Source organism: Schistocerca serialis, chromosome 4, assembly GCF_023864345.2.
Source record: "Schistocerca serialis cubense isolate TAMUIC-IGC-003099 chromosome 4, iqSchSeri2.2, whole genome shotgun sequence".
In the NCBI taxonomy this organism is placed as follows: domain Eukaryota; kingdom Metazoa; phylum Arthropoda; class Insecta; order Orthoptera; family Acrididae; genus Schistocerca; species Schistocerca serialis.
This window is the reverse complement of record NC_064641.1, coordinates 811773414-811917592: the sequence shown is the minus strand read 5'-3', so window position 1 is coordinate 811917592 and position 144179 is coordinate 811773414. Positions and strand designations below refer to the sequence as shown.

The window sequence follows — 144179 nt, the reverse complement described above, 5'->3', positions numbered from 1 at the left end:
CAACGATGACAGGGCATCTATGAAACGTGGTAGTGTCTGCCGGGTATACTACCAGATTTTCTGCGGCGGAAGATATTAGAAAGAGCGGAAACAGGACAGACGCAAACTGATGGGGCCCGGTACTTTGTGTGAATCGTTCGGTTGTCTGCTGTATCTCGGATGAGGTGAGAGTTTATAGAGGCCGATACCGCATCCCGAAGACCAGGCCAGGACCGACCACGTGTGACTTCAGAAGAGAGGACCGCCATTAAGCCGTAAGGGAACGACACTACCGCTTTCGTATTCCACGGCAACTGGCACGTTAGTTCGCAGCATCCAATGGACGTGTTGTATCGAGGCAAACGGGGTGCAGAAGGCCTTTATTGTCAGAGCTACAGTGTGTATATCTCTAACGCGTCTAGAGTGGAGCCATCAACGTGCCACCTGGGTGGCCAAACAGTGTGCCAATGTTGTTTTCACTGATGAATCCCGATTCCATCTGGAGAGTGATTCTCGATGGATTCACATCTGGGATGAACGAGGAACACGATTTCAGGACACAAACATTGTGAAAAGAGATCGGTATCGAGGAGCATCCCTAATGGTATGGGCGGGGATTTTGTTTACCACTCGAACCCCTATTCATGAAATTTTACGGGTGACTCAGCAAGGTTTAATTGCTGTCAGGTACCGTGACGACATCTTGTGGCCTCAACTGCGCTACTTGCGAGGTGATGTCGGGCCAGACATCGTAGTGCTAGACGGTAACGCTCTACATCATAGAGCCCGGGTGATTGATGTTTTCTGGGAAACGGCCTGCTCGCTCTCCCGATCTGAATCCCACAGAGCATGTCTGGAATGCACTAGGGAGAGGACTTGTATCACGTCAGCATCCATCAATTACTGTCAGAGACTGCGAGTAGCTCTGCAGAAAGAATGGGCGTCATTGACTCAACATGAGACTGATAACATCATTCACGTCACGCCCCATCGTTGTCAGGCCTGTACTGTTGCCAGGGTATTTACACCCAGTACTGAGAACATTAAGCAGTTCTCGGAATGTGTGTGAAAATCAGTGAAGTTGGAGTTGTTTACGTTCTGAATGGTTTGTCCTTGACTATCAGCTGTTTATGCAGTTTTGTAGCAATGTAACCTTTGCAAAACTTCCGTTTGTTGCTTTACTCCAACTGTCAATTGTGCTGCGACTTAGGTTATCCCGATAAAACACGTCGTGTATAATTAGAAAATAAGTAGTTTTCAGAATCATTCTCTCCATATGGCACGGGTTATAGTTTCTCGGTATTAGGATACTTGGATACTGGAAGTGAAACACGTAAAAACTAAAAATAAAACCTAAGCTGTATGGCTGTATTATTTTTCCAGACATCCTTTAATGGCCTGTCCTACTCATCTTATCAACTCTGCTAAAACAAATACACTAGCTCCAAAATTTTCCGTGCTACGAGCCACAGAAATATACAGTGATCTATCCATGTATACAGTAAGCTGGTCATTCGCAATGCGGGAGAAAACGGTAGTGTTGAAAGTGCATCAGCTTATAATACGATAACGGATTTCGTAAGACAAATGTCATCAGGGAGAATAGTGTAGTCGGAAGTGCCCCAGGGAAGTGTACAGCTGTTACTTTCTTTATGCATAAATGATTTGGGTGACAGTGTGGGCAGCAATCTGCGGTCGTTCGCTGATGTGTACAGGAAAGTGTCGAACACGAGAGACTATAGAATGATAAAAGATGACTTAGAGAAAACTTGTAATTGGTGTGACGAATGACCACTGGCTCTAAATGGAGAAAAACGTAAGTTAATGCCGATTAGTAGGAAAAACAGGCCTGTAAAATTCAGATATAGCATTATTAGTGCCTTGCTTCAGAGAACCACATCGTTTAAATATCTGAGCGTAACGTTGCAACGCGATATGAAACGGAATGAGAGGATGAGGAGTGTGGTAGGCAAAGCATATTCTCGACTTTAGTTTATTGGGAGAATTGTTGGTAAGTATTGTTCATTTGAAGAAGACCGCATGTGGACACTAGGGTGACATACTCATGAATACCGCTCGAGTTTTTGTGATCCACACCAGGTCGGATGAAAGGAAAACATCAAAGCTTTCTTTTCAAGGTACGCTATTGAGAAAATTTAGAAAATTGCCATTAGAAGCTAAATGCAGAACGCTGAACTATCATCTTGCCTCAACAGGCATTTCTCGGAAGCAAACAAAAGAAGAGATTCGAGAATTTAGGGCTCATGTGAGGTATATAGATAATGGTTTTTCCCTTGCTTTGTCTAGGAATCGAACAGGAAAGAATTCGACCAGTTGTGGTACAGAGTAGCCTCCGCCAGGCACCGAACGGGGGGCTTTCGGAGTACATATGTTTATATAGATGCACGACTTTAATGTAGAGTAATTGTCTGCAGACAATTTACTATATGCTTTCACCTAATAAATTTGATTCTGCCGTAATCATTTGGACTAGAGCTCAAAACGGCGACGACGACGTTTTAAACTGTTTTCTAATAGACCATGTAAACTTTTGTCAGGTCCCCACTAACAAAACTAAGGACAATATCGTGGTACAGGCTACTATTTAATGAATGAATGTGAGCTGCACTTGTAACGTTGTGATGTAGTGCAACGTGTACTCTTCAGAACAGTCTCTACGTCACTGCACCGATCTTTCCAAATTGTCACTTAATATCACGGGGTATATATCCCCCCAAAATACTTTCAGACACTCCATTGTAGATTCACATATTGCAATGTTATATCCCCACAAAATGTGACTGTGCCATTTTCTTGAAAATGGTTCAAATAGCTCTGAGCACTATGGGACTTAACATCTGTGGTCATCAGTCCCCTATAACTTAGAACTACTTAAACCTAACTAACCTAAGGATATCACACACATCCATGCCCGAGGCAGGAGTCGAACTTGCGACCGTAGCAGTCACGCGGTTCCGGACTGAGCGCCTAGAACCGCTAGACCACCACGGCCGGCATTTTCTTGACGTATTCGAATTATAGGTTGCCTATTGTAATGGTTCTTTATTTACGTGACCACTACGGCACTCGAATCCCACCAGTTCTCGATACCAGTAATATCGTACTACTTTTCTGCGAAGTAACAGACGTATTTTTGTGACACTTTTCACATTTAGTTTTATTAATGTATAGGTACTCCGATGTATCGATATATTACAGTGATATGGATTTTGTGTGTATTCATTTCTGTGAGACTGTCATAATCTTTGACTTACTTGTAACCGTTTTGGCGCGAATGCACACAGAGCAGTCTTTGTTCACTTTGCAGAAGTTAAATTGTTATTTCGCTTTGTAAAATAACAGTCAAGTCGTGTGTTTGGTTAAAGTGGAATTTAAATATATGTAGATTGATACAAAACTGTTTTCTTGATGATGTGACAATTAAGAAGAAGTATATGTGAATTTACAAGAAGTTTAATAAAAATGTGGATTGTGAACACCAAGTCAAAATTTATATCTACCATACCACTATTCTGATCTGGAATTGTTTGATCATTAAGAATTTCCTGAAAAACATATTTGTTAGGTTTTCAAATATTGCTGAAATACAGATCTGGACCTTCTAGCAGTCAAAGTGGGCCGCCCGGTGTAGCCGAGCGGTTCTAGGCGCTTCAGTCTGGCACTACACGATCGCTACGGTCGCAGGTTCGAATCCTGCCTCGGGCATGGATGGATGTCTGTGATGTCCTTAGGTTAGTTAGGTTTAAGTAGTTCTAAGTTCTAGGGGACTGATGACCGCAAATGTTAAGTCCCATAGTGCTCAGAGCCATTTGAACCATTTTTAGTCAAAGTGGAATCACCCCAGAATCAACTAGTTGAGCCATAACAACTTCGACGAAGTCTACGTGGAAATCCATTCAAGGTAAGTGCCAAAATTAATGACTTTTTTACAGTGGGTTCATTATTTCCATTCTGACGATACCATCCACAGTCGATAACTTTGTTGTTGCCTGATAAACCGAACATATGCTGCGTGAGCAACATTATTAACCTGATTTCTAATCTGCTTTGCAAGTGGTGGTATTGTTAAAATATGTAAGTTACGTGTCAGTACAAATTCTCCGCCTCCGTAGCGTGTCGGTAGCGTTACCGCCTACTACGCAGGGGGGCCGGGATCGATTCCCGGCAGGGGACTGAGTCTTGTGTGTCCTGCATCATCATTTTCTTCATCATTGACTCGCAAGTCGCCGGTGTGGCGTCACCTAAAAAGGACTTGAAACATAACGGCCGAACTCCCCCGAATGGGGCTTCCCAGCCAACAATGCCATACGATCATTTACATTTTTTTTCCAGTACAAATTCCTTTGTTATTTAACTCCATTTGATTGAATGCCATTAATTCCGTAATGGTTGGCCCCTTCATCTTATGCGAGCTAGCACAGGGTGAGAATGTGAAAATATTTGGTTGTCATCTCTATCAGATGACGTAATAAGACTGTTGATTTTTTCAGTACACAGACAACGAACGATGACCTTTAATGTAGCTCTGTAATACATTCTGTTCATCTCTGGTCTCTGCCCCCACAGTCAGACTGAAAGTAGATGATTTAAAACTTAATTTACTTTACTTTCAACTAACTCTGTAAAATACACTCCTGGAAATGGAAAAAAGAACACATTGACACCGGTGTGTCAGACCCACCATACTTGCTCCGGACACTGCGAGAGGGCTGTACAAGCAATGATCACACGCACGGCACAGCGGACACACCAGGAAACGCGGTGTTGGCCGTCGAATGGCGCTAGCTGCGCAGCATTTGTGCACCGCCGCCGTCAGTGCCAGCCAGTTTGCCGTGGCATACGGAGCTCCATCGCAGTCTTTAACACTGGTAGCATGCCGCGACAGCGTGGACGTGAACCGTATGTGCAGTTGACGGACTTTGAGCGAGGGCGTATAGTGGGCATGCGGGAGGCCGGGTGGACATACCGCCGAATTGCTCAACACGTGGGGCGTGAGGTCTCCACAGTACATCGATGTTGTCGCCAGTGGTGCGCGGAAGGTGCACGTGCCCGTCGACCTGGGACCGGACCGCAGCGACGCACGGATGCACGCCAAGACCGTAGGATCCTACGCCACTTCCCAGCAAATTAGGGACACTGTTGCTCCTGGGGTATCGGCGAGGACCATTCGCAACCGTCTCCACGAAGCTGGGCTACGGTCCCGCACACCGTTAGGCCGTCTTCCGCTCACGCCCCAACATCGTGCAGCCCGCCTCCAGTGGTGTTGCGACAGGCGTGAATGGAGGGACGAATGGAGACGTGTCGTCTTCAGTGATGAGAGTCGCTTCTGCCTTGGTGCCAATGATGGTCGTATGCGTGTTTGGCGCCGTGCAGGTGAGCGCCACAATCAGGACTGCATACGACCGAGGCACACAGGGCCAACACCCGGCATCATGGTGTGGGGAGCGATCTCCTACACTGGCCGTACACCACTGGTGATCGTCGAGGGGACACTGAATAGTGCACGGTACATCCAAACCGTCATCGAACCCATCGTTCTACCATTCCTAGACCGGCAAGGGAACTTGCTGTTCCAACAGGACAATGCACGTCCGCATGTATCCCGTGCCACCCAACGTGCTCTAGAAGGTGTAAGTCAACTACCCTGGCCAACAAGATCTCCGGATCTGTCCCCCATTGAGCATGTTAGGGACTGGATGAAGCGTCGTCTCACGCGGTCTGCACGTCCAGCACGAACGCTGGTCCAACTGAGGCGCCAGGTGGAAATGGCATGGCAAGCCGCTCCACAGGACTACATCCAGCATCTCTACGATCGTCTCCATGGGAGAATAGCAGCCTGCATTGCTGCGAAAGGTGGATATACACTGTACTAGTGCCGACATTGTGCATGCTCTGTTGCCTGTGTCTATGTGCCTGTGGTTCTGTCAGTGTGATCATGTGATGTATCTGACCCCAGGAATGTGTCAATAAAGTTTCCCCTTCCTGGGACAATGAATTCACGGTGTTCTTATTTCAATTTCCAGGAGTGTATCTTTATACCACATTCCAATAAGGGCACCTTTGTGATTAGGAGCACAGGTACTGCTTTGGAAATGTTTATCAGTGTACCATTTCCAAACCAGCGGTATGATTACACACGTATCACTACTGTCAATTCAAACGCTTTCTAATGCATGCAGTGAGTTGATTACGATTTACACTCATGTTCAAAAAAAAAAAAAAAAAAAACCAAACGCACTGAGCGACTGGAGACAGGACGTTCATATTCGCAGTACATGTACATAACTTCGTTGTGCAGTAAGGATTAGCATTTCAGTCACCACCGTTCAGAATGTGTTCTGTTATCTAGTAGGCACAGCGTCTGCCACGGGCCCTGATAACTTTTTCCATGCCTGATGGTTCGCACTGAGTCGCAGCACTGCACCCCTCGTTTCGCCAAATCCGACACATATTCGACTGATCTAATGATCTGGCGGGCCAGGACCAAAGCCTGACATCGTGTGACACCAAGAAGGCACTTGCGTGTGCACTAACATGGCCGTGCATAGGCCTGGTGAAAAATGGCGACTGGGATGTTATGCAGAAAGGGTATGGCTACAGGTTACTGAAGGTCATTCACATAGGTCACACTGGTCACAGTACCGAGGACATTCACCAACTGTGGTCTGTGGTTGTACTCAATAGTACCCCATGCCATAAGGCCTTGAGTTGGCGCTGTACGTGTGCGAATGCAGCACCATGCTGCCGCTCTCCCGATCTGTGGCGAACAATAATGTGGCCATTATTTTAAAAGAAACAAAACCTGGATTCGTACAAAAACAGTATCCGATGCTATTTCTTCCCTAAATGACGTCGTTACATACACAATTGCCGTCCAGCATGTTTCTACACATTCGTCAAACGTAGGCAGAGAAGTGGACGACGCGCACATTGGCCGTGCAGTATCAAACAGCGGACTGTCACACCTCATAGTGTACGATGTGTTACACTGTTGCGCAGATACTAGGAGGACATAAACATTTCCTACAATGCCATTCTGATGAGGCGTCATTCTTCTCTGGGTTGTGCAACCTGACCCATCTGGTCGTGTTGTAAGGCCTTCCGTGAACCATTCTGCACAAAGCCGTTGCGCTGCCAAATTACCTCGTCCCACACAAGCAGCAATTTCCTGGACGGATGCATCACAGTCTCTCATGTTACTAATGCGGACCCTTTCAAACTCACTGATTTGACAGTACGGTTCGCGCATACGTCTGTGAGGCACGTCTATTCAAGTGACACTGAATCATTACCTTCGGTTTACAGAGACAACGATAATCGGAAGCACATTATACCGGTAGGTGGTCTTGCTCCGCGATATCAACGATGTTGACCTTGAAATCGCTGGCCTACTTGTTTCAAATACTAACCTTTTCTTCAGAACATACTAAATTACAGCTCCTATGGATATGAAAGTCATCTCCCTAATCGTTCAAGACTTTCTGCTATTCTCTGAACGTCAGTGTAGTATAGACACATTCTAAAATGAACTTCTTTGTACATATTTCAGAGGATGTACGAAACTTAATTACGTTTAATTGTATCCACAATACCTTTAAGTTGCTTTATTTACCACCAGTATAAAGTATAATGCCATGTATTAAAAATTCAAGTCACGTATTAAAATAGAGATTGACTTAATCGTGGCCAGATGGGGACTGTTTTACGACGTTAATAACATTCATTTCACAATATTAATTTTTGTCACTGCACAGTGATAACTGATCCGGTAGGAAGAATGTGAAGTGAGTGGTGAGGTGCTGGGCACATTAAATCCAAAAACATAATCTAATATCTTTTATTAAACGTTAACTAAAGTACATTTGACGCAAAACATTACAGCATTAATCGCGACGGAAAATTGAATTTGGAAGCAATTATTATGTACTTGGTTAGGTAAAAAGTACTAAGGCATAGATTGAGAAAAACAACTTTTCTCCAAAAATCACCGTCATACATTTCTGTATTTAAATCGACTGGCCTTTAATAAGTTGTAATTACAATACCATCACATTTACTCATATACAGGTACACGATAGTACAAAAAGAGCCGGCATAAGGCAGCCACACCGCTGTTTCCACGGTCCCACGGCCAGCAGCAAAGGTATGAGTACAATAAAATAAGGAAAAATGTTGAAATATTGAATTAAGCGGTACTCCTAGTCAAGCCTCACAAGTAACGATTAATTGCGATAATGGTCAGATGCCCATTTCGCAACCATAAGGAAATATCTTCAGGACAAACATCATCGTAAAGACAAATCTTGAATGTACCTACTTGAAGTAAGCTTGAATAGGCCTGACCCGTAACGTGACGCAATTTGCTTCAAGCAGTCGGTGCGGCAGACAGATGGTAGTGCGTACCAGTCACTTATAACAACGGCTAAGGAAACTTTACATATGTGGGACACCAGTAATCAGTATGGTGTATTCAGTTACACTATTTAAAAGGAACAGTATAGAATTTTATTTTTCGGGTGCTCAACTAAACGAGGATCATAGCATTGTTTACCTCAAGCACAATGATTTCTGAGGCAATTTTAAGTCACGTAACAGGTTATTCACAGTAACAGCCATCTGACAGTTTGAAGTTTGAGGAATGTAAGTGATCCAATTTCGTAACAACAGAACTGGCAGCAGTCATAAAGTGATGCAAATAAACCTATCAGTAAGATTTCTGACCAACACAAGATTAAGGTATTGGAAGAGTTATTTACAGTCGACAACCTTTGAAATGTAAGGGTCGCAACAGTATGTGAACAAGTCCGGTGGAGGGAAACGAGCCTTAATGCAAACAAGTAATGACTTACTTATGAAAACACGGTCCCTGAGGGTCACACAGTTTACTCACATGCACCAGTTAATAATTTACCTTAATACCTGCCTTAGGACCAGCTTAAATTTACAAGATTAAACGGTAGTAAGTGGTAGAAAAAGAATTCACCTTTCGAGATAGCGGCAGCCTCAACAGATAAATAGCCACAAACGTAAAGACTGCAAGACTATTGGTTTAAGATCTCCATAGTACCGTAAATTACATACACGAAGAAAGCAACTCATTGATATTCGAAATTGACTGTACCAGACGGTATAGTCCCCACACAAATACGCAAAAAATTTAACCACTAGCTACAATTACAAGCATATTATGAAAGCAAAACGGTTCAATAAACCTTGAAAAGCTACAAAGGGCTCCGCAATTTCTGTATTGTACACAATTATTACACTAGATGAAGAGGATACTGAACCATTACAGACCGACTATATTCAGAATTCTACAATTTGCCGAAAGTGCATTTGAAGCGAATGCAAACTTGAGATTCACAACTGATCGCGTATTTCCCAGTGTCAGCTGCTACTGCTATCGGCACGTCAGAGGCTAACATACAAACATACGTAGCTACGGTCTTGCATTCGCGATCACACGCCGACTCAGCTGTTTACGCTCACAGAGAACTTCCGATCCAAATACAACTACCCTCTCTCGGCCTGCGCAGCCGAACTTTCCTATATCACTAACGGTACTGTCCCTTCGCGACCGGCCATCCACCACAGACAATCCAGCGCGCCGCTCTACCGATTCTAACCTACAAGGACATCGATATAGTTGATTCACGCTTCAGTAACTATTTCTAGGAAGAAATTCGTTTAATTCATTACATTACATATCGTGAACGTTCATTAGTATACATGACGTAAGAGGCGAAATCCAACGTAGTACGGCATATATTCGGTGTCACTACAATATGTTATTTCACACAAGGAAACTGCTGAAGATGTGTTAACATATGATAATGAAGCACCTTGTATATACTTAGACATATGACTTCAAATCACACCTAAGTTCAGAAATCGAGTCATGGTTCGCAAGGAGTTGGGATATTAAAAGAAGAAGTTAAATGGTGTGAATATGTAGAAGCATCAGAAGATCTGTTACTGATATGTGATGAACACAGGTATTCACAATATTATGACGGGACATAATAAATAGTATTACTCAAAAATTACTTGAAGAATCTGTCAAACGTTGCAGAACGTATCCTGACAGCTTCTAAACGTTTCTTCCATAGAACATAATCTGGGGTAATTCGATTTGGTAACTCCTAATTTGAGAATGCTTAGGCCTTGTAAGAGTTTTACGTACAACATAAAAGTGCTGTAATCAATTGTGAAATGGTATCTCTACTGCGAATCCAGGCTGTCGAGGATGATGATGGCCGTCACATTCAGCAACCTTTGTAACCGTGAACGTAAAATTGGTACTCAAAAAACTAATTTTAAAGTTCCATTTTCCTACGATCACACATTTGTGATGGGGTGACGGGTTCTAAATTAGTGAAAATTTAATTATAACCACTTGAACATCGTTAGAGAGTTTTCTGAACCCTTGTGAGAAACTATCCCGTGTTACCTATTTCCATTGCTGCAAAAAGATTTTACATAGCGTCGACGACGTTGTACAAGATTACGATATACTACAGAAAGAACCTTTTACAATTGTGTTAGTTGTAATAAAGCGCACGGCGTGTATACTTAAACATAGTTTTGAAAGCTTTAGTTAATACTAAGAAGATCAAGTGACCAGACTGGATTTCCCTCCGGAGCTCAAACGCTCGCAGCTGGTGATTCTAACTCCGCAGTTACAAGTGATTTATGAGGCCAAAGTTAATAAGTTACAGGGTGGTTATTTTATTGGTGGTGGCATCGCGTGCGTTACGGCAATCGATAGTCGCTCATTTCCGCATCCTGAGGGGATAAATCTTCTGTAGAAAGTCAGTGCCATTTCCATTCTTCAGTTAGACTCCACCTTATACCATCGTCATATGTCTACAGCGGGGGGGGGGGGGGGGGGGGGAGGGGAGACCCAGGACGTATATCACATCTACTTCGGCTGCCCTAGAAACAGAAGTAAATCTGACTAGCTGATAACAGAGCTCGCCCGCATGCATCAACCACTTCCTTCCCTTGAGTTGACCATGTTGTTCACAAAGGATGTTGTTGTTGTGGTCTTCAGCGAGACGACTGGTTTCATGCAACTCTCCACGCTACACCATCCTGTGCAAGCCTTTCCACCTCTGAATGACTACAGAAAGCTACATCCATTTGAACCTGCTTTCTATATTCATCTCTTGCTCTCTCTCTCTCTCTCTCTCTCTCTACGGCTTCCAACACACCCCACCACATAATTCCCCTCAAATTCAAAACTTGCAATGCCTTGGTGTCTCAGAATGTGTCCTATTAACTGATCCCTTCCTTTAGTCAAGTAGTGCCACTAATTTGGTTTCTCCCCAATTCTATTCATCACCTCCTCGCTGAGTGTGTGATATAACCATTTAACCTGTAATGTTCTTCTGCAGTACGACATTACACAAGCGTCTATTCACTTACCCTATTCACTTTTTATCGTCTGTGATTCCCTTCCATTCATGGCTACACCCCAACAACCACTTTCAGAAAATACTTACCAAAACTTAAGTCTATATTCGAGGTCAACAAAGAGCTGTCATGCCAGCAGGCGTCTAACAGTAAATATACAGGGTCTTTAGCAGGGCGTCTAGCAGTAGATAAACGATGAATCTGGTGTATGCGTGCAACGTGCCTTTCGCAAACATTTCGAGATTCAGCCATGATATTCAGTTCTTGCTTATGGAACAACAGTCCGAACTACCGAAACGTCGAACATTCGGGTAGCGGTGTTCAGGCAAGTGATCGCCGTTCGTCACGAAAACATGCCTAAAGCTGACAACAGTTAAAACATCGAATTTACGATAATACACACATCAAAAAAAAAAAAAGTTTTGCATCACTTTGGTTCCGAGAGCTCCGTAACCTGTACAGGAAATTAGAATGGAGATCGACATAAACATCATTGACGCCCTATTAATTGCTCATGAAAACCTCACATTGCATGTTGTGCCACCATACAGCTTGAACTTCAGAGGCGGTGTTCCAGATTACTGTACACACCAGTTGAACGCCTCTTGCATTGATACATGTCTGTATTCGTTGTGGCATAAGTTCATCAAGGCACTGTTGACCAGATTGTACAACTCCTCGACAGCGATTCGGCGTATATCCCTCAGAGTGGTTGGTGGGTCATGTCGTCATAAACAGCCCTTTTCAATCTATCCCAGGCATGTTCTATAAGGTTCATGTCTGGAGAACATACTGGCTACTCTAGTCGAGGAATGTCCTGATCTCGAAGGAAGTCATTCACAAGATGTGCACGACGGTGGCGCGACGTGTCGTTCGTGAAGACGAATGCCTCGCCGATATGCTGCCGATAGCGTTGCACTATCGGTCCGAGGATGGCATTCACGTATCGTACAGCCGTTACGACGCCTTCCATGACCACCAGTGGCGTACGTCGGCCCCACATAGTGCCACCCCAAAACAGCAGGGAACCTCCACCTTGCTGCACTCGCTGGACATTGTGTCTAAGGCGTTCAGCCTGAGCGGGTTGTCTCCAAGAACGTCTCCGACAATGATCTGGTTGAAGGCGTATGCGACACTCATCGGTGAAAAGAAAGTGATGCCAATCCTGAGCGGTCCATTTGGCATGTTTTTGGGCCCATCTGTACCGCGCTGCATGGTGTCGTGGTTACAAACATGGACCTCACCATGGACGTCGGGAGTGAAGTTGAGCAACATGCGGCCTATTGCGCACAGTTTGAATCGTAACACGACGTCCTGTGGCAGCATGAAAAGCATTATTCTAGTTGGTGTCGTTGCTGACAGGGTACCTCCGAGTCATAATCCGTAGATAGTGGTCATCCACTGCAGCAGTAGCCCTTAAGTGGCCTGAGTGAGGCATGTCATTAACAGTTCCTGTCTATCTGTGAGTCCTCAATGTCCGAAGAACATCACTTTGGTCGCCAGGACACTTCCCATGTTGAGAGCCCTTCCTGGCACAAAGTAACAATTTGGGCACGATCAAACTGCTGGACTGACCGTCTAGGAATGGTTGCACAGATAACTCGAACCGTGTACCTCCTTCCTGGTGGAATGACTGCAACTGATCGGCTGTCGGACCCCGTCCATCTAATAGACGCTGCACACCACGGTTGTTTCCATATTCGGGCGGGTTTAGTGACATCTCTGAACAGTGAAAGGGACTGTGGCTGTGATACAATATACACAGTCAAAGTCTATCTTCAGGAGTTCTGGGAACCGAAGTGATGAAAACTTATGTTTGTGTTTCCTGAAGTCCTCCAGCAGAAGCTGGGTAAAACGCCTCGATTATGGTGTAGTCGTGAATGTTCGTCATATGCCAGATATAGTATTTCATAAATAAAGAATTGTTGTGACTTGTGTAAATTATTCAGTTTTCTTTTGCTATTATTTCGTTTGTTATTCAAATATAAATTCATCAAAACATTTTGGAACACACCGTACCTGGCTAAAGGTGGGATAGAAGATTTTATTTTTTTAATGCATTATGCTTAGAAACGCTGAAAAACCTAGTATCTCCAATAAAATTTTGCTGGCTAAACTTTCTACAGTCAAATAGGTTGAAAATTTGGGAATTATTTCAGTTATTTTTTGATCTAGGTTTCTAGTGACTGTAGCACTTTGGCATCTTTTTCCTTTTTTAAGTGCACAGCATTCTCTACAAATATGATTACAGTAACTTTTCCCTGCACCAGTTCAAAGGGAGCTACTATTCATGAAAAATAACAGTGTTTCCCATTTTCTGCAGAATCGCGAAGTACTTAGTTTCTGAGCACTTTTATATCAGTTTATGTTTATGTAGTAGAAATACGTAATATATTAGGTAATATGTTTAAATGAAGATGATACTTTGCTGTATTGAACTGCTCGATGTGCAGTTGGGCGTTTCTTGCGCTCCATCCATCATAATTCGCCCTTCACTAAAGGTGAAGCGGCAGGGTATTTCAGCTTTGAAGCATGCATATTTAAAAACTACCTCATTCAGTCACTGTGTTAACCGAGAGCATACTGAAATGTTGTGCGCTCGAATTATTTATGAGAAAACGCTTAAAGCTTTCTAAATAAAACTAATGATATTAACATTCCATTCGTTTATTCTTCTTTGCTACGTATTTATTTCTTAAAATATTCACGGCGGCAACGAAAACATTTTTCCCAACGAGAGACCAGCTTGTTGAAAGCGTCACTATAGATTGTCTGACTTTGTTGACGGAGCCACAACCTCACGTCTGCTTAAGCCGCTTCGTCCTCGAAAGAGTTCTTAAACTTTTGAAAACAGACAAAAATCGGATGGGACCGAGTCGGGCGTGTGGAGAACGATCGATGACAGTGAACCGAAGAAGTCGGATTGATGCAGATGTCGCAACATTCGTGTGTGGTCTGGCATTGTTAGGCGGAGGTAGAGGATGCACCGTGTCTGGACGAACTTTTTGCATTGGAAACTTAATTACAAAACGCTGTTTCTCATTTAGCGACGTAGTTGCTTCTCGCAATGCAGTGTTGTACCCCACAGTTGGGAATCCTCTAACAGCAGAGGGCGGCAGATATATAGAAGTGATGAGTAGCGATGTGGAATACTAGTTACGGTTAGCACACAAAAAAAAATACAGAAGAAATATTTTCCAGGAAGCATGTATCACGTAACCAGCAACAGAAACCTGAAGTTACTAGCTGAGGTAGGTAAATCTAAACTGGTAGTAAATTATACTTGTATAATGAATCCATCCCATAAAATTGAAATATAAGTCGCTTTATTACTAATAAAAAGGACCTTAGCATTTCATTATAGTTATCATTAACAGTTCTGGATTCGTAATACTTCCGACAGTGTGCTTAAGCCTTTGCCACACTTGAGGTGGCTATCTGAGTTACTGCAGTGTTTTGCTGGGTCAATTTCCTCGGTGTCACCAGAAATGCCTTGTTCAGAATAATCAGGTTAGGAAGATCGAGTGAGTCCCATATTAACCTTTCTTTCCAACAGTGAGTCAACATTATCCAGTTAATTGGTTTCAACATTTGTTTCCTAAATAAGTCCAGTAGAACCTACCTCTAATAATTTCAATAAAAACCTGCTTGCCGCACGGGGTAGAAGCGCGGTCTAGGGCGTCTTGTTACGGTCCGCGCGGCTGCCCCCGTCGGAGGTTCCAGTCCTCCCTCGGGCATGGGTGTGTGTGATGTTAGTTTAAATAGTGTGTAAGCCTAGGGACCGATGATCTAAGCAGTTTGGTCCCATAAGATCTTACCACAAAAAAAAAGAACTTGCTTCTTCTACACTTTCTCCATACAAAACTTCTCGCAGTTGGGTCCCCTGCAGTTCTAGAAAATGGAAACCAATTAAAATACGGTTTTTTGCAGGAGAACGGTCCGCCACAGCAAATATTATATCGTCATGAAATAACGAGAAGAACTTGCTCACTGGCTGGATTTTGATCTTCCAAATTCTGTACACGTTTTGTGGCAGACTTGCCGAGCAACTGGCACCGAGAAACATGTGGCACCTGTGGACTGCGGACACCTCCATTATACAATGCCATAATAAGCTGATCTCCAGCTTTTATTGTACCTCTACGGGAGCATCTGCTATCTTTAACGTTCCAGGTACTGAGGTGTTCGTGTTCCTTAAAACACTGTCCAGTCGCATTAATGTGAACGCCTGAATAACCACCATTTTGCAGAGCGAAATGCTGTGAGACGTCCGAGGTTCTGCAAGATACGGACAGGGATGTGGAGCCATGCCACTCAATGACATGGCCAGTAGCACTAGGTTTCTCGCTTCAGGATGCGTGGCACAAATAATCCGATATAGGTGGTCCCACTGATTTTTGGTTGGACTTAAATCCAGGGAGACTGGTGGCCAGGGGGATATGGTAAATTCATCCTAGCGTCTCCGAATCACGCATGTATACTGCGACACGTTGCACTGTCCTGCTGCCAAATGGCTAACGCACCGCGGAAAAACGAAGTGCAAGTAACGGATTGCTGTGCCCTGCGGTCGGCAGGGAAAAGAGCTAACAATTTGGACAAACCTTATTATAGCTAAAGAAAAAAAAAACGCCTTCTGGCCATACACTAAGTTTTAAACGCAAGAACAACAAGAAAATCCACAACTCTTGTGGTGACAAACCAAATAAGGAAACAGAATAATAGAAGAAAAATACTGACAAAAATCTACTCTACACAATACAAAATACAACGTGCTACTACAATGCTAGGGCTAATTACTGGCCGGAGCTGTTCCTAGCAGTTGGTAAACACCGCTGGTCTGACGGTCTAGACGGGTTTATAAGGCCAGGTCGGCGGAATGCTACATCGGTCTTATGGGTCCGATTGGTGGGACAATGTCACGTGCTGTCTGGCGATGTGTCTCTCCGCGCTGCTGGAAGGGGTGTAGCAACCCTTCTCGCGCGTCGGTTCAGCGGGCCCTCTAACAATAAGGGGCCGCTACGGCACGGAGGACATAGTCCCAAAGGACTGATGCTTTCTTGTGCTGCTCCACTGTGCACGAAATCATGCAAGGAACACCACGAAAACATTCCCTGAATTATAATGCTTGCTCCTCCGGCCTAGATCCTTCCTATAACTGATGCAGGGTGTTTGAATTCAGATATCCCACGCCAATGGAGCATAAAACGTGAATCATCTGAAAAGGCCACCTGTCACCAATCAGTGGGCCTTAGGATGCGTCACTAGCGTGAAAATTCACTACTCTGTCACCGATAAACAGCAGGCAGAATGATTGTATGACGCAGGTGTCTGTTGCGGAGGAGTAGCAACGTTTGGTGAACAGTCATTGACGAAACACTGTTGGTAGAAATTTGAATTATCTGGGCAATCAGCTGCTCGGCAGCAACTCGTCTATTCACCCACTCACCCATGGTATTTGGTGCGCCACAGTTGTCTCTGTGTCGGCTTTGGATAGTGCCATTTTGATACTCAAGGTATACTTTAATCACAGGAACACGAACATTTTACAAACTTAGCCATTTTGAAAATATTTCCATCCTTGGCCCCGTTTCTGCATTACCACGGCTGCACTGCTCCCGCGTCATCTCGAAACTGTCCATACACCCTCCTGTTTAGTGCTGCCTCCTAACATCTGTAAGTGATTATTGCATGTCGACGTGAAACATAGTCGGAGATCACATTAATGTGATTCCGATGTACTTTAACCAATCCTAAACGGCATTCATCTACAAAACTCCTGCGCCATGTGTATGTGGTTAGCTGGTGTCATATGCCACAAGAAATGAATAAATAAAAATAAAAATTTAACGCTTTCTGACCTGACTGTGTTAGCAGGTATTGAGAGTAATGTCAGTAGTGCTGCATATGCTGCCCATGACGCAAAGATGTCGTAATAAAATTTGTAGACATCTGCCCATTCCTAGAAAGGAGAGAGATGCGACAACTCCAGGTGAATATGAAATTAATATTATCCGAGAAGTCTGAAGAATGTCCGATATTTTTAAACTTTTTTTACTGCGGGCTGTTTAGCCCACATAATCTTTGTTAAGAATGCTTGGTTTTCCAATCTTCCCACAGAACAAGATACAGGCTTTCTTTCCGACAGCGTGACTGGACCACAAGGCCCGTGTTCTGCCGACTGGCGCTGACCGCCGTGGGCGCTGTGGAGGCGAGGCGCGACCATTCGCGAAACTCAGGACTTCGGTGTACAACTGGAGGTATGACAACGACGATGGCTGTCCATCGGATGCTGGAGTAATACGATAGCACGGCGACCGCAAGTTACAGTTTCCGACTCGAACCTCTGTTGGTGGCTCGAACGATGCGTACAAGTAACGCCGCAGTGACTTTATTTAACTGTCTGGCAGCGAAGGTATGCACCGCTACTTAGCACAGTGCTGCGTCGATAGGTCGCAACGAGAGCCCTGCAACATTTTGACGTAACGTTCGTCGTCTTTCTGACGTCGTGTCGGCTACGTCGTTAGCGGTGTGCCTTTAGGACGGTGATTTGGGTACCATGTCGCGAATTTCCTTGCGGCCCCGATGTGCCGCAAGTCAGTTTCTCTGCGTGCGACAGTGTTATAGTCAATGGCAAAAGACTTAAAAACGTAATGAGTAAATGCTGAAATTTTTGAGACACTGTCCGCGTAAAAAACAGCTGTTGATAAAAGTATAATAAAATTGTTCCAATAAATGCAGTCTTGATCTCGTATCATTTATTTCATACGGTGACTCTTTTCGGTCTCTTATAGGATCACCATAGGGCAGCTTTACTTTTTGATGACAGCAGGAGACGATAGCGTTGAGCAGGACACTCTGGAAAGAAGTGACGAACACTGCAGTGCAATGTATAAAAGTTTCGATGACGATCCTATAAAAAATCTAAACCGGTCATGGAATGCAGTAAGTTATATGCGTTCAAGACTGCTTTTACAGAAATAACGTATCAAAGTAAATAATGATTTGTTATGGCTTAATTCGTTTTGTTTAACTAAAACTTAACGGACGTTGCAGACGGCAGGACCTCTCTAATGTATCCCACTAAAATGGAAGAAAAGGAGTAGCAATTGGAACTGGGTGTGAGCTGCTAATGTACAATCATCTGAAGAATAATCATTCATAAGCAATGATCTATCACAGCGACCAGAGCAAGAGTGCAGCATGGAAATACATAGTCAACTAATTCTAATTTGAATAACTTATTCTACAGATGGACGAAAGAGACTTGTGTGTTACCTGTTTCCGTAAGCGTCAGGATCAAAGTCTTCGTTGACAAGCAGATAAGATTGGTGACGGCGGATATTATGACGTACAATACGAAAAATTGTTTGCATCATGCCGTCAGACATTAATCGGGCTTCGTGAAAGAAATTTAGACCACAAGATTCGAAATTGGAAGCTGCAAATCTGTATGTAATAGCGTGGATTCCGGTCACACGTCACCAAACCAATCACTTACGAATTTAATAGAAACTGAAACAAAAAATATGGTTTATTTATTAATAACAGTACCTCGAACGCTTACAGTAAAGTAAAATTTGTGTATTCCAATATACAAGGTGTTTCAGAAGTGATAGTCAATATTCAGGAATACGATAGGAATGATCATTCGAAACAAACATGGGCCCCTAGAAAGAAAATTTGTGTATTCCAATATACAAGGTATTTCAGAAGTGATAGTCAATATTCAGGAATATGATGGGAATGATCATTCGAAACAAACATGGGCCCCTAGAACGCATACTTTAAGAGCTATAAGAACTGGTTCACCTTCGTTACTTTGAAACAAAACCCTTGCAACGAAAAAGTGGCCATAATTTTAATGCAGGGTATCAACAATATTTGCCAGTGAGTCAATGGAAACAAGCCTTCTGTTTGCATTAATTACGTTTCTTGTTGCACTAGGTCAATGTACGACAGGCCTTCACTCTTCTAGTAAATTAGTTTTACTCCTTTGGACAATTTACGGCTGCAATCATGTAAGAAACTGATTTTAAGGAATTGGACTATTCTTTATGTCTCCAGAATACATTCTCTTAAACAGCAGAGAGTATATTCGAAAGCTGCATCTCATCTACAATGTTTGCAGCATCGGACTCATTTTTAACCTGCTAAAAAACCGATCGGCAATCAAAACCTGATATTCAATTTTGAAATAATATTTGGTAATTCAATACTTTTGAGACTGATTACCTAAAATGTAACCATGTAGCATTTATCTCGCATGTGGGCACATTCGTGACATCGATCAATATCAGCAACGTGTATACAGCTGTCTGAGATACCCATTGAATCGCATACCACTTCCTCACAGTGACATTAGACACCCGAACTGTCTAGCTTTGGCAGGAACATTGTTTTAAGGCATCTGTTCAGGTAATGAACAAATCTAGTACTCGAATACGTGGGCGCTCTCAATATAGTAACACATGGCATCATTGGAAAAATCTTAAAGCTCACACGTACTACACAATATTCAATCTGTGTATCCTTTATTTCCTTAAGAACGGTTTCCAAACAGAAAGGGAAAGGGTCCTAGTTATTACCTTCAACAACACAATTTCAGGTACAGTTTGCGCATCTATGAAGTGCAACCTTTCCTTAACCTTACCAGTAATTTGTTCACATTGTAGTACTTCAGTTATTGTTAATAAAACCAGTAAATATTTTCATAATCAGATAACTTTTATTATTAGGATTGTGATTATGAGATAAATTATGTGACAGTGGTCGATAGCAGACTTCGAGCACACGATGTATAAATTCCACAAATCTATCGGTTTACAACAAGGAGAACTGATTCATGCACTTCTACTAAATTAATGAAACATTACATCATCTGTAAGCGATGATGCTTTAAGCCCGGAGTTATTGAATTGTCTAGTATTGTACAAGCGTGGTTCAGCTACAAATTCCTCTAATATAGTTCTTCCTTCCATATAAAAAACACCATAGAGCACTGCGCAAACATTGCACGCTGTTGTCCATCAGTGGCAGCTAAGATAGCCTCGGATCACTGCAATATGATGATAGTCTAAAGGCTAGTGGCTGACTTATGGCTGTCACTCCACTATGTCAGGAAAAACTGACTATATTCTCGATCCCGCAGCCACACGCATGTATGATTAAATGAAATAGAAATTCTGACATCGACCGAATCGGACATTGAAATTAATTCAGTGATGACCAGCGAAAGTTTGTATCTGATAGGAACTCGAAACCGGATTGCCCACTTTCAGTGAGCAGTCACCTTGATAGCCCTGAGCGCACTTCCTGTCGCACCTTAATTCCCAACTTGCCGCACGCAACTTACGTAGTGCTGATTTCCTCACTAGTTCGGAAGAGAGAGCGCATCCGCACGGAAATGGTCTTGATGGCCGTCATACGGACAAACGCCAGGGGCACTAACGTCAGGGGCGCAGTGGGACCTGTGGTAGGAACTGAATGCGGCATGCCAACAATGGACAACGTGAATAGTACTGCAGTCCATCTGCCTCCGCACGTACTCACAGTCTTCCATGACGGCGATGGCATTATCCAGGAAGATGATTCTCCGTGTCACAGGGCAACACTCGAGCTACAGGGATTCGAGCAGCATGACACAGGCCGGCACGGCAGGGGCCTGTCTTTTGTATCCTGCACACATGTCCCATTGGGACATGTCTTGTATGGTATCGGCTGCCATGTCAGCCACTGCATGCCACCATCGTGTAATTTTGCAGAAAATGCGTAACCTGTCGTAGATATCTCGTGATACACATCACCGGAATTCTACCAAGGAATTTTTGCGATCGCTCGGTATTTATAGTTGTACTCCTTCCCATAGGTGAACCAACACGCTGTTACACAGGTGGTCATGATGTTTTGGCTTACCGGTGTACGTTACACACCAAGATTTTTATGTATATCTGTGCTATTTCTTATGACAGTCCACACTATATAAGCGTAACATATCTTGCCAAAACCTAGCTTATAATGTAGCTCTTATATTTTTTGTGGTTAAGGCCTTCAGTACCTTGGTACAATACTCCCACAGTACTCTAACGGTGTGTCTTCATCTCTAGATAACTATAGGAGCTTACTTCCACTTCAACTTCCATAGTTGTGTCACACTATCCCTACAAAATATCTACCCTTCCCTCCACACCCTCCCACCCCTTCTCTCTACCGCTCCACTCCCCTTTGCCTTACCGGCGGCAGTGTAGGCAGTGTAGCCTTGAAAATGAGATTCTCTATACCACCAGTTTTCGGCATCATTCTGATGCGGTCTCTTATTCGATTCAGTATTCTAGTAAAACATCTACACCTACATCTTCATGACTACTCTGCAATTCACATTTAAGTGCTTGGCAGAGGGTTCATCGAACCACAATCATACTATCTCTCTACCATTCCACTCCCGAACAGCGCACGGGAAAAACGAACACCTAAACCTTTCTGTTCGAGCTCTGATTTCTCTTATTTTATTTTTATGATCATTCTTACCTATGTAGGTATATTTTCGCACTCGGAAGAGAAAGTTGGTGACTGAAATTTCGTAAATAGATCTCGCCGCGACGAAAAACGTATTTGCTCTAATGACTTCCATCCCAACTCGCGTATGATATCTGCCACACTCTCTCACCTATTACGTGATAACACAAAACGAGCCGCCCTTTTTTGCCCCCTTTCGATGTCCTCCATCAATCCCCCCTGGTAAGGATCCCACACCGTGCAGCAATATTATAACAGAGGGAGAACTAGTGTAGTGTAAGCTGTCCCTTTAGTGGACTTGTTGCATCGTCTAAGTGTCCTGCCAATGAAACGCAACCTTTGGCTCGCCTTCCCCACAGTATTATCTATGTGGTCTTTCCAACTGAAGTTGTTCGTAATTTTAAGACCCAGGTACTTAGTTGAATTGACAGCCTTAAGAATTGTACTATTTATCGAGTAATCGAATTCCAACGGATTTCTTTTGGAACTTTTCGTTACTTAGCGTCAACTGCCACTTGCCACTCCATACAGCAATATTTTCCAAATCGCCTTGCAACTCATACTGGTCTTCGGATGACCTTACTAGACGGTAAATTACAGCATCATCAGCGAACAACCTAAGAGAACTGCTCAGATTGTCACCCAGGTCATTTATATAGATCAGGAACAGCAGAGGTCCCAGGACGCTTCCTTGGGGAACACACGATATCACTTGAGTTTTACTCGATGATTTGCCGTCTATTACTACGAACTGCGACCTTCCTGACAGGAAATCACGAATCCAGTCGCACAAGTGAAACGATACCCCATAGGCCCGCAGCTTGATTAGAAGCCGCTTGTTAGGAACGGTGTCAAAAGCTTTCCGGAAATCCAGAAATACGGAATCAACCTGAGATCCCCAGCCGAAAACGGCCACTACTTCGTAAGAATAAAGAGCTAGCTGCGTTGCAAAAGAACGATGTTTTCTGAAACCCTGCTGGTTACGTATCAATAGATCGTTCCCTTCGAGGTGATTCATAATGTTTGAATACAGTATATGCTCCAAAACCCTACTGCAAACAGACATCAGTGATATAGGTCTGTTGTTCGATGGATTACTCCTACTACCCTTCTTAAACACTGGTGCGACCTGAGCAATTTTCCAATCTGTAGGTACAGACCTATCGGTGAGCGAGCGGTTGTATACGATTGCTAAGTAGGGAGCTATTGTATCAGCGTAGTCTAAAAGAAACCTAATCGGTATACAATCTGGACCTGAAGACTTGCCCGTATCAAGTTTCTAGAGCTTCCGGCAGTTTATCGCGTACACTTCATTGACATTCAACGTAATATTCGGAAGAATACTTTCGGAAGAAATTTGCTAACTTTCAAATTTGTCGTAGACATTCACAATTTTCTCTTTCTCTGAAACGCTTGATATCCTACATTTTTCTTGTCTTTACTCCACCTGCCTTGATTTCTCCGGAACGCAAACTGAAGATCCTCTAGGTTGGTTTGTTCCACCCATTCCCTGCTTTTCGCTTCACAGTAGCAGAGAATGTAGAGAATAGATGATGTGGGAGTGCCTAGGTGCTTAAGTACCATAGGAAATATTAGTGTGGTTCCTAATTCGATATTTTTAGTGGAACTCACAATGAGTAGCTTACTAATGAGAATACGGTTATCAAACAAGAAACCTAGGAGAAGGTAATGCATTGTGACTAACTAATTAATGTCGAACAGCCGACGCTACCACTGTTTTGGTTCGATCACGGTCGATGGTAACTTAACGGAGTGAGCTGGTGTTTGATGGGGGTCGAGTCCCAAATGTATACGTACTTGCGCTTTCTTTCATAATTACCGTTTATTAATCTGGACTATGTGAGGCTACAATATCGTTACAAAGACTAATGATTCGACTAAGAAAAAAGCGGTTTTCTTAGATCGATTGCAGCTCCCTCCTTAAATATGTTGAGGGAGAGTGAAATGGCCATTGGTTTCGAACTGGGTCAACGACTGAAGCCGCCAGAGACATGCGCGTACCTTAACATACTTGCTGTTCCTTTGCTAAAGAGACGGGCTTTACTACTCCATCATAAAACAAAGAGGAAATTGCGGTAAACACAGAAATTAAGAAGCTATATGGGCTCACGACTTAAAATAAACTGCAAAAAACTCCTCATGCTCACATAATTCTTTTAACTTGGGTTACGATTAGTCAGATTCATCTAACATGATCTTAGCGGTAAACAATGTGGAGAGCACGAATTATTTATCCTAGTTGTGTATGTGTATACCGACTCTCACAGTGCAACATATTTTTGGAATCACTAAAGGTCGTATTTTTTTTTTTTTTTTTTTTTTTTTTTACAATCCGACACGTTTCTCTACGTCATCCTATACAATGACTGCGATGTATCCCAAATCTGCCTTGAAAACTACAAGTCTCAAGAAATTTAACTGCCATGGATGAGAAGATCTGCGAAGTATTACAAATGTAGTTGATGATCCATTTGACTGGCACCACGACCAGTCAAGACACTAAATCAAGTTAATTTTCGAAACGACCAATAAAAGCTTGTGGAGCGACAGTGTGTTACTCTTCACATACAAGTATATATAGAAGACAAACTTGCTGCTTGTCATCAACACAATAGTAAAGTAACGTGTATGGTGATAATGGTTTAACGTATAATTTTCTTGGAGGTAATTAGATTCGTAGGATAATCACAGAATGGAGAAGGGCGGAGAAAGAAATGCGCCGTGTCCTGTTCAATAGAATCGTCCAAGCACTGACTGTAAGCTGTTTAGCGGAAATCTAAATCTGAATTTCCAAATTTCCAGTGTCGTACCTTTCTGTCACCTAGCCCGGTAAACAACGGATACTGTGTCATACAGTAGTCCTAGAGAACTACATCATTAGACTCACTCATGGTTTATAGGAAAATGTTTGCGAGTCTGTACTTGTGACAAAGTTGGCGTAGTAGGGATTATAGAATTACATAAATGCTAAATAACGACTTGTGTTGTGAATTGTACAATTGTACTAAAATAAATTTGAAAGATCTTAATAAGAACGAAGGAACAGGGATATTCAGATTTTATGAATTTGAAAGAGCGCAGTTGAACTAAACATGGCCAATTCCTTTTGCTGCCTTCTGTACTGTCAAAATCTCCCTCATTCGCTCGCTATGTTTCTGTTTCCGGTCCCCTGTCCATGCTTCTTGTCGGCTTCGTGTCTTCGGCTTCATCTTGGTTGTGCATATTTATTTCATCTTCCGGCTGTGATCTTGCTTGCGTTCTTCGGTCCATTTTATGCCTGTTCGTTTCCCACAGTGTATCTCATGTAGTTTACATTTCTTAACGATGTTTATGAAATTTATTCGGTCGTTTATTGTGCCTGGTGTGATATTGAAGTGGTTCAGGTCGTTTTTTACCTCTGGCACCCACTTGTTGCTTCTAGTGGTTACCCTGTCAAATATCCATTTGGTCAGTCTGTGTGATGGCATTCTGTATAGATGTCCATAGAATTGTAGTCTGCGTTATCTAGTCTTTTCTGTGATTGTCTCCGTATGTTTCTATAGTTCCTCTGTAGGTTTCTTGATCCATATTCCATTGTTGTTAGATGCACCAAATTTTTCCCTAAGTATTTTCCGTTCTACTTTCTCTAGTTGTCTGATACGTGTTGCCCTGGGATTAGTGTGGTCTCTGCTACATACAGTGCCTCGGGGAGCACCACAGTGTTGTAGTGGAGTAATTTGGCTTTTTGTGAGATAGACTTCTTGATGTAATGATTCCACACCACTTTGTATTTTTCTTCGTTCGAGTCTCTGTTATGTCCGCCCATTTGTAGTGTTTCACCGAGGTATTTGAAGTTTGCTGTTTTGAAATCGTGCCGTACTTTGTGTTCAGAGAATTTTTTTGCGCTCATAAACTGTGTCATTTCTTAAGAGATCTGTAGTCCAGTTTTGAAAGCGATTTCATGTAGATTTTCAGTAGCTTCTTTTGTTTCGCTTATACCTTTCGTGACAATCGCCAAGTCGTCAGCAAAAGCCAGGCATTTATTCTGTAGGTTTCCTAAGGTTATCCCGTGTATTTGGCAAAAACAGACTTGGTTACAATTTTTTTTTTATTTTTCAACGACCCGTTTCGCCTTATTTAGACATCTTCAGGTTATCTTTTCAAAATGGATGCGAGAGACAACAAGATTTGCAAAACGCGTTCGCATTCACAGGAGCGAGTAACATTTTTTATTATATTATCTAATACTAGTTTGTAAAAGAGAGGTGAGAGGCCATCGCCTTGTCGGATACGTGTGGCTCTGATAGTTCCTCACAGAACTTTACCTTGGGGTCGTTCTGGTCAAGGTTTGCTCTATGATAGTCCGTATTTTGTTGTCTACTTTGTAATCAGCTAGAATTTTGAAAGTTTTCCGGTCGATAGAGTAGTACGCCTTTTTGAAGACGACAGGTTCTGCTTGGGTTGCAAAATCATATTCAGGTTCCCAATTTGTTCCGCACATGACCGCCCTTTACGGAAGCCCGCTTGGTATTCCCCAGTCAGGTGGTCGGTCTAGCATTCTAGCCTGTTCAGTACAGCTTTACACAGGATCTTGTATGTGATCGGTAGTAGGGATATTCCTCTCTAATTGAACAGGCCCGTCTTGCCACCTTTTTTTGTGCAGTGGTTGTATCAGGGCAGTTATCCAGTCGCCAGGAATTTATATGGTCTCCCAGATATCTTCCAATATCCTGTGGATGTCTTTCGTGAAGTCCCGGTATTGTAACTTTCAGATTTCCGCAATGATGCCGTCTTCTCAGGGTCCTTTACGATTCTTGAGCTGACTTGATTATTTCTTTAACCTTTTCTAGAGTTGGATATTCACTATCTGGATTGCACGTGCTCGTTTCTGCCATCAGTTCTTCCATAGCGGGGCCTTTTTTCACATTACTTTGCCAGAATGGCACAATTGTTCTTGGTGTAGGTTTCTAGGGTTCAATCCAGTCTTCTGAAGCACCAGTTGGGTGGTTGATATCCAGCCATATTTTTCTGAATTATCTGTAGAAGTTTCTTGTATTGTTCTTCGTGAAGTCCGATTCGATCTCCGTCAGTTGCCGTTTATCATACTGTCGTTTTTCACCATGAATGATTTTGATTGATTGTTTCTGTGTTTTCAGGAGGTTCATCCAATTCTCTGGGGTTTTATGGTCACTAACTTTTTCCAAGCACTGATTCGTTGGTCAATAGCTTGGTCACATCTGTAGCTTTTCCTTGTGCTTGGTGCTTGTACTAATTTCTTGGCCTCTCGATTATTCCTGAAAGTTGTGTCCTAGTTGTCGTTTTTTTTAAATTTTAATTTTGTCAAATATTTGCGTCTGGTTTAGAGTAGGGTATTCTGGATCTGGTCTAACAATTTTGATTTTCTGGAGCTTTTTCTTGGGCAAAAGACGAATCCTGATCTGTAGTATTTAGTTTGTTAGCAATGCTAGAATGTCATCTCAAACTACCATCACATAAATTATCAATGCATTGTTTTACATAGGTCTACGGAAGTTCTAATTCCTTTTGTGCTACTCAAATGTATGAGTCGAGAAGTACCACAAATTAGAGTTTTAGGCAATAACTCATTAGTATTTCATGGTGCATAAGGTTGCGCATGGCTTTCTAGAACACTAGATATTGGCTACAGTAATCAAGTAAACCCATGAAAACCTGCGTAAAGCTATATAGCTCTATCGCATTTTCTTTGAAAGAATTAATTCGTGCTGCACATGCAATTCAATGCTTTCTTCTTTAATTCTTATAAGATCAGTAATAACTATATTATTCATAAGTGAGTCAAAATCCTCCAAGAATTTTGTGAAAGAAAACATTGTCCTTAATAGGCAGTATAAGTAATTACTTATTTGTTGTGCGATTGGCCTGTGTTATTATCCAGTACATTACTCGTTCATGTTCATGTACTTCGCAAGTGAAGGAAATTGACTAACAGTCAAAACAGGTCAATCGCACAACAAAGAAAGGTTTACAATAAGGCCTACTATGAACAATGTTTCCTTTCACAGAATTAGTATAAAATTTTGGAATATATTCGTGGCCTGATTTTACTCTGAAATTCATTGAAGAACTATCAATTACAAGTCTACCATTTAAAATATCTTCCAATTACAGTTTCTGAAGTTGCCTTACTTCGTTATGTTAAGGCAATAATGATCTTTCAGAGGCGGATTGCGACCAAGATTTGAGTTGCATTTAAAAATTACATTGGAAATTGTTGATATAAATTTTACGGCAAATCGTTCATGACAGTAATGATCAAATTTTGATTGAAAAAGAAACAAGGAGAACCTTACATGGCAGTAAGACACACAAAATCGATAAGCATATGAGCACAGAAAAATATGTCATTCCTGGTCAAAAGAAGTCTAATAGTATCGAACGATGACGTTTACTTGAGGAAGAAATTTCTATGAATATACTTTTGGAACATACCATTGTACGGAATCGAAACATGGACTCTGAGGAAAATGTAAAAGACGCCCAGAAGCGTTTGATATGTGATTCTAAAGTAGGAGATTGAAAATAAGTTAGATATGAAACGAGGAGTTTCTCCTTAGAAGGGGCTAATCACAAATTTCGTAATTTTAGAGCCATCTCCTGTCCTTGTCATAGATGGTCACAAGTGTGTGACACCCTCCCCCAACCCTGGTGTAACATATTTTGCTGTTTTAAACTTAGAAATTATTATATTAAAGCAACATTTCCAAAATTATTTACATATATTTCTTTGTAAAATCATCTTTCATAAAATCAAGAATCAGTCCAACGATTTAGAATATTTGCAAAACATAACAAAACAAATGATCGGAACAAAATTTAATCTTGTGTCCAAGGATTTGAATCTATTCCTTTGTACAATTAATGATTGACTTGGGCGACACGTCGTTCTCGGTTTGGACAGCGTTAGGAAAATTCGTGTCCACATCATCTTTATCCAGCCATGCAGCATCGTCACCGTTCATCAACCAGAGAATACCCTGGCACGTCTAGCTGCCTTCCGTGATTGCATGTGTTCCTTACAAATGGTTCAAATAGCTCCGAGCACTATGAGGCTCTAATATCTGAGGTCATCAGGTCCCTAGAACTACTTAAACGTAACTAACCTAAGGACATCACACACATCCATGCGCGAGGCAGGATTCGAACCTGCGACCGTAGCGGTTGCGCGGTTCTAGACTGAAGAGCCTAGGACCGCTCGGCCACACCGGCCGGCTTGTTGCTTACAGGCTTTGTATTTTTACAAATATAGGCAGCAGATGCCATGCTATCACTTAAATGAATGCCTCGAATCTGAGGTGTCATACGTCGTACGGAGCTTGCTTCAAACGTGACGACGATCGGAAATCCAATTAAAGCTTTACGAAGTAAGGGTGGACAAAAGTTACCTTTGGAGTCATCATATCATACGTCTACATACCCGCCTCAAGTCTATTTAATCAAAACAGGTGGTGGTAAAAACCTACACAGGCTATATCGTCGCACACCGCAACGCGAGACAACCTCTCCTTTTACGGTTTCTAGAAAATTTTCTAATTCACGTACGTGATTTGCATCGCAGGTTGCATCATTTTTCAATGTTCTAGCCTATACTGCTATCAATCTGATATCGGTTGGCACAATGTATTCGGCAACCACAGGAAAATCTCCAAACACCAGTTAGCGTCAGATATTCGCAGGCAGGACGATGCTCGCCCTCTCGAGGTTCCGTTTTCATAGCTCCAAGTCGGTAGTTATGTTACTGCAATGAGGAGGTGAGCCGAAACTGTCGTGGTTTAACACAGCATTAGTAAGTTTGCAACTGGAAGGTGCCAATTTTAACTTCACTGTGTTAAATGTACTTCTTCCTGGAGCAATTGCGGCAGTGGAATAATGCCATGGTGGGCCCTCCAATGGAATTATTTTGTGGAATAGTCCTCCTATCGGATCTCCGGGAGCGGACTGCCAAGGGGGAGGTGAGCATGAGAAAATATTGAATAACCACGAGCGTGAACGTGGTAGGGAAGTTGTAAGATCTGGAAAGGGAAATGCTAAGACGCAGTCTAGATGTAGTAGACGCCAGTGAAGTGAAATGTAAGAAAGACAAAGATGTATGGGCAGGTAAGTATAGCAGAGGCAACTTTTATAACGGGAGTAGGATTCATTATAAATAGGAAGGTACGGCAGAGAGTGAGTTACTGTGAAAAGTCCAGTGATTCAGTTATTCATACGTGAATCGACAGCAAACCAACACAGACTAGTTCAAGTGTGCATGCCGACGTCGCAAGCTGAAGATGCAGAGATGGGGAAAGTATATGATGATACTGAAAGGGTAATACATTACGTAAGGGGACACGAAAATCTAATAGCCATGGTACACTGCAGTGGAGTTGAAGGGGAAAGAGTAGAAGAAAAGGTTACAGGAGAATTTGGGCTTCGGACAAGGAATGAGAGACGAGAACAACTAATTGACTTCTGTTATAAATTTCCGCTAGTAATAGCGAATACTATTTGAAGAATCACAAGAGGAGGAGAAAGCCGCGTGATAGGTCAAGATTTCTGACAGAATATATCATGGTCGGAGAGAGATAACGAATCAGATACTGGCGTATCCAGGAGCAGATATATATATAGATCACACTGTAGTAGTAACGAAGAGAAGACTGAAGTTTAACAGGATAGTCAAGAGGAGTTAGTACGCGAATAAGTGGGCTACAGAGGCACTTATCAATCACCAGATAAGCTTGAAATTCTCTAAGGTTATAGATCCGGTAACAAGGAATAGTTCAGTAGGCATTCAATTGAAGAGTAATTGACATATCCGAACTGGGCATTAACAGAAGTTGGAAAGAAAAACACAGGTACAGAGAAAGTAATTGCCAAGAAACCTTGGGTAACAGAAGACATTCTTCAGTTGATAGATGAGAGAAGATAGTACAAAAATGTTCAGAGAAATTCAGGAATACAGAAATACAAGTCGATGGGAAATGAAGTGCAAGGAAAGTAAGACAGAATGACTGTATAAAAAATGTGAAGAAATCAAAAAAGAAATGATTGTCGGAAGGAGGACTTAGCATACAAATGGCTCTAAGCACTACGGGACTTAACATCTGAGGTCATCAGTCCCCTACTACGTAAATCTAACTAACCTAAGGACATCACAAACATCAATGCCCGAGGCAGGATTCGAACCAGCGACCGTAGCAGCCGCGTGGTTCCGGACTGAAGCGCCTGGAACCGCTCGGTCACAGCGGCCGGCGAATTATCATACAGGAAGGTCAAAATAACCTTCGGTAAATTTAAAAGCAATGATGCTGACATAGAGTGTGCAACAGTAATAGCACTGTTAAATGCAGAGAACGGAAAGGTGGGAAGAGTACATTTAACAGTTCTGCGAGAGGGAAGATTTCTATGATCTGACAGAAGAAGAAACATTAGTCGGTTTAGAAGAGATAGGGGATCCAGTATTAGAATCAGAATTTGAAAGAGCTTTGGTGGAGTTAAGATCAAATAACGCAGAATGGATAGATAACATTGCATCAGAGTTTCTAAAATCATTGTGGGAAATGGCAACAAAACGATTATTCACTTTGGTATGTAGAACATATGGGTCTAGCAATATACCATCTAACATTCAAAAAACATCATCCACACAATTCCGAAGACTGGAAGAAGTCACAAATGTGAGGATTAACTGCTCATGCCTCACACTTGTTTTTTCCGGAAGGGTAAAGGCACCAGAGAGGCAATTCCGACGTTGAGGTTGACAATGGAAGCAAAACTAAAGAAAAATAAACTCCTTCAGAGTATTCTCCGGCCTGTAAAATGTGTTTGAGAATGTGATATGCTGCAAGATTCTCCAAATTCTGTGGATAACAGCGGTAAGCTTTAGGGAAATACGGGTGATATACAATATGTATAAGAGCAAAGAGGGAATAATAATAGTAAACGACCAAGTGCTCGTATTAAAAAGAGTATAAGACAGGGATATAGCCTTTCGCCCCTACTCTTCAGTCTGTACATCGAATAAGGAATGATGGAAATAAAATAAAGTTTCACGAGTGGAATTCCAGCTGAAAGGATATCAATGATACGATTCGCCGATGACATTGCTGGCCTCTGTGAAAGTGACGAAGAATTGCAAGATTTGCTGAATGGAGTGAACAGTCTAATGAACACAGAATATGCATTAAGAGTAAACCGAAGAATGACGGAAGTAATGTGAAGTAGCAGAAATGAGAACTGTGAGAAAGTTAACATCAGGATTAATGGTAGATGAAACTAAGGAACTCTGCTACCTACGCAGCAAAGTAACCAATGACGAACGGAGCAAGGAGGACATAAAAAGCAGGCTAGCACTGGCAAAAAGGGCATTCCTAACCAAGAGTATCCTACTAGTATCAAACATAGGCTTTAATCTGAGAAAGAAATTTATGAGAATGTACATTTGGAGAACAACATTTTGTGCCAGTGAGACATGGACTGTGGCGAATCCGGAACAGAAGATAATAGAATCAAAGCAATTGAAATGTGGTGGTACAGACTAATGTTGAAAATTAGGTGCACTGATGAAATAAGGAATGAGGAGGCTCTGCATAGAACCGGAGGGGAAAGGAAAACACTAACAAGGAGCAGGGGCAGCGTGATAGGACATCTGATAAGACATCGGGAAATGTAGTCCATGATACTAGAGGAAGTTATAGAGGGCAGAAACAGTAGAGGCAGGCAGAGATTGGAATACATCCAGCAGATAATTGAAAACGTAAGTTGCATGTGCGGCTCAGAAATAAAGAGGTTGGCACAGGAGAGAAATTTGTGGCACGCCGCATCAAACCAGTCAGAAGACTAATGACTGAAAATATTAAAAAATGTTGTACTGCTCAGACTATACCTCTTTCGTATCGTCGATTTTCCTCTGGACCTTAATCGCAAGTGAAATTAAACACAGGTCTTAAGAAACCCTCTCGAGCTCTGATTATTTTTTCGAAAGCTGATGATTCAGAATGTTAATGTGCGTGAGTTTCATGAGTTTTACGTTTCTCAGGGACCACAAATTCACCATCGGGTAATTTTACAAGGTGACCAAGTTGCATTAATAGTGGAGCTTGTGCATTTTCTGCTATAATAGGTAATGGTACCAGCGCTTCAGTTTTGGGCCCTGGTTACGTATTCCTTTTAACTATGCATTAGAAAGCACTGGTGCTATTAGCTATTACAGCTATCACGTCGGTCAACTGTAGCAGAGAAACTGCAATCTCCTCTTTGAGTTGAGGTCAACCGGATTGATGTTATTCTTTTCTAGGCCGAACAACAGTAATTTCAATTTTAAGATCTGCTACTGAGTCTAATTTACTTTTACTTTCAAAAACTCTGTAGATGTTTTGTTTTTGGCAATCACAATTTTTTTCTGTCGTTTGGCTGCACCTATCTTTCACTTCCGTGCATTTTTCCTGTAGAATAGCCTATCCGTTGCTTCATGTGACAATGACAACATCGTGTACTATCGGCGAGCCATTGAACTCTGATTCTAGTTATACAGTTTCATTCCTAGAAGTGTTCTGCCTAGTCATTGATTTAGGAACGCTTTGAAATACCTGGCCTCAACTTGGTTGCGTAGTAATATATTCAGTGTGTCTTGATTTCTGATATGTCCTGTTTGGTTTCTTCTGCAATTAAAGGTAAACATGTAAAATATTGAATATATATATATACGCTCAACAGCCGAACGACATGAAATGAGAACTGCATTGAAACCGACCCTTTATCTTCTGAGACTACTAACAGATAGAAACCTGCATTGACGATTTTGCTTTACCATAAGTAATGAATAACAAGTAAAGTAAATGACTGGGCTGTTTTGTTTTACAGTTTGCCACTGAACGTTAAATATATTTTTAGAGGTGGAGAATGATATCCTATAATAATGTAAAACTCAAACATACTTTTACATCCTTGGGCAGTATTGTCAGCTCAACCGATTTTCGGCTGATTATGCCAGATTTGTATTCCTCAAAGCCAGAAAATATTCTTCTCAGCCGACAGCTGAAAATATGGCAGATCTCTAGTATTGCTGTGTTTTAGTAAATTAAACACAATTAATAAATTTAATTAACATTCTTCACGTTGTTATTAAGATGTAGTCATACAAACAAGAAATTCCATTGACTTAATAATGGAATTAGAATTCCGTATTTATTTTTATAATAGAAAGCTTAACACGAGTCTTAACAATCCGTATTCAGTACATTATTGCCTCTGCGTGACTCGTGACGTCTTACGCAGCAACAGACTGTAGTGGCACCACAATGGGTTACTTTAATACGTATTTGTATTAGCTGCAATACACTCCACAGTGCTATTATAAACAATAATATTATTAACAATAAACTGGAAGCAGTCTCTAAATGTCTTCAGAGCATTTATTTACCTCTTTTCACTTTGAGTAAGAAGCCTGTTTTCTTAGACGGGCATAGGTTTTGTTAAGAAATGATAATGTTTCAGGGCATTTTCTGAGAATTATTCTAAGACCATGTCTTTGGACACGCCATTTGTTCAGCTAGGTGAGATGAAATGCGCACTGTGTAGCACAATGCGTACTCACAAATGATGTCATTCCTGCCTCGACTCTATTCTTGTGACTGACTGATTTTTAGGCTGAAAATTCTGTTTAGACTATCTAACACAAGAAAATGGTTAAGCAGCTTTCACATGCTTGTCAGATTTGGAATAACCTGTCACTCCCGATTAGTTGAATATGTGAAGTTCGATACAGAGGAAGCCAGAGTTGCAAGATCCTGTTTTTACTTTACAGACGACTAATTTTGGGTTACTTGAACTGATTTTCAAATCACCCAGACAAACTAGACTGTACTTTTATTTTCCGAAATAACATGTAAACCATGTCAAGGTTATACCTGTACTTGTAGGAAAGTTAAGTTTTACCATGAACAGCACTGATGAACTAATAATTAGAGAAGAATGGTTAACAGATTAAGGATTATAAGACTGGATTCAAAAGATGCCGTCACATAAAACAAGATTGTATAAAAACATTTATGAAAGCCAAATTTAACCATGGACACTGACAGAACAAAGATATATATGTCATGGCTACCTTGCCGTTGTTTTACACGTATATTTATAACACCGATGTGATTTATACTGTATTTCGGAAAATACCTCTTTGTCTGCCCTAGGTTTAGGTAACTACAAACTAGTCATCAATTAAATGAAAACTGAATCTTGCAGCTGTGGCTAGTTCGATATTGAATTGGCTATTGTTCTGCAGTTAATACAGTATGTTGGAAATCCAATATATAGAAGAAGTTATAAGACTGGATTTGCAAGGTGCCGACAGATAAAACAAAGGTGCAATATCTTTTTTGGCAATGCATTCCCATATTCAACTAATCGAGACTGAACCTCATTCTAAAACTCACAAGGCTGTGAAATAGGCTGAACCATTTTCTTGTGCGGAGTATTCTAAACTCAGTTTTCAACCTAAAACTCTATCCGTCACAATAAATAGAGCCAAGGTCGAAATGGCGTTATTCGTGCGTCTGCATTGTGCTATACAGTGTGTTCACCATCTCAGGGAGCTAAAGAAAATGGTATTTCCAAAGAAGTGATCTGAAAATACATCACACAACATGCAGTGAAGTAATACAAAATAAAATACACTCCTCTAAATTGAAATAAGAACACCGTGAATTCATTGTCCCAGGAAGGGGAAACTTTATTGACACATTCCTGGGGTCAGATACATCACATGATCACACTGACAGAACCACAGGCACATAGACACAGGCAACAGAGCATGCACAATGTCAGCACTAGTACAGTGTATATCCACCTTTCGTAGCAATGCAGGCTGCTATTCTCCCATGGAGACGATCGTAGAGATGCTGGATGTAGTCCTGTGGAATGGCTTGCCATGCCACTTCCACCTGGCGCCTCAGTTGGACCAGCGTACGTACTAGACGTGCAGACCGCGTGAGACGACGCTTCATCCAGTCCCAAACATGCTCAATGGGGGACAGATCCGGAGATTTTGCTGGCCAGGGTAGTTGACTTACACCTTCTAGAGCACGTTGGGTGGCACGGGATACATGCGGACGTGCATTGTCCTGTTGGAACAGCAAGTTCCCTTGCCGGTCTAGGAATGGTAGAACGATGGGTTCGATGACGGTTTGGATGTACCGTGCACTATTCAGTGTCCCCTCGACGATCACCAGTGGTGTACAGCCAGTGTAGGAGATCGCTCCCCACACCATGATGCCGGGTGTTGGCCCTGTGTGCCTCGGTCGTATGCAATCCTGATTGTGGCGCTCACCTGCACGGCGCCAAACACGCATACGACCATCATTGGCACCAAGGCAGAAGCGACTCTCATCGCTGAAGACGACACGTCTCCATTCGTCCCTCCATTCACGCCTGTCGCGACACCACTGGAGGCGGGCTGCACGATGTTGGGGCGTGAGCGGAAGACGGCCTAACGGTGTGCGGGACCGTAGCCCAGCTTCATGGAGACGGTTGCGAATGGTCCTCGCCGATACCCCAGGAGCAACAGTGTCCCTAATTTGCTGGGAAGTGGCAGTGCGGTCCCCTACGGCACTGCGTAGGATCCTACGGTCTTGGCGTGCATCCGTGCGTCGCTGCGGTCCGGTCCCAGGTCGACGGGCACGTGCACCTTCCGCCGACCACTGGCGACAACATCGATGTACTGTGGAGACCTCACGCCCCACGTGTTGAGCAATTCGGCGGTACGTCCCCCCGGCCTCCCGCATGCCCACTATACGCCCTCGCTCAAAGTCCGTCTACTGCACATACGGTTCACGTCCACGCTGTCGCGGCATGCTACCAGTGTTAAAGACTGCGATGGAGCTCCGTATGCCACGGCAAACTGGCTGACACTGACGGCGGCGGTACACAAATGCTGCGCAGCTAGCGCCATTCGACGGCCAACACCGCGGTTCCTGGTGTGTCCGCTGTGCCGTGCGTGTGATCATTGCTTGTACAGCCCTCTCGCAGTGTCCGGAGCAAGTATGGTGGGTCTGACATACCGTTGTCAATGTGTTCTTTTTTCCATTTCCAGGAGTGTATATCCTTAATTTGAAGTTTAGTTGAAACACGATTCTGGTGAAAGTTCGTACAGCATGACTGTGGAGCACAGCACTTATATTATTATTACGAAAAAGCTAGGTGTTTCTATTTTGTACTTCAGGTGTTAGTATTTTGTACTCAAAGTCTTTGTAATTTGTACTACACAGGTAATAAAGGGTATACATCTTCAACATTTTTGGAACATTTAGAGACTAACTCAAGTAGTGAAAAACAATTGTTGAAGTTGTGAAAGCTATAGTAGCAGACCTCGGAATGAATTTGAAGAAAATTCGTCGTGTAGCTGCAGATAACGCATATTATGGTCGTCGAAGCCAACAGAGTCTATGCACTCCGTAAGCGAGTAATTCGACTGCTAATCCTCATACCATGTTCTTTTCACTCCATCCACTTGACCCTCTCTCATTCTTGTGACGAACTACCAGGCCGTTTGCAGTTCATATTTTCAGAAACACACAACTGGTTTCATCGGTCCTCGATAAGATAAAACGCCTACAATGATCTGTATCACAGATGAGGATCCCTTGAAATTAGCACAAAAAACTGCCGGTAAACGATGGATTAGAGTTGAGCCCGTCTGTTAATGGACAGTTTCATAGTGGGAGTAACAGAGTCTGCGGGGAAACGTCAGTGAATGAAAAGTACTTTACCGCTCAGACACTATATACAATGAATAAAGGCAATAACAACGAATTTCTTTCCTTATATCTACAACTAGTTACGGAGTGCAACGTAGTTAACAGGAACTCCACTCTAGATCTACCGACCCCAGCAAACTGCTGCGAGATCTCACTATTTTATTCAGAACACTTCTACAAACTGCAGTCGTAAAAGGGTGCTAGGGGGATCTGCTTTCTGTAAAGGTTAAGAATTTTCTGCACGCCAAACCACATTGGAGTTCCGCTTTTAAATCGTAAGTAGGAATTTTGCGTAACAGCGGTAGAATGACTGTGGATACTGAAATGCGAATGAAACAAGTTGCATTACCTTTATTTCCGTCTTGCCAGTCAGCTCCAACCTCGCCTCCCGAACAATGTTGAAATGCTACGTAAGGCGTCATTCATAGCGAAAGAAAACTGTTTGGGTAAACTAAAGAACAACATAATATCATTAACCATCCTTTCTGAAGCGGAACTACAATGGCAGAAAATCATGTTTTGGAGTTGAAGAATGTGTCAGACCAAATTAGATTTTGATCTGATGTATCAAAATATGAGGATGCAATTAAACAGAAGCCATTTAGTGATTTCTGAAATTTGAGCAAATATACTCTTAGTTCTGCCTTGGTAAAATGCAAATATAGAGGTACTTTACATAAATAAATACTGCCTAAAATTCGCATATGGATGTGAAACACCATCCTCAATTGTATATCGAAAGTTAGTACTGGCCTTCGGCGCCTCCAAAAGTGTTGTCACAATTTCCAGTTTCAAGATGTGACTCTGGCAGAAATAGGTACGACTCAATATAAATGAGTAAGCGACAAAATTTATAAATGTTGCAAGTTTTCTAGACTACCATACTTTACTATATTAAAATTGTTTATTTCATAGGTACCAGTCAAGCCTAAGGCAACAGTAGTGCCGGTAACACTGACAACTCAGGACTCTCAACATTAACACAGTTCGTAGAAGAAGAAGTGAATGATCATGAAATACCTGTTGCTCTTATGAGGTGCAGAAATTCATGTGTTACAATTATGAAAGATTTTATCATGAGATGGAAATGTTAAGTTTTAGTAGTCAAAAGAAAGAAAGATTGTGCAAATACACGAACAGGTGTGCATTTAATACACCCGTATTTATTTGTTCCCAGAACCACCAAAACAGCAGAGCCGTGAGCAATGTTTCCAACTCTGTCACACTGATTTCGGCTAGCTAATTTCCACAATCTGCGAGAAATCGGTTCATAAAAAATATTTATGTAGGCAGCACATTGTAAAAGACGGTTAGTCGAAGTATGTAAAGAAAGCATGTTCTTCATACTAATATTACTTCTGGCCGATTTCTAGGAAATTTTGGAAGTTAGTTAGCGAAAATATGTGTGACTATGTTGCCAACACTGCCCATGCATTCTAGTTGGTTTGATGCTTCTGGCAACGAAGAAATTTTGGAAATAAATTTTGTAAATGTAGATTTCTTTTTTGTCAATTTTATTTGCAATTCTTTGATTTTCGAATTCAGTTCACCTTTAGATTTTCAAACTTCGCCGTAAGATGTTAAATTCGTCTTGTATGTTTTGTTTATTTGTATCAGCATATGCTACACTGTATATTTCATTCAGTTTGCTGCAAGGAACCGCTAAATCAGTTTGTTTTATTCATTTCAAATATGTTAGTTAAACTGAAAAATAGTACTCGTAGAACCAAGGAAAACACATGCATCATTCAACGAAAGTCAAGTTTCGACTGAGTGATGTAAATAGTTGAACACAGAGGAAACCTGAGCGGTGGCGGTTTTGTCAAAGCCTCAAAGGCGGTATTTGAACTTTCGACGTATGTGAAATGTGGCCGATGTTTGATAACACAGGAACCACGTGCGTGAATAACGATCACATCGCGCAGCCGCCACTTGCCCAAATGTGGTACAAACAAATTTACACTTTAGTAAGTAATAATGAGACAAATGGTAATGTTTTAAAGTTTTAGTCAGAGTTGAAATTTAAAGTTGTAATGCAAACCAAGACAAAATTTTATATATGTAACGTCAAGAAACTTATAACTGCCCCTTCCCCCCTTGGCTCACATTTCCACACTATACTGACCACCCTGTATCCCACTTAACGTATGGGCTGATTTATGGATAGCTCTGAATTTGCGAAGAGAAGAACAAGTGGAAACGCTTGAGAAGAAGAAATTAAAGACCGACAGGACAAAACTTCCATGGTACTATCGTGAGGTTCGGGTTGGTCTGATTTGGGGAGGAGACCAAACTGCGAGGTCATCGGTCTCATCGGATTAGGGAAGCGTGGGGAATGAAGTCCGCCATGCCCTTTCAATGGAACCATTCCGGCATTTGCCTGAAGCGATTTGGGGAAATCACGGAAAACCTAAATCAGGATGGCCGGACGCGGGACTGAACCATCGTCCTCCCAAATGCGAGTCCAGTGTGCTCACAACTGCGCCACCTCGTTCGATATACTTTCTTGAAGTGTAGAGAGTGAAGGCTGTAAGGGGAAGACAGACGTTCGAATATATCCCACATATAATGGGGGACGTTGTGTGCAAGTGCTACTTTCAGATGAAGAATAGAAGGAGAGAAGAATTCTTGGCGAGCTGCATGAAGTTGGTCGGAGGACTAAAGACAAAAAGAGCATCTGGCCGCCTTACAATCAAGTAGAAGTGCAATGATGCTAAGGGAGTCACCGAAGTTGGCTCAAGTTATGCAACAGTTTTGTGGCAATTACTCCAGTGATCAAAATATACTAAAATAAAAATTTTCACACAAGTGAAGCTAAAACACATTCTACATAATCCTGAGTAGCAGAGCTAGAAGTAGCGAAATATTTAAGAAAATGGTAGCGACAGCATGCAGCAATAGCAGTTAGTATTTAATTTAAAACAGCATTCCGAGGAACAACAGGTTGCCTTGCATGACTTATATCAAGCGATGATTGTATATGGGATATGCATTTTCGTCGGGTTTCACGACTCGTTTTAATATCACATCAACAGGACACAAGATGAACTTCACACCAGTCGATCGAGACCATTCTTAACATTTTTATCCGGCAAATTCAGAGAGCTGTGCACAAGAGAGTTTGTTTTATGTAGTAATTCTCGGTTTCGGTTAAGCCTAAATGTAAGGAGCGGTACCACATGTCTTGTCAGTTTGTGGACTGTCGGAGCAAGGTTCAAATCCTTATCCAGAATGTACTTTATAAGTAAAAAGTTTCCAGCAATCTATCGATACAGCTCCGCACGTTGTAAATAAAGTACGAGCTTACATATTACAAAATTAGGTATGCTAAAATGTAAGACCGAAAGGGTTTGCCATGAAGGTCAACAAATCTTCATCTACATCTACATCCATACTCCGCAAGCCACCTGACGGTGTGTGGCGGAGAGTACTTGGTGTAAGGGTATCGGGTATAACAATCAGAGGAGTCCTTGTACGAAATGATATGGCATCCCACACTATAACTCCTGGTTGTTGGTCCGTATGTTCTTCGCGAATGAGGTCTCACCGCCGTACAGGGCGTCTCCAAACATGTTTTCGCTTGTGATGAGAGCTCAATTTAAATCGAGACTCATCACTTAAGTAAACTGTACTAAAATGCTATTCCAGGCAGAAAAGTGTCTGGGGGCGCCCTGGACAGCATTGGGATAGAAAACTGTCGGTCACTCCGGAATGATGGCCCGAAACGCTATTTCTGTTCACAGCAGGACCAATTTGGTTGCCAACCACGGCAGCCTTACAGTACAGCGGTTTGTCTATGATATTCTACACCCGTTTCATTCACCTTCATGACAAATAATCTTGGGCTTACATTTCATTAGGAACCCACAAAATGTGAGGGTTCCTACTACTTGCCTTTGCGCTTGCCAAACCGACTAGCTAGGTCGATGGATATCTCCCCCTAAATGAGAACGTTCATGGCTTTAAGTGCAGGGCCCACCCACCATATCGGGATTTTGACAGTCTGCCGCCCCATTTAGTCGAAATTAGCACGATTTTCGTCAGGAGTATATCCAACAACTCTATCAATCAATGCCAAGCCGAATAAATGGTTTCATAAGGGCCAGAGGTGGACCACCGCATTATTGACTTTCTCAATCACCGAAACTCATTCTCTGAAATAAATCATCCACTTCTTCTGAAACACTGATCATTCGCTCTCCTGTAAATGTACATTTCGTCTACCGATTTCTGTCCCGTTGGGATAATTAATTCGTGGTACGTCGTTTCATTTTTATTTTAGAGTATATTATGAAATAACTAGTCATCCAACGAACTAGTTTATGTCAGTAGCCCAGTATCCTGTGCTTTCTATCATTTACATCAGTCTATCACGATAGCACGTCTTCCTCTCCTGAAGGACTATTGAGCTTCAGATCTAACTCTGTATAAGCTACATTCTGATCGAATTGTAGTTATTCGTTTTGTATGATACTTTTTGAGCTTTCTCGCTGATATATAATAGAACAGCGGGTAACATGCTTTAATTTCAAATTTAGAGATTAGTTTTCTTGTTTCTTAGAAATAGTTTGTATGCTGTCTACGACGTACTAACGAATGATGGATGTATATTAAGATTTTAAATGTCCTGATTGACTGTTCATTCTCTCTTGGTAGAATATTGCATATATTATGAATGAAGACAGACACAATACTGGTGTAATATTCAACAATATTTATTGTTTGTTCCACACCCCGGTTTTCGGCTGATCAGGTACGAAGATAAGTATGTGGTGCACAGAAATTTTATTTCATGAAAGATTTTAAAGTAGTGCATCTACAGGGTATCACCATTTCCAGAGATGAAGTATGTAAACGCTAGGTTTATCAAAAAGACAAGAGTGAGTATTCATTGTAAGAGCGATGCGAATTTACTTAAGTAACTTAAATATGTTATACACAACCCACTGAACTGTTTACAAATTACAACAGTTGTTCATAGAAGAAATTAAATTCTACAATACCTTAGATTACATGTTCCAATGGTGTGGTTGAAGATTCTTTTCATAATTCTATCCAGGTCATGTTGTATATTATGCCTGTCACAAAAATGCCCCACTTTCCTTCATTTCTGTTACTGTAATTTCTCTTGTTGTGTTCAAAAATTTTACTTTGTACAATCATAGCTGCTTCATTTACCTGCTTAGTCTCACTAGTAAATATTATCTGTTTGGACGTATTGAAGACAAAATTATTTTGTTCAGCCACATCATTGGGACACGTCGCGAAAATTTATTGTTCAATTTACTTGTCTCTATAAACAGCTGTTGCAATTTCTATACAGTTCATTAGTTAATGTGACACATATTTGATATTAGATAAATAATCTTACATCGCATATACAATGAAGCTGTGCATTTTTATCTACTGCTAAACCCAGCATTAACGTTTCTCATCTCTAGAGACGGGAGTGCTCTGTAGATGCAATAGCTTAAAATCCTTGGTCCTACAAAATATCACTGCACCAAATAAGTATTACTGCATCTGTCAGTGGCGTGAACCTGTTTGAAATAAATAATAAATATTGTACAATATTATACCAGTGCTGTGTGTTTTCATTCATAACAGATTTTAAATGTTGTTGCTGGTTGATCTGTGACTGATCTGTCCTAAGCATATTGCATGCAGTTAACATCAGTGTGTACAGGATACGTTACACAGAGCTTTATATGTTAGCCTGTAGTGAGATACTGTTTTATTGGGAATGTATTATATATTAATGAAATAGGAATAAAAAGCTTCAGGTTTTCCATGCTGCTTTTACTACGAACAGCTCTAGTGAGATGCTTTCTTTTCTTTTCATAGTACAAAACAGGAAAGAACTAATTCTTGTGGCTACAAACCTTTGCCTGAACGTCATTGTTTTGGATACCGCATAGTAGATGTGGGACATCACAGAAAATCATTGGTTGTTGAGCCGTGGTAAAATTTGCTGTTTTGAAGAGCTCACCACAGTGCGTATTGTGAAGCAGTCGCCTTCCGTTTCTGGTGGTGGCACCGCTGTGGCAATCACAGCTTCGATGTCTCCCTCTGGTGAAAAAGGGGAAAGGTTGCAAGTTCACGTGCAGTTAAGGGGCGCTATAAGCTCGCGAGTGGAGGCCGGACATGGGGGTAGCACCCCTCTACCATCCTCCACACCTACAAATCCTTAATCTGTCCCATCCCCTGTTATGCCAGTCCTGCCTGGATATCTGCCCCCCTCCCCCCACATTCTGTACGTCCCTCCAGATCCTTGAGCGTCATTCACGACCGCCTCGCCTTCCGCATACGCCTCCCATCCCCCACGCGGATCCTCTATGACCTCATTCCTTTCCCCTATCTGCTCCTATTCCTCGAACATACCTGCATACTCTACACCTCCCGCCACCTTGATCCCCCTCACCCCCTGGTGGCTCCTCTCCTCTCCCATCCCTGCCCCCTGCCTCCTCTTCACTGTTGTGTCCCCCCTACCCTCCATCTCTACACCTTTCATCTCCTTTCCCAAGGTGGCTTCCGTCAACTCCCCCTCCCGGATGATGCCCTCTCTCCCTCCATTTATCCCTCCTATCAACTCTGATCCTCACCCCCCCTCCTTTCCTCCGTCCTTTTCCCAGGCTCCCACTCCACCCTCCCCTATCCATCCACTTTCTCCCCCCCCCCCTACCCTCTCTCTGCCTCCCTTTTCTCCCTCGAGTGCTTTTGCATTTCCCTCCTCTGCCTTTTCCCATTCTCCCTTAGGAGTTCTCTCCCTCCTTTGGTTCCCCACTTTCGGTTTTCCTCTCCTCCCTCCTTGTTCCCCCCCCCCTCATCTGTCTAGGTCCCCACCCACATCTGCCCTTGGCAGATGTGCCGACATTTTAGTGCAGTGTTTACAGTAAGTGTTCAGTGTTGTGTGTCTTGTCCGAAGTGTTGCGAACGGACATCATACAGTCGCTGGGTGTGATTTTTATATCTCTTGTGAACGGAAACCAGACTGTCGTCATGTTTTTTTAATTGTCTGTCTACTATGTTGCCTGTCTGCTTCCTGTGTATTTTATTAGCCTTGCCAACACTTTACTTTATGTTTTAACTTTCCCCAATTTTTCGCCGTTTTACAAATTAAGTCACCGTTTTATCCTCTGTTTTTATTGTTTCTTATCTATTTATTACGTTCTAAGAAGTCTGTAGGCTGCAGAGGAGCGTAATAAGCTGCTGCCAGCACGCCCCGTTCGGGGCGAATCGAAATTCTATAAAGGAAAAGAAAAACCTCGCGAGTGGCAGTTGGTCAGTCGGAGTGAGTCTGGTCAGTTGGTCAGCCGCGTCAGTCTGGGGCAGTCAGTGTCAGTCTGTCGTCCGGAGTGCTAGTATGTGTTAGGCCGCTAGTATGCTCGAATTTGTTCAGGAAATGGTCATTGGCGACTGGATCGATCGGTTGGTCGGTCGCGCGCTGGGACACAAGATGACTTGTCCGTCTTGAGCGTCGCCGCATGTGAGGTCGCCATGTCAGCCCAGTGGGCCGCGCCGTATAGCGAGGGGTAGTGGCTTCGCGGCCGACACGAGAGCAACAGGAATCAACCCACGACCTCGGTCTGGCCGGCGCGAGCTGCGACGCCGTGAGACGGGAGCTCGGTGCGCCTTCCTGCGTCCGTTGATGCGGCTGGCAGCGGACGGTTCTGGAGAGCGTTTTGGGTGTGCTGCGCCAGGTCTTCGCCAGACGTCGCAGTTTATTAGAAGTTAAGTGATTCGTGATACTTTGTTTCACTTACTTGTTAAATTCTACTTGTTTTCTTGGTCAGTCTCTCGTCTCCAACTTGGGCGTCTGTCTCTCGTCCGCATTTGTTAGGCAGTTGGAGTCTGTCTATCTCTCGGTCTGCCGTACAGTAAGAGCGTTAGAGAAGCTAATCATAGTTGCGAGTCAAGACAATACCCATAACATGGAGAGAAAAAGAAAAAAACTTGGTTTACTTGAACAAGATCAGACTCTGAAACATTTCCAATTTCGTTACATTAATTTTCAGTTCTGTCACGAATGTCTACAGCACTGTGCTCTTATTTTAACTGTCTTTACGGTTTTTCTATATTAAAAAGTGACAGTACTGAAATTCTCCAACGTATCTTTCACTCTACAGGGCAATGTAAACAGTTACAAACTTATCGACCGACTAAGGACGAGTGTCGGACCATGACTTGAAACGTGTCACTTGTCTTCCAAAAGGTAATATACGGGGCTATGTCTCTGCACAGGTGTGATTTTAAATCCTCTCACAATAAATTTTTGATCTTGGCTTCACGAAATGCAAAAGAGATAAGCTTTATGGTCATACAAATTGTTTTACAAATTCTGTGGAGTAATCTTGACCTCTCACTACATAAAAGTAAACTTGGTACGAACAGACCTTGACGACCACCCAATGGTACCGACCGACCGCCGTGTCACCGCCGTCGTTACTCGATGCGAATGTGGAAGGGCATGTGGTCAGCACACAGCTCTCCCGGCAGTTGTCAGTTTCCGTGATCGGAGCCTCTGCTTCCTCATCAGGTAGCTCCTAATTTGGCCTCGCAAGGGCTCCGTGTGCGCCGCTTGCCAACAGCGCTCAACGGACCGGACGGTCACCCACCCAACTGCTAGACAAGCCCCACAGAGCTTGACTTCAGTGATCTGAACGGAATGGGTGTTGCAACTGCCGCAAGGCCGTTGGCGGTCTCTCAATAAATATTCTGAGATTAATATGAACCATTCTTGGTCACTCAGAAATATTGCTATATTTACTTTTTACCTACTGTCTCAATGAATGACACACATGTTTTAAACTTGATATTTATACACGTATCTCTAAATCACATGAGAAATGTTTGCGGTTTGAGGAAGATATTCCGAAAATTTACGTAGTTATTCAATATGCCGAAGTCAAAATTAATGAATTTTTGGCTATAGAGTATCTAAAGATAATCTTTCGTGCTATACTACACAACGTACGCAACAGTTAAATGACGTTGAACTGTAGCTACTAGAGAATTATTTGTGGCGTAGTGTCACTGATACTGTTCCAGTATAATTCATATTCAGGATATGTGAAACGTACAAATAGAAAACGTGCTTATCATGCCATGATCCTGCGAAATACCTACTAAGATTAGCATCGAAAATATAAAATCGTATAGTGCACACGTTCATTCTGACATTTACAATAAATGTAGAGAAATAGCAAAAACTGAACTGTAGTTAGGTACCGTACATTGAAAATGTTTTTTTTTTTTTATTTTCTTGAGACATACACTTGCTACATCCAGACAAATTATAAAACTGTAAAAACCGACATTTGTGTCTGTCTATTTGAACATGCTAATCCCAAAACTGGTAGAGGAAGCTTCATGGGCTGTTTATAGGTAACTTGAGTGTAGCTTTGGGCCACGTATAGGTCTTATTTCATCAATGTTGGATCAAGGAGAAGAAAGGCACTGAGATGTAAAAATTTGCGTAAATCAATTGTATCTGTTTATCTTCCTGAAAACACTAATTCTAAAACAAAACAAAAAAATTGGATCATGGAGAAAAGGTATCTTAGTTCGAAGTTTTATCTAAAATACTCCTCTCAGCTTGGTCGTTCAAACGTTTAATCCTTGTGGAGAACTTTAAAGAGCTGATAGATAGCGCCATTACTTTAATAGGACGCCAAACAGCCAACAGATGGCGCTTGTAGCTTTTTCTCACTCGGTGGCAGATTTATTTTCTGAAGTTTACGACAGTGACAGAATTAAGCGCCCCATTCTTGCCTTTATGAATATGAATGAAGAGCCAATTTACTTTGCTAGGACATACAGACTTACTAATTTCGCTTAGTGTATTAGAAACATAACGACATTGCTTTCTTCTTTCGATAGGTTACAGTTAAATTTGACTTCTTTTCTACGACAGATTCTTTATTTCGCGGACAGAGGCATTTTCGTATAAATACAAGAGTGACCAAATTTATTGCTGCATATGGATTTCATAGATTCTCTTTTTATATAAGTAACTAACAACGTTGCTTTGCTTCTTGCGTTAGGTTTGCTAGGCAAACAGATTTGTTAAGTTTTCTTTGTGATTTCGATGATTACTCATTACATGCTCATTTTGTTTTGTTTGCGAGTTAAAATGCCTTGAAACTGGTTGAGTTTTCTGAATGCATCACAACGGCTAAGAAACTGAGAACTCTGTGATCTCAAGAATGCAATGAAGATCTTGAGGCAGGATCTGCTGCAGCTCCAAAACATCAGGCTTTAGCTCGCTCTGTGGAAACTGCTGGCGAAAGTGAGCTGTGACATAACTGTAACCGAGAACGTCATCCGTTATCTCACCGCTCAGAGACATTCACCAACAGAAGATGAAAGTCACTTCTCTCCAACATAACATCATAGAAGACGAAACATTAACGGGTGTGGTGCAGGCAGAATACAAATTATTCCTCGCAATTTACCATATCGCTTTAAGCGTGTGTAATTCCCGGTGAGCGTATGTTAGTCACATAAAGCTATATAAGAAAAAAAAAAAAACAAATCGCATGTATACGACGTCACGGGTACAGCTATAAATAAACGTCCTGGAAACGCCTGATTGCCTTGAACCCAACAGAACTAGGCCGAGTTTATTTCGATTTGATATCGTTACATTATTTATTCGGGTTATAAATAATTCGAGACTTAATGGAACCCATTATTTACTGTCAAACGATCGCTTGGAAAATCTTTGTGAAAGGTTTTAAGCTTTTGTTGTAAAGATACTTGCACAGAAGCATCTTCATCCACAGAAAAGGAACAAAGGTTACTGTTTGATATCTCGTCGATACCATTAATGAGTAATATCTTTAACGCAATTTATGTTCGGTTATACAGAGCATTTAATATTTGATCTGCGAAACCATATATAACATTTCCTGTTGAAAAGTCTTTCTGGAAAAAACCAACCTGACATTTTGTTAGTACAGCCCACTAATTATTCGATGCTACGCAGTAAGCAGTTCATTTGAATGTTATGAAGACGAGAAACTGAAAATTATACTCATTAGCACGGACAAGAAACTGTATAAATGGGTAGTTTTCAAATGTGCACCTTCATACATTTTAGCCATAAATCTCTACTAACTAGGCTGCTTTCTTTTGTCCCTAAATGATGAATACATCCAAGTCCGTGTCACTGACGTTTCTTTTGAATATTTACAGCGTTTTAATTGTGTGTTGTTGCTTGGTATTCGCAAAGTGTCCGTCCCCGATAGCTGAGTGATCAGCGCGACAGAATGTCAATCCTATGGGCCCGGGTTTGATTCCCCGCTGGGTCGGAGATTTTCTCCGCTCAGGGACTGGGTGTTGTGCTGTCCTAATCATCATCATTTCATCCCCATCGACGCGCAAATCACCGAAGTGGCATCAGACCGAAAGACTTGCACCCGGCGAACGGTCTACCCGACGGGAGGCCCAGTCGCACGACATTATTATTCGTATAGTAGACGGGATTCCTGGTCCTACGTCGTATTGGATGAGGTTGTCCGAAGACTTACGAACTGGACCCGAATTCGAAAGGCAAGTGAAACATGCGCCTAAAATTCCGTGTTAGTTTCCGTAGATACGAAAACATTCTAACAGCATCAGAACATAAAATAGTGCACCATTTACAGCTGTAGCAATATAGCCAGCAGGATAGCCAATGGTAAACCTGGTCTTGGTCACAAATTCGTAACTATATACAGTTTTTGCTGCGTTGAAACTACTTATTAGAATATTGATTAATATACGGTGACGAAACTTTATCCGTCGTCACGTAAAATCAGCGCAAATTGATGTAGAGTTCGTCTTACGTCATCGGACGAGACATCTCTTCCTCTGGTATTATCTTACTGCCCTGGAAATGAGGCACCAGTATAAATGTACGTAATCTGCATAGCAAAACACCCAACATTCCACTCTTCCAGATTAACTGCTCATATGTATAGTTACCAAACAGCAACTGAAAAGTTGTTGCGAATGAACGATTGACAACAACAATAGTAAAACCACAACAAATTTTGAATAAAGTTTCTTGTTTTACAGCGGAAGGTTTACGATTAAATATTAAAATTGATGAAAACGTCTCACCCTGCAGTTGGTGAAATGCAAAGGTTTTCTTAGCGTTTTGTTACTGAATTCCATTGAGACTCTTTGTATGGTAGAACAAAAAAAAAAAAAAAAAAAACACTCAGGTTGTACACACCGGTAGTCCATCGAGAGGTGAAGCAGCAAACGCACAAGACGAGAGTGGCGTCATGTAGCAAATATGATACTGCATCGTTTGGCACTCTGACATTGGTCTGGTGATACTTAATGTTGACATTCCACATCATGAAAAACACAGCAAGTTGAAACTGTCTTGGTATGACGTTCGTAATATCTAAAAATTTAATGATGATCTCGGTGTTATATAAGCGCAGTGACCACTCGTATTACTTCGTCATTATGAAAAGAGAAAATAGCGAGAGTCTAGCACGGTCACTCAGCTACAAGACCGAATGAGAATAAACGACCCCGACTTGCGAGACATCGTTAGCAGTATTTCCAAGTCTCAGATGAAGTAGCAATATGAAGAACTTCCTGGAGAGCTCACAACGTCCTCACTGCTAACTACAGCCTGCTCCCGCAAGCCGTGTGTAGAAATAGCAAATGGCAAATGTTTATTTTGTCAAAGCTGAAAATATGAACAATACGAACTTGTACAAAATGTCAGGGAACAGTGACATATACGGACCGCTGACCAAGTGGACTGTTTCTACGTCCGGTCTTGCGTCAAACACGCTTAAATTATCAAGTATACCACGAAAATGTGGAGATATTAGGGATAATAGACAAATACAATCATGTCACAGTGTGTTTCAAAACATGTGTAGAAATTAAAATGTATTATCTTGTCCAAACCATCTGTCGATGCACCTCAGCTCGGCTATTGGGGAAACGAATACATTGTCTAATTTATATTAATAGCCGCTAGATGTCAGTTGTCTTCTGTTTTGCTTCGTAACCGTCATGTGTTTTAAATGGATACTTGGCAGCAGAAATCATTTTGTGTTCTCGAGTTTGCGAAGTGCAATTCCACGATTAGAGCACAAGGACGTTTCAGGTGGAGATATCAGATTTATCCTCCGAATGGGTGCACGAATTTAATCTGCTTTCCAACGTAGTCCTTCAAAATCAAGTCAATGTGTTTTGTGCGATATCCCGACCACCTGTTTACGGCCCATTCTTCTTTGATTGAAACCCGGTTAACGGTCAGCAGTACCTCGCTAAGTTACAATACTGGTTATTTCCGAGTTTGCACGAAGTCAATTTCATTTTTCAACGAGACGGGGCACCCCCTCACTGGAGTCGCCAAGTGCGTGAATATCTGAATGGAACTCTACCGAAAGTTGGACTGGTCGTGTGGGGTTTCGTTACAGACAACGTTTATGTACCACCACTCCCACAAAACCTGGAAGAGTTGAAGATCCGAGTCCGTACTGCGATAACCTCAGTGACGAAGGATATGCTTGCCCGAGTATGGGAGGAATTTTGGTATCGATGTGATGTTGTTCCTGTCGCTAATGGAGAACACCCTGTATATCAAATAGTGAATTCCAAGAGGAAAAAAAAAAAACGAATGTACGACTGCTGAAGCAGAAACAAAACTGAAGTAAATTGTGTACACTGATACGTTCTCCATCTCCATTTATACCATAGGTAATGCACACTAACAAGTTTCCTCATTGCTTATGAAATTTTTCCCTTCTTGTTTGATACCGAAGCAGATGGCCAAGGCTACTCCTGTGATGTTTCGAGGAGACGTATGACACCGACGGTTAGGATTCATCACTTATTAGTGACCGTTAGCAGCTCAGTTAATGTAGCAGTGAAAGGAAGTAAGAAGATAGAGCTTCCTCACCAAAAGCAACTACCGTTTCAGGAAGTGAGCTCTTTACAATTATACGGACAAGGTACTGCTGCGGTGAACTCTCTCTCAATGTCATAATCGCAGCTGAGGAAAATACCTTGCAACGTGAAAGATGAGAGCGGGGCTACCTTATAGATGGAACGTATTTCTTGGACTCGAAATAGAATACTAACTCGGAGTGATATCTTGAGTGAGGACCAGTTGGAGTATTTCATTGAGAAGACAGGAAAATGTGAACCAGACCCGCAAATCACTGTCATGTTCGGATCCGAGAACGGATGATTCCAGCAACGAAAACGAATTTTCATGCCACTGTCATAGTCAGGATTTTGCAAAACCTTAGCAATTTTTTGGCAACTCTATTGTCATAACGACGGTTAATCGGACTAAATTACCTTGAACTTTTCATTGTTATATCGATGAAATATTCGGAAAAATTCCGACTTAGGATATCATCCTGAGTTAGTATAGTAAACATATTTGGCTCCCAGGAGATCTTTTTAGTCATGAGCGACCCCTACCCTCGTCTTTGCGTTCGAAGCACATACTTGAGCTATGATTATAGGATTGAGACACTGTTTACTGCAGCAATGCATTGTGTGCTTAGTTCCTCAAACGGTAGCTTCTTTGAAAATTATTCCGAATTTTCGTGCAAAAGCTGCGTCTTTCGGCTTTCTATCGCTGTTGAGTTAATTGAGCTCTAGGCGTCACAAGTCAAATGAGGAATTTTAATCCTCCGTGTCGTATGTCTCCTGGCAACTGCCCTTGGGTACCCATAGTCTTCTGGTTCACGAATATCACGCTACATCACTAACAACAGAGGACAGTGCCTCTGAATACAATCTAAGGAAATGTCACTGGTACAAATCTGAAATTTGTTCGTTATGTCCGTATCAGAAAAGATGGAAGAAACTACAGAAGCAATGAACAAGTAAAAGAACAGATGAAAGCATGCAACTCATATTTGACCATTAATTCTTTTTTGTTTCTACTTCAGTAGTCATACATCCAATTTGTTTCTTAGAATGAGAAATTTGATTTACTACTCTCTGACGTCAAATATTTATTGCACAAGAACCTAACATTGTACAGATATTATAATGTCATTTTTAACTTGAACTCTAAAAGTTTTATTTTTTTCATATATACCGCCACAGCGTAGTTTGGTAATTGGCCGATAGTCAGCGCTAGTCGCAAACATGGCGAGTTAAGGTGAGGAGCTAGCATTCTGTATGTTGGAGTTCGACAAAAACAAGTGCGCCACAGCTGTTAACGGATGTTTACAGCCAAGTACGGTAAGAAGCCACCAACAACGAAGGCCATTTACCACTGGAACAACAAATTCCTCATGACCGGTTGCTTGAGCCCGGCAAAGAGAGTGTCAGTTAAGTGAATGTGGAGCGCGTACGAGAGACATTCATAAGGAGTCCAAAGAAATCAGTGAATCCTGTATCCTTGAACTTGAAACGATTCCAATGACAGTGTGGAAAGTCCTGCGACAGAAGCTGTCTATGAAACCATTCAAATTGGAGTTAGTGCAGAAGCTCAAAGACGACGACAAAGAAAAGCGTTTTGAACAAGTAACATGTCAGCCTCAGTAGCAAATAGAAACCTAACATTACCCAGGGGTTAGCCAAAATAATTTGGCCTTTTTCAGAAGCGAGTGACACTAAACTACTGCAAGCCAAAGTTTGGCCATGTCAAGTATACACTGTGAAAAGTACTTAAACCGACAATCTCTTGGAGGTTATAGGGACATCAAAACCAATATTTTTCCCTAATGTCATTTTTTCCTATGAGGAGTATTTAAACCGGTAGAGGAAGATTTCTCGGGTGGCAAATTAATTAATCTAACAAACACTTTTCCATTTTTGTATGACCAAGAGACAACACATTAACACAACCCAATTTCAATTACGTAGATTTTCAAAAATGTCTCCATTGACAAGAAAACAAAGGTTACACTGCCGGATCCTGTTTAACACGGACAAAAACATCAGGAGTGTCCTGAATTATTTCCCACACAAAAAGTGAGGATCGAGCAGTCCATGGTACAGAACCACCTCTGCCAATCCACGTGTCTGGGAACCGTCGGTCCAGGAATCGACGCACACGACGACTGAAATGAGCCGGCGCCCCGTCATGTTGGGACCACATGCGTTGTCTTGTAGGGGGCGGGACGTCTTCCAGCAATATTGGCAATGCTCTGGCGAGAAAATTGTAATACTGCCTGCCATTTAATGGCCTAGGTAGCAGATACAGCCCAATTAAACAGTCCCCAACAACACCAACCTACACATTAACACAGAACTGCACTTGATGTGCGCTAGTAACTGTGTCATGCGGGCATGCGGGTTAGCCTCACTCCAAGCATGCTAACTGTGCATGTTAAAGATTCCATCACTCCAAAACGTTGCTTCATCGGTAAACAATACAAAGGATATAAATGTAGGATGCATTTCACACTGTCTCAGGCACCACTGCGAAAACTGCGCTCTGGATGGATAATCAACTGGTTCCAGGTTGTGGACACGCTGTAAGTGAAACGGACGTAACAATTGCTCTTGAAGGACTGTTCTTATACTCGTCTGATTCGTCCCGATTTTACGTGCAGTTGCATGAGTGCTGATTGAAGGATGCCGCTCTACATGCTGTAAGACAGCTTCTTCAAATTGCAGCGTTCTTACCGTGCGACGGCGTCCCTGTCCAGGTAATCTTCTAAACGATCCGGTCTCACGCAGACATTGGTACACAGCATGAAATGTCGTATGATGCGGGATACGGCGATTACGATATTGTTGTTGATAAACCCGCTGTGCAGCTCGTCCGTTGCGGTGCGCTACGTACTACGCACCAACCATATCAGTGTACTCACACCAGTTGTATCGCCCCATTAGTAAACGGAGACAATACGCTACTACACTGGTGGATAGCAGTTGCCTTCAACTGAAGAGCGTAATACGTCCTTCAACAACTGATGATTGTAATACGACCTCTAACAACTGAAGAGCGTAATAAGGCCTCCACCGGTTTAAATAATCCTCATAGGGAAAAATGACATTAGGGAAAAATATTTGTTTTGATGTCCCCTACAACCTCCCAAAGTTTGTCTGTTTAAATACATTTCACCCTGTATAACTGTAGCACTGAAGTAACCAGTCATAATTTACATTACTTGGGCTGAAGAGTATCGGCAGCCCCCACCGCGCGGACGAGGTGTCACTTTGTTGTTATGAATTTATTTAAAGTTTACCACATGGATCGGGAAATAGCCTCCGTCATTTTAAATTTTTTATCACAAACATTTATCGAGCTTGAGTTGCAACTTTTAATTGATGTTATTATTGCTTTGGGCTGAATCCACGTTAGCCCGGTGCCTTACCACTCCCTAATAGCTCCTACCGTACCAAACAGTAAAGTGTTTTATACTATCCAGAGCGGTGATCAGTAGCTGACGCTATCGGCAGAAGGCGAGGAATTGCAGCGCCTCTGCAGCAGCCGCTATCGGTTCTGAGCTAACAGGTCTCAGAAAGCTCTGGTGGATCTGGCGTTCAGTGCAGACAGTCGGCCAAGAAATAAATTGCAATAATTTTGTGGGACGGTACTATTATTACCGGTGTGTCAGATTATAATAATGACTTCAGAAATCAAACGAAAGGTGCTATAAAAATTCAGGCTAATTGTGGTAGCGATTGCGAGTTACTGCATTTAGATGACACGTGGTATCCTGGTATACCACGGGTGAAGCCGTCGCCGAGCAGCTCGAAGAGAGGAAAAGACTTGCTCCAGAAAATGCCACAGCCTACGGTGATGCCGGAATTAAAGTGTATTGTCATTTCTGCATATCACGATCGGCGCGGACTGAAGCTCTTCGGTGACCTGCCGCCAACCGGGTTGTATGTCAAAAAGTGTACGTACTTAGTACGAATAATTCACTTGCTATTGTTTTCATTATCTCTTATTACACTAGATTAGCAGTTTATTTCAATGAAAGCGAATAGTATAAGCCTTACTTAAGGTTCACATGGTGCTACAAACCGTTAGTGCTCTTGGGTTGCCGAAAGACGATATCGCCAAGGTGTGCTTCATATAACTCTACAAAACGATGGAACATAGTACGCTGTTCCTGTCGCGATTCTGTTTTTGGAGAGGATCTTGTGTTTCATGACTTGCATGCTACACCGTCAGTTGTTTGTTGACCATGCTCCAATCTAATATTCTCCAATATCTATTTTCCCCTACAGTTCTAACCTCTTGCAGTTCCCTGCAATACCATGGAAGTTATTCCCTGATGTGTTAATACATGTAAAAATCTGTCTCTCCTTCCTGTCAATATTCTCCCTACGTTCCTCAACAATTCTGCGGATTACCTCCTCGTTTCTCATCATATGAGTCTGCCCAGTTTTCAGCGCCCTTTTACAGTACCAGGTTTCAAACGCTTCATTCCCCAATTCTCCGGTTCCCCGCAGTCGATGCTTCACTTCTTTAGAGTCATGCGCTGCTGACTTCCACTCTCATAAATTTCTTCCTCAAATTAAGGCTAAAATGTGATAGTGGTGGCCTCCGTGTGGAAAGGAATACTCTCTCTGCATGTTCTGACCCGGTGTTACGTCATCCTTGATTTGTTCGTCATACATTATTTTGCTTCAAAAGTGCATTTCGTCTGCTTCTGGGTTCCTAATTTCGATGCTAATTACATCACTTATCTCGTATTTGTTAGTCCTAATTACTTTCATGTTTCTTCTGTTTACACTCAATAGACAATTTGGTCTCTATAAATTGGTCATACTTCTTCGCTCTCACTGCAGAAACCAAGCTCATCACTAAATCTTCTCTTTGATTTCCTTTCATCCTGTGTGTTAATAACACTCCTGAATCTCCGTGTCTTACAACGTTCCCAATTCATTTACTTCAGTCTTGCTTTTCCATTCTAATTTTTCCTCCAGGGTTCCGATTAACAATATTTTCTTTCTTTCCCTGTGCTTTACATCTGTTTTTCTGAGAAAATCGAACACCTTGCACAAATTTACATTTTAGAGCGGTTGCACTAGGTCAAAAAATATTAGGCAAGTGTTAAGATTTTTTGTAGTTCTTGTATCCTTTACCACCGCAAAGCTTTCTTCTATGGTGCGTTTACAGTTTTTAAAGTCAAACTGATCGCTATCTAAGAGACGCAAAACTTTTTTTCCGTTCCCTTGCGATTATTCATCGGATCTGCTTTGGCATCTCCTGAAGAGAGCTGATTTTGTCCCATACGCCATTTTGGCTAAACGGGAGGGTTAGATGGTTTTTCTTGTCACCGAGATACTTTTCGACCGATGTCCAACGAGAAGTTGATGAAATACAACAAGGGGACAATATTACATTGGGAGGCGGTACGAGAAACACTATAGGAGATGAGGAATAGAAAACTAGCTGGACACGATAACATTTATGAAGACCTTGTCTAATATGCAGGACCTCTGTTGTTGCGTTTATTAAACAAATGTTGGAAATGAGAGGTGGTAATCACCTTATGAAGAGTAGAAGAATTAATATCTCTCTTTAGAAAATGAACTAGATCTGCTTGTGAAAACTGTAGTGGAATAAGCCAGTTGAATCCTAGCTATAAATTATATGCACAAGTAATTAATAACATACGCAAAAGAATGGCTGACGTGCTCATGTGGAAGGAGCAAAAGGTTTCACAAAAGGATGATCATGCTGTGACTACAGTATTGTTGTAGACGAGAATGTAAGTTGGAATCTTGTAGTGCATTTGTAGATTGTGAACAGAGTGAACGGGTACATACTATGAAATATAACGGAAAAACGAAGTTATGCTAAGTGATAAAATTTTGTCCTTAAATAAAGAAATTTTAATTGATAGAGGGAAAGAGGGAACAGAATGAACAGCAGTTTAAATATAAGCACGAGAAGAGTACTGTCGCTCACCCATCTTATTTAACACATATATGGACGACACTATGGAAGCAAGAAGGTATGCGAGAAATAAAATTAATTGCACATATTCAAATACTGTACTCTTTCCTTAAGACCAAATAATTTCGGAAACGTTTGGTAAAGCTTTACAAAAAATAAATGGAAAACGTCCAGTACTTTCTAACATGGTGCTAAATGGAAAATAAGCTGAACAGGTGTCTCAATTTTAGGCATTCGGCTATTATATAATTGCGGACATGGTATTGGTATCTACAATAAGTTACAGAAAACTGAAATGATATGTTGCACTATACATAGCACATCAGCTAATAAATCCAGGAAAGATACAAAGACCAAATTCTATAAAATATTATCGACACCTGTGCTCACATCCGGAAGTGGGAGTTGGACAATAACTAAGAAAGAACAAATAAGGATACTGTCAGCCTAACTGAAATTTTCAGGCAACGCAGAAGGACGTTCTGTGAGAGATCAAGAAAGGGATTTTGAAATTACCGGCCGCGCTGCTGCTACGGTCGCAGGTTCGAATCCTGCCTCGGGCATGGGTGTGTGTGATGTCCTTAGGTTAGTTAGGTTTAAGTAGTTCTAAGTTCTGGGGGCCTAATGACCACAGCAGTTGAGTCCCATAGTGCTCAGAGCCATTTGAACCATTCGATTTTGAAATTAGGAAAGAATGACATATTTTCCATGAACGCAAGAATAGAATACGAGATAAAAAATGAAAAAGAATATTGATAGAATGGGCTGAGAGCATAGAGAGACATGTTATAGACAACTAATCCAACGGATAGAGAGATATGGAAAGATGTAGACTAAGGTGGATTTTGTGAAGACGGAACAGGCTATAAGTCAACTCCTTGAATTGAGGAAGAAGAAGAAGAAGAAGAAGAGAAGACAGTTTTAACTCTATGTGATGCTGTAACGAACCGAACGGGGTAACGCAGTGGTTAGCACCCTGGACTTGCTTTCGGGATGACGACGGTTAAAACACACGTCCGGCCATTCAGGTTTAGGTCTTCCGCTATTTTCCTAAATCGCTTAAGGCAAATGCTGGGATGCTTCCTTCGAAAGGGCAAGGCCGCTTTCCTTCACCATCCTTCCCTAATCAAAGCTTTTGTGCTCCGCCTATAATGACCTCGTGGTCGACGGTACGTTAAACATTAATCTCCTCCTCCTCCTCCGTTGTAACGAACATAATGGTATACCAAAAACAGGAGTACGTTCTGTTCCAAAGTACAAACATGCGAATAAGCACAACATCATACCAAAGCTGACACGGATTGTATACCACAGTTAGAACTGCTGGGATTATACGAGTATAGTCAATGAATCTTTGGAAATTCGAATGTGTATCAACAACGTGAATAGAGATGTAGGGTACGCATTCAGCAATGCCTGGAAACGGGTGCTTAGTACAAAGAGACCCCGAGTCACATTGCCAAAAAAATGGTTCAAATGGATCTGAGTACTATGGGACTTAACATCTGAGGTCATCAGTCCCCTAGAACTTAAAACTACTTAAACCTAACTAACCTAACGACAGCACACACATCCATGATGGAGGCAGGATTCGAACCTGCGACCTTAGCGGTCGTGCTGTTCCAGACTGTAGCGCCTAGAACCGCTCGGCCACCCCGGCCGGCCCACCCTACCAAAAGTTCTCGCGTTGCTCTGGGATATTTTTCAGTATTATGGTGTATGTGTTCTGAAGTCTCCGATGGCTAGTTGCAGAGTGACAATGATTCCATGATTTCATCAATTCATTAACCTACTTTCCTTCGTTTCTGTCAAAATACTTGCACAACAGAGAGTAAGCCTACTGTACCCATTCGGTAATACGTACAACACAAAGCTTAGAGTGAAACTCTTGGACTAACGTGAAAGTACTGTGATGTGACTCACTAACTGCTGGGAAAGTCCGGAATAGTGTCATGGTTTCGCTCGTACATTGTGTCGTTTGACGTCATACTCTTAGTGCATACTGGCCAATTCATAATCAGTAAATCTATCCACACTCCTGCTTATCGCTGTTAATATGAAAGTAATTCCACCAGAAACACATACCCGCGACAGAACTGGAGAGTAATGAATGAGACCTTAAGGACGAAATGTAAAGTGGACGTTCCTACTTTCAACATCATCTACTATGGATGAATGGAACAATGTTGTTTCCAAACTAGACACGCAGCGCTTATCGCCGATATTTGCAGTGTTCCGCAGATCTTACCAGTGCGACCCACATACAGAGATCAAGTGCATATCAAACGACACGCAGTCACTTCGCGACTATGACAACCTTATACCGAAATGCTCAGACGGTATCCCAGTATACACACTGATGGAAACTAAGCGCTAGAGATTGACTTCGCTGATTCAGATGTAATCGTTGGTCGTGGCGAACACTAACACATCCTTAAGGTCATAATAGTTAAGGTACTTCTCTGTCACTCACTGCTTTTCTCATGAACTCACCGAAACAGCGGATGATTTCATAGAATTAACTCTGCGAGCGTATAGAGAACATTTATTACAGCCTCAGAGCCGGTTCGAAGACTTCTTTCTCTAATGTATGTTCCTTCCAGGTTGGTTCACTGGGTTAGACTGTATGCGTTGCTTTTTTTATTATTAACTCGTCACTGGTTCTCTACGAAGCCACGAAATAAGGAAGAGGTTTCCCTAAAAAACTGGGGCAGTGGCTAGATAGGGGGAGTGATGACAGGGAATATCTGGCATCACACGTATGTATGATACTTTACAGTTAATTTACCTAAGATGACTATGTCTTCAGTGGTGATAAGACGTACTCTTCATGAGTGTAGCTGACATGGGACTTTCACGTTATCTTCAATACTACTCCTGACTTATTATTGGAGGAACGCACGTCTTTTCTGATATCTCTAGAAAACAACGCCCCGTTTATTGGGAGCATATTAATGCAGAGCACACAGAGGGTTGATGAGCATAAGAATGTAGGCCTTCGTGGCAGAGACGTTCCGTCGAATACCCGTAGCGTCTTATGATCGACTGTTTCGTCATTCTTGCTGATACATTCCAATGGCAACTGACTACCACCGTAGCAGGAAGGTCAAAACGTAAGCGCAAAAATGCAACACCTATGACACTATATCAGTATACAAGACTTTAAATAACAAAGAGATACGCAGTAAGGATGGCTTTCGTGAAATATTTGCTCAGGAAAATCTGGTACAACATTCTAGGTTGTGTTGTTCTTACTCTCGTTTCCCTTCTTTTCCTCTCCTTTCCTCTACGCCTCACTCTTCTCCTACTGTGTCTTTAGATAGCATATTGATAACTGACATCATTTGGGGGTCACTCACGTAACAGCCAACGAAAATAGGCGTATAGATTCCACGGTCGTTTCTCTTTACTTACCATGAGGGCCACGTATGGCAGAGCAGACATGATGATGGCAGCTGCGGTCCACTCGACACAGGCCGCGATCTGCCGCAGACATTTGGGGTGCACCTCCACACTCTGCAAGTTGGCCATGGCGATTGTGCCCGTCGTGAAGATCTGCGTTATCACAGCCATCACCGTGATAGGCAGTCCGATGATGCCAGCTGAATCAAAACATACATCACAGCAGTTACGAGAAATAGTTAGATAATGACAGTAGGACACACGCACACGCACACTGTAACCCATACGTTAGCGTTCGTTATGTCAACAGAGCGGTCAAAAGTGATATGAACGGCTGTCCCATTTGTTTATATACCGTTTATGAGAACCAAATGTTGCGTTTGGTGTGACCATGGGAACAGCGTCTGAAGAGCCTGTTACAGGAGGGGGTGCAGTGGTCACGGTATTTACTTTTTACTGGGTATGACCATCGGTGCGAGACGAGTTGTTCATACTATACGAGAGATTGGACATGAATTCAAGTCTCATGAGGTCGTAATGTTTTTCTTGTATCTCCAGAATCGCACAGACAATGTTCCGATACGCGCTGACTGCCGCACAGGATCACCACAAGTGTCTGACGAAGGTGTGTCATGTTGGATAAGAACGCAGAGTCCCGCTGAAATAACGCAGCTTAAAATAATCTCCGCCTTACAACCGCGTTGAGATGACACTAACTTTCGACCGGGTGCTCCTTGGCCACTGACAAGTGAAATGACTGCTGATGGGCTCTTACACATTCCAGGTGATGGCTGTGACGTCATTGGTGCCCACGTTATCTCTGTATATTGCAACAGGTTGACTCCTCGTTCAATGCACCCCGCTTCAAGTTCACGATCCATTGATGCCACGCAGCGCCGAGTTGCAACCATCAGCCCTACTGAGGGCGTCCTTCCGTTACTACTGAGCTAGTTGGTAGTGATTTTTATTTCTATGTCTTTCTTACTTAGATTCTCCAAGAGGCTTTTAGTGTAATCCACGATACAGGATTCGTCGTGTTTGATCCGTTGACCATTTACAAGAGCATGCTCAATGTAATAGAATTTTCCGGGGTACCGATTGTGATAAAACCTATAACGTGCTGTTCTACAGTGCGAAATGTTTGTAGGACGTAAGACTGGCCACACTGCGAAGGCGTTTTGTATAACGTAGGGGCTATGAGAACTGCTGCATCTTTTATGGGTCTCATTTATTGCGGAATTTTTTATAGTAGGCTGAATATCGATTTTACTTTGTTTCTTCCCAGCAGACCGCTTATCTTACTCGTCTCAGAGCCACAGAACGGCAAAAAATCAATCTTACTTTCGTTGTCCTCGTCCGTTCTCTTATGACGATTCTCACTTTGATATCGTTTCATTTTTTTGGGTGACTTTTGAAGCCACTGTGCCAGAAGACCTGACGTCGGTGACTCAGCTGGTTACGTACACCTTCTACAATGGCTACCAACAGGCAACACAAAAAGCATTACCCTATACACTGAAGGAACTGCTATGTAATAACAGGTGCTGGTAACATGTATTGAGATAAAAGACATATTCACAACAGTTACAATTAGTAAGGAATGTTGAAACTGAACATACGTGTCGAGACAAAGAATATCGTAAGTTCGTCTTTATGAAGATATCTTGTCTAAGAGAGCCAAAAAAAAAGTAAAAAAAATCAGCCTTGCGTAATCGACGGTCTTAGAAATCAAGATGATGTGGGTCTGTGGTTGTAGATGTCAGCATTGCAGCATCAGTAGTTCTGAATACTTATTTCGTGCAAGTGCGTAGCAAAGGGTGGTGTACAGGCGGTCGTGAAAGTAACCCATCAAAAGAACTCTAACAGCTAGAATTCCGAAGATCTCGGGGGCCATGACGACCCAGCCTCCTCGCTGGAAATGTCATTCGGCACATACCGCAGTGGGACTGAACGTACTCCATCGTTTTGTCAGATGATGGGCGAATGTAGCCTCTCAATCTGCGGCAGCAGGAACTGTTCAAACCATTATGATTTCTTTTCACGGTGTTCTCCCAAACTGGTATCAATAGATCCGCAATATGTTGTTACTGAATTGGATTATGTATACCAGATGTCACAGTGCATCTGATTCTGGTCTGTCACCACTCCGTTGTTACCCAAGTCATGCAGCAAAGGATTAAGGTGAAAAACTTTGAGATCTGTTACACGTTGTGCAAAGAACAATGATCCTCTAATAATTTCCCAGTTATGATATTTTAGAGTGATAGCGAGACTTTATGGACATCGTTTCTCAGAGATCAGTGTAGGTTCGTTTTATTATGTACGTTGAATCATCATAGGCGATTCTTACAACGAAGAAGTATGGAGCACGAAAAGTTAATTATAATTAGATCTACAGAATTAATTATAATATATTACTGATAACCGAAACTGAGCAACCGAGTGGACCAATAGCGTCAGCAACAGTATATCGTTTTTTATACAGGATTCAATTTAGTTTTTGCTATCAGAGCCTTCTGTAAAATACTTAATTACTCATGTGTATTTCACTGCGTTACTCATGTGTGCTACCTTACTGTAAGTTTTTCAGTAAAATTTATTGCTCTTTCACTGTTTGAATTAACTTTAGAGTGGGAGTGAACAGAGAATTGGAAGTAGCGCTTCAACTGAGTCCAGAGACTGTTTAGGTCAGAGTTATGCTCCTTTGGGTTTGAATGATCATTCATTTCACAGTGCCCGTTGTGTACAAACTGAGGGGAACTTGGCCACTGCCTCTGAACAGTAGCAATCTGTGATTGCCACAGTCGGCGTTCTTCAGCCTTTGGAGCACCTGAGAGGAATGCCTCGGAACGTCTAGTGCCTAAACTGTCGAGTGGGTTTTCTGATGTCGCAGTGCCTCCAGTTTCCTCGTCCTTGCCAATCGACACACACCTTACGGTTTGTAGCCATGAGTGGCGTATGCCTGTTTTAAGGGTGAAAGGCGAAACTGGGTACTACTTGTTGGGTCATCCACTTACGCATTGAAAGCAGGTTGCAGGATTCTGCAGCTGTTGAAGGTACATCTGTGACAGCACAGTTTACGTACTCAACAGGCAATGGTTCCGATCATCCCGGCAGGTCTAATAAAGTGCAGAGAGTAGAGTTAGCTGTAATTATGAATTCCATCGTTAGGGGTGTGTTGGAACCCATTAGGTAACGGATGTGTAATGTCTACTCAGTTTGCTTGAAGGCGGTCACGTCCAAAGCCGTGTTGGCAGCAGTTGAGCGCACTGGGTACATCGGGCTGCAAATCGTGTCTCATGAAGGCAGGAAAAAATTATGGAACAAAGATACGTGCATATATGTAGAAATCGTTAATTCAGGAAATCTAAGTGAAATGGGACTAGTTGTGGATGCTTATGCCGGTTACTTTTTGTAATTAGCATAGCAGAACTTGCTAAAAGAATCTCTGAAATCTCACCATCAAGCAGATCGTATGGATGAATTTTGAGGTAACTGTAAATTTCTGTTTCTTCGAGAAAGTTCTTAATCCTACTTTCACGCAATAAGTGGAGAATTTTAAGTGTTGGATTAGTATCATTGACTTGTTTCTTCTCAGTAGCTTCTCCTTACATCTAACATTAAATTCATGAATGAAATATCAGTTACATAAATATCTCACACCTCTAGCTACTTCATAATCCGACTACTACAGACTGTACAATCACTAATGATTCCTGCTGTCCAGCGTGCCACAAGTGAGCCTATGTGATACGAAACCTTGTCACTACAAGACGATGCAATTTAGAAAGAATTAGAGATCTTGCTAGAAGAGGCTGCCACTAACGATTTCAGAGCGGAGCCATCAAAAAAATAACTTGTCAGACAAGTAAAGCACTCATAGGAGTTATAACTGATGAGGCTACATTAAAAAGAGAGAGTTTGAAGTACAAATAGTCTAAGATCACTATCTATCCTACTCAGGTGCGGTCCCTGTCAAAACAGTACAATTGTTCAAGAAAGGTAACGTACGTATCAGTGTTGATACACACAAACCGTTGAGAAGGAGAATCCGACACAACACGGCCAGAGCCAACCAGTAAACAGGGTAAGTTGTCTGCAGAATTCAGTGTGGCACGTAACGTTGTTTTGTACAAACTGCGCGACCGTTCAGTGTTGGATGAAAAGAACGTATCAGGCAGACACAGAGAAGTAACGCTACCTTCAGTAAACAGTTAACTGAGGACAACATGAGGACATGAATTCAATTTTGTAGATATAGCCCTTAAATTCTGCATGGATTTCATAAAAGTAGAATGATGAACCTTCTTGAAGAAACAGAAATTTACAACTAGATCAAAAAACGTCCAGACGACGTGCTTAATGGTCACACAAAAAAAACTGGAGATTTTTAGATAAATTCCAATAGATTTTAGGGTTAATTTTAGGAAATTACAAGCAGGACAATACACATTTCGTCCTGTCAGACTAACGTCTATTGAATTATTTGTACAAGAACGCGTGTAGCTAGATCTTATATTGTGTGATGCTTCTCAAGATTTTTATTGTGTCCTATTGCTTTTTATGATAATGAGCGGCTTTTATATGATGTAAAATATTTGACAGTCCACTATAAATATTATGAAAGCAGTGTTAGAAGGCAAATTTTTGTGACAGTCTAAGCACCGTGAAATTGTACGACCACATTTACACGAGTTTCTTGCCTGTTTACATTATATTTCAAAAACTAAATGGTGGTTAAAGAGCATGTTCTGAAATTTATGAGTGGGAAGTATATCAGCACATAATATTACCTTAATGTGTTATGCTTAGTTTTTAGTTCTTCTGTACCATATGTCCATTTGTGGGCATTGCAGTTAGTGAGATTCTTTGCTTTTGTGATGTTGGTCTAATGCAATGTATACTTCTTCTTCACTGTTATTTCAACCCCTTCATAGTGTGTGGGGCACAATAAACCCGCTCTCCAGCCAAGGAACTAATAATAACTCATTAAGATTTCAAAGAAAACTAAATAAAATGTGAAATACTTACAAAAGAATTTTAAATTGTTAATGGTGAAATTAGTGAAAGGAATCATACAGGTCGTTACAAAAGTGATATCGACAAACCTGGATATGTTGTAGTTGGTGTTGCGAGGAACCAATTGAGGATAAACAGCCGGATCCGCAAACGTCATCCACCGACGCTGGAAGTTACGCATAGCAGCATCTTACACGTGGCCACCTCTTCGACTGCAAACGTTACTTTGTACGCTGATCGATCGTCGGCGGAACGTTTCACAATGCTGTTCGTCGTTCAGTTACTCTGTCACTATTTGAGGTGAAGAAGATGTAGCGAGTTGCTGCATAGACAGGTCTTGTATATTACAAATGGAATCGTATGCTGCCTCTGTGGAATATAGTTTCGTACACGGGTTTCATGCCGCGGTTTATTTCTCTCTTGTGTAGCAAAGAACACACCAGACTTCAGTGATATTGGTTTATAGCACGCAGTACACATACACCGGGTTTTTGAAAGTTCACTGTTGCATGCAAGTGTCGCACGATGGTCGAACGATCGCAGCTCGTCATATTTGACGGTTCTCGAGTACACAGGCACGGATCGTTGTGGATTACTGCGTTCTAAGGCTCCTTACCGATCCCTCAAGGTCCTCCTGAACATTGAGAGTCACTAATGTCAAAACGATCCTCCTTAAAACCAGAGAACCATTTTCTTGTCATGCTCTTTCCAATGGCATTATCGTCATACACGGAGTAAATGTTGCTGTCACTCCTCTACTGAAGTCAAACAGAAAAATACGTCGAAAATGTGTTGATTTCTCAACTTGGCTCGCCAATTAGTAGCGTTCACTGCAGCATTCATCATCTCGAGATGGCAATATGTAAACTCAAATAGCAAAAGTGAACTACAAATAAAAATGTGACAACTGATATATAAACCATAGGAAGCGGAATGCCAACATGAAAACCTAAAAGCTACGAACTTATGCGCTAAACTTATATAATAAAACATTCATAGCATACAAATAATCACACATATCCAAACTGCAGTTATAATAATAATGTGGAAATTTTACGGATTGTGGTTTACACAGCCACTTACTCAGCGTGTCCACTTATGTGCAGGGTGCTACGGGATGTGGTTACGTTGGCGTATTACGTTACTCTGTTTAGATTCGCACTTCGCTCTAGGTTTCTGATATGCTGTGTTGTAGCAGACAAGGTGGCGGAAACCATGGACTGCCATTCTGGTAATCACGTGTCTCATCGATAAGACATCCTTCGTCCATGATCGGTCAGTCATTGCCTGTGTGCCATAATATTCTCTTGGACTGTCATCTCTTTTTTCCTTCAACGTTTTTGAAAATGTTTCCGAAGTGTAGGTGTTGGACAGGATAAAGTTTGTTCCCTACGTATTCAAAAAAGAATTATACGAGGCTGGAATGCATGGTTTTGCACACGCGATTGCTTCCATTACATACGTCGCCTCTTTCTTGTGTTGTTAGGTATTTCACTGTGAGAAGCGGTCCGCCAATTTGTATACCATACAACAGTATTGCGAGATTTTGGCTCTGAATAGTGACATTGCGGTCTCTAGGAAAAGGAATCTGATATGCTGAATTGCAGTGCTTTCCCTTTTACATGTTTTGTGAAACATTTTGCACTCCTTTGTATGGTTACACCAAGGTTTCCTCCACCCCTTACGAAGATCATTGCCGGTGCGAGTGTTTCTCCTCCATTTATGAGTACAATCGGCTCTGTTGTTACTGTATTTATTTCTAAATTACATTTAATGCCAAGATTTTCCATATCGTTTATTATTTCTTGTAGCCTCGTAATATCTTGCGAGATTACGCCCATCCTTCTGGGTCATTATCCTATTTATTCCGCCACAATGATAAACAATAATAGATTTAGTTTGTGTTACAGAAGTGCTCCATTTTATTTTGATACTGAGAACTTGCCTGAGCTTCTTACTTTCTTCCATCATTGTAGGCCTACTGCACTTATGATCTTGATTTTCCATAGGGTTTCCTCTAATTTTTTGTCACTAGCTTTATGTATATAAGATCAAAAACTTCTAAAGTCTACTAATACTAAGTGCGGCTTTTCTCTCTCTTCAAGAGATTCCCATACATAGTTTAACAGGAATTTTACTGCGATCACAGAAGATCTACTTTTCCTGAATCCAGTGTGGTTTTTGGGAAGGAGGTCATTGATTATTTCTTTCATTGTTTCCGCTATTACCCATATTTTTGGAGTATTTTCGAAGGTAATTTTTCCATTGCTATGTCTATTTATTTGGTGAGGTCTTTGGGGTCTTCTTTCCCTTCACATAGCACTTTCATTATTGTCTCCAATGTTCTGTAGTAGAGGCTATTTCTGTGCACTTACTCTAAAGTTCTGTTTACAATGGTGCCATTAGTATGTGAAAAACGGTATCCCTTTTGAGTCAACTGATATTTCAAAGTACTGCACTGAAAAGCTGTTTGAATGTTGTGCAGGTGTGGTTAAATTTAGTGGAGCTAATCTTCTAACTGTTGTTATTTATAGATCCCCAGACTCCGAATTCACAACATTTTTGCTAAAGCTAGAGGAGGTTCTTGGTTCAGTTCATAGGAAATAAGAAAAGTTAGTTATATGTGGTGACTTCAGTATTAGTTGTATAAGAGGTTGTGGAAGGAAAAGGATGCAGGTAGACCTCCTTAATTCATATAATCTTATGCAAACCGTATTCTTTCCGACGAGAGTGCAAGGAAACAGTAGAACAACCATAGACAACATTTTTGTTCATTCCTCGTTACTAGAAGGGCATTCAGTCACCAAAAAGGTGAATGGCCTTTCAGATCATGATGCACAAATTTTAACTCAAAAAGATTTTTGTGCTGCAACACATGTTAAATATAGATATCAACTTTTTAGGAAAGCTGATCCAGTTGCTGTAGAGACCTTTGTAAACCTTATCAAGGAACAAGAGTGGCCAGATGTTTATAGTGCTGATACTGTAGAAGATAAATATAATGCTTTCCTCAAGACTTTTCTCGTGCTCTTTGATAGTCGCTTTTCGTTAGAACGTTCAAAACAGGGTACTAGCACAAACAGGCAGCCTGGGTGGCTGACTAGAGGGTTAAGAATATCCTGCAGAACAAAGTGGCAATTATATCAAAACGTTTGAAATATTCAGAATCTAAATGCAGCAGCCCATTACAAACAGTATTGTAAGGTGCTTAAAAAAGTTATTAGGAAGGCAAAAAGTATGTGGTATGCAGATAGAATAGCTAAGTCTCAGGATAAAATTAAAACCATGGTCAGTCGTAAAGGAAGTGGCAGGTCTGCAGAGACAGGTCGAGGACATAGAATCAGTGCGTAGTGGGACTATCCGTGTTACTGATAAGTCCCATATATGTACAGTATTTAATAATCACTTTCTGAATATAGCAGGTGAACTAAATAGAAACCTCGTCCCAACAGGGAATCATATAGGGCTCGTAGAAAAAGGTGTTCCGAGACTGTTACCTGAAATGCTCCTCCATGATACTGACAAGAGGGAGATTGAGTTAATAATTAAATCACCAAAGACCAAGAACTCTTATGGATATGATGGGGTATCCAGCAGAATACTGAAGTATTGTTCTACGTATTTTAGCCCAGCACTTAGCCATATCTGTAACTTTTCCTTTAGGAGTGGTCGATTTCCTGACCGATTAAAGTACTCAGTAGTGAAGCCACTTCATAAAAAGAGACACAGGTATAATGTTGACAATTGTAGACCTATTTTTATGCCATCGGTGTTTGCTAAAGTTATCGATAGGGTGGTATATACAAGGTTGCTAGAGCATTTAAATTCACATAATTTGCTGTCAAATGTACTGTTTGGTTTTAGAAATGGTTTAACAACTGAAAATGCTATATTCTCTTTTCTCTGTGAGGTTTTGGACGGATTAAATAAAAGGTTGCGAACGTTAGGTGTTTTCTTTGATTTAACGATGGCTTTTGACTGTGTTGACCACAAAATATAACTGTAGAAATTGGACCATTATGGAGTAAGGGGAGAAGCTTACAATTGGTTCGGCTCTTACTTTAAGAACAGAAAGCAGAAGGTAATTCTCCTCATTATTGAGAGTGGTGGTGATGTTCAGTCCCAATGGGGCACTGTTAAGTGGGGCGTTCCCCAAGGATCGGTTCTGGGGCTACTGCTGTTTCTCATTTATATAAGTGATATGCCTTCTAGTATTACAGGTGATTCAAAAGTATTTCTGTTTGCTGATGACACCAGCTTGGTAGTGAAGGATCTTGTGTGTAATATTGAAGCAGTATCAAATAATGTAGTTCATGAAATAAGTTCGTGGCTTGTGGAAAATAATTTGATGCTAAATCACAGTAAGACTCAGTTTTTACAGATTCTAACTCACAATTCAACAAGAACCGATATTACGATCAGACAGAATGGGCATCTTATAAGCGAGACGGAACAGTTAAAGTTCCTAGGCGTTCGGATAGATAGTAAGCTGTTGTGGAAAGCCCGTGTTCAGGATCTTGTTCAGAAACTAAATGCTGCTTTATTACCATTAGAATAGGATCTGAAGTAAGTGACAGTTCAACACGAATAGTAGTCTACTTTGCATATTTGCATACGCGTTGTCATATGGTATTATTTTTTTTGTTAATTCTTCTGATTCAAAAAGGGTATTTTTGGCTCAAAAACGGGCTGTTCGAGCTATGTGTGGTGTAAGTTCGAGAACCTCTTGTCGACCCCTACTCAACAGTCTGGGAATTCTGACATTGCCCTCACAGTATATATTTTCTTTAATGTCGTTTGTTGTTAAAATATTAGCTTATTCCCAAGAGTTAATACTATGCAGGAAATCAAATCTGCATGTGGAATGCACTTCCTTGACTCTTGTGCAGAAAGGAGTGCAGTATTCTGCTGCATCCATTTTCAATAAGCTACCACAAGAACTCAAAAATCTTAGTAGTAGACCAAACACTTTTAAGTCTAAACTGAAGAGTTTCCTCATGGCTCACTTCTTCTATTCTGTCAAGGAGCTCCTGGGGGAGCAAATTACAGTGTGACATTGTTGATTTTCTTTATTTAAACTTACGAATTGTCGCCTGAATATGTAACTTATATTTCAATTTATCTGTTTCTGCTATCGAGTTATAATTTCATATTGACTCGTTCCATGACCGTGGAGACTTCTCCTTAATTTGGTCCCACGGAACAATAAATAAATATATAAATAATTTAGTGCTGTGTCTCTAATACACGCACTATTTTATCTTTCAAGGCCTACGGCTTTCTTGTTATTGGTGCTGTTAATGGGATACTTGACCTCCTTATAGTAAACAGTGCCCATTTTGTAGTTGTATGTGACAATGCCTTCTTTTAGACGTGCTGGTAGCCTTTTATTTCCACTTCGTTGAGTATGTTTTGTAAGTGCGTCTCCCAATCTTTCAAACGACGTTGTAGCGTATTTCATGAGTGTGCCGCTATGTTTCGGTCGCTTGTGGTTTCTTCCGCTAGTTTCTTTCCTTCTCTGTCCCAAAATATTCTCTTTTTTCCTTTTAGGGTTTTTCGGTAGCTATATCGATTCTTGACTTAAATTCTGAGAAATGTAGGGTTTCGTACACAACGTCTTTATAAGGTGCTGTGTTCTTATATGCCGATGTCTCCTCTTTAGTCTTCCTCTTGTTTATTGTTTATCCCGGCTTCTTGAGATCTCTCGTGAGGAGATGCGATACAATACATTCAGTAGTGACGTGCGACAATCAATGAAGTTACAAAACAGTCAGTAATTTAACTTTTGAATCAGCCGGTTTATTGACATTTCTGGAAATAAAATCACTCTCATAAATTCATACAGTCAGCAAATTTCGTGTAACAGTTTATATGCATAATGGGACTTATTGCGTTGCAAATCGTTCTTATGCTTTAATTAATCAGCGTTACAGTGTTGCTAACCAACGTGATCAACAAGCTAATATGTGTCTGAATTAAAACAGAACCCCCATATTTTGCTTTCGGTTCATTTTTGTCAAAATCAGCAATTGTCTCCAAATTGATTTCCAACTTAGTGCATTAAGTCCGAGTGCGTTTGCAACGATGGTACGCGATTCACTGGAGAGCTCGATCAAGCACTAGCGTGTAAGGTATTTCAAATCGAGCGTGCAGGTTTCAGTTTTCCCTAATGAGCTAAACGACTCTTTTGTAATAACGTGACGTGTGTATCTCACGTAAAGTCTAAATGAAATTGGATTTGTCTCCATTCCGGTCAAAATCACAAAAAGTAAAACTCACCGCGCAGGTCAGGGAACTGTCCACGCTCACTTTTAGCACTTTAAGTGATAACTCGTCTCAGAGTAAAAGCCGCACATAAATTCACACTTTTTCATGCGCAGAAAATTGATAAACACCTTTATATTAAACAGATAAATTATAACCTGCATTTACTATCATCTCCTTTTCTGAATAAACTTCAAGAACTTGTGTTTCATAATCTCTAAAATTGTATCGCCTGAAAGAAACTATAGTTTGCTAAAACGGATTCAGATAACGGTCAACTAGTGTCTAGACGATGACGTCACGAATCTATATTTGCTTGTAATGAACGAAATACTTGTACTGAAAAACACAGTCAGTTGAGTAATTTACTGACTCTTATAACAAATTTGGTACCCCTTGCATCGCTACACCTAGTACGTCTTTTAGTAGTGTGTAGCACACTATGTCGACTCATTGTTTCTTTCTTCTTTTATTCCTAGGGGTGGCAGCTTGTCTTAGGACTTATCCCAGTCCTTGAAATGGTTCCTGTAGTTGTGGGTTGTTTATTAGCGTTTCAAATTGTTTTCCGATGTGTGATTTTGCTTCCACTTTCCAGATGTCTATTACTCCCGGAAATGCTTGTTTCTTCTTTCTTGTGGTTTTTCGCCATTCTCCTTTGATGCCTATTTCCAGAGTAATATGTTTCCGAAGTGATATGCGATTTGCTGTCCTCGAGAGGTGTTATATTACCCTTAACTGGTCCCCTTATGAGCTGGATTTGTATTGTGCTTCAGACGTTGTTTTTCTTCAGAAAAAGACTAAGAACTCGTTATAAATGAACCACCTCGCACTGTTCTCGACACAGAAGATTATAGTGTGAGTAGAGTACATGGAAAATGAAGCAGTCGTTCAGGTTATTTGCGTATGAGACTTGTTATTCTGAAGGCAAAGGTGATGTTTATGTTCTCTTCTGGAAAAAAGAAAATAAGGTCGATTAATCACGTGTATTTAAACAAATGAGAAATACTTTTTTAGTCAATGTGGTGTTGGTCTGAAGCTAGTCGTTACTTCTGGAGATATGATCTGAAGATTCAAAGACATCATCAGTATGTTACAATGGAGTAATTGGAGATGTAACAACTTTTTTTGGAAAACACTATAAGAAACGACATGCCCCGTAATCTTTATTTATTTTTGTACTAAATAAAGAGTTTTTGAACCAGAGAGATTTGGTTTCTTGTTCTCTTGGATCCGAAAACGATTTTTACATGTTGTTGTCCACCAGAAAGACGCATCACTGAAAAAAAATAATTAATACCGCAGTTTCCATACACTCGCTCTCTTCGGGATTGACAGAAACACCAAGTTTTATTTTCTTTCTGCTATAAAAGCATCAGCTAGATAAGAAATTTGATTGGTACCTCGAAGTTAAACAGAAGACCTACAGTCTCATACAATCTCCTCTAATTTCCTTCCTAAATTATCATTTTTTTTCTTTTAAATTTTGAAAATGTTTCTATTCCGCCCACTTTATCGTAATTTTGTACATGCATTCTGCACTTGAAATCTCTTAAAGTGATTTACTCACAGATGGCTTATTTCAGAGTCAGTAGTTGTTTTATTCGATTCGAAATAAGCTGACATCACTGTAATGTATTTTTATCTGTCGGGATAGTATGTTTCTGTGTGACAATTGTGGTTGCTGGCGATAATTCGGTTTTATGGAGTAAGTTACTCCTCCCGTGTGCCTTCATCTATCGCCTTGGTTTGCTAGAAAATGACTGCACTGAAATCCTGGGTGTTGCGATTTTTCGGTTGAAACGGTGCTGTTAGTATTGCTCTGTGGAGCCATATCCAATGCACTATCAAACTTTCTATATTCCAACGGAACGCCTTTAATTTTGTGGTCGGTGTTTTTGTGTCTTATTTGAGGGCCATCCCTCCATTCTCCGGAGAAAAACGGAAATAGTGTATAAGAACAAGGATTTGGTGTTTTGGTGCCATTGGTAATAGTTTATGTAATTTACAAAACTTTAATCTATGTCTGTAGCATCACCCCATTTAATATTGCTGAGGTATTACACTTAAAAGGCATTACAAGACTTTCTAAGTTTCACATGTTCTACAAAATACAGAATAAGTAGTGTAAAATATTATTTCTGCCATTATTATGCTACTATAAGCATGAATTGTTACTGCCATTCTGTTCTTTACTTTCATTGGCATTCTGTTGTTTATTTTTAGCCTTCTCTCCCTTCGTAATGGCCTCATGACCAAAATTGCAATATTGAAAATATATAATTTCTACAGTCAATGGCCACTACGGTTTGTCAATGGCCACTATGTTGTCTTTTATAAAAATATTACAGGATGTGAACGCACGCCTTAAGGCATTAAACAATTTTGCCTGATTTTACGAAAGTCAACATGTCTAACATATTCAGATGGGTTTTCAAATATTAATGGGGATAAAGTTCAGGGATAATGAGACCAATGTATCTAACAGATGAGAAAGAGTCTTAAAAGTTGCCAGGTTACTACAAGCATATGGATAATGAACGGAGAAAGCTTCACTTCGAAAACAGAAAGTCTGCGCCTTTAAATGTTCCCAGAGCATCAGTGACAACATTGCAACTAAACACAATGGAGAGTGCTACAGCGACAGCAGCACATTCCGAAGTCATAGAATAGTTTGGTGTAGTCATACTGCCTCCAGAGAGGCCCTACAAAGGGGTGAACCACCGGTAGGCCTCCTACAAGAAATATCTCCAGTCACTGACAGCATAAATTCAGTGTCTGTATCTAACCTCTAATCAAAAACCACAAGATTTCAGTCAGTATTCTGTATTCAGTTAGAATACAGCCTGAAAGGATCCAAAAAGTAAAGGGTTTAAGATGTAAGAAGGTTTCATTCAGACATTTACTCGCTACAAAATTTCCAAATTAGAGTAAATTGCAAGCTACAAGTAATAACGATCTCATATGACGAGCTGAAGTTCAAGCTATCTAGTGAGTCGTAGCCTGCGACCAATCTAAAGCCTATTTAATTCGGAGCTGAAGTGCAAAAATTTTATCAGCATGAGGCAAGAGTTAGGAGAGAAGGACCAACAGTTAACATGGACAGAATTACAGATTCAACATATAAAGAGGTGTCACTTAACCAAAGCAATACCATTCGGACAAGAATTTCATTGAGACAAAAATAGGAGATGACATTGTATGGACTAAGTGAGGCGCTAAAGCCGACAGCTCAGTGACAGTACAGCAAAAAAGCTCGACCGCAGAATGAGGGAAGAAGGGTGTCGATTTCACGGCAGATCATCTTTACTTACTAAGAACTGGTTCCCGAAACATTGGCCTGTGACACATGTCCCCAGTGTAAAACACAAATTTAGCTCAGTCAGCTGCCGCTAAAAATCAGTCAGACCCCAACGCGAAGCGTTTGCTATAATCAAGAACGTGCTTGTCCACTGGGAACCCAGTAACCTCGACCATGACCAGGAAGGGTACGTTCATAGAAGACGCGGCTGTCTAAGATAGTCTGATACCAATCCATTCACTTACAAAGGCTAATCGCAGTACCAACTGAGACTGAAACGTCTATGACAGCATATGATAGCCTGCAATGTTCTGGCGCCTATTAGAAATGCAGGCCGATGAAATCCGCTTTCTAACTCACGGATGGAAACAGAAGAGTGCCGTAAGTTTAACTCCTGTATCGTAACTTTCAAACGAAAGGTTTGATTTTAATTTAATTACAGAATGTACGTAGGTCGGTACGGTAGCTCAGCGTGTTCGGTCAGAGGTTTAGCTGCCCTCTATATTATAAAAACAGAGTTGTTGGATCAACGATCAACTTGAACAAGCGTCACGGGACGTCCGCCCCGAAGAAATACAACAAACAATATCGAACAAAATGAGATAAAAAAATAGCCTCTACCGTCAGATTAGACGGCTCACAGGCCAAGGCAGCCACGGGTTGGATACGAAAACACATTCGCGCTATCTAGCAAAAATTGATCGAATTACAGACAAGATCAAATGGGGCGATGTATAGACAATTTAACATTACAGGCAACAACAGGAATTAGTGGATGAAAATTGCAACTTACCGTAAACGGTCCTATTTTATAAATGTAATATACTTCAAATGTTCATAAAAAAATGTGAAACTGGAAAGGGAACCGATGTTTAAGAGTCTGCATTGAGGAGAATGTCGCTGTTGAGACCATTTTCATTTAGCGGCTCTATACCTTGAAAGACTATTTACAATTTGTACAGAAATCAGATGGCAGTTACAAGAGTCGTGGGGCATGAAAGGGAAGCAGTGGTTGGGAAAGGAGTGAGACAAGGTTGTAGCATCTCCCTGATGTTATTCAATCTGTATATTGAGCAAGCAGTAAAGGAAACAAAAGAAAAATTCGGAGTGTGTACTAAAATTCATGGAGAAGAAGTAAAAACTTTGAGGTTCGCCGATGACATTGTAATTCTGTCAGAGACAGCAAAGGACTTGGAAGAGCAGTTGAATGGAATGGACAGTGTCTTGAAAGGAGGATATAAGATGAACATCAACAAAAGCAAAACAAGAATAATGGAATGTAGTCGAATTAAGTAGGTTGATGCTGAGGGTATTAGATTAGGAAATGAGACACTTAAAGTAGTAAAGGTGTTTTGCTATTTGGGGAGCAAAGTAACTGATGATGGTCGAAGTAGAGAGGATATAAAATGTAGACTGGCAATGGCAAGGAAATCGTTTCTGAAGAAGAGAAATTTGTTTACATCGAGTACAGATTTAAGTGTCAGGAAGTCGTTTCTGGAAGTAATTGTATGGAGTGTAGCCATGTATGGAAGTGAAACATGGACGGTAACTTGTTTGGACAAGAAGAGAATAGAAGCTTTCGAAACGTGGTGCTACAGAAGAACGCTGAAGATAAGGTGGGTAGATCACGCAACTAATGAGGAGGTATTGAATAGTATTGGGGAGAAGTTTGTGGCACAACTTGACTAGAAGAAGGGATCGGTTGGTAGGGCATGTTTTGAGGCATCAAGGGAAAACAAATTTAGCATTGGAGGGCAACATGGAGGGTAAAAATCGTAGAGGGAGACCAAGAGATGAATACACTAAGCAGATTCAGAAGGATGTAGTTTGCAGTAGGTACTGGGAGATGAAGAAGCTTGCACAGGATAGAGTAGCATGGAGAGCTGCATCAAACCAGTCTCAGGACTGAAGACCACAACAACAACAACAAAACCTTGAAAAGAGATTTTGTTGCGTAATTGCAACTGTTCGTTCAATGTGAGAGCGTCCTTCATAGACAGGTGTTTAAAAATCTCTTCTTAGATGTTAAGAGTAAAGCCTTTTAACTCCCTGTGCAAGAGCTGGTCGTCTTTTACATCTTTAGGAATATGTCCTGTGATTAACAAATGGCCAGCGAAAGTTGAATTGTGAACATAGGTGTCTTTTTTGCCCAGAAGGTATTCCCTGAATCTTTTCGAAATAGCTCGGCCTGTTTGGCCTATGGAACAGGCAGGACAATTGCCACAAATAATTTTATAGACATCAGAATTATGCAGAGGGGAAAGAGTAGATTTCAAGGTATGTAAGATGTTACTTTTTAAATAATTATTACTGGAGAAGGCTTCTCCAAAGCTATATTTATTTTGAAGTAAACGCTGTATCCTGTAGGTAACTGGGTCGAGCAATGGTATAGAGAAATAATTTTTCTTGTCATTAGGTTCAATATTAAAAACGCCTAGGGTGGTGACTGTCTTATCAGTTTTCCTACCAAAAGTACTATCTGCTACAGAGGGAGCGTAGCCGTTATTGGCAGCCACAGTTCTAATCAGATTGATTTCAGAATTGAGATTTTCAGAAAAAAGGTGGTTCTATGAATAGCTGATTGAAAACAGGCCATCTTACGAGAATGCGGGTGTACTGATGTGAATGGAGTAATTTGATCAGAACTGTTCTCCTTGCGGAAGATAGTGAAGCTAACTTTGTCGTCTACTATCGTAAGAGTGAGATCTAGAGATTTAAAGTCTTACTTAATCTGTTTCGGAATAAAGACACAACCGCCAACGACGCGTGCCCTCCTGCGACTGTCCGTTCGAGTCGCCACATTTGGTCAGCCCCCCCCCCCCCCCCCCCCACCACCGCTTTTCAAAGCTCGCTACACACCGGCCGACTCGCGTTCGTGGTTTGAAGCGTGTGTTATTACACCACTATCAAGTCACTGCGGGACGTTGTCCTTGTAAGACAGATTAATGCACGATCTAAGTTCACACGTAATTATATAAAAATATGATGTAAAATAAATAAGTAACAATTCTTAAACAATGTTGGGTTAGTTAAAGACAGATTAGTGTTCATGTTTCGCATAATAAGTAGTTGTTAGTTCACTAGCTACTTTGAGGTTTGGATGCGGGATGCGCACTACTGGAAGAGATGACGTCAAACAGAAGATGTAATAAAATGGAACACCTACAACCTCCATTTCGATGCCATTTATTATATGGTTACCAGTTTCTGTGATTCAGTGGACAATCTTCAGACCTTAACTGGCCATCAGTGGCAAAATTCTATGAACTGGTTTCTGTGGACTTTCTCCATGACACAACATCGTTGTTACAGTGTACTGAAACCATTTCACAGATGTTGTTTATCACTGATGGAATCGTGTATATGATTAGAGTGAACACCCTCAGTGTCTGCTACGGCCTGAAGATGATGAATTGAATCATAGAAACTGTTAGCATCATAATAAATAATGTCGAACGCACAGCTGTAGGTGTTTCATTTCATTACATAAGTGAACGGCTGAAGTCTCTCAAACCTCCAGTCGGAGAGATGGACAAAAAAAATGGTTCAAAGGCTCTGAGCACTATGGGACTTAACATCTTAGGTCATCAGTCCCCTAGAACTTAGAACCCTTAAACCTAACTAACCTAAGGACATCTCACACATCCATGCCTGAGGCAGGATTCGAACATGCGACCATAGCAGTCCCGCGGTTGCGGACTGCAGTGCCTAGAACCGCACGGCCACCACGGCCGGCTAGAGATGGACACACAAAAACTCAAAAGAGGCTTATACCCAGCAGTAGTGAAAGTATATACTTCTAAAAAGGGTAACTGCTGTTTTAAAGTGTCATTTTTTAAATTTGTTTAGCGTTTCACCGCCGGGACGTCGCTAAGACCATAATATTACTACTTATACAACAGGAACAATAGGTATTTTTTTGATTTTTTGTTTTCGAGAGTTTTTAGTGTCGACTTCATTTTTAGTTTATGTTTCATACAGCATTGCGTATGATCACGCTAGCAGGTCGACAAAGGGACATAACAACGTTTGAGCTTTTAAGACTTTATTAAGAGACATACAGAGAGATGTCCACTAGTTTTAATCTACTTATCTACTTTCTCGAACTCTTATCATTGAAACACCTCTTACCACTACTGGACAGAGATGTCAGTGTTTTAGAAACTCTGGCGTCATAGATGGTTTCTTGATTAAGGCCTGAACAGCCACTGGAACTAGTCAGTGGAGGATTTGAGAAAACAGTGCTCATGAAATGTTTTAACCAAAGCATCCGAGAGAGCAATTCATTTCATACTTCGTGAATCATGAAAATCTCTTAAGAGAAGCAGCATTAAAGAAAAAAATATTTTTCAAACAAGAGATTTATGTTGACGTAATACAGATTTCGTCAAGCAAAACAGCGATTTATAGGTCCGCCATGAAACGGAGAGCGCAGCTGAATTATTGCCCTACTTAGCAGTTTAGCAGCAGTACTGATGATTCGTTCCTGTTCGAACAGAGCGTGCATAGCTTTGTACAGTAGCCAAGCACGACAATGTGAGGATTGGCTGCGAGCGACAGCCGTGAAGACTCTGAGCGATCTGGTGTTCCGCACATAATCATTAACAGTTCAGAGACAGAGCAGGGGGCCTTCGACAGGAACGGTGTGAGAAGGCTGCATACAGTACGGCGCCATGGATTCCGTGCCATTTGACCTTCTTCACTGCCCAAATCGGCAGGTGCAGGGAGTTGTCTGCTCCTGAGAATGTAGATGGAGGGTGGCTGGGGGAAGGTAATGTTAGTGACTCCGTGTGTCTGGAGGACTGGGTGATCACTGTCATCATGGATCATGGAAGCTAAGAGACACACAGAGTCTGTAGAAAGCCGTAGGGGAAGCACAACAAGCGAGTAATTGAGGAAAAGTCAGTTGCGAAGACGGAGCAGCATGTTCAATCGGCAATCAGTGGTGTCAGCCTGATGGAGTCTGCGCCACCCCTGAGAGTATCCGACGACACAATGACGAAAGTCTCGGAGTCATCTTGGCAATTGCTACTCAGAACTTTGTTACTGGACAACACAACAAAAGAAGTCTGACTACCATTAGCATCTTCGCCCTGAATTACTAGTTCTGAATGTGACTAACAGTGTTCTGTTTCCATTTTCCCTGGAGGAAGTGAGAATGGTAATAATGAATGTAAAAAAAGGAAAGCACCAGGACATGATACAATACTGGCGGAGGTGTTGCATCAGCTTTTGGACCAAATTGTGCCATATACAACAGTGTTATTAAAAGAATGTCTTTTGCAGGGTCAGGTGCCCAGGATCTAGAAAAGCTCCAGTCTTATTGTACTAAACAAAGGGGAAGGCCAGACCCAAAAGAACCGAAAACTTACAGCCCCGTTACTTCGGTGAATGATCTAGCCAAAGAAAAGGTAACTTTGTGCGCCGCCTCCTGAGGGACCACAGAAAGTTAGTAGGCATGAACCCCTAGCAGTACCGTTTCAGGTAAGGGAAATCTACAGAGGATGGGAGAAATCATGCAATGAATATGGGAAACACGTCGGATGACACGTATGTTAAAGCCATAACGAATGATGTAGCTGGGGCATTTGATAATTTTTGGCACTCTGCTCTTTTCAGGAGAGTGAAACAGATGGACTATCACAGATGTCTCTGTATCAGTCTGCTAGATTACTGCACAGAAAGGCACGAGCAGTTAGAATGTACTGTAGTGAAAATTGTGAAAGACACACTAAAATACTCACCACAGGGCTCTGTATGTGGTCCAGAGCTATGGGATGTTGGAATAGTGTCATAACTCAACCAGCTTCAGAGTATAAGAAACGCTAGAGGCAGCATCGTTTACGCTGACGATATGCTAATTATAGTATTTGCTAATACACATGCTAAAATAGAAGAAAATACTGGGGTAGCTCTTGAAAGCCGGAATAACTGGTTCGTGAAAGAGAAATTAGCTATAGCATCTTATGAAGCAGTTCATGTGTTACTAAAATGAACATTATCAAGAATGACAAATCCCGAAATCAGAATAATTGACCAACGCTGGAAAAGAAAAGCAGTATTTAGGTATATTGGAATTACCATTTAAGAAAAGCAGAATATTCATGCACATGTAGAAATTGTCTAGCATAGAAGCATCGAAATTCCAAATAACATAGCAACAATAGGCTGGAAAACTATTTAGCTGCCACTAAGTGGCAGAAGAACATACCAAACGCAATCTTGCTTGCTATTGTGTGCTACTGGTCGAGTGTTGGGCTCACACATCCAGAAAAGTAAGGACAGCATAGGCTCTACGGCGAGCACAAAGAAGTGCACACTTGCGCCTGACAGGCGGATATAAAAACAACACCAACTGAGGCGCCGCTGGTGATTTGGGTTTTCTACCTCTAGACACAGCACTAAGCAAAAGAGGTGAACAATGGTTTTGATAAGTTACAGGAGGTACTGAGCACAAGAGCCGTATCGAATTAGGAAATGAAAGCACACATTAATAGAATATGCCAAGACATTTGGTACTGGGAAAACACAGGTATAAGAAACAACCAGTTCCCTCCTAACTCAAATGGTAGAAACGGGAGGGGAATGGTAAGGTGCAAATCCATTTTACAAACATACTTGAAAACAGATTTATTGTTTGTCTCTTCAGAACACAGACGGTCAGTTCTGAAAACTTTAAGCTAACTCTGATAACCAGCGTTGAGGAACATAGATTTACAAATCCGACTGCTTACAGTAGAGTAATATAGAAAATGAACAATGTGTAGAAAGAATCCCAACAATCTTTAAGTATGCCTTCTCCTCCTTAAAACAAATAATTACAACTCACCAATTAGCAAGCGGTTGGCTCGAGAAATTACGCAAGACAATCAATTAAACAACAGATACATTTTTTGCGAGCCGGCTGACAACTTTAGGGGGGGGGGGGGGGGGGGGGGAAGGTTGACCGTGGTGCCACAATATTGGTGCTAGTTTTACCAACAATAGGTCCTTCGGTGAACATGCTGCCCTTTTTCCTTACAATAGTCGGTCTCTTGGGGCGTCTGCTTACAGTAGCTTGTGACATCTGTAACATAGACCTATTAGTGCCATTCATAGCCAAGGAGACACAGCGCTTAATTAACATGTTTCATAACGCCAACAAACGTACGCAAGCATCCTCTTTGCCCCCCCCCCCCCCCCATCCACACACACAGAAACATCGCAATGAAAAGCAATTACAATTATTTGAATTATTCCTTGTTATTAAAACCCCAAATCCAAATTAATTTTAACCTTTAATTTAACCGTCTCTAAATTAAGCCAAAAGATGAATGCTCTCTCTCATAACAGCTTAACAAATCAACAGTCTGAGTGCTTTCCAGACACTTCAAGTAAGAAGTAACTATTTGGCTACTACGAGCAACAGCGCTCGATTTTATGAAACAATTCCGCATCAAAAGGAGTGCAAACAGTTTGAGCCAGTTACTCGCACTCCGCAAGCTCCCAGTGAGTCGACAGCTAGTCACTAACACCTCCTCGGTTTACGAGAAGCAACAATCACAGCCCACTTAACCGGACCAGAATTACAAAAAGTACAGTGATCTTCCACATAGATAACCTTTACGTAATTGTTGAGTAAAGAGGAACTCACTTTGAAGCACTACATATGTAAAGTACAGCAAATCAGCAACAATAGAACATTGTAGGTTTTTTTAATGCATGAACTTTGTACTAAATTATAGCCAACTGAATTTAAGATTTTTTTTAGGGGGAGAAAGAAACATAAATAGTGAAATGTGGGAAATTGGTAATATCAAATCACTTAAAATACCAACCTGTTTCGTAACGTATGCGTTCAGTAGTGCAATCCCTTCCCAATACAGCATATAATAGCGCAACTGTACTCGTACTTCTACTGTAACCAGGCTGTGGGACGCATAAATGTTTTAAACAGCCGCGTAGCATCCAAACCAACAAAAGAAGTGAACACAGTGCAAATTGGTCCCTCAGACTCGATTACAGCACTCTGATCGGACTCGCACTCGGCGACCACACCGGCTCCGCGCAAGCACAGCAGACAACACACCCCTCAGGGCACCGTGCGCTCGCTCTCTGCCTCTGCTAGCAGGGGCGTGGCCCGCCACTTCGCGGACTTTCTTCGCACCACGACGGAAAAAGCTTGAAGGACTCGAGAGCAACCGACACGCCTCGCGCGATTTAACAGTCTTCCCGTCAAAGACCCTCAGACCAGCATCTATCATCAGAAGACTAAACTAAGGACGACCATCGATAACCAGAGAAGCATTACTCTGATAGAGAAGCCAACGCGCACGGCTCAATATGTAAGTAGCCTGTTTATATGTTGGTATGGTAGTTGGGCTACAGACTGTAAGGTAAAGGCGGGACAGCAGCAGCACATTGTTTTTTTAAATTTACTTTTATCAACATATAAACACTTAAATCGCAATAAAATTAGGCAAGATTGATGGTCCGAACATTGTAATTTATTAGATATACCAGCGCATTACAGAAAACTTTATAACAAAGGAACATTCTTATGATGTACAAAGGATTCTAAATTTCAATTAATTAGTAAGTGGCGGCAAGATGCCGCAGAAGGGAGGGACAGATGGCCAATGACAAAATACATTGAAAATGACAATCACTTTGATTTTTGTTTTTCAGGTTTATTTTTAAGTCGTCCACATAAACGACACATGTTCTCATAGAGAGTGCACGATTCATGAAGCCACCTAGAACATCCTACATACTGAACCAGTCAGGGGTAGACTTTGTATCTTATTGAAGTTCAAGGCACTCTTAACATTCATTTTCTTCGAAATTTAATTCATCGGAGGAACTACCGTGTGGGGAAAATCAACATCATCTTCTGAGACTTAGTCCTCAAACAGACGCTTCTTTGGCGGTTTTTTCCCTCTGGTGTTGGGGATTTGATTTCTTTTAACTGCTACATTTTTGTGGGCAAGAGCTATTCCTTTCTTCTTTCTTTCGGAGATTTTTCTTTCTTTTCGTTGCTATAAAGTCGGCGGATGTTATATTTGTTGCTGATTGCTTTCTTTTGGATTGATTTCTCTGAGGCAGTACAGGAACAGGTGAAACCTTTTCCAGCAGTTGTGATGGAGGCTTACCATGAGGTGTCACTGAGTTGTCATTGACACAGCAGCTGCCTTGATCAGTTGGTCGATGAGTAGCCAAATTTGTGCAAGGTTTGCAGGTAGGACGGTGTTCTCTTAACACATTTGTTTCAGACCTTGATGTTTATGGCTAATCTGGAGTCAGATCATTAGAGAAATGTGCAGTAGTTGGTAGTTCAGAATTATTAATGTCTGAAACAAAGGCATGGTTTGGAATTACTGCTCTGTCAAGCGGGATAATTCGATTAGCTCTAAATCCGGATACACCAATCTGGACAGTGGCAGCACGAGTCCATGGTTTGAAGAGCAACTCTCCAAAGTGCTGCCTTTAAATTCTTCTGTCTTTGCTTGCATTACCTACAATCCATGAATGACAAACCTCTTTAAAGTAGGATTTCAGTGGCATGAAAAATGATCGGTCTACTGGCTGTAAAAAGTGTGTCGTGTGGATAGGCAAACAAATTATCGACACTTCATTTTCAACAGCTATATCCAAGAGGTTGACACAATTCATGAGAGAGTCATGGCAATCTGGCAGAGAAAGAGCAGGGCCAGGCACTTTTCTAGGAAGGAAATGGTTTTTGAACCAATTCATGAAAATATCAGTAGACATAAGCAGATTCTCTCCTCATGAAAACAACTGGAGGCATGTTGTCTTCAGCGTCTTCTTTTTTATTCACTCCTTTGAAAATGCAGTAAGGTAATAAGAAATTTCCCTCGCCGTCACAGCATGCCAAAACTGTTATTGTCTCTCCTCTTTCAGCAGAAGTAATGACATGGGCATCTCTACTTCCTTTTGCCGCAACAACCATCCCATGCTCATGTAGACCAGTTTCGTCTACGTTGTAGATACTACCTGGTCTATCCAAAATCCCATTTTCGGTCAGCGTTTGTGCTGACAGATCAAAGTAAGAAACGACTTGGACTTTTTCAATCCAGTCACTCTGGCTACAGAAAGCCCTCTCGTTTTTCTGATGCTTAAACCCTCATTGCGTTCTAAAAGCTTCTTTTCCTTGTTGAATTTGTTTCTCAGTCCCATCTGATCAGCTAAATTGAAAGCTATTGGCCTGACGTCTGATGGTTCGGGAGCAAAGCCACAGGATTGCAGTTTCTTTATATAGGCAACTAATTTCCATTCTGCTTCTTCAGCCATGTATGACGATAGTCCACACCCTACTTTCTTGAAATGGTGCATAGCAAGTCTTTTCCTTAATGGTCGTTCAGGCATATTATTGTAAATTGATGCTGGATATAGTTGGTAACGGTTTGGGTAATGGAATTATTGACGACTATATAATTTTAAAACATGGATGTCACATGAATATGGTAAAATCTGCTAAATACATGGTTTGCCCTTCAACAGAATCTTTCTTGTGCTATCCATATGCCTACTAGAAGTTCGAGCCTATAGTAGTTAGAATCCTTTTATCTAAATGGCTGTGGTTGCTGCTTGATGTAATTGTAATTCGTGTTATGAAGATTTTCTGTGAAGTAAGTGACTTACGAAAAGTATGGGTTATTGTTAAGATTTCTTCAAATTCACGGCCATTCTTTTCTGTTAATTGTTTGAAGTTATGTTGTCATTTGAGAGCAGGCAGATTTCATTGGGCTTGTGTATTGTGGGTATTAAATATATAGGTTAAGTTTGTGTTGATTTTGTCAGGGAAAATTCCGTAGGTCAGTGCTAAAATGATAAAAATAAGTATCGGTACAGTAAGTTCAGTTACACTCTGCAGTTTAAGTAAACACAAAGACGTTTCAAGTCACGTAAATGAAATAAGAATGACATACTACGTTCTAACCAAGGGCTCTGTACGCTACCTGTCAGGTCGTGGTCCGTATCCCAGCTACTTAAAAGTACGACATCGCACCACAGACACTTGTGAATGTGGATCGATCGGCATCCTGCAACGCATTGTCTGGAAGAGTGCCAATACACAAGTTGTTACAAACCAGATCAGGAACTAGTACAGCACTGTGTAATACAGAGAAGCGCCAAAGAAACTAGTATGGGCTTGCGTATTCAAATACAGAGATATGTAAACAGGCAGAACATGGCACTGCGGTCGGCAACACCTACACAAGACAACAACCGTCTGGCGTAGTTGTTAGATCGGTTACTGCTAATACAATTGCAGGTTATCATGATTTAGGTAAGATTCAACGTAGTGCTATAGGCGGCGCATGAGCGATGGGACACACTATCTCCACGGTAACAATGAAGTTGGCTTTTCTCTTACAAACCATTTCACGAGTGTACCGTGAATATGAGGAATCCGGTAATACATCTAATCTCCGACATCGTTGCGGGCGAAAACAGATCCTGCAAGAACAGGAACAACGACGACTGGAGAGAATCGTTCAACGTGGCAGAAGTGCAACCTTTCCGCAAATTGCTGCAAATTTCAATGCTGGGCCATCAGAAAGTGTCAGCATGCGAACCGTTATACGGAATATCATCGATATGTGCTTTCGGAGCTGGAGGCCCAGTCTTGTAACTTCTATGACTGCACGACACAAAGCTTTACGCTTCACCTGGGCCCATCAACACCTACATTGGACTGTTGATGACTGGAAACAAGTTGCCTAGTTGGACCAGCCTCGTTTCGAACTGTATCGAGCGGAAGGACGTGTACGGGTATGGAGACAACCTCATGAATCCATGGACCCTGGATGTCAGCATGGGATAGTTCAAGCAGGTGGAGGTTCTATAACGGTGTCGGACACGTGCAGTTGGAGGGATGTGGGTACCCTGATACGTCTAGATACGACTGTGACAGGTAACACGTACGTAAGTATCCTGTTGAATCAACTGCATCCATTCGTGTCCATTGTGCATTCCGACGGACTTGGGCAATTCCAGCAGGACAATGCGACACCCCACACGTCCAGAATTGCTACAGAGTGGCTCTAGGAACACTCTTCTGAGTTCAAAAACTTCCATTGGCCTCCACGCTCCCCAGACATGAGCATTATTCAACATATTTGGGATGCCTTGCAGCACCCCCTCGGACTGATTTATGGACATATTTGAACGATCATTGTGTCAATCCCCGCAGCACTACTTGAGACATTTTCAAGTCCATGCCACATCGTGTTGCGGCACTGCTGCGTGCTCGTAGGGGCCCTACACAATATTAGGCACGTGTACAAGTTTCTTTAGCTCTTCGTTGTATAATAAGGAATAACGAACTGTGGCACAACCTGAACTCGCAGACATATAAAATGACATATAAAATGAACTACAAGCCTACATGACTGGGAGATAACGAGGAATAGACCATACATTATGATGAGACGCGCCACCGCCTGACATCCACTTAATGTTCAGGAAGCAGTGGGAAGACGAGCCTTTGGAAAGAGCTGGAAGGACTTCGTGAGACCCTGAAGCCATCTCGCAATCTCTGCGCCTTATATGGTTCAGCAGTACAGCCCCTGTGAATCATATGTCAGTGCACCTGGGGCTAACCATACAGACAGATATGCAGCTTGGTTCTGATACCAAGTACAGTAATATATTGTAATGTTGTTTAGTGTATTGCTGTGTGATGTAGTGAAGTCCAGAAAAGGGTAATGGACCAGTAGCCGATACTTTCTGGATTCCGGGTAAACAGATATCTGTCCACCAGATGGCTAAATGATAGCACGTAGAGCTTTTCTTTTCTCTCTTTGTTAGGACATTTCACTATGTAGGTATTCTAAGTCCAATTTTTTCACTCTTAAATATCATAAGGTTACAACTAACACATTTGAAAGTACCCAAATCATACATGTTATACGTTCGTGCCAACTCATGTGCAACATTCAGTCTCTTCTTTTATGTTGATAATAGACTGAAAGGAAGTGGCCAATGAAACAAAAAAGTAAAAATGTATGGGCTATAGTCAGATGGGACTTATTAAAATACGAGGCATCAACTCCTGTTCTGGCAGCAGGGAAAGTGGTGCTGACGAGACACAAGCTGAGATGTGCTATGAGCTCTTTATCAGTGTTGAGCTAGAGGAGTGGTGTACTGGCTGTGGTTGGAAAAAAAGAACAACGATGTGCAGGCGACTGTGTCTGGTTCTGTTTCAGCGTTTGTGTGTTACTGTTGTGTAATCATTAAGACGGGGCCACTGCAATGCCTATTACTGCAATGGAAAATAGGTTTCAGTAAAATATTCTAGGTGAACTGTATCACAGAGCGTACCTCACTTTTTTCGAATTTGTTTAACTGACTTATTTTCCGATACATAACAGCAGGCCTAGTTCGAATTACTGGTCCACTTCATGTGGTCTCCATGTGTTCTAATTCTCTATTGTCTATTGTTTGTTGTTAATTAGTGGAATGGTGTCTGTTCAGCTATTTGGCTTTGCGTAGCATTAATTGCAACTCGTTTTCAGCGGGAGAGTTGCTTATTGCAGTCAGTGTTTTGTGTTATTGTAAATCTAAGTCTGTCTGAGGAGCAAGAATTTTACTACGTTGGATTATTTTGTTATATATTAAGATAATGTGTATTTTATTCTCAGATGAAATGTTGTCTGTTATAGGCTGAACAATTTGAGTGATGGACAAAGATTCCTTTCAGAATATTTATCGACATGATGGACCTGCATCAGACAAGACTGGCGTGACGTGTATTTCTTGGATTAGGTGCTGGTCACCTTTCTTGTATAATAATTTTCTTATGCTCACTTATTTGTTGCATTATGTAATTAATAAATGTGTTTAAAATTTGTTGAGCAACTACACCCACACAATCTTCAGCCACTTCAACAACTAAGATTTTCGCCGCAACACCTGCAAGACTATACCTCACTGTATAATGCCATTCTTATTACACAGGATGTGCCACCTCCAGACTGTCTACAAAATAATTGAAATTTCAATACATTTGGAACTGAAGACATAAGTGGGATATTTGCGTAGTGGATAAAATATTACTTAAGAAATGCTGAGCTTCTAATCGCTGGAGTTGTCAATCTCATGTTCAGATCGATCTGTAAGTGTTTGAGTACCAGAAATGAGCCATTTTGGGCTCATGTTATGCGTTGGTTTAAATCTTGGTTCCTATTCTGTGTTTGGTTAGCTGCAGTTATTACGATTATGCAGTTGTTCTCTCTCTCCATGAGAAACAGCAACGGTGTGTATCGATATTCATACCTTGTATTACCTTTGGTCTGGTGCCTATAGTTTCCAGCTGTGCTGTGTGCGAGCGGTTGGTAGGTCGGCGTGGAGCAGCGAGGCGTAATTTGGCCGGGCACACTGGCGGTCTTTACGCAGTGCCAGAGAGTGTGGGGCTGTCCCCACTGCTACGAGGTCTGTGGCTTACCGACCCTGGACACGAAAGCTGAGTTTGGATTGAATTTATCAAAAAGGCAAGACTGTTCACTTTGTGCCGTGTGGTTCTCGTTGTTGGCTGTTGGAACATTCCCGAGAGCAACTACATGTGTGTCCGAGTTGGCGGAGGTATAGCCACAGTCCGGTGGAGTGTAAGTGTATTTGGTTATTTGCAATTGAAGTGCACCAGCGGAATTTTCTGCCTTGTGGCCGTTAACGTTCCAGTTACCCGTTCAGATTGTTCTGTCTGGTTCCCGTTGTTAGCTGTTGGGACAATCCCGCAAGCAACAACGAGTGTGTTCGAGTTAGCGATGGTTTAGCCACCGTCCAGTGGAGTCTAACTGTATTTGGTTATTTACAATTGATGTGCACCAGCGGAATTTTCTGCCCTGTGGCCGTTAACATTCCGGTTACCTTACCCGGCCGCAGACGTAAATTCAGGCACTGTCCTCTCCTCACCTTGTTGTCGCTGTCCAACACGGTGTGTAGTTTGACAGCTTAATTTATGCCTGGTTGTGGGTGACCATGACTTTTACGTTTTGCATTGAACTCACGGTTGTGTGCTGGTAGAGTGGAGCGCAAGTTAACTTTTCGGTGGGTCCGTTGACTGTCTGTTGGTTGGGTTGTCGTCGGATCGAGAATGGTTGGGCTGAGTGGCTGTCTCACCTAAGTGAAGGTTAGTATTTCATGTGATGGCCGACCCCCGAAACGTCTGTGCGGTGTTAGTTGCATTGCCTTTTCTTATTTTCTGTTGTGTGTATTTGTATGGGTCATAGCAGACGGCTTTGAATTAAAGTTGAATTGTTTCTAGTGCTGTTTTAAGTCATGGGCCTCCAGACGGTTTAAAATTAAAGGTTTCTTGCTTGTCAGGTGTTAGGCACTTTGGGCCTTCAGACTGATTAATATATTGCTTAAAGATAAGGCCTTGGGCCTTCTGCCCACTAAAAATTATTTTAGATGTGTTTTAAGTCATGGGCCTTCCACCGTTTTAAAATTAAGGTTTCCTTTCTTGTCAAGCATTAGATTGTTTGGGGCCTTAAACCTAATTTAAGGCTTTGTTGCTTAAATTGATTTTACCAGACGTGTTTATATTAAGGATCTTTGTCTTTCGAGCATCAGACTGCTTGGGGCCTTCAGCCTAATTGAAGATGCCTTCTGCATTCTGTTTCTTTTATTTAGTTTTACCTTGAGTCTTAAATCATTGGCCATCAGCGGTAATTAAACTAAGGTTGTTGCTTTTCAAGTGTTAGATTTTGGGTCTTTAGCCCAAATGTAGAACTTAACATAAAATGAGGCCTTCTACCCTCTAAATACTCTCTTTAGCGTCTGAATTTAGGGTGAATGTCTTTTAGCCGTTTTTTTTTAAAAAACAAGTAAAGAGGTTGTGCCCTTAAGGCGTCAAGTAATGTGGCCTATTCAGCCGATAACTAAGTTCAAGGATTTTTCTGTAATTTTTGGCCAAAAAAATAAAGTTATATGAGTCCCAGTGTAACTGACAGCCGCTCATTTTGGCCCCTTTCCACAATTCCTACTACCTGTCCTGTCCTGCGGGTTTAGCAGGGCGTTTCAAGCACGTATTCATTTAGTCACTTTCTTTCTACTGCCGATGTTTTTTCAGTTTGTGAAATCTGATGATAAATACGATTTCATTTGATTTCAGTCAGAATGTAAACGTACATGTTGACAGTTAGTGAACAACATATATCTACTACCAAGCGATATTTGAGCTCTTCCCACTGGGCTCATTGTGGTAACGTCAATCTAATTCATCCATATCACTTTCCATAATCAGTGCATGAATTCAATGATTGATATATCCAGAAAGCAGGATGGGATCCAACGCATCAGAGGCTGCACTGAAGTGAACTCCTTCCTTGAATTTGTGTTGGTTAAAGGTTTAAGATCATGCGCTATACGACACCAGACTGAGACTAACAGAATGGTAGTTCTAAACATATCGTATTGAATGAGTTTAAGCTATGGTTCCGATAAAGTATGATATGTTACAGAGTGGCTTCAACGATTGCGAAAGAACAGCCAAGCTACAGGAAGGGAACGCAGAATGTCATACAACGTGGGAGAAATACTACACTACACAACAGAGGTTGCACAGGAAAGTCTACAGTCTACCTACGGCTTACCCCTCAGCATGCAGAAGGCGGCCGCGCAGGTGACCCCTGCCAGCAGAGCACAGCCCACACCGGTCCAGCGGCGGCCAAAGCGCGCCGCGCAGATGTGTACGGCGTAGACAGAGGGCAGCTGGACCGCGCCCTGCGCCACCAGCGTCAGGAAGGGTTTCACGCCCACGCCACCAGCCAGCAACAACAGTGAGAACTGCGTCAGTACGTGCGCAGACCTGCTCGAAGTAGTAAATAGTTTGAGGTAAATAGTAAGTCATGTGCATGCTCCCCGCGTCATATCTTTCATCTCTAGCTATCATATGAAACGTTAGTTTGAAGTTAGATACAATTTTTCTGTGTATGTACTTGACTTTTATTTATTTTTTATTTATTTATTTATTGTTCCGTGGGACCAAATTAAGGAGAAGTCTCCATGGTCATGGAACGAGTCAATACATGAAATTATAACACGATATGAGAGACAGATAAAATGAAATATAAGAAAACATATTCAGGTGACAAGTCGTAAATTTAAATAAAGAAAATCAATGTAACACTGGAATTTGATTAATTTTCTAGCTCTTCCAGGAGCGCCTCGACAGAATAGAAGGAGTCAGCCTTGAGGAAACTCTTCAGTTTAGACTTACAAGAGTTTGGGCTACTGCTAAGATTTTTGAGTTCTTGTGGTTACTTATTGAAAATGGATGCAGCAGAATACTGCACTCCTTTCCGCACAAGAGTCAAGAAAGTGCATTCCCTATGCAGATTGGATATCTGCCTAGTATTAACTGAATGAAAGCTGCTAACTCTTGGGAATAGGCTAATATTGCTAACAACAAACGACATTAAAAAAATATATACTGTGAGGGCAATGTCAGAATTCCCAGTCTATTGAATAGGGGTCGACAAGAGGTTCTCGAACTTACACCACATATAGCTCGAACAGCCCGTTTTTGAGCCCAAAATACCCTTTTTTGAATCAGAAGAATTACCCCAAAAAATAAAACCATATGACATAAGCGTATGAAAATATGCGAAGTAGACTACTTTTCGTGTTGAAGTGTCACTTATTTCGGATACTGTTCTGATGGTAAATAAAGCAGCATTTAGTTTCTGAAGAAGATCCTGAATATGGGCTTTCCACAACAGCTTACTATCTATCCGTACGCCTAGGAACTTGAACTGTTCCGTCTCGCTTATAATATGGCCATTCTGTCTGATCGAAATATCGGTTCTTGTTGAATTGTGAGTTAGAAACTGTGAAAACTGAGTCTTACTGTGATTTAGCATCAAATTACTTTCCACAAGCCATGATCTTATTTCATGAACTACGTTATTTGATACTGTTTCAATATTACACACAAGATCCTTCACTATCAAGCTGGTGTCATCGGCAAACAGAAATATTTTTGAATCACCTGTAATACTAGAAGGCATATCATTTATATAAATAAGAAACAGCAGTAGCCCCAGCACCGACCCTTGGGGAACGCCCCACTTAACAGTGCCCCACTGGGACTGAACATCACTACCACTCTCAATATTTCGGAGAATTACCTTCTGCTTTCTGTTCTTAAAGTAAGAGGCGAACCAATTGTAAGCTACTCCCCTTACTCCATAATGGTCCTACTTCTGCAGTAATATTTTTTGGTCGACACAGTAAAAAGCCTTCGTTAAATCAAAGATAATACCTAGCGTTCGCAATCTTTTATTTTATCCGTCCAAAACCTCACAGAGAAAAGAGAATACAGCATTTTCAGTTATTAAACCATTTCTAAAACCAAACTGTACATTTGACAGCAAATTATGTGAATTTAAATGCTCTAGTGACCTTGTATATACAACCTTCTCGATAACTTTAGCAAACACCGATGGCACAGAAATAGGTCTATAATTGTTAACATTATTCCTGTCTCCCATTTTATAAAGTGGCTTCACTACCGAGTACTTTAACCGGCCAGGAAACCGAAAAGTTACAGATAAGGCTAAGTACTGGGGTATACTATAGTTCAGTTACAGTTATAGTTAAGAAAATTAATATTCTTAGTACCAGGGTTAGCAAGAAAGACTTAATTCTCAGTTCCAAAAAATCATTATTATTTCGCACAGAGGTGGCAAGAGTCAAGCGATACCTCCTAATATTGTGTTGGACCTCTTTTTCCCCAACGTAGTCCAGCAGATCGACGTGTCAGCTAGTAGGAAATCCGCTGCAGAAGTGGTTTTTTTTTTTTGTAGTTTTAGGGCGCACAGCTAGAATGGTCATTAGCCCTCAGACTAAGTTAGGAATGCACTGCGAGAGGAATGCACAAGGTTAAAACAGCAACTAAAAGGGACAACACTGTAAAAGACATATTAACATGCAAGGGATTAAAAGAAAACAGCATAATCAAATGTTCTTAGACAGGTTTGTCAAGTGGATTAATCGAAGAACGCGAGCAGCTGCTCCTGGGTCATCCGCTAAAATGGCAGGTCAAGATCAACGCGCAGTGTATTAAAATTCGGACAGGACGTTAAAATGTCTCTGTAGCCGTCCATAATAGCAAAGATGTTCTCGGTGCAGGATTTTGTACACAAACTGACCTCCAGAATATATCCCACAAATGTTAGATGGAACTCATGTCGAGCGATCTGGGTGGAAATATAATTTGCTCGAATTATCCAGAATGTTCATCGAACCAATCGAGAACAGTTGTTTCCCGGTGACAAGGATGAATAAAAACTCCATCGTTGTTTGGGAACTTGAAGTCCATGAACAGTAGCAAATGGAGTGCAAGTATCCAAACATAACCACTTCCAGTCAATGATTGGTTCACGTGCACCAGAGGATAGAGTAAATTTCATGTAAACACAGCCCTCACCATTGAGGACCCTCCCTGTGCCTGAATAATGCCTTGTTGACAACCTGGGTACATTGCTTCGTGGGTTCTGCGTCTCACTCTCTCATCAGCTCTTACCAATCTGAGCGGGCCACGGTTTCCTCGTCGTACAGGTTCCAACCGACATGGGCACAAGCGCAGGAGAGGTGGTGCAGGCTGTGTTGTATGTTAGCAAAGGTACTTTTCACGGTCGTCTGTTGCCATAGCCCATTACCGTTAAACTGCACGGCTCTCTCCTAATGAATACGTTCGTCGTACGTCCCAGAGTGACATCTCTGTTTGTTCCTAGCAGTTTTCTTGTCTGTTACCACTGACAACTCTACGCGAACGCCGCTGCTCTCGGTCCCTAAGTGAAGGCCGTCGGCTTTTGCTTTGTAGGTGGTGAGTGGCACTGCCTGAAATGTGGTATTTCCGGCAAACTCTTGATAATGTAGAACAATGAATACTGAATTCCCTAACGATATCCGAAATGGCATCCAAAATGGAATGTCTCATGCGTCTATCTCCAACAACCATTCCTCGTTGAAAGTCTGTAAATTTCCGTTGTGCGACTAACATCATGCCGGAAACCTTTTCACGTGAGTACAAATTACAGCTCCGCAAATGCACTGCCCCTTTATACCTTGTGTACGCGATACTACCGCCATCCGCGTATGTGCATATCCCTATCACATAACTTACGTCACTTCAGTGTATTCCTGTATATTTTCACCTGTATATTCAGCATTCCCAGCACATGCAGTCGCGTCCTATGTAGAACGAGCTACGGCGTTGTCTGAGAGCAAAACCTTCTTAGACAGCACGTCTCACAGCTATCTCTTGACAATCTGCAATAACACTGTCACCAGATTTCCATAGTATGCACTTGTGATGTGTAACAAATAAAAATATAATAATAATAAATTATATAATAATTTGTAATAATAATAATTGTTAGTTTGGATAAGTAATTGAGGGATTAAAATTTTACGCCGTGAATTTATCGAGTTTCGCACGTCCGAAGATGTACGGAACGTAGCCAGGGCTCATTATGCATTTTTTTTTTTTTGTAGGCAAAGTCTCATATCTGACCTCAGTTTCAATCATGAAAATGGAGTGACTAAAACTACTAAAACAAAGAAAAGCATACGATTAAATAATACATATATTCATTTTAACATATACATTACGATATAAATTACACTTACGTAAAATTCTAGATAAATAATGGCAGATCATTCACAAATGAGAGCGACTTATTAATTCTGCTCCTCTTTTCTGCTAATAAATATCAATATGGCTAACTGTGGAGCCGCATAAAATATTAAGTCCTTCTAGGACAACGAATGACATGAGAGTGTTGATGCCTACTGGCAGTGACAAGAGAGCGATCTTAATTGCTTTATTTTGCATTCTCTTGTCTTAAAAAATCGATACATATAATCTAAATTAACTAAATTAAACATTGTCTGTGCTCGAGTGCAAATGGTTCCTTAAAGATGGTTTGCCCCTTACGAACATAATCTGCTACCATCAGATCATGAGATTCCCTAAAACTATGTTACGTACACTCGAGGGCAACGAAGGCCAACAAACGACAGACACAAGCTTCCGTCGAAAGTTAGTCGCCTGTGCATTGCCGTTCGGCTTCGCATCCTCACCAAATCAAGGTCTTTGGGCCAAGGGATTCAGCCATGTGGTCGGCGTAGCTCTCGTTATTGCTATAAAACAGCTTATTAATTACAGTTTCACTGGCAGATGTGACAAAGGAATAATAGGATTTAGCAGTTGTTGCATGTGCAGCATTTTTTTCACTGTAAGAAGTTCATCATCAGAAGAAATGTCGAAGAAGAAACGACACTGGTGGACGATCTCTCTTCTAAAAGTAGGGAGCAGTGTGGTGTGTCAAACTTAATGTCTACCTCAATGCTAAATAGGAATTAGCCTACTTCATAACTTTTTTCCGAAGGGAAGCTACAGGTTTCAAATTGTGATTGAATTGTGTTGGCCGCAAAATTTCCAAACGTGACTCATGTTTCAAGAGAGATGTACCTGCTGCACAAACATTAACGGTCACTCCAGGTTTTGTATGTTTCTCTCGGTCGTTCAGCTCGAAAAGATGTAAATAAATTCCTCACCTTCTTTTTCACGTCCTGCCCATTTATTTCTTACGGATCACTTGCTCCGCTCCAAGTGTTTGATCTTTACCATTTCTTTGCTTAATAACTGTTCGTAGAGGACCATATATGTGACCGTTCACGATAAAACGTTATTAGCTTCAACGCTCTCTCCATATTCCCTCCATAATTCACTATTTTTAAACACAGGGAACAAACACACTCTTAGCGAGAGCAGGCATTGCCTGTAGGGTAAACAGAAACGTCGGAAATCAAGTTTTTCTTGAGAGGCACAAATAGAAGTTAATGTTTTACTGACCGGTTGGCTCTGTAATTTAACAGCCAACTACTGTAGTTTAACGCGTAAGTTGTAGAGTTTCTGATGATGCTCTTGTCAAATAAAAGAGCGAAACAGTAGAATAAATCAAATGAAGCGGATCTGTTGGCTGTCCTCAAAAGCGTGAATGCACACTCGTTCCAGGAAAACAGCAAATCGCTAGTGAACCAATGAACATTCGACTTGGCATGTGCAATAGGACAATAGGCACGAGACCAGCCAACCACCAACGCCTTTATGTTATCGCCTGTAGACCGAACTGCAACGGAGGCCAACCGCTTCGTTGGTTGCAATTTGTCTCCCGTACACGATAAGGAAACATCCGCCAACGGAGAGTGTAACGTTCTCGGGCAGCACGCATCAAAAGTGAAAGTTAAAACAACATTTCGACATATAATGCTCACTGTAACATATAATTTATATATATTTCTGTTAATTGAATTTCAAAACGACACTTAATTTTGTGAGGAAAAAGATAATTATGAATTTTGCTATTATAAATGATTATTCAAACAGTGTGAAATACCATCTGTGGCGGTGGATGTGAAAACCGCCACAGGAGAAACGATATGTAATCAAGAACGACAAAGACTGTACAAGAATTAGTTAAGATACAAATGGGCAATATATTGCAATACAATCGCTTGTCTTCTTCACGGACTGAATGGGAGAGGTACCCGTGACGTTGCATAAGGCTCTTAAGTAGTCTTCATTTGTCGTAAGTCGATGATCGACGCCCTTTGTAGCTGGGATTGTAAAAGGTGTGTAAAGATTTTAATTGTTTCTGTTAAAATACATTTATCTAGTAAAATCTGTTTGTCACAATTACTGCAAAGTTCGCACCAGACATTACCAATTTTATTTAGGAAATTTCAGCATTTTATTGGATATCGCTGATGGCGCGGAGCTACGCCGCGAGCGAGCAGGATGCAGCAGCGGCAGATTAAAATGTACGATCGCAATAACGACCACATCCTAAAAAGGGTACAGATAGAGGTAACCGAAAATGATAAAGTGTTTCTTTTCACAGCATTCCAGACGCAGAATAAAAGGAGATAGTAGATTTTATCTTGTGCATTCACAGGTGGATACAAGCTGCAGTTTTTGTAAATTTTCATTCAAAAAAGTGATAAATTCTCAACATATCGTAAAGTGTATTTAAAAGTGGATAATTTTTCAAGTTAGCTTAGCAACATAAAAAAGAAAACATTTTCATATGGTAAAGATAGTCTTATGCTTCAAAGCTAGTCGGGGTATATCTCGTTTAACAAAGATTCCCCTGCAACGTCAAAATGTTAGCCAAGTCCGATGGACAATAATGGCTCTGTGCACTATGCCACTTAACGTCTGAGGTCATCAGTCGCCTAGAACTTAGAACTAATTAAACCTAACTAACCTAAGGACATCTCACACATCCATGCCCGAGGCAGGATTCGAAACTGTGACCGTAGCGGTCGCTAGGCCCCAGACTGCAGCGCCTAGAACCGCACGCCCACTCCGGCCGGCTGGACCATAATATTTTCATTCTTGCACAAACAGCTTTAGTACTTAAATAGAAGTACAACTTGAATTATTATTTTGGAATATTTAAAGAAATTCATTTTCATTAATCTGCAACAGAATCTTTCATACGTAAAGTAATAATCACAGATGAAAAATTTATTGCCACCAATCATATCTCATGCCCATTCATGTATATGTTAAGTTCAATTTCAACGGTTTCCCAATCAAATTAATCGCAAAATGCAATGAAAGTTTAAAACCAGACGGTCAACTCCCGAATAATAAAAACACATAGAGTCGCATTAGAAGAGGTTAGCTGTCATTGGTTGGCCTCCGTTTGTCTTACGTTCAAACGCCTTTGGCATATGATGTGTGAGTCCTCGCCTTTTCAGCGTTGGTGAACTGTCCGTCATGTTGACACGGCGTCGTGTGCTCCTGCGCGATGGGATCATCTTGATATCTCCGTGTAAATTACCTAGTTAAAATGTCACCTAGACTATCCTGAAACAAGTTCCTCATTTCCTCTGCTGGAGTGGTTCTGCAGACCTCTTTAATGGGCATGAACTGTTGCGCATACCAGCTACAGACGAGTTCTGCCATATTTAACTTGTCGTTCGAGTCTCCCAATTTTGCACCACCGCTTCAGGGGCTTTGCGTATATCTTTCAACATAACGGACTCAGACTAACTCGCGATACTTCACACGGAAATGATACGCATCGTTTCTCTTGATCTTTGTTGAGCACATCACACGCTGGAGAAGCGAAGCGCTCCTATCGACTGGAATATAGTGTCCAAGAATGTTCATCGAGCAGACGCATAAAACTATACTCAAGGGTCATTTCTAAAGCAATGACCCATAGCGCACAGTGCCGGCGCATCCTGTCACGTGACGTCCGTTCACATCCAGTCACGTGACCTCCGTTCACGATCGACCCCACTTGGCCTGTCTCTCCCTGCGTCGCAAATACGTTTCACCTCTCTGCCGGTGTTGGCTGTATGGTTACACTGCTTCGTTTGCCGCCCTGTCGATCAGTGAACCCGCCGTTTGTGAAGTGCCCTCGGTTAACCCATTCTTAAATACAAAACAATTTCTTCATACGGAAATTCACCAGCTGCTTGTTGATGTTTATGGTCAGGTTAATGAATGATGAAATGTGCATAAATGAGGTAGGCTGTATAACAAAGGAAGGAAAAATGTTTATGACGAAGAACGACTTGGATGGCCTACTGACCTGAATGAAGAACTGGCATAAAAAGTTGATGAGGTAATTCGCCAAAATAGACGCTTCACTATTTACGATCTGCATCAAAAATATCCACAAGCTTAAAAGATCAGTAGTTTTTCGGGTTGTTACTGGAAAACTTCACTATAAAAATTATGTTCGAGATGGGTGCCGAAAATGATGAATGAGGAACACAAAACAAAGCGAATGGCGTAAACGTTTTACGTTCTAGCGCGCGCTCACAAGAATGGTGACGAGTTCTTGAGTCACATAGTGACCAGTGATGTAACGTGGATTGCGTACTACATTCCACAGAATAAATATCAGTCCAGTTAAAAAAGGTTCAAATGGCTCTGAGCACTATGGGACTTAACAGCGGAGGTCATCAGTCCCCTAGAACTTAGAACTACTTAAACCTAACTAACCTAAGGACGTCACACACATCCATTCCCGAGGCAGGATTCGAACCTGCGACCGTAGCGGTCGCGCGGTTCCAGACTGAAGCGCCTAGAACCGCTTGGCCACTCCGGCCGGCATCAGTCCAGTGAGTGACATCATTGAAAATCACCGACGAAACCACCAAAATTCAAACACGAACCTTCAACACGGAAAATCGTGGCAACGGTGTTTTGGGACAAAAGGCGTTCTTCTGATAGCCCTGTTGCCAGGATGAATGATAGTAAATGCTGAGAGGTGCTAGAGCTTATGCGCGCTACTCAAAATCGCCGGCGGGGACTGCACTCTAACGGCGTCGCTGTGCCTCGCGATAATGCTCGGCCTAACGTTGCGCGAAAAACAAAGACGTAAATGGACAATTTTCATCGGAAATTACTGCGTCATCTACCTTGCAGCCCCGACTTAGCACCGTCACATTTTCATCTCTTTCCTAAACTCGAGTAATTTCTTGGTGAAAACAGCTGTGAAAAAAATATTGAAAGAAACTAATAATAATTCTTTGAAGGTCAGGCACAAAATTATTTGATTCCGGGATCCAAAAGCTGGTGACACGAATTGACAAATGTTTAAATGTTCATGGTGTCTACAGTGAAAAGTGAAAAAATATGCATATTGTAGTCTATGAAACAGTGTACAAGTTCCTCTTACTCCATTACAAATCGGTTCCTACTTCAAGAATGACCCTCGTATGTATACCTCTGAAGTCGGTCTGTTGTAGTAATTTGGAATATCGTTTAGCCTGACGTATTATGACACTGCTGGAAATAGAAAATCTTCTCTCTAAGAATCACCATGGATTACCAAAACAACTATCGCGAGAATTCCACCTTTCCCTGTTAGTCCACGTGACACAGAATGCTAGCAGGTTGATGCCGTGTACCTTGATTTTTGAGAGGCGTTCAACACAGTTGCCTTTACTACCTAATGAGCAAAATATGAGCGAAAAGATTGTCAAAGTCAATGTGGGATTGAAGAGTTCTTAGTAGACAGATTACAAATCCTCACTTTCGACGGAGGTAAATTTTTAGACTCAAATCTGTCGTGAGTCCTACCTCTAGGTATGTTGAGGACCATAACTATTAGATATATATGTAGAAGGCGTATCGGATAAGGTTAGAACTTCCGTGACACTTGTGAAGAGAGGAGAGCAAATTGTAGCAAAAGGTAAGAATAACTGCAGAGCATCGACGCTTGAGGTAGTGGCTAGAATCTGGCCCTCAGAAGCAACTAAATAACGTACTGCATGCAAATAGACAGAAATCAATGTTATTTTATGATTACCCGATTGCATAACAGTCTCTGAAAGGAGTCACATCCATAAAATATGTCGCAGTACAAGTACGGAGGGATGTCTAGTGCAACGGCCACTTATAATTAATAGCAGGTAAGGCATACGCAAGACTGAGACTCTTTGGAATAATCCTCAGGAATTATAGCCCAGACGTCCACCCACAGTGGAGTTAGCTTACAAAACTCTATTTAGACTTGTAGTTGAACTTTGCTTGTCAATGTAGGATCAATTCCAGGAATAAATGATGAAGGAAATAGAGAAGATCCAAAGAAGACCAGCGTATTTCGCTATAGGTTCATTTAAAAAAAAGCACGTTTCATTATACATTCATTTACTAATAGCGAAGGCGTCACGAAGATGCTGAGCCAACTCTACTGGCATAGTCCGCAAGAGAGGTGTTCTGCACCACAGTGGGGTTTATTATTCAAGTTCCGAGAGTGTACTTTCCTAGAAGAATCAACCAGTACATCGTCCCCTCGCCAAAATATATAAAGGCAAAACTAAAGATATTTGAGTCGACAAGGGGTAGCGTCTTTGATTATTAATCAAAATGTCAACGGTCCCGGTTTCGACAACCTGCACCTCTTAAGTTGATTAATAATCAGCAATGGCGGCCGAAGACTTCCGGCATAATTAGTCATCCTCATTCTGTTAACGGTCTTGTCAAAGAGGGCGGAGGAGCGACAGAGGTTTATGGCACCCTATTGTCCTTGAGGTGGGGAACTGTTTCTAAAGGTGGAAGAATTATCAATGGTCAACGACATGAAGATGTAGAAGGCAATGGAAAATAGTGCATTAGACACACATAACGTGTATCCACAGGACACGTGGCATGTAATTGAAAAAGCGACATAGTGATCACTCCATTGGCTAAAGGCACTGATATAGTCCGGCATTTGTATCTTCGGGTGGGGTCTGCCGAGTCGTGACCATGAGTAAAAGATTGAATGACGAAAAAAAGGATAACGTCCTACGAGTCGTGGAGTGGAGCGTCAGAAGCTTGAACGTAGTAGTGAAGCTAGAAAACCTGAAAAGGGAAATGCAAAGGCTTAATTTAGATATAGTCAGGGTCAGTGAAGTAAAGTGGATAGAAGACAAAGATTTCTTTTTAGATGAGTAATATCAACAGCAGCAGAAAGTAATATAACGGATGAAGGATTCGTTATGAATAGGAAGGTAGGGAAGAGAGTGTGCTACTACGAATAGTTCAGTGATAACATTGTTCTTATCAGAATCGACAGCAAACCAACACAAACAGCTATAGCTAAGGTATATATGCCAACATCGCAAGCTGGAGATGTAGAGAGAAAATATGAAGGTATTGAAAGGGTAATACAGTACGTAAAGGGAAACGAAAAGCTAATAGACGTGGACATGACAAACGGAAATGCAGTTGTAGCGGAAGGAGAGGAAGAAATGGTTACAGGCGAATATGGGCTTGGGACAAGGAATGAGAGAGGTGAAAGACTAATTGAGTTCTCTAAGAGGTATAGAAGTGTTAAGGAATGACGAGATAAGCTTGAACTCGAAGAATATAAATACAGAAATAAGGAATAGCTCAGTAGGCAGTAGAGCTGAAGTGGAGTAGACGTCTCTAGAAAGGGCAATTACAGAAGCTGCAAAGGAAAACGTATGTGCAAAGAAGATAGGTACGAATAAAGAAGAGATACTTCCGTTGTTCGATGAAAGAAGGAGGTACAAAAATGTTTAGGGATACTCATGAATACAGAAATGCAAGTCACCAAGAAACGAAATAAATAGGAAGTGGAGAGAAGCTAGGACAAAATGGAAGAAATCTAAAATGAAACGGTTGTCGTAAAGGACTGACTCAGCTTATAAGAAAGTCAAAGCAACCGTCGGTGAAATTAAAAGCAGGGGTGTTAACATTGATAGTGCAAAGAAAATTCCACTGTTTAACGCAGAGGAAAGAGAGGGTACATGGTGAGATTACATATAAGGCCCCTATGAAGGCGAAGATTTGACTGATGTGACAGAAGAAGAAACAGGAATCGATATAGAAGAGACGGAATTTGAGAGTTTTGGAGGACTTAAGATCAAAAAAGGCAGAAGGGATAGATAATATTCCATCAGAATTTTTTAATTATGGGGGGAGGTCTGTTCACGTTGTGCAGAATGTACGACTCTGGCAACATACCATCTGACTTTCGCCAAAAGATCATTCACACAGTACCGAAGTGTACAAGAGCTGACAAGTGAGAGAGTCATCGCACAAAAAGCTTAACAGCTCATCTATCCAGTTAGTGACAAGAATAATATAAAGGAAAAGGGAAAGAAAAGTAGATGATGTGTTAGATGGCGATCAGTTTGGCTTTAGGAAAGGTAAATTTTCGAGAGAAGCAATTCTGACGCTGAGGTTGATAATGGAAGCAAGACTAAAGGAAAATCAAGATACCTTCAGACGATTTGTCGACCTGGAAAAAGCGTTCGACAGTGATTAATTGTGCAAGACATTCGAAATTCCGAGAAATATAGGAGTAAACTAAAGGCAGAGAAGAGCCAAGAGGGATAATAAGAATGGGCGGCCAACAACGAAGTGTTGAGATTAAAGAGGGTGTAAGACATGGAAGTTATCTTCAACCCCTACTGTCCAATCTGTATACCGAAGGACCAATGACAGATATTAAAGAAACGTTTACGAGCTGGATTAAAATTCAAGGTTACAGGATATCAACAATACGATTTGGCGATAACGTTGCTACCCCGAGAGAAAGTAAAGATGAATTAATGCTATGTCGAAGGGAATGAGTAAAAGATTTGGACTGAGAGTAAATAGAAGACGGAAGTAATGAGAAGTAGCAGAATAGGAACTTAAGATTAGGACTGATGGTCACGAAGGAGATGAAGTTAAGGAGTTCTGTTACCTAGGAAGAAAAATAACTAATGACGGACGTAGCAAAGAGGACATCAAAAGCAGAGTATCAATGGTAAAAAGGGCCTTCCTGGCCAAGGGGGTTTACTGGTATCAAACACAGGTCTTCATTTGAAGATGAAGTTTCTAAGAATGTACGTTTGGAGTAAAGTACTGTATGGATGTGAAACACGTACTGTTTGGAAACCGAACAGAAAAAAAGAAGCATTTGAGATATAGTTTTACAGGCGAATTTTGAAAATTAGAGTTACTGATATGGTAATGAATGAAGGGATTCTGCACAGAATCGTAGAGGAAAGGAATATGTGGGTAACACTGACAAGGGGAAGCGACATGAATGATAGAATACCGTTTACATCATGAGGGAATGTCTTCTAAGGGTAAAAACTGCAGAGAAAGACAGAGATTGGAATATATTCAGCAAATAATTGAGGAAGTAGGTTGCAGGTGTTATCCTGAGATGAAGAGGTTGGCACAGGTGACGAATTCGTTGCTGGCCGATCAAACCAGACGGGGGACTGATCACTAAAAAAAGAAAAGAATATCATCAATCAATCTGCCCGCGAAGTATTCGACACTGAAACAGGAAGCCGGCAGGAGTGGACGAGCGGTTCTAGGCGCTTCAGTCAGGAACCGCACGACTGCTACGGTCGCAGGTTCGAATCCTGCTTCGGGCATGGATGTGTGTGATATCGTTAGGTGAGTTAGGTGTAAGCAGTTCTAAGTTCTGGGCGACTGATGACCTCAGATGTTAAGTCCCATAGTGTTCAGAGCCATTTTAACCATTTTGAACTGAAAAAGGAAGGTTGGTAAATAACGGCCTAGACCACACATCCTAAGGTGCTTGCCCCCATATGGAAGCAGACGACTGTTATTTCTTGCCTGGGCATTTTCACTCACATATGTCATTCTTGTTTTTACACTACTGCGCCTGATGAGGAAAACATTTCAGGTAGATTATATCTAATGACGACATGCGTTTGCATCTCTATGTGTATCATCTTTACCGTTTCCTGAGGGACGATGTATTGCACTTGAGACAGGCCACAACGTCGAAATTATAGTATTGGACATTGAAATTGAATTGCACTCAAATGCCGGCAGTATTCTGACGGAGAAGTTTGACAACGACAGTGGTCTGAGAGAAATAAAAGGTGAATCCTCATTGTTGGCATAGCGCCCTCTTTATGTCAATGTACAGTCCTAGACATATAAACTGACCGCCGACCGGCCGCCACAGAGGCTAAGTCCGAGTCGTTCACTTAAAGTTGCCAATAAATCTGATCACCCCTGACAACTCTAAGTCCGGCCATCTGCACAATCTGGCAACACTGTAAGATGCGGACGTGTCAGGAGGAAATTTTGTTCACTTCCGAGATGTTGTCGCCTTGTTTGAGCCCGTGGTCTAGTGGAGCCGGCACGGTAGCTCTGCGTGGTCAATCAGAGGGCTACGTGCTCTGTGTAATTAAAAAAAAACTGAGTCAAGGAACCAACGATCAATTTGAACGGATGTCTTGTGACGTCCGCCCCGACCAAACGCAACGAACTATACCGAACAAAATGGGGAAAAAAAAGTGTGTTCGGTCAGAGGGTTACGTGCCCTCTGTAATAAAAAAAACTGGGTTAATCGAACACCAACGAACTTAAGCGGATGTTTTAGGACGTCCGCCCCGAGCAGACGCAACGAAAAAAAGCGAACAAAATGAGATTAATAAAAAAAAGTGGTAATCGTCGTGCTTTGTAAACTTATGGTCGCCTGTCGCGTCCTACTGTATTTTTTTTCCTCATTTCGACCCTCTCCTAAAGTTATGAGTCTGACTGAACATCGAAGATAATTCGCTTCACATTCTACCCATCAGCAATAACAAGTACTTCCAGAAACAATTCCGCAGGACAGCTCGCAGCTGCGTCGCGATCAGAACAGCTTACGCTCGAGCGTTTCCTCGCGCTGCAGCGGCTACCGGCCACCGGCCAGACGCCACCCGCCGTCTCATATCCGGCGCCGCCCATGTGAACGCGGCGCCACGCTGTCAGTGTATGTATCAACTGTTATTTTCGAATTTGTAGTTCTAGTTATCACCTTACAGTTAACCATCGGATTTTGCATACCTGACAATCAAAAACTATGGTTAAGCATTGTAAAATTGAGTCGCAAGTGGAGAAAGGTGTAACATCTGCAACACAATATTTACTTTTGGTGTAACAGAGGGGTGAATGCAGAGGAGGCAGCTATAAAGATTTGAACTGTGTGTGGAGCGAGTGCGTTTGGGAAAAATGCGCCAGAAAAAGATATTCTTGTTTGAACAAAGATCGTTCTGCCATGAATGAATTTCCACATTAAGGAAGTCTCGACTACTGATATATGTGATAGATTACCATTTAACCATCATGTGACATTTGCATCTAAGAGGCGAAGTTCAGAAGTCTGGTGTAGCAGTACTGCATGCTCTAATTCGAAACAACCAAAATCAACGGAGTGACTATTATTGAACGTCATCAGTCGCTCATTGGGCAATCCTATGCAGTTCTGTTACTGGTGACGAGTTATGATGCCTTTATCGCTAACTTCCTAAGAAGAGATGAATGGCTGAGCACCAAAAGACGTAAACTCGAGCAAAGGTTAGTGTGAACATAATATTATACATCTGATAGTGTTTTGGCGTACGAATTCTGCCCCAAGGGGTGTGTTAATAGCAGCAGGAATTTGTTGCCAAAGGAGACACCTTCCGGTCGCAGTGCAAGAAAATCGACCGACAAAAGTACACCACCTGTGCTACTGCATTATAACGCACACTGTTGATTTGAGGAACCAAACTATCCAGGAGATTGATAGAAAAGTCGGCTCTCAGGCACTTTTATTGATAGTGAACTCCTCACATATACTCGTAAAACGTTACCTTTCCCGCTCTTGATGGATCAACCGTAAAGGCAATTCATTTCTAGGCGAAAATACTCTTCAAACAACACTGGTTTAATGACATATTTAGAACCAGTAGGTCTCTACAGGCGTAAGATTTGTAAACTACTTTAGCATTGGCAGATTGATTTAGATATCGTGAAAGGAAATTCTGCTGCTGATTGATTTCTCTTTGATGATTACAGTTGCGTTCAGTAAACTGATGGAAAATGCAATTAAAATATTCACTGTACTAATAAAAATTTAATTCAGCTTTCTACGGAAACATCACGACAGCACTCTATCTTAATAAAACATTAAGTATCTATAAGACGATTGAGCCTATTTTAACACGAATCAGTAGGATATTACCGACTTTTGACTTCGAAAAGGTCGGTATTTACTTCATGTCCTGTATCATTCGCAAGTATTATGAAAATGTAGCAGTTCATAGATAAAATTATGTATCCACAACAACAAAAAATGTGTCGGCTGAAAGCAAAAGTGGCATTATGAATTTTGCAGTACCGTAAGGTTTTTAGTTCTGACACTATGAGGTACTAAAAGTAGCAAGACGAATTTTGCTCTAGCGTTGTCTTACGATTCCCTTATTGAGGTTGTATCTGGCTGCTTGTAGCTCTACTACAAAAGAATTAAAAAGCTGGCTTTCAGCGAGTCTCGAAAGGCGAACAAAGGCAGCGTACACCTGACAAGCAAGCACGTTACCTAGGAGCTAGCGAACAGGTGGCGCGTGTTTGACTTACTTATTGGCCCAGTAGCCACTATGACAGATAAATCGCAACATAAGAGGCGAGAGTAGTGCTATTTCCAGTGTGGAAGGACTTTCGTTGACTCAAAAGCATTACCTGACATCCTTAAGTGACATTTCAAGAGAAAATCACATTATTCAATCGAAATGACACGATAATATCAAGTGGCCTTAGCAGGATAGTTCTGTGCCATCAAGCAAGTAACCCGTCGGTCACAGAGTTGCCAAATATATTCTGCGCTGTTGACAAGTTTCAGTTATACTGCTAGGAAGGTTACCAGCTGATGTATTCTGTGACTGACCTCAGAAGTGACTACAGCTCCGTCTCAAAGTTGCGGGTGGCAAGGGCAGCAATATCCTCATTATATGTCAATGAGTCTTTGCATTTCTGTAACTAGGTTTAGGGGTTAGAGTGTAATTACTTGCAATACATCGATGCACTGAGTGGAAACTAAGTGTCATAAATTAATAACTGCGACAATTATTTGAGTTTTACTGTCTTAATCGGACCGAAAGCTTGAAAGCGTATTCACCAGACGAGATTCACAATTTGGGAGCTTCTCCAGTGGTTGAGTTGGCAACGTATCTTTGCTGTACAATACTGTTATTGAGATCACTGTCATTGGCACATCCGCCATAAGACAGGGATGGCCTGGCTTCTTGTTGTCATTTTTTCTGACGGATATTCTGCCTTTGCTCGAAACGTGAAGACTTAAGGTGAATTCGAATATTCCACATGGCGAAAATTTGATGTTTCTATTCTTACAGCTCTAACATTCAAAAAACAGTTACAATAAGCGGCAGAAAAGCGCCTGTGAACCAACAATTACTAATGCAGTCGTAATTTGTGGAATCTGACAAATTCCATGTGTCATCTGATAATTGTGCAAAACTACTTTTCCATCTGCACAGCACCCTAATATGAGCTCAAGGGTTTCATAGGATTTATATACTTAATTTCGTTGTGATCGTTTTCAGTGACAGTAGGGGAGGAGCAAACCATCTGACTTAAAAAATATTTTTCTAGGGGTTTTGAACCTTTGGCTACAGTTGCAGTAGCACGTCCAGTGAGAATGTGAGCAATCACTCATTGCTGTAGTATAAGCTAGGGCGGAAAGAAGCAGGTTTCCGACAAAGTAAACGATGGGAGACACTGTCGCTGTCACTTATTAAAGAGGAATTGTTCGGAAAATTACAACAATATCTAGTGAAATGAGTAGGTTGATGCAGCACCAAACCGGCACTATCACTAAGTTGCCAAACATTTTCTGAATGGCACTTAAGATAAAAATGTGTATGTATGTGTGTGTGTGTGTCTGTTCTTTTGGACATTGCCGAAAGAACAGACACTACTAATCGAAATAGACAGCCTTGTTAATCAATTGAATATCGAAGGACAGATGTCCAGGCTGTCATGGGAGTTAAAATAGAACAACGGCGTCAGATGAAAATTTGTGCCGGACCAGGTTCGAACCTGGATTCGTCATGTGTTTTCTTTCGGACATGTCCGAAAGAACAGCCACCACACATATATCCATATTCAGGTTGTTTCAGGAGGAATAGTAGATATTTTAGCAGGTGGAAGTACAGACGAATTGCATAAAAAATTCCAAAAAAATGCGCCCACTTTTTATTGAGTACAGAGATACAGCTGTTAGTTCGTAACCCTAACAAACTCAAAGGAATGGCAAATTAGGACGTTCAAAGTTGATTTTCAAAAATGTTCCCACCGACTTCAATGCACATTTGACTTCTCTTGATAAAACCACGTGTAGCTCTTCTGAGGTCGTCTTTGCGTTCTTTTATGAGGACTGCACTATTCATAACCCGAACGATCAAATCGGATCTTCGTTTTAATTTTTCTTTGTACACTTCGCCTCTAATCATCCATGCAGACAAAAATCCAAAGAGATAAGGTCCGGGGACCTTGGTGGCCAAGAAAAGTACCCATATCTATTGATCCATCTTCCGAGAATGTTAGGCTTAGATAATGTCCCCTGACGACTAGAATATGCAGGAGCCCCGTTCTGCTGGAGGAACATAAGCATTCTTGTAACGAAAGGAACCTCTTCCGATAACGCTGGAAGCTCATTTTCAAGAAATTGTAGACATCTGGGTCCTGTAAGGACCAACATACGATACGAAACTCAACTATATGTTGTCAATAAAAGTTGGACACATGTTACATGGCATTTTTTCTACAATTTGTCTATCTTACCACCTCCTACAATATTTGCTATTCCTCCTGAAACATCCTGTATAATTATTCAGGTCTCGACGGGGCATCGAAAGTTTTCAGTGCTAGACGCACGACATCGTCCGAACCTCCACGAGACTACAGTGTGGCCGCGAGTGAGTGGAATAATGGACTAGGGGGGGGGGTGGGGGGCGAGAGGTACCGCGCATGTGGTATGCGGCAAAGATGGGAATTTGCGTCTGACGAGGAGCATGAGTAGATAGGTGCTGCAGAGAAGTTGGCTGCTCTGTCCCGATAGTGCCCACCGTCGGAGGTTCGAGTCCTCCCTCTGGCATGGGTGTTTGTGTTGTCCATAGCATAAGTTAGTTTAAGTTATATTAAGTAGTGAGTAGGGTTAAGTACCGATGACCTAAGCAGCTTGGTCCCATAAGATCTTACCACAAATTTACAAAATTTTAAATCCAAAATACTGCATCTCCGTTGTTACAATAGTGTAATAGGTGCGTATTGGTTAGATGTAACTGAAGAGATACTCCAACTCGGATTGTGGGTAAGGGCGAATCCCAAGCGCATGGCTACGAACAATTGGGAGCGGAAACTTAATGTCATCGGAGCCTTGTTGAAGGACCATAACATGAGATGGTTAGACCGACTGTAGAAAGTTCAGTTTATAAATACATACATACTCAGCAAAATATATCATGTCGCAGTAGTCTTACCGATACCACAGGACACCGCACATAAAATTCTAGCTGCAGCATGTTGGTATGTGTGGAAACAAAAGATCTTCAAAGTATCCTTCCACACGGCGACTTTTCAGAGACAAAACGGAGGACTTGGAATGAAAGACGTTAAATCTATATGTGACGCAGTGTTTCTAACTCGTGCTTTTAAACTAATGCATGCCAGAAACACAGGCATCATGAAACTTCTGTTCCTCTCATTAGATCCTGGGGATAGGAACGCTCCTGTTCATGTAGCACATACAGATGCCAGCCTAGATTGCGTCCGAAAGTACTATGTCGATTGCAGCTGTATAAGACTTCCTCCAGCACAAACCAACACTAGAATCGTCTATGATTATGTTACCAGACATCGTCTTCACAACCCAATTCAGGTAAATTAACCTACTAAAAACTGGATGAACGTCTGGAAAAATACCAACTAGAGTCAGTGCCGTATGGTACGACGTTGTAAACGAAACAATACCTACAGCGGAAAGATTATGGAAAATCAAATTGAGACCATCTCCATACTGCGAGAAATGTCGGCTTCTGGAAACTGTAGCGCACATGTTCTTATGTGAAAATAGAATCAGAATTTGGAACTGGAATGGGAAGAAATTAGCACTATCAACAGAACCGCAGAAAGTCATACACCGGTAACTGAAGCTTTACAACCCAACTGGAAATGTTACCCGCCCGCAAAGAATAACAGTTTTTCGTGGCTTCTGGGACAGTTTGTGTTTTACGTGTTACCAAACAAAACTTCTAACTTAGGAGAGTACATGATTTATATTGCAGAAGAGCATTTTAAGCTCAAGAAGAATAACAAGTATAAGGAATGGTTTCAAATTTTTTGGTCAATTGCTTTATGTGGGCTAAAAAGAAGTGGGCTGTTTCATTAATTAGAAGCAGAATACTGTTCTTTCACTTTTTTTGTTCCTGTACTCTTCATTTACGTTGGTTCTAAAGTCAGAACTGTTATGATTTGGCAAAATCCCTCTTTGCCTCCGCCCACCTGGTGATGAAAGTCTTCTCAAACTTAAGAAAAAATATATCTTCTCTTAAGTAGGTAGTCAGCGCTAAATTATTTGGGCCACCATTAACGTTACTGTAAGCAGTCTGATAACAACAACACCACACCTACTGACAACCTGTACCATTATCATCAGAGTGTTGTAACTCACAGTGATTACGAGTTGCTGATGTTAGCAAAGATTAGCGGAAAGCGCCTCATGAATGTGAAGTTCCACTTGCATTATGCCTAAGACGGAGAGAATCCTAAGTAACACTAATAGGTCACCCAGTGAAGAGAAGAGTCCACGTATTGTCTCAAGTTCTTGCAGTCAGATATTAATACAGTTCCCGATGGTTTCACACTAACGGATTCTTTTGGCTATCGAAATACTCATATGGGAATTATCAAAGTGAAATTGCTAGAACGCTCAACTACCATAATAACACCTCATTCTGGATTGAATATGACTCGGAAAGTGACGTTAATTTGACGTTTTCGTCCATCTACTGACGTCTTACTGAATGAAGTTCGAAGCGCACGCACAGTTGTGTCGTCTGCTGTATGGATTCTGTGAAGTGTTGTGGCAGCTGGCAGTCATTGCTGAATATAGACATGTGCTAATATCCTCACTGCCCCAGGGGAACTCGTCTTTGTTGCATTTTTCCCATACCGTAATTAGCACTATAACATATGGCTTATTTTACTGAAGAACTTGATGCCCACAAGTCCTTAAATAACAATCTCCGAGCGGTAGTAATGCATGAAAGGAAACAGACTGTTGGACAAAAGAGTGGACAGCTCCCTGCTTTTTGCTTTTCCGATAGCGCCTACGATAAGAATCTGGTGTCATATTATGCTTGAGAACCCTCAACTGTTCATGTTTTTTACTTCATACTAAATCAAAAGCTATGATAAGAGAAGAGGAAATGACTTATATGCTTCTCAGGAACTCTAGTTTTTCGTGTTTATTTTCTCACTTCATACTAAGACAAGGGTGTTGATATGAGAAGAGAAAATGAAGTATACGCTTCCAATACATACTTCCTTGTGTGCCACTATTCCGTCCATGAAAGCTTAGAAGTTAATTTTTGCGTCTTAGATTAATTTTTGTATCATCTCACATTACTTTGTGAGAAAGTTCCCATTTTTTTTTTTTTTTTGGATTCAAATACAGTGGACATTTCATCACTGGTAAATATTCTAATGACTAATGATACCCGTTGCAATTCCTCCATGGCATCTGTGAGTAGAGCCTCACGTTTGTTACTATAAGAACATACAGGCAGTGATGTCCGCTTACTGCAGTCAGAGCCAAGGTGATTTCTTTCTGTTTATGGCGAACGTCTGCTGCAGTGTCCACGGTCAGCCAATATAAACTAATCGCGGCGGCACTGGGCACTGCTAATCGCTGCACTTGTGAGCCGCAACAACAAGAGCGCACTGTCTCTCCTAACGTTATTATGGAGTTAACACATCTTACTTACTTACCGTAATATGCAGGACGTGGGTTGGGTAAAAATTCAGTTTGTAACTTCCCATCGCATTAAAATACTTCAGTCATATTTGATGTAATATTTATTACTGGTTGTCTCTCTAATGTTAATAGTGTTGATTCAGATTGTGCGTGAACACGAAAACACACACACACACACATACACACACACACACACACACACACACACACATACACACGCACGCACACATACACACACACACACACACACACACACACACGGTCATTAAGTCCAGTGAGGGTGACGACTACTGTGTGCCGAACAACACATTCACCAATCAGTTCCTCATTTGGCGTAGAGTGGATGAGATTTTTCATTTACCTTGCATTGAAAGAATTGTAACGAGGAGACTGAAGAGCTGCGACAAAGCAAAGCTTGACCGATTATCAGATAATTGTCCACATGGGTTTTGTGGACGAGTATACTTTTAGTAACCAACTCACCCACCATAATTACGTATGATTTCTCGAAGGCGTAGGGGCAGTGGTTTCATTAAGTCGTCGATAGTGTTGCGTGATGGTTTACTTCCCACCATACGTTTCCTATATTCGTCCACAGGTCGCTTGCATTTTTAAGTCCACATAGCAATGACCTTCTTACCTCTGCCCACATATTCTCTATCTGATTGATGTTCGGAGATCGTGGAACAAACGGTAACAGCTTTATCCTCTCTAGGCCCATAAACCAATCTTGCACTGCTCTTCTATGATGGATGGGGCTCTGCTCCTGTAAATAAACTGTTATCTCCTTACTTCATACATTTAAATTTAAATAATGTATATTTAATAAGCACACTCTATTAGTATATTCCATAGTGTTTAATAATTCAGGCCCTGCCATAGATAAGTGATCTAGATTCAACAGTCGGATTAAGACTGTGCTTTACCCAGACCATCATATGATAAGAGCCGTGGTCGGATATCCACAGTAAGACTGACTGCCTGAATCCGGATAGAACGATCTGATATCGAAATGAAATAACAGAAATCGGATGATTTGAACGCCCGTATTGCAACAATGCTGCGCACATAATTCCTTTGGAGTAAAATTTAGCAACTGTCTAAGAAAAAGTGAGAAATATGTCTACTAGCAGCAATGTGACGTAATTGTAACGTATATTTATGTGATGGAAAAACTGAATCGAACAACACACATCTCTTTTAGTGGTGGGAAGATACACCATATCGGATTTTCTGATGACAGAATGATAATAACAATCCCGTGTGGCGGATAGGGGAAAGCCTCCCACATATGGGTGGTAATAAGGAAATAAATTACTTGGGGTGAACCAAATATTAACACAATCCTGAACGGCTACGCAACCCTTTCAACCCTAAATCCAGACACGTCAGACTGAAAATCACCGGTACTCTGGTCACCGTCTCTTAGCTCAATGAGCTCGGATGAAAATATTTGTTTCCAAAGGCTTGAACGCGCTCTGGTCCTGTCGGGTCCTGGTATCATCCAGGGCAAACCAATGAAACACAAGCAAACATGAACTGTGCAAACAAAGACAACTTTACCCCAGGTGGTACACAACCCGCCCGCCGACAGGCGGCAGCTGGATTTTCGGATTCTGGGGAGTCCAGGCTAGCACGGCAGAGAATATCGGATATCTCTGGTAAATTTCCCTACATGCAGAAAAGATGCATTTGAAAACTAAACATCGATACATTGATCGAGGCACGAAAACTAAATAATCTCACACAAGAAATCGACCGACAAAAAATTCTCATCCTTGCTCTTCAAGAACCACGACTAACGGACAATAAAACCTTGCATTACGGAAACCATCGCATCTTCAAGAGCAAAACATAGCAAAAGATAGCGAAATGAGCACCAATCTTCGGCATGGTATTTCTCGATCACACATCATCTACTCTGTCAAAGAAATCACAACCATCAACAATCGACTTATGACTATACCCATTCAGAGCCCCAGTAAAAAATATACACCCATCAATGCACATGCCTCCACCAACATCGAAAATACGAAAAACACCAAAGTGTCGGAAAATTCTGGAACACACTCGAAGAAACATTGAGCAAAATTCACCAAGATGACGTGAAAATACTAATGGGAGACATCAACTCTCGATTTGGGACAGATGAAACTTATAGAAAAATCATTGGTACAAATCCTACACACCGAAACACTTACACCAACGGCACACGCCTGACTGACATTTTCCATCAATTCAACCTCAAAATCATGTCTACCCAGTTCTCAGGTAACATGTTTGGCTACCAGGTGCAAGCCGCTTTCGTTCACGAGACTCGCTGAAACCTAGATTTCTGATTCATTTGTAGCAGAGCTACATACAGGCAGATACAAACTCAATAAGGGAATCGTAAGACAACGCTCCAGCAAAATTCGTCTTCCTACTTTTGGTACTTCTTAGTGTCAGAGCGAAAACCTTAGCCCACTGCAAAATTCATAATGTCACTTTTGTTTTCTGCCCACATATTTTTATTGTTGTTAATACCTAATATTATATATGAACTTCAACATTTTCATAATACTTGCGAATGATACAGGACATGAAGTAAATATAGACCTTTTCGAAATCCTACACCAGACTTCTGAACTTTGCCTGTCGAATGCAAATGTCACATGATGGTTAAATGGTAATCCATCATATTATCAGTAGCCGAGACTTCCTAAGTGACGAAAATCATTCATGGCCGAACGATCTTTGTTGAAACAAGAATATCTTTTTCTGGCGTGTTTTTCCCAAACGCACTCGCTTCACACTCAGTTCAAATCTTTCTAGCTGCCTCCTCTGCATTCACCCCTCTGTTACACCAAAAGTAAATATTGTGTTGCAGATGTTGCACCTTTTTCCACTTGCGACTCAATTTTACAATACTTAACCATAGTTCATGATTGTCAGGTGTGCAAAATCCAAAGCTTAACTGTAAGATGATAACTAGAACTTCAAATTCGAAAATGGCAGTTCATACAGACACTGACAGCGTGGCGCCGCGTTCACATGGGCGGCGCCGGATCCAGGCGGCGGGTGGCGTCTGGCCGGTGGCCGGTAGCCGCTGCAGCGCGAGGAAACGCCCGAGCGTAAGCTGTTCTGATCGCGACGCAGCCACGAGCTGTCCTGCGGAATTGTTTCTGGAAGTACTTGTTATTGCTGGTGGGTAGAATTTGAAGCGAATTATCTTCGCTGTTCAAGCAGACTCATAACTTTAGACGAGGTCCGAAATGAGGAAAAAAAATACAGCTGGACGCGAACAGGCTACCATAAGTTTAGAATGCACGACGATTACCACTAGACCACGGGCTCACAGAAGCTGACAACATCTTGGAAGTAGACAACACTTCCTCCTGACACTTCGGCATCTTACAGTGTTGCCAGATTGTACAGATGGTTATCAGGGGCGGTCAGTTTTATTGGCCACCTTAAGTGAACGACTAGGACTTAGTCTCTGTGGCGGCCGGTCTGCGGTCAGTTTTTATGTCTAAGACTGTACTTTGTTTCAGTATTTTCAGTAGGCACCTAATTCTCTCCCATGTGCTCTTTGATTGGAAACGTACTTTTCTTTTCACGGCGACACTAAAGCGAGCGTTTCCTGCCAGCAGTGAAGAAATATTTTTTCGACATTTCTGAAAGCTATTCTGATGGTGGAACATCTCTCCACAAACGACCTCCAGATTGCATTAAAACTGATTGTTGGATACAGGTACGGAACACTCGAGTAGAGCTGTCAGTTGTACATTTTGAAAAATGTGACAAGTAGAATTGTTTGGTTTCATTGACAGCATTATCAAATGCAACTCGAAATCTTTGATTTGAACTTCGTTCATCTACCTAAGTTTTAGAGGAACTGATTAAGCGAACCGTATTATTTTCCACTACAATGAATTCGTGTTACCAGCTCAACTCCTGTTCCAACAGCAAGAGCAGAGCTCTGTCAAGAATACCACTGCGTGGTTCTACATTTAAGTCAAAGAAGTTCTCTGGATGCATTTTTCCCTTCCTCACATACCTTACAGCGATGAGCAGCACCGTATTCTTGAAGACGTTCCAGCTGGAGAAGAGGCTGAGGAAGCCCTTCCTGTCCCTCTGGGCCTTGGCCACGGTCCGCATCACCCGCGGAGCGAACGGAGGCAGCCGCCCGCCGTTGGTGGTGGCGATGCGCCTCTGCAGCCTCAGGGCGTCCTCCTCGCGACCTCTGCACGCCAACCACCGAGGAGACTCCGGGAACCACCTGCGAGCACCAGAACCACTCTCCATGAATCACATCGTAAAGTCTTGTTCTTACGTTCGCGAAAGTAGTTGTGAGTACAGTCGCTGATACGGAACAGGAGGTAATTCGTAGTCACACTAACGACACTCATCCTTACCGATCAGCTTTCATATCACTATTTCACAATGGGAGAAGGTAGAATCTTATCGCCTGACCGTCATAACAGTACATAGACTCAATGGTACACACGTTGCTACGAGGGCGTCATACACACTGAGGAAAACAATTGCAATACCAAGAAGGAGATGTGTGACATAAATGAAAGTTTGTCGGTGTGATTCTACGTCTGAAAAAAGATGTCTTTTCAAATTTGGTGACAATCACGTAACAGTGGCGCTACTAGTGCCAGTACTAGGATGAAAATACACGCTGTAACAGTTGTGAGCCTTATTCACCTTTGAGACTGGACGTGGTGCTTTGATGTCTTTAAGGCGAAAAAGGCTGCATTATCAACGTGCCACTGAGTTCTAAGATGTCGTGTAATGGGGCTACGAAATGCTGGACGTTCCTTCTGCGATACTGCAGAGGACCTTGTGAGGAATGTAGCCATTGTACATGATTCCTGGCAGCGGAGGTTACGATAATGTAAGGCCGGAAGGAGACCGGATTCCGGACGGTCACGTGACACAATCGAGAGGTCCGACTATCGTCTTCGGCGTGAGGCTCTGGCGCATCGTCCTGCATCTACAGCAGCGATTTGACCGGCAGTTGGCACCACAGTGACACAACGAAATGTTACATTTCGCTTACTTCAAGGACAGCTCCAAGACAGGCGTCCTATAGCGTGTACACCGCCAATCGACCATCACCTCCGACTTAAGTGGTGTCGAGCAAGAGCTCACTTGTGGCAAGGTAGAGGCTTGTTGTGTCTTCTGATTATAGCTCGTTTTGGCGCGATCCCATTGACGCCCGTCTATTGATTAGAAGGATGCCATCTGAGTGCATCCAACCAACCTGTGTGCGTACTAGACACACTGGACTACACGTGGAGTAATGGTCTGAGGTGCTATTTAGTATTGCAGCAGAAGCACTCTCCTACTTATCCGATGCACCCTGACCGCTAATCTGTGTGCAAGTTTGGTGAGGGGACTTGCTGAAAGCATTCCTGGCGGTGTTTCCAACAATATTACTCTCACCCGCATTCTACTGATGTAACCCATCACGTTTCGACACGATGCCTTGACCTGCTCGATTACCATATCTGTCTCCAGTGTACCACATGTGGGGCATCATCAATAACAACTCTAGAATCATCTACGAGCAGCATTAACCGTCCCTGTATTAATCGACCAAATGCAACAGGCATGGATCTCTATCGCGCAAATTGACATGTGGCACCTGTAGAACACAATGCATGCTCGTTTCCTTTCTTGCCTTAAACATTCTGACTGTTACACCTAGTTTTAACGTAGCAGTATTTCAGATTTGCAGTATCTTATCTCGCTTACATTAAATGTAATCTTGGAACGTTAATCACTTAAATATATTGCTAGAAAAATGTATTCCCGAAATTTTATTAGTCTACGTAATTACTTTTTGTTGTTGCTACTTTTTTTTCCCACCACTGTAATTTAGATTGACATCAACAAGTGCTGAGCTACTACATATTGTTTATTAAGTTGTAAGTACTACACTGCAGTGCAAGTCAGCGCGTCGGTCTCTCACACAACCTTTCCACACGTATATCTACATATGTAATCTGCAAGCTAGCAGATTGTGCATCGCGGGTGGTAAGGTGTACCACAGATAGTCATTAGCTCTCTTGTTCCACTCGCAAACGACTGTTTATTTCCATTCTGAAGTTATGATACGGGAAACGAGGGCTCACTTTTCCCTGCTGATAAGGGAAACTGTGGTTAGTACGACGCCCACAGGCAGCCGCTTTCCCTCATTTGCGAGTGGAACAACGAAGGCACTGACTAGTAGTGGTTCGAGGTAACCTTCGCGACGTGCCGTGATGTATCTAGATGAAGACAAACAGAGGATATGAGAGAGGGCAATTTTAGCAATAAAGAATGTCGTAGTTCTATCAAGAAATTAGCGAATACGCAATATGATACAGGGGAAGAAAAATATTTAAATTCATTTACACAATTGGATCGAAAACAAAAACGTAAACTTCCCAACAAATCTCCTAAATTCGCTAACGTTTCCAGAGTGCTCTCACAGCAAACTTCTCAAAAACCTCACACAAGAGAAAATTTTACCCGGAAGAGAAAAAATGTTAGTCAGTAGTCACAACACGAATTCAGCTTTATTTAAATATCGTGTAATTCAGCATTAAATGGTGTTACATTCCAATGCCATCAATAAATGGCAATGTAACACTTTCCATTGTTGCAAAGTGAGTTTAAAAGGGTTGTGTTCCTGCATGGACAACTATACGTAGCGTGTTCATGTGTTGAACAACCATAAAAATTATTCATCTGTGCTCCTGAAAGGAAAATAAAAAGTATCGACTATAAAAACACACAACGAATACGGTAGACGCTACGCGAATGAGATTAGTCTTACGTTCTCTCTCGACTAGGAAAACAAATCGAAGATAAGACACAGCACGACGGATCTTTTGGGCTAAAGTTTTTCTAAATAAATTCTGTGTTGCCATTATCAAAAACACAAGTTGCAAATAGCGAAAAATACGAAATCGAACAATTTCCAACGTTAATAGCCATCTGTATAATACACACAGCTGTATATGCCTAATTGTCTTGAAAATAGTGGTGTCCTATTTTGTTTTTCTATTGAAGGATGTCAAGAGCACTACATGTTTTCTGTAGGACATATACAGAGAGAAAACGACAGTTCAGTAATAGTATTAATAATTAAAGAAACATAAGAGATATATATGACGAAAACTTGAAGTTTCGTAATGCCGTAATGGAATGTGATATTAAGAAGTGAAACTTCAAGTATATAATCCTCACAATAAAGCTTATTCGGAATATATAACGGTTTCCTCAGTATTTCCACCGTTAATATTACCTGAAAAGTAAAATCAGAGCGATGAAAAGCGCTGCAGTACAGTACATTGAGTAATTCCAGTTGCGCAGACCCCAACCTAAGAAGCCAGCAGCCATAACGCCAGCCCCCAAGCAACAGCTTGAGAAATAGTTCAGAGTCGTGCGATGTCTGATGCCAGTTCCAAACCTGAAACACAAAGGAACAACATAAAATTTTAATTGGATTTGTTTTCATCTATAAAGTATTAACATCTGTAAACGAAACGGTTTTCGCAAATCATCCATTCTACGTTTACATTTGCCTCTATTTTCCACAAACTCTTTTGCAGCGTTTAATGTGGAGGGGGGGGGGGGGCGAGGGGGGCGGCGGAGCGGCGGAGGACGACTTCGTGTTCCACTGCAATCGCCGTTCTCTTCTGAATGATGTGATACATGGGATATTCTTGCTAAGACTACGGAAAGCATTGTGTTAATCTGAATCGGACATCATTGTCGTTTCGCTAGTTATATGTAAGAAGATGCGATATTGTGGTTGACCCCTCTGGGAACATACACACTCCGAACAGTAAGAGCAAACTATTAGATGATGCATATGAACTTTCTTGTGTCGTCTAACACCGGAGGTGGATGAGCATCTACCTGGTGAGTTATCGCTTACCAAACGAACGTATGATGAAAGGCGCAGCTCTTCCTTCTGTTGTTTTTACTCAGTCTGTCAATGCTGCCAGGTAACGGTCATAGACAGACGAGCAAAATTCAGTTATTGGTCGAAGTAGGGTTTCACAAGCAATCTCCATCATGTCTGGTTATTCACTGAAATTAATATTTGTCCCTACGATTAAAATATTTTATCAATTAATTTTTTAACCTGATCTGATTTGGGCCATCGGTGATCATAAATGCAGTTCATTTTTTATGTCGCACTTACCGAAGAAATAACAATTTTAGTATGACAAATAGTATTAAAATGATCTGACTGTCTATAGTTCCAATGTGAGTAATCAATACTGAATAAGGACTAATGAAGTTAATACTCGTAGGACGTCTGCTGCCACTAACAATGATAATAATTGAAAAATATAATCATACTAATGATAGCATTAATAACAAATAGAATGACAATAGTAAAGATGACAATAGTGGAAGATAGAGAAAGCATCTGTAGGTGATCTGGTGAAAGTAAATTTAAGGAGAGTGCACCAGCTAAGAATACTATGACATGATATGGTTGCAAAGAAATATGTATATGGGTCAATGGCAATCTTCATTATTGCTTAAGTAGATACGTCATTAGCTTCTGAAGGTGGAGATATTATTCGGTTCTCAAATAAAATACAGGAGGTATTCCAGGGTCAAATTCGTGCGATTGAAAAAGACTAAGAGATTGTAGCTGAGTGATGGGACGAGACAGAACGGATTTTACGCTGCTGTTTCTCTCTTGGTAATAAGGGAAGAGCATTAAGGTCGAGGAGAGATATAAGACTGTACAGAAGACAGAGTGTATGGTAACCTCGGGAATGGTATGCATGCAGCCAAGGTAGCAGTGCCTGTGATGGTGAAATGTGATCAAAGAGTCGAACATCACAAATATAACGAGAACAGGCACTCGTAACCAGTTCCAGGTGCTGTGTGCGTTTCTGAGTTAGGCCTTGTAGGATAGCGTTCCTTTAGTGACTAAGTGGAAATACAAGTGTTTGCACAAACTTCTGGTTCTTGTCAAGAGGAAAGGGAGTTCATTATTCTCGTAGGGCATGGAAACGTGCTGACGCCCTTTTCCAAATTGTCGTTACGTGCTCAGTTCAGTTCAGATTTTCATCTGCTGTGCCCATTAAGGAGAGAAGTTGATATTTGTACCATTTAGGGTTTAAGATGGTGGAGAATCCCGATAATTCGAGCGCATGATCCAAGAATGACCGACCAGTAGCGCATGGGTTTTTTATTGGTTGAACTTTAACCCCATCTACTGTGACGATTGCGATAGTGAATACATCTAGGTATTGAGCTGATCTCAAGTTTATTGATTGCACGTCGGTATAACTTGAGGTCAGTAACGTACATGTGGTATTTGCAAAGGCGATCACACATCATTGATGTACAATGAACGTGTATATTACCTTACATCGAAACCTGGGAGGGTGACTGCCATTTTCTGTCTCCATTGCGAAGTAATGCTGCCGGACATAACGTACTGTTCTACAGATGTCAGGTTACAGCGGGACTATTGCATTGCACTTTGTGAGAAATATTAGTTACCAACTTCACCTGTGGTCTAGGAATAGGGTTTAGATTGGTAATGAAAACGTCCTTGGTCCTGCATTCTAACCTCGCTACGACTCAAATTTTGAATAATAATTAGCGTTTTCTGTCGAAGACTTAAGCACAGAAGTCACGGTCATTCTGCCAACGGTAATGTCAAACAGGTGGATGGTCGGACCGATGGGTTGGAAAACAGGCCATGAACGACGAAGAGGTAGTAGCAATTACCAACGTCACGAAACAATGAAACCGCAGGACATGTGGCCTGCAATTGAAAAGTGCCATTATGATCCCTCAATTGGCGAAAAATTCCGGAATCGTTCCCCGGCTAAATCTAAGGATGGGACTGCCAAGGGGAAGAAGACCATGAGAAACAGATAGAAAACAAACTAAAGGACGCCTCGGCGCATGACATGTCAGAAGCCTCAACGTGTTACCATGGAATATCAGGAGCCTGGAAGTGTTAGGGAAGCTATAAAATCTGAAAATGGTAATGGAAAGGCTCAATCTGTACGTAGTGTGGGTCAGTGAAGTGAAATGGAAATAAGACAAAAGGATTTCTGGTCAGATGAGCATTGGGTAATATCAACATCGTCAGAAAATGTCATGCTGGCAGTAGCAATCGTTACGAATAGAAATACAAGGCAGAGAGTGTGTTACTATGAAAAGTTCAGTGGTAGGTTTGTTGTCATCAGAATCGACAGCAAAACAACACTGACCGCGACGGTTCAGGTATGCATGCCGACGTCACAACCTGAAGATGGGGAGATAGAGAAAGCATATGAGGATACCGAATGGGTAATTCAGTTCCTAAACGGAGATGAAAATCTAATGGCAATGATTATAGCAGAGCTGTTGCAGGGGAAGGAATAGGACAGAGAGTCACAGGAGAATGTGGACTTGGTACTAGAAATGAGAGAAGAGCAAGATTAATTGACATCTGTAACAAATTTTCCTAGGAACAGTGAATACTCTGTTCGAGAATCACAACAGTGGGAGGTATACTTGGAAAAGGTCGTGAGATATGGGAAGATTTTAATTGGATTACACCGTGGTCAGAGAGAGATACCTATATCTGATATTGGAGTGTAAGATGTAGCTGATATAGACTCACACGGCAGTTTCCCAGTGATGAAGAGTATGCTGAACTTTAAGAGATTCTTCAGGAAGTTTCAATATCAGGAAGAATCAACAAGTGAAGAAATGGGATCGGAAGTAGTAAGGAATGAAGAGATACGCTTGAAGTCCCCCTAAGGCTAGAGATACTGGAACAGCTTAGTAGGCAGTGCAGTTGAAGAGGAATGGACACCTTTAAACATGGGCATTGTGCCGTGTCTGCACTGGTGCCACTTGCGTCTCGCTACTGCAACTCCGGCGGGTATTGGGTTCGTGTCCAACGCCGACAGAGGACGCGTCTACTTGCTTGCAGGTGCCTCGCTGGCGCTCTCGAGATGGCGCGCGAAGCGGGAAACGAGGTGAGGAGGGCGGTGAGACGTTGCGCCTCGACCTCAGTTACCGAAGCACTTTGGACGGACTCGTTCTGTATACAGGGTGTTACAAAAAGGTACGGCCAAACTTTCAGGAAACATTCCTCACACACAAAGAAAGAAAATATGTTATGTGGACATGTGTCCGGAAACGTTTAGTTTCTATGTTAGGGCTCATTTTATTACTTCTCTTCAAATCACATCAATCATGGAATGGAAACACACAGCAACAGAACGTACCAGCGTGACTTCAAACACTTTGTTATAGGAAATGTTCAAAATGTCCTCCGTTAGCGAGGATGCGTGCATCCACCCTCCGTCGCATGGAATCCCTGATGCGCTGAAGCAGCCCTGGAGAATGGCGTATTGTATCACCGCCGTCCACAATACGAGCACGAAGAGACTCTACATTCGGTACCGGGGCTGCGTAGACAAGAGCTTTCAAATGCCCCCATAAATGAAAGTCAAGAGGGTTGAGGTCAGGAGAGCGTGGAGGCCATGGAATTGGTCCGCCTCTACCAATCCATCGGTCACTAAATCTGTTGTTGAGAAGCGTACGAACACTTCGACTGAAATCTGCAGGAGCTCCATCGTGCATGAACCACATGTTGTGTCGTACTCATAAAGGAATATGTTCTAGCAGCACATCCCGTATGAAATCATGTTAACTTGCTCCATTGAGCGTGGGTGGAAGAACATGGGGCCCAATCAAGACATCACCAACAATGCCTGCCCAAACGTTCACAGAAAATCTGTGTTGATGACGTGATTGCACAATTGCGTGCGGAGTCTCGTCAGCCCACACATGTTGATTGTGAAAATTTACAATTTCATCACGTCGGAGTACATACTGACGAATCTAAAATGAGCTCCAACATGGAAATTAAGCATTTCCGGACACATGTCCACGCAACATCTTTTCTTTATTTGTGTGTGAGGAATGTTTCCTGAAAGTTTGGCCGTACCTTTTTGTAACACCCTCTATGTTTGAGAGCAACTGGTTTGGAACATACATTGTGGATTATGTGCCTAAGATGTCATTACGTTCAAGGGGATACGAAATGCCGCCGAGGATGCGGTTTCTAGTATCGGAGATTAGCATTGGTCGCGGTATCATAGTAAAGCACTGGCAATGCTTATCGTGCGTCCTACGAGCTGACGTAGTGGATTACTGTGGAACTGATTACCTTTCCGCATTTTCCTCTGCAAGGTATTAACTCAAGTTTGTTAAAGATGTCATTTTATTTCACTGTGTTGTCCCGCAAGTATTAAAGCTAACGTGTTTGAGAGTGCTATTATTGGCGGGAGGAGCAGGAGCCAATTGAAAACATTGGCGCCGTGTGACTCCGCAGCAACACACGTTGCTTTACTTCATCAATACTTGTAGTACACTCTTTGTTTGTACAGAACGAAGAAAATTTCGTGCACTCGGACTTCGGAGCGCGATTCCTCACATACTAGCTACACAAAAATGTGTCTCATAAAATTTCATCTTTAGTCACACCACTCACGGAAACTAGCTCTGTCAGCACAACTCAATAGCATTGAGCAGTTGGTGCAGTGGATAGCATTTTGAGGTAGCATGCAGGAGGACGAGCGTTCGATTGTAGGTAAAGGGGTACTTTTTTTTATTTTATTTATCAGTTTCATTCAGCCATATAATACCGTAGTATACACTGTTTCTTAAGCCACACACATCCGATATTTGTATAGTACAGTATTTTATAAAGGTGAGCATAACAAAAACGCGCCCAGACAAGTCAGAAAGGGATAGCTGAAACGAATGACAAGACATAGAACAGAATACCTACAGAAACAGTATCAATTCCGAGGTGCTGAAGGTGGCTGCTCAGTTAAATAGCTCAACATCTACTAGTCACTTATTCCATATGCAGTACTTCCGCACAGATGTGACACATTAGTAGCCAGTGAGAATAATAATTTCCATATTAATGACCGTAAGACGTTTAAAAAAGCATATATTTTCCTCAGAGCAAATGCTCACCCCCTCTCCTGCACGTACATCCACAGGTACAAGAGCATCATGAAATGGCTCTGAGCACTATGCGACTTGACTTCTGAGGTCATCAGTCGCCTAGAACTTAGAACTAAACCTAACTAACCTACGGACATCACACATATCCATGCCCGAGGCGGGATTCGAACCTGCGACTGGAGCGGTCGCTCGTTTCCAGACTGTAGCGCAGCACCATGAACATGAGCTGTTATTCATTCCACATGTGTCGTCGCAGTCGAACACACGTTCTCCTTCTAGTGTACCAACGGGAGGAAATCCAGGGGATGTAGGTCACGTGATGGACCTCCCCGTGCAAGTCATTTCCCGGAAATGTTCTGTGTGCATATAGTCGCACATTGAATCCAAAGACTGGAAGTACACTGTCATGTTGGAACCATAACCTCTGCCGAACAAAACGAAATGGCTCTGAGCAAAATGCGACTTAACATCTGAGGTCATCAGTCCCCTAGAACTTAGAACTACTTAAACCTAACTAACCTAAGGACATCACACACATCCATGCCCGTGGCAGGATTCGAACCTGCGACCGTAGCGGTCACGCGGCTCCAGACTGTAGCGCCCGTGGCAGGATTCTAAACTGCGACCGTAGCGGTCGCGCGGTTCCAGACTGAAGCGCCTAGAACCGCTCGGCTCTGCCGAACATGAAGTGGAACATCTTTCGTCAAGCAAATAGTTTGAGGGAAACGTATGACAATTCAGTGCAATCCAACCGTCAGGCAAAAAGTAGTCACCCAACTCCCTTTCCGACCCAGACGTTAATGCCAAACAGAACTTGATATCCATGGTCGCGGGGGACATGCGGGTTAACGCCACAACAACGGAGGGCATAGTGCATGTTAAAATACCCTCACGAGTGAACGCTGCTTCATCCGACCATAATACAGTGTTCATAAAGTCGTTGTTGACCTCTTGTTGCTGTTGGAACTATTCACAGAATAGCATCCGCAAAACGTTAGTCTTCAGCATGGCGGTTTTGTGTTAAAGAATAATGGTAGGGGTGCAGCCGATGCCCGCGCAGCACGTCAACGACCATGCGTCGCCAGACACGACGATGTCTTGCTGCGCTACGTGTAATTAGCAGCGATTCTTGGTGAGTGCCGTCCAGAATAGATTCCTGAATAGTTGGGATATGGCGAGTCCGTGGACGACCTCTGTCACGCAATGGTGGAAGGAGAGGTGAAGCTTTAGTAGGTGAAACCATTATTATCTGGATGACATCAACCAGGACATCTAGCAGCATATTCTCGAACGGCAACACGAGGCCGGCTATCAGATCCACCAAGAACCAGAAAAATATTTATCTTTTGGGTATACCATACATCTGTACAATTTTTTAGAAGAACACAAGAAGATAATACAATATTTGTACTAATGTACATGGAGTCTACCACGGGTGCTGTACTCCACAAGGAACTAGTCCCTGTCTCGTGATCAGCGCATATACAGGGTGTCCAGAAAAGGACTCCCTGATTTCAAAAGTAAATATCTCGAAAACAAAGATCGATAGAGGAATGCAGTAAATGGTATGTTTATTGTGAAAGCAGTTTGAAATAATAGTTATAAAAGCTGATAACAGATGACGCTGTAATCGCCATACGAAATGCTGAGTATAAATAGTGATCCGAAGCCCAGAGCGATCAGTTCCACTGTTGAAACGTGAAAGGAGGTTAGCGTACCGAAGGAAGAGATTAAAACTATGTACTCCATTGAACAAGGCGTTTTTCTGGTGCTAGAATACCACAGGTTAGAAGAGAGTCCTACGGCAACAAGCGAGGTTTTCAAGCACGATTTAATGTTCCAAAAGGACCCGATGCGAAAACCATTCGTACGCTCTTCAAATAATTTCAACAGGCAGCGTAACTGATGATCTAGTTGGGCTTGTCGGCCGCAAGCAAACCGATTTGAGACTGTTTTGAAGCGTTGCAGCACGCAGAAAATACTGAGAAAGAGACTACACATGTTTCCATTCAAAATTCAAAGTGACCAGGCCATACCCGTACGAGCTGTGCAACAAAGGGTTGCCTTTGCTTATAAGATGCTCACAATGAATTATAGTGAAGGATTTGATGTTGGCTGCATCTGGTTTACAGATGAAGCACACTTCCACCTGAATGGATACGTGAATAAGCAGAACTGGTGATTGTGGGGTTCCGAAAAGCCATATTGGTGAGAAGCGAAACCCCTGTATCCTCCTAAAGTTACTGTGTGGGCTACAGTATGCAGCAGAGGCATTATTGGCCCATTTTTCATTCGAGAAACGTCACTGGTGCACGGTACGTTGCAATTCTGGAACAATCTGTCGCCACACAGCAAGGGTTAGAGGATCGACCAGGTACTGAATGGTTTATGCAAGATGGAGCCCGACCACATCGGACCGAACAAGTGTTTCGCTTTCTTGAGAAATACTTCGGGAATCCTGTCATTGCTTTGGAATATCCCAAATTTACTGTTGCAGACATGGTTTGGCCTCCATATTCGCCGGATTTGACTCCCTGTGACTTTTTTTTGTGGGGCATGGTCTACCTGAAGCATCCCCCACCCTGGACGAGCTTGAATCGGCGATCTCTGTGGCATGCGAATCCATTTCGGTTGAGACACTACGAAACGTAATGGCGAATTTCATTCTTCGTTTGCGCCACCTCTGTAGCGCCAATGGTGAACATTCAGAAAACATTGTGATGTGATTGTTTGCAAAGATTGTTTTCATACGATTATTTCTCTTATGTATGCTGATATGAGCTGTACACCGTACGGCGCCATCTGTTAGTTGCTTTTGTAACTATTATTTAAAGCTGCTGTATAGACTTCTTACAGCTTTCACGATAAACATACCGTTTACTGCATTCCTCTATCGATCTTTGTTTTCGAGATATTTAATTTTGAAATCAGGGAGCCCTTTTCTGGACACCCAGTAGTACAATCACGTTATTAGCAAAGCCGATTGTTCCACCTAAAGCGTGACACCTCTCTTGTAGCTTTTGCACTGCATGATTCATCCCGACACTGCTAATTGCGAAATGTTCCTTTTCGAATTACACAGTTTCTGTAAAGGCAGTGGACGTGATGTTTCCAAATTTCCATTGGTAACAATAATAATATTAATGCATAGTGATACTGAACCGTGCGCAGCTCCTGTTCATGCCACTTATTGTTTGTCATCTTCTCTTACGGTACTGTCACCTAGTTTTCTTATTACATTTACTGGCGTCACTAACTTCCCCCCTTACCAGCCCGTGAGTGGCAGCTGTAGCGCTTATCGGTAAGTGCACTGTCGTACTATCTCTGGAGCGACGGATAGTATTTCCGGGTCTCGTGTGTATGAAGTCCGTTGGAGACGGACCAGCAGTGCAGTCGGGGACGGAGCAGCGGTCGGCGGCGGAGGAGCTTCGGGGTCGGAGCACCAGCGAGGTGCGGACGTCAGTACTTGCCGACATGCCCTGTCGGACTGAAGGAGAATGGAGCGGAAAAGACGACCGTTGGTTGGTCGTTCGGTTGCTCTCCCATCAGCCGACGTCTGTTTGGTCCTGCGACCGTTCCCGTGTGTGGCAGTCAATTGGTTGGGGCAGAGCAGCGAGGAAGTCTCCGTGGCGCGAAGCCAGGCCGGAGCCATTGGCGGCGTGCACGAGCGGTTGGAGTTGTGAGGCGCTTCTTGGGAGGGTTACTACGTTCGTAGCCTGGACACTAAAGTTGAGGGCTAACTTAGCCAACTATCAAGCCTCAACTGCTATCACATCTCTTCGTCTCATGCTGATTGTGACCTTCTGGGAGATTCCAGCGAGCAACGACGTGTGTGCATTGAAGTTGGCTAGAGTTGGAGCCGTCTTCTTGTGTTGTGTTTAACTTAATGTAATTCATTCCTTCATTATTGAAGTATACCAGCGGTATCTTCTGCCTTGTGGCCGTTGACGTAATTTTAGGCAGTGTATTTTCCTCGTCGTGTTGATGCCGTCCATCACGGCGTTTAGTTCGACAGCTGAGGTGTTGTTGGTAGATTTGGGCGTTTATTCTGACTTGGCCGGATTGGGTAACAGTATCCAGAATGTTGTGCTATTGACATCTTGTTTTCGTTTTGCTGGTCGGGTGGAGCAGAATTGGTAGGTTCGTTGACTCGCTCTCGGTTGGGTTGCCTTCCGATTGAGAGGTTGTTGGTCTGGCTGTCTGTCTCATCTAAACTTTTGTCCGTGCTACCTTCCCAGGCTGATCCTTGGAACCTTCTGAGCGCCGCTCCTTGCGTTTTACATAGTGATTTCGTTTTTCAGTCTTAAGTACTCTGTATGCTTTTCAGCCGAGTCTTAGCTTGTTAAAATTGTAAGGCTTTCTTCTTAGGCCTGAAGCTGTAAAAAAAGAAATTGTTTCTTGTTTGGTAAATATGATGCTGGCAACAATCAGAGCAAAATGCCTCGGACCTTTGGAGGTGACGGAGTCCCACCTCTAACTGACAAACCAGGGACTCCTAAGATACGACTTGGCAAACAAATGGTAATGAGATGGGGAGCTATTAATATCAATGGGGGCTACTCTGGGAAGAAGGTAGAACTGGCAGAGGCTGCAAGTAAGATGGGGCTGGACGTTTTAGCTGTTAGTGACATTCGGGTAAAGGGTGAGAAAGAAGAGGTAGTGGGAGAATACAAGGTCTACCTGTCAGGAGTCAAAGCAGGAATAGCACAATGGGGTGTAGGGCTTCACATCAGGGAAGAAATGGAACCCAGCGTAGTTGCAATAAGGTATGTAAACGAACGACTGATGTGGATAGATTTGACAGTGTCTAGCAAGACAATTAGGATTGTGTCAGTATATTCGCATTGTGAAGGGACAGATCAAGATAAGATGGATAGTTTTAATGAGGCACTCAGTGATGTAGTTGTTAGAGTAAAGGACAAGGACAGTGTTCTGCTCATGGGTGATTTTAACGCCAGGATTGGAAATCGAACAGAAGGGTATGAAAAGGTTATGGGTAAATTTGGAGAGGATATGGAGGCCAACAGGAACGGGAAAAAACTCTTGGATATCTGTGCCAGTATGGGCTTAGTAATCACAATCTCCTTTTTTAAACATAAGAACATTCACCGGTATACTTGGGAAGGCAGGGGAACCAGATCTGTCATTGACTATATAATAACAGATCAGGAATTCAGGAAGGCTGTGAGGGACACACGTGTATTCAGGGGATTCTTTGATGACACTGATCATTATTTAATCTGCAGTGAAATTGGGATTGTGAGGCCGAAAGTGCAGGAGGTCAGGTCCATATGTAGGAGGATAAGAGTGGAGAAACTTCAGGATAAGGAAATCAGGCACAACTACATAACAGCGATCTCAGAAAGGTACCAGTTAGTTGAATGTAGTCAATTACAGTCATTGGAAAAGGATTGGACAAGGTACAGGGACACAGTACTAGAAGTGGCTAAAGAATGTCTTGGAACAGTAGTGTGTAAAAGTAGGATGAAGCAAACAGCTTGGTGGAATGATACAGTCAAGGCAGCCTGTAAAAGGAAAAAGAAGGCGTATCAAAAATGGCTACATACCGGAACCCAGGTGGACAGAGAAAGTTATGTTGAAGAAAGAAACAAAGCCAAACAGATAATTGCAGGATCCAAGAAGAAATCGTGGGAAGACTTTGGAAACAGGTTGGAGACTATGGGTCAAGCTGCCGGAAAACCATTCTGGAGTGTAATTAGCTGTCTTCGAAAGGGAGGTAAGAAGGAAATGACAAGTATTTTGGACAGGTCAGGAAAACTGCTGGTGAATCCTGTGGATGATGATGATGATGATGATGGTTTGGTATGTGGCCTTCAGCCGAGTTTTCCTACTTAAATTAAGAATTGGAGGATGCCATCATCATCTAACCATACAGTAAAGCTGCATGCCCTCGGGATAAATTACAGCTGTAGTTGCCCCTTGCTTTCAGCCATTCGCAGTACCAGCACAGCAAGGCCGTTTTGTTTAGTGTTACAATGCCAAAACAGTCAATCACCCAGACCGTTGCCCATGCAACTACTGAAACGGCTGCTGCCCCTCTTCAGAAACCACACCTTTGTCTGGCATCTCAACAGATACCGCTCTGTTGTGGTTGTACGTAGGGTACGGCTATCTGTATCGCTGAGGCACGCAAGCCTCACCACCAACGGCTAGGTCCATGGTTCGCGGGGGTGGGGGAGATTGGAATACGACCAACAAATAAATAAGCATTCTTAATGTAAATGTTATTTGTTTGATAAAATGATTGACATAGAGGAGGAAGTCTTGGTAGGTGCTCCAAAGTAGTATTAAGAGTGAAGATACAAAAAAAAAACTAAATATATATGTGCCATAGATGAGATGCTCAGCAGTTGTTTGATTACTTTAGCAGTTGTTTTGATAATACGATTGTTTTATACTCCACCATTTCCAAATGAATTATGAGAATGAAGCTATTCCAGAACAGCTACTTCATCTATTGTTTCTACCACAACCATGTCCGCGCCCGGTAGCTGAGTGGTCAGCGCGACAGACTGTCAATCCAAAGGGCCCGGGTTCGATTCCCGGCTGGGTCGGAGATTTTCTCCGCTCTGGGACTGGGTGTTGCGTTGTCCTACTCATCATCATTTCATCCGTATCGACGCGCAAGTCGCCGAAGTGGCGTCAAATCGAAAGACTTGCACCAGGCGAACGGTCTACCCGACGGGAGGCCCTCGTCACACGACATTTCATTTCATACCACAACCATTTCCTCTGTTTTTAGTAGATACAAGTGGGTTTGTGACTCGATAAGCAACCTGAACTATCAGTGAATGGAATCAGACCTGCATAACACGGTATGCGTGTTGCATATGTGTCAGTTTCACAGTCATTTAAGCCCTCAACAGATCGTTACTCGAAAAACTTAAAACTAACATTTCGATAAGCCAACTTACTACATATTTCAAGATGAGTATACATGTCATACAGAATGTGACTTGTGCAACGGAATTTACTGGACTAGAGTACATGAGATGTTGTGGTGTGTCAGTGCCTCTGCTTTGGCCCTAAGTTTTACACTCACCTTTTTAGATGACTGCCTTTTTCCATTTGGTTTACAGCAATGTGCAGCAGCGTGAGATTTTTGGGTCTTGTTGACTACCAAATTACTTTTTGAGAAGGGATTTCATTAATTAGGTCTATTTAAAACCTCAGAATCATCGTGAACAAGTATTAGTAAGACAATGCCAAATGATATATGTGTCAATAATGGCTGAATGCTAGATTAACAAATAATTTCAGTTTCAAAACTGCATTAAAATTTATTAACCAGAGCATATTATTCGAATGTGGTGAATAGTTATTATTTTGGGGATAAGGAGGCTTCTTTCACTGACAAGCCAAACATGGGATTACTGCAAACTCGGACTAACAATCACAAGCCAACCCTGCAATTGAGGTTTACGCTATGCTGGAGAATTTTACCTTGAATTCCATCTTTAAGCGTAGTTATGCCACCTAGAGCTCTCCTGGCTATAAAAATGAAATCAGGCCTTGAGTGTGGTAAGATCTCCCATCACCTACTTGAGGGCAGCGTGACACGTCTTCTGTCTCCGGGCAGTCGATTGGCGCTAGTATTCCACTGTCGCACACAGACCCTTTCTCACAACAATGCTTAGAACTGAGCTCCCGTATTTCGTCCTGAGATTGTTGCTGTCGATGTCTGAGTGCTTACACCATTCAAAGAATAGCGTTAAGTCGGATATTGTTTTCAAAGTAATGGAGAGTTCTGACACACTTCTTACGTAGCCTCCATGTCGCTTCTTTAAGAATTTGAACAGGACTTGTGTACAAGTAGGACACGAGGAGTTAAAAATTCTTAATTCAAATATTTAAACAAAATACATAAAAATGTTGAATTTCTATTATTGTTAAAAGGATTGTCCATTAATGGCTCAATTATATTTTGGCCGTTTTGTGAGCCGTTTAAAATAAGTCATTAGCCAGATTTTCATACAAGAAAAATTTTAAACTGTAAGGTTTAGCAATATGACAAGAAAAACATGTATATTGTTATTGTTTTGTAAAAAGGGAATGTTCACTGCACAGGGAGATTTGTATTGTTTTGCGCTTCGCACACTTGTAGAAATATGACAGGAGAAACAACGTCGTGAACTGTGTGTATAGTGTCCATGTCACTAACGCCCCAATGTAGAAACGCACAGTACTGTAGAATCATGGTGCGATGTGTACAGAGTGTATCTCACATGGAGAAACTGCATTTTTGGTGGCATAGCGGCTTGTATTGCCAGAATCCTTTCACTGAGGCAACACTGTGTAATTCTGGCTCTTAAAGACAAGGTGCAGCATTTTCGACACAGTGGCTTGAATTGTCCATGTTCTTTCACTGAAACAGCACTGTGTCATTGTGGCTCTCGAAAGCAATGGTCAGCACTGGTCGCTGATTGCCACTCAAGAACAAGTATTTACTGCAGACACCCTTCATTATGACAGAACTCCTTGGTTGCTGCCATCGTTGAAAGTGACATAATTGTTACAGACATCACATGTGTATGTGCACTTCGTAATTTCTTTGTGCCCTGGAAGATCCTAGTTACTTTGCAGCCTATACACACAAAATAATTATCGTAAGAACTTTAAAATGTTTTTAACCAATTTCTGTAAACATAAGTGAAGATAATCAAGTAACAGCACATGCAGTTTATATGAACAAAATTTTTTAAATAGTTTTGTATGAAACATAAATATATTAACATGAACCTAAAATTATTCTACACAGAACTCAAATATGAGCGTTTATGAGACCTGTTATATTACTAATTGAGATATCTGATCATGAACTTTGTTTATAAAATATTAAGTACTTCTGCACAGGCAGTGTTTCCTTATAAGATAAACATCGAACAAAGTGTGCTGCATTATACAGTGTTGTACAAATAAATGACACAAAAAGAAATTTATATTGCCTAAGAAGCATATTGCAACGTCATACACAAAAATGACATAAATATACTATGTTGCATCAGGCAGCTATATGCAAGAATGCTAAAAAAAATATTGATCTGCACACTCAGTATTAGGAGCATAGTGATTAAAAATATTAAAATTAATTTGTATGATCAGAAATACACATTTGTTGAGGAATGGAGGTACTATCCTACCATCAGCCCAACTACCCCAAACACACACGAATCTATACTACACATAAGCAGGATACATCTTTCAACAGGATGTGGATTGTAGTAAAGGGAATTGGAATAGGTAGCTTTCTCATTGTTGTATTTACGATGGAATACTGTTAAACATATATTTTCTCTTGTCGTTTCACCTGAACATTTTTTATTTAATCCTTATACTAACAGTAGTGTGAAAGTTACATAAAATTCTTATTTTTAGATTCATGGTTTGTGTTACAGTGGGTGCTAGCACGTTTATTGTCGTCATTTTGGTTTCAAAAGGAAGAAATTAATTAGTGTTTAGACTAACAAGTAATAAGTTTTCTTCTTTCTGGATTGGCTGCCAAGTTCGGTTTCCTCTGATACCTGCAAAATGATTATTAAGACATTAATATTTTAAGCCCTTTGTGGTTTGCTTGCTTTCATTTCTAGTATGATTTATTCAATCTCTGGTCCTTTCCTTCCTTGTTTGATTTGTATTATTACCTGAAAACTTTTTATTAATGATGTACATATATTCATTAAACTTCTACAGCACTGTATTTGTCGATGTTTACTTGTGACAGTGTAAAACTATATGAGACAAACCTGATGTTACCCTGTTCCACGATTTTAGTTTTACCTTTCTCCATAAATGTTACATAGTCAGCATTTCCGCCCTTTTCTCTCTTTTGAGCTATGCCCTGAACTATGAGACACCCTTGACTCCTTAGAAAATCTTGCTTAACCTTGAATAATGGTAATAATGACGATTGATAAATAATATAATAATCGAAGTGTCTTCCACACACCTTCTTACAAATTACACTAAATATTAGTATAGTTTACAGTCGACCTTCAACGCATCTTGCCTTCATTTACTTACTGTAATATGGAGGAATTCCTTTAGATCCTCTTGTATTATTTAACACTAAATCTTTTCTGGGAGTGGTGTCATCTTGATGTTTTAATTCTGCTTTCCACATCAGTTCCTACTGGCAGCTCATACAATTGATAAGTGATATTATACATCAACTTCTGGAGTCTTCTGAAAACTAACATTATGCTTTAGCAAGTGGGAGTTTCTATACGTTACATGTCTCGTCGTAATCTGTGAGAATAGTCGTTTCATCATTTACTAAGGGCTGGATTCATTTATGAAAATACTGATACAAAAATGACTATCATTTATTATTTAAAAGTGGAAGGAAAGAGGTATTTTTTCCGTGGAGACAACGGCGACCACCTCCTTTCACAAGGTACTAAATCTGTTTCCCTCTTAAATGGAACGCTTCAGCGTGAGCTGTGACGTATTTACAACCGTCCACTGGAGTTACACACAAAAAAGGTGAGCTGGTAATAGCGTCCTAAGCTGGGCGACGAACTACCGCTAATGCTTTTGGCCTTGACCTACGTCGTGGCCAGCTGCTTCAAGCTAAAGGAAAAAAAATAAAACGCTTCACCCTCTCCTCGCTGTCTCTCGAAAGCTCATTCCGGCGGCTGTTTCACGGGAATTGTTTAGAGGATCCGGTGACCTTATTTCAACAAATTCACGATGATTTTTCTGCTTTGGGGTGCCAACCTGTGGCTAACGGTTGAGGTTGTCTAATGTGAAAATTGGGAGCAGAATTACTATGACTATTACTCTGAGTAGACATTGCCCGACCTTTATTTGCATTGCCGTGACAATTATATGGCAATACACATTGTTTGTTATAGCTATCTGGTGGATGGTTACCACCATTGTCTAAATTACACTGATTTGTATAATTATAATGCATGTTATAGGGAGCTTTATTTCCCTGAAAACTGTCACTCTCAAAATAATTATTTCTTCTATTACCCTTGTTTCTAAAATTGGTCTTCTGATTAAAGTGTCCATTCTGGAAATTTCCGTTGCGTCTGTTTCTTTCGAAACTACCAGAGTTGCCTCTGAATTGTTAATTGGGCACACAACATTGATCATGATGAGTTTGCTGATGGTTTTGTTGGTCGTAATTGTCGCAGTTGTTAGGACTACTGCTAAAATCTTGCATGGGCTGATTGTTCTGCACAAACTGTGGATTCTTTGCAAAGTGTTGCGAATGGTCAAGTTGTTATCTTGATTTTCGTAATGATAATGATCATTTGAGTGGCCATTATTACCGTACAGGGTCATAGAAAGTTGCATTTGCCCATAATTTCTACTTTTGTTGTTATTAGAACCCTGCCTATTGAGGTTATTGTCGTCATCATCTCCTAGTTCTTGGAAAATACCTGTGAACTCGTCAATATTGTCTTTGCATCTACAAGTAACAATGACATGTTTTATGTAAGTGGGCAGTTTTGTTATGCAAATACCGATAACTTGTGCTGGACTTTGCGGATTGTCTAAATACAGTTTTTTACGCGCCATGTCCTCAAAGTACAATGTTGGGCTGGTTTTTACGCATAACTGCGTTGTGGGAGACCAGTATGCCGTCAAAAAGTGGTGGTGAAATTCTGCCGATGATGGGCATTGCTGCGCTACTGAACGCATTCTATAAGCTAGCACATATGCCAAATAAGAGCACATGAATTCCAACTTGCTTGAAATCGGCCATTCATGGGTGAAGAATAATGGAATTGATCAAGCCAGGCCCTTACATACATTTGTTTACGAGCATTACGAAATGTTTTAAATTTTTGTACTGGATGGAATTATTTATAATCGATCCTATCGTCCCTTCTTGGTTTAAAATTGTGGAAATTAGTCTGCTTGTTGCGTATCGTAATGTTCAGGGTGATGGACGCTAGTGGAAATGACTTCTGAACGAGGCTGTCATCCAATATAGTCGTCCATACGATCGACGGGTATGTGACCGCTGACGCAGTCCGATTGCTGTGTAATTTCACAATGTGTTAGCGCTCCAGTAAGAGCTGGGATTTTTTCATCATAAGAATTTTTGATTCTAAAGAATTTAATCTGTCTTTTACTGTCGTGTGAATGAGCACTTTCCCTAAATATAAAATTTTCATTTTTGAATACTTTTCCGTTTGGGAGAAGTGTACAGGGCAGTGACGCTAGAGCTTGCGTCTACACTGTCGGACAAGTCTGTAACTTATGTCGATAAGTCGCCAGTTTTCAGAGAAATTTTGCCTCAGTTCTCTACAATAGAATGAACAGTTTCTTCCACAAAATCTGTTTTGGTGCTAATTTCTGTAATTTTACAGGCATTTCGATTGCAGTGCTCTTTGAGATCCGTGACCAAAGTGCTGGGTATTACTGCTTTAACGGCAGATAAGACATCCTGTTTGTATTTTTGAAAACCTGTCTCTATCCATGAGATTTTTTCTGTTTGTTGAGTTTGCACAGTAACAAAGATGTTAATTTTAGTTTATAATGTATGCACTTTAGGGAACAAATGTTTAAGCTGTGCTATTTTAGTTTGCAAGTACGTTTGCGTCGTATTAATCTGCGCAAATTGAGTTTGCAAGTCTGTTTGCGGAGTATTAATCTGCGTGATTTGAGTTTGCAGTTATTCTATAATTTTTTGTCTGTCCTATTTAGACTCGCTTAACATGATTTGTGTTTGTTATCAGAATTTTGTAGCCATGATTTGTTGGGACTTTTATGTATCTTGTTAGATCTTGTTAAACATGGCAATGGGTCGTGAAATATGTCATTGGTAGGAAACTGAAACTGTCTGAGATGTTGTTTGTACCTCAGAATGACTTACGGAACCTGAATTTACTGTCTCTGAAAAGATTAGTCGGGATGTGTCACTGTGATGTGATGATTCACTAGTTTTTAATTTGGAAGTGCTTCCGCATTGCCGCTGAGGTCATGTGTTACATTTTTTGACCCATGAAGTGAGGTAGTAGAAACTTGTGTCGCATTATCTTCGCCAAGATTTGCCGCTTCGTTCTCTGAGGGCGGGGAATATTCTGGAGAAATAATCTTGTCATTAGTGGTGCCTGCATGTGGAAGTTCCTTGCGGTCTCTAATGAGAATAGCGGATCTCGTGTTGTGAGACATCGTTAGTTCTGGCTCTGAGCACTATGGGACTAAACTGCTGTCGTCATCAGTCAGACATCGTTAGTAATAATCAAAAAAGTATGACAGAAAATAATGGCTCACCCACTAAACTATCTTCTCACAAAATCACTTACGAAACAGAGATAATGATTTCTGACAACGCAAGATAAATTGCCTGCCGTTTCTCGTCAGTCGTGTCACACGGAAAAGAAAATGATGTTTGTAACTCTTCGTCCTCGACAATGAGTCGTGAAATATGTCACAAGCAGTTCTTATAATTAATATAGACGGACACAATTATTGCTGAAAAACGAAGTACATATATGATTAGTAACACGGCAGCGCAGCTGTAGCCACTTTGTGTGTAATGTTGATCTGAATGTGATTTTATAATTTCCAATGGTGACGTCTAGCAAAAGAGTTCGCCATTCGTTACGTATATGGGACTATTTCCGCTGCAGCAGCGGCTAAATTAACATCTTTGCAACAGTTATCTATAACGTAGCTACAGCTAATGTCCATAAGGGAAACTGGACTCGATAAGCAACCTGAGCTATAAGTAAACCTGCATAACATCGGTTGCGTGTTGTATGAGTGTCAGATTCACTGTCATTTAAGCCCTTAACAGATCGTTACATGAAAAACTTAAAACTGACATTTCGATAATCTATCTGACTGCGTATTTGAACAAGAATTTGCAAGTCATACAGAATCTGAAATCTTCAACGGAAATTACTGGCTTAGAGTACATGACATGTTATGACCTGCCACGTTGCCCGAGCGCGCTAACGCGCTGCTTCCTGGACTCGGGTTGGCGCGCCAACCCCGGATAGAATCCGTCCGGTGGATTGACGACGAGGGCCGGTGTGTCGACCAGCCCGCATGTGGTTTTTAGGTGGTTTTCCACATCCCCATAGGTGAATACTGGGCTCGTCCCCACGTCCCACCTCCGTTATACGGCTCGCAGACACCAGAACCCTTTCGCAATATTCCATGGATTACACTAGTCACAGACAGTTGGGGTACACTAATTCTTTCCCGGGGGGCACTGGATGGCGGCAGGAATGGCATCCAGCCACCCCTTCAACTAACATTGCCACATCTGATTTCACCATGCCGACCCTGCGTATCTGCTGTAAAAACGGCACAAACCCTAAGTATGGCACTCACTTCTTTAGATGATTGCTTTTTCAATGTGGTTTACAGCAATGGGCAGCAGCAGCGGCTGAAGCTTATTGTTTCTAAGAATGAATTTAATAAAAAGAGTTTCTTTGGGTCCTGGTAACTACTACATAACATTTGAGAATGGATTCATTAAGTATGGGATTCATTAAGTAAGTATTTAAATCTCCAGAATCATCATGAACAAGTATTAACGATATCAATAATGGTTGAATGTCAGATTAACAAATTATTTAAACTTCAAAATTGCAATGACATTTAGTAACCACAGAATATTATATAGATTTGGAGGATAAGGAGGCTTCTTTCACTGACAAGCAAAACATGGGATTATTGAAAACTCCGACTAACAATCACAAGCCTAACCCTAGAGTTACCTTTGCGCTATGCTTGCGAATTTTACCTGGAATTCCATCTGCAAGGGTAGCTAAGCCATCTATATATCCCCTGGCTATATAAATGGATTCAGGTTTGGAGTGTGGTAAGGTCTGCCATCACTGACGTGAGGGCAGCGGTATACGTCTTCTGTCTCTGAGCTGACGACTGATGCTGATCTTACACTCTCGCTGAGAGTCTCACAACAATGCTTAGACTCGCGCTGCCATACTTCGCCTTGAGATTGTGGCCATCGATATCTTAGCGCTTACACAATGCAATGAGTAACGTTAAGTTGGATATATTGTTTTATGTAATAGAGCGTTCTGAAACACTCTTTACAACAGATGTGAGTATACAGAATATAATACTATTATAAAACCGAAAGGAGAATGTAAAAAAAATTTAAAAAATAAAATAATCCTTTCTAAAAGTTACGAAGCAGTAAAACAAAATTCGTTGACTGTTAGCTGAATGAACTAAATTTAGTAGACCATAAAACAATCAGAACAACAGCATCTATTGACGATTGTAAATACCTCGTGGTGAAAATTACAAGGGTGGGAAACAAGAACTGCAACTTAGAAGAAGAATAATTCGATAATAGTAACCATTGCGATACAGAAAGGAATTCTCTATAAGAAACATAACAGTTGAGTTTACAACAAAGAAATTCATAAAAATGTCCTGAGATGCTAATGAAGTGGGATCTAAACCCAAAATTACTAACATCAGAGGTGGGTGGTTGGAGACATTCATAAAAGGTATCACTAAATGAAAGGAATGAGGAAACATTTGATCAGATGTAGAGTAATCAGATATAGAGTGAATGTTGAAAATTCAGTTATTTATGTTCTACAATAGCAACAGTGGCGGTTAGATCGGCAGTGAGAATGCACTGCAAGTTCCTGCTACCAACAAGGCGAGCACATCGTACACTTGTTACATATTTTTACGAGCTTCGAACAGGAGCGACTTATTTTTGTTTACCTGGGTAATTACTAGTTTATTTTTATAATCTCTCACGTGTTTGAGTGCTTACTAGGCACCAAAGTTTATTTCAATAACAGTGTAGTGTACACTAACGCCATTGCTATCGAGCGTCGTATCGTACAGGCTTTCGTTTGTTTCGTTTGAACAGCCCAGTGTTGGTTAGACCGTCAGTGAGAGACCACCTCGACTTCCCGCTGCTAATAAGGCGAGTACACCAATCGTTTATTACATATTTTTACGAGCTTGAAACAGAAGCGACTGCAGTAATGGACAGGAACTGTTATTGTCGTATACAGATGCGAGCTGAGCTGGCGACCCTTCGCTCAGAGCTCCAGGCTGCTTTATCTTCCGTCACACAGCTTGAGGCTGCTGCCAAGGGGAGTCACTTTGGGGGATCGAACACGGTGATGCAAGCGATGTTGAGCATGTCCCACATGTCCTATGATCGGTCTATTGCTGTTGCTGTCCTGGGTACTGCCTGCACTGAGGTTGACCCCTACCCCATGGTCGAGTGGTAGATCATTCAAAAGTCTGGCAGGCAGTGAATAACTTACCAAGGGGCCGATCGTAGGGCCACCCCGGTTCGTTTGACGAACAGTTTTCGGGCTGACGATGTCTCTGAGCTGGATGCAGTCGTCCACCGTGTTCCAGAGGAAGCTTCTCTGCCCGCAAGGTCTGGGCACTCACAGAGGGTGGGTTTACTGGTAGTTGGGAGCTGCAACGTTAGGCGCGTAATGGGGCCCCTTAGAAACATGGCTGGCAATGTGGGGAAGGCCGCAAGTGTGCACTCCGTGTGTATTCCGGGGGGAGTCATTAGGGATATGAAAAGGGTGCTTCCGGATGCCATGAAGAGTACTGTGTGCAGCCAACTGCAGGTGGTGGCTCATGTCGGTACCAAAGACGTGTGTCGCTTTGGATCGGAGCAGAATTTATCTGGTTTCGGGTGGCTCGCGGAAATGGTAAAGGCTGCCAGTCTTATTTCTGAGATTACGGTGGAGCTCACCACCCGCAGCATCGTCGATAGAACCGACTGTGGTCCTTTGGTGCAGAGCCGAGTGGAGGATCTGAATCAGAGGCTGAGGCGGTTCTGTGAGCGTGTAGGCTACTGATTCCTTGACTTGCGCCATCGGGTGGTGGGTTTCCGAGTTCTGCTTAATAGGTCAGGTGTCCGCTACACACAGGAGGCGGCTACACGGGTAGCGGGGGCTGTGTGGAAGGGACTCAGCAGTTTTTTAGGTTAGAGGGTCTCAGGGAGCCACAGAAGGGACGTCCGTCTAAAAGCGGGCAGGTAAAACACAGTAAGGCATTGTAGAAATGATTGGTATTGTAGTTGCAAATTGTCGTAGTTGTGTGGAGAAAGACCCAGAGCTCCAAGCCCTAATAGATAGCGAAGAGGTTCAAATAGTTGTAGGTATAGAGAGCTGGCTAAAGCCGGAAATTAGTTCAGCCGAAATTTTTCAAACGATTTAACAGTGTTCAGAAAAGATAGATTAATAAATGGTTCAAATGGCTCTGAGCACTATGGGACTCAACTGCTGAGGTCATTAGTCCCCTAGAACTTAGAACTAGTTAAACCTAACTAACCTAAGGACATCACAAACATCCATGCCCGAGGC

The 144179-nt window shown here is 41.7% G+C and overlaps 1 protein-coding gene across 1 annotated transcript; it reads right to left on the bottom strand.

The window, feature by feature from the left end:
* Window positions 1-40173: 40173 nt before the first annotated feature.
* Window positions 40174-118146, bottom strand: LOC126474786 (solute carrier family 22 member 13-like). Its single transcript, XM_050102262.1, has 4 exons — window positions 117899-118146; window positions 92131-92345; window positions 60964-61151; window positions 40174-40227 (listed from the first exon to the last, which is right to left on the bottom strand). Exons 1-4 carry the CDS (start codon window positions 118144-118146, stop codon window positions 40174-40176), a joined length of 705 nt encoding a protein of 234 aa, XP_049958219.1.
* Between the last annotated feature and the right edge of the window lie 26033 nt (window positions 118147-144179).

Bases quoted from the DNA above. Each gene is read 5' to 3' on its own strand.
- LOC126474786 (XM_050102262.1), bottom strand. From the start codon at position 118,146: ATGGAGAGTGGTTCTGGTGCTCGCAGGTGGTTCCCGGAGTCTCCTCGG. The intron at 61,152-92,130 runs GTAAGCCGTAGG...GTTTTGATTCAG, and splicing joins CGCCTTCTGCATGCTGAGGG to CTGGCATCATCGGACTGCCT. The intron at 40,228-60,963 runs GTAAGTAAAGAG...TTCCCCTTACAG, and splicing joins TGCCATACGTGGCCCTCATG to CCTTCACTCTCTACACTTCA.